A 144179-nucleotide genomic window follows, 5' to 3' on the forward strand; every position below is an offset into this window, starting at 1 on the left:
GTCCCCAGATATTTTAGTTTGGCCTTATCCCAGGTAAATGTTGAGTTCGCCTGTGTTAATTGGAGTATACTATCTGGAAGGGAGATGTTCAGGGCCTCTGACTTTGTGTAATTGATTTTTAGGTTGGATACAAATCCATAGTGTGCGAATTCTTGTAGCAGGTTAGGGAGAGTCGTGATCGGTTTCGTTAAGAAGAACAATAAGTCATCAGCATATGCAGCTACTTTGTACTCTCTATTTTTAATCTGGAAACCCTGTATTGCTGTATTCTTTTGCACTGTTCTTATAAAGGGCTCTAGTGATAGAATAAATAAAAGGGGCGATAGGGGGCACCCCTGTCTAGTTCCGTTTTTAATATACACTTTTTCTGAGAGAATTCCATTTATTTTTAATTCCGCTGACGGGTTTTGATAGAGAGACGAGATCCAATGTAGCATGTTCGGACCCAAGCCCACCTCTCCACACACCGCCAGCATGAAATCCCAAGCCACACGATCGAAGGCCTTCTCCGCATCTGTTGAGAGGAGAAAGCCCTCGATCTTCCTCTGTCTCGCAGCCTGTGTTAGCAAAAGAGCTTTAGTAACGTTGTCCCTGGCCTCTCTGTTTGGCATAAAGCCCACCTGCTCCAAGCCAATTAGCTTCGAGAGCAACGGTCCCATTCTCAGTGCAATGATTTTTGCGAACAGCTTAGCATCAAGATTCAACAAAGAAATGGGACGGTAGCTAGCACATTCCTCTGGGTTCTTGCCCTCTTTCGGTATCACCGTAATATGGGCAGAGAGGAAACCAGGGGTGATACGTCTTGGCTTGGATAAGGCATTCAGTGCGTCTTTTAAGGGTTCGGTTAGGATCTCTATGAAGGACTTGTAGTATGTGGCGGAATATCCATCAGGACCCGGGCTCTTTCCCGCTTTAAGTAATTTGATGGCCTGTTTGACTTCCTCTGTCGTGATTGGGGCTTCTAGGAGATCTGTATCCTCTTTGGGGAGAGATGGTAATCCGCTGTGTCTTATGTAATCTTGTATGATTTGTATCCTATCTCCTGACAGTTGTGGAGGCTTATGTTGTGGGGGAAGATTATACAGTTTCGTATAGAAAGCCTGGAAGTGCTTAGCTATTGCCTCAGGAGTTACCTCAAGCTTCCCCTCCTTGGATCTGATCCCACCTATCTGATTGATTGAATTTTGTTCCCTGAGGGCTCTCGCCAGGAACCTCCCCGCTTTATCACCTGACTCATAATAGAGCCGCTTCTTAAAGAAAAGAATCCGTTTGGCTTTAGTATGGAGAATCTGCTGTAGATCTTTCCTAGCCTCTAGGAGGCTCTTGGCCGAGGCCTCTGAAAGAGATTGTTTGTGTGAAAGTTCTAGTGTCTCAATTTGGGTGAGTAATTTTCTGATCTGGGCATCTCTTTCCTTTTTGCGTCTTGAACCCATCCCTATCAGGACTCCTCGTATGGTACATTTATGTGCTTCCCATATTAGTAGTGGGTCCATCCCCGGTGTGTTATTATGCTTAAAGAAATCGGTTATGTTGTTTGTAAGTGTAGGTAAGAGTGTCGGGTCTGATAATAAGGACGTGTTCAGTCTCCAAGTCTGTTGTTGTCTATTTGAGTTCTGTAAATCCAGTGTCAGTGAGACAGGTGCGTGGTCTGATATTGTTTGTATACCTATTCTCGCGGTGGATATTTTAGATAAATCTCTTTGAGAAACAAATATGTAATCCAGCCGGGCATATCTGTCGTGTGGTGTCGAGAAATGGGTATAGTCTCTACCTTCGGGATTAAGGAAGCGCCAGGAGTCCACCAACTGGAGCCCGTGTAGGAGAGACTTAATCTTTTTCAGAATTTTGTAGGTAATGCATGTCTTTCCATTGGACGTGTCCAGAAGTGGATTCAGAGGTACATTAAAATCCCCTCCAAGTACAATACAACCATTGGCGAACTCCTGTAGCTTCCTCACAATGAGTTGACAAAAGGTTATGTGGGATTTATTTGGGAAGTATACATTGGCGAGAGTCAAAGGTAAGTCGTTGTATGTACCCTTCAGCAGTACAAATCTGCCCTCAGGGTCACACATCTGTTCGTTTAGTTTAAATGGCGTGTCTTTGCCTATTAGTATCGTTACCCCTTTTGACTTGGAATCAGGTGTGGTAGCATGGAAAGCTCTCGGGAACTGTGGGGATGTTAATTTAGGAATGTTGTTTGTTTTAAAATGGGTCTCTTGTAGAAAAACAAATTGTGGTTTACCTTTTTTAAGTTCTCTGAGCAGAGTGGTACGTCGCTCGGGTATGTTTAAGCCTCTGATGTTGTGAGAAATCACAAGGGGTCGATTCCCCATCGATGTATATACCATGATGACGGAAGAGGAGGAGACGGCCGGATCTCAGATCTGCAAAGATAAAACAGTTACCTGAAGGTCTTACACAAGATCTCCAATCAGATATAGAGTACCTCTGATAACCCGGGCGAGTGCCCCCCCTCCACTGAAGTAAAGGAAAGATAGGGAGGAAGAAGGAAAAAGGGTGAGTGGTAGAGGAAGAGAACAAGCTTAGCAGGGAGTTATTACTATGGGGGTTAATCTCCGCAGGTATTTAAATCTACCCAGTCGGAGGTGTACCCCCAGACGTAAAATATTGAGTAAGATTTGTGGGGACTGTGGGAAGCTACAACGACCAAATGTAGCTTGGGCTCCAAGTAAATGAGGTGTTGTGAAAACTATAAATGTGTGAGCCTAACGTGACACACACGGAGTCTCACGTTAGTAAAGATATTAAAACTATAAAGGTCACACCCGACCAGGATGTGTAACAGGTTAACTCGGGTAATAAACATAGAAACCAGAACCTGAGCCCACATAAAGAAGGTTTAACCGTTATTTGTCACACTCTCAACCAAATGGGAAAACTTCGCTGTCATCTGTGGAGACACCCCTCATCTAAGTAAATAATCAAATCTGATCAGTCTGCATATGGTAACATAAAAAAAAAAAAAAAAAAAAAAAAAAAAAAAAAGGGGGGGGGGGGGAGGGTGAGGAGGGGGGGATGGAGGCTAGAGGGGGAGGGAGGGAGGTAGAGGAAGAGAAGGAAGGGGATGGGGGGGGGGGGGAGACGGGGGAAGGGTTAGAGGGGAGTAGGGGGGGGACAGGGGGAGGGAAGGGGGGGGGAGAAGGGAACATCAGCAAGCAGCCTCTACTCCTATTAATCATCTCCCATCCAAACTTCTTGCCCCCGCACAGTTTTGTAAATCTTCATGGTGTCGGTGTTGCAGTGAGCCACGTCCAGGGCACCTCTTTTGTCACACCTGGGTTCAAGAAGCCCCATCGATCAAAAAGAAATATGGTCCTGGGGGGGTAGCTGTTCTCTTGATCAAACTTCAGAGCTTGCAGCTCAAGCTTACTGGCTGTGCAGGAAGCCATGGAGTGGTGTTGTAGGTGCACCTTCATATGGTGTTTGTAAAGGTGATCATCCTTATTTCCCCTCCTCCCTCGTCTCCCCCCCCTAGGGAGGGTGTTCCACAGGCGACATCAGTGTGACATGTGCATCAGTGTGGTAAGAGTCATGTTCTGGGCTGTAGGTTTGTTAAGGTCATGTCCATTGTGGAGTAAAGGATACTATGCACATTCCTGGGCTCTGGATGGACCGGCTGGCCTCCTCGGGGTTTCTGCGTGGGAGCTGTGTCCTTTGTTCTGCTTGTGTTTTTTCGCTAGCCTTTTGTCTGGCGAGGAGAACGGAGAAGTGGGGGGACTCCTTACCAAAGGTGGTTGTAGGATCTCTTCGTACCATTCCGGTAATTCCATTGGTTCCAAGCCTAAAGCTTCACAGAACTCTGGTAAGTCTGCTGGCGAGCGCAGAATAGCTTGATGACCATTATAGGTAACTGTAAGCGCGAAGGGAAATCTCCAAGTGTATCTCAGTTCTTTTGCTCTCAATTTCTCCAGCAGGGGTCGTAGCGCACGTCTGTTCTTTAGAGTAATCTGAGAAAGATCCTGGAACAGCATAATCGTGGCGCCATTAAATATAATTTGCTCATTTTGTCTCGCTTTTCTCATTATCTCTTCTTTGGTGGTAAAGCTTTGTAAGCAACAAATTATGTCACGGGGCGGTGCAGTATCTGGACCTCTGGGTCTGAGGGCTCTGTGAGCTCTAACAAAATCGATGTCCGTGTCTTCCTGTCTCTCAAGCAAGCTGTTGAAGACTCTCCGGAGTGCTGTGGTGATCTGATCTTGATCTACTGATTCCGGGATCCCCCTGACCCTGATATTACACCTCCTCCCCCGGTTATCGAGGTCTTCAATGTGTCTATTCATATTAATAAAATGCTGCATGTGATTTGACGAAACCATCTCTAGCTTGTGGATTGCTTTATCTCTCTGTCTGCCTGCATTTTCAGCCGCCGCCATCTTTTCATTTATCACCATCATGCTCGTTTTCAGGTCCGTTATGGCGGCGGAAAACGTAGCTTTTATGTCCGCCGCGAATATTGACATGTCCGCAAATGTGAGCGGGTGGTCCGGTGTGGACTTACCCCTGCTGATGTCTTCAGAGGCGGATAGTGAGTCCTCGCTCTCCCCTTCCTCCTGTGGCGTCGGCGCCATCTTGCTTCTCGGGGTACCGCTACGGGCCGCTGAGTTATGTCGGAAGATTTCAGCGATATTGGCACTTGCAGAAGCCGAGTTTCGGCGTGTCCGTGGTCCAGGCGTCCAATGCAGCTTTCTACCCGGCATTTGTGAGCTGTAGGTCGGGTGTAAGGGCTCAGTAACTCCGTGTGTGTCTCAGAGCCTCTTCAGTGAGCAGCCATCTCCGCCGCGCGCCAAGCCACGCCCCCCAAGTTTTAAGTCTTTTATGGCGTTAGCAACTTCATCTATAGTTATAGGCTCATCCAAACTGCTTTTTTGATTCTGAGATAACTCAGGTAAGGTTATTTTTGAGAAGAAGGATTCAGCTTCTGTAGGATTAAATTCATTGTTTGTCTTATATAAAGTTGCGAGATGTGAGTGAAATTTATGGACTATTTTAACTGGATTACAAGTGTAAACATTTTTTGATAATTTCAAACGTATTGGTTTGAAAGATTTGTTAGTTGAATTTAATGCCCGAGCCAAATATGTACCTGGTTTGTTTGTTTTCATGTAGAAATTGTGTTTGGAGCGTTTGAGGGATTTATCAACTGACTCAGTGAGAAATAGATCGTATTCCAATCTAGATTTTTCCAGATGAGATTTTGTACTCTGAGATGGATTATCTTGAAATGATATGTAGGCTGCATTAAAATTGAGTTCTAGTTTTTTTGCTAGATTTTTGCGTTCCCGTTTAAATAGTGCCATTTGTCTTTGTATTGTACCACGCAAGACAGGCTTATGAGCTTTCCACAGTGTTATTGGGGAGATGTCTGTTGTATTATTAAATGATATGTATTCCTTTAAAGCTTGTTCAATGGCCATCTGATGTAGTGGGTGTTTGAGCATTATGTCTGGTAAGTACCACGTTGGGTCATGCGCTTTTGGTATGGCTGAGGCTATAGTAGTGTATACTGCATTATGGTCAGACCACGGAATCGGAATTATATCTGATGCAATAATTTCTGGTATCATTCCTATTGTTAGAAAAATATGATCTATTCTGGTGAAGGTTTGATGAGGGTGCGAGAAATAAGTGAATTTCTTTTTCATTGGGTTACTTTCTCTCCATGAATCTACCAGATTGTATTTGGAAAGAAGTTGAGAAAAAGGTAATCTAGAGGTTATTTTGGATGGTGTAAAAGGTGATTTATCTAGAAATGGGAGGAGGACCTGGTTCGAATCCCCACACATTATCACTGTTCCTATTTTGTGTGTATTAATCACTTGTAATATATGTGAGAGGAATGGTGTAGGTTGTTTGTTAGGAGCATAGTAGGAAATCACTGTGATTGCTGTATCCATTATATAACCCATGAGTATCAGGTATCTACCTTCTGGGTCTTTAATTTCTGATGATAAGGTGAATGGTGTGGATCGGTGAAATGCAATTAGAGTTCCCCTTTGCTTGGTACAGGCAGAAGCCGTGTAAATTTGTTGATAAAAAGGAGAAATATATTTTGGAGTAGAATCTTTGGTGAAGTGTGTTTCTTGGAGGCATACTATGTGAGCCCTCTTGTTATGGAAAGTACGGAAGGCTTTGGTCCTTTTTTGAGGGACATTTATTCCCTGAACATTCAGGGAAAGTATATTCAGTGGTGCCATGGCAATAGATCAAATAGTTTTGACTTACTTTTTGTTATGCAGAGCTGACTGCGCAGATCAACCTGTGTGGACTGAAGAGATGAATAGATAGAAAAGAAACCAGTGAATTCTGGAGTAAAGAGTAAACAAAAAACATATGAGATTAGATGATACATTGTATAAATTATTTTTTGCAAGTAATCACAATAAATATCTCTCTCAGGGGAATAAGTGCCTTCGTCACACTCCCACATAATATGGTTGGGAGAATGAGGAGGGCTAATGGGGGTACACGGATCTTCCGCTTACAGGAGAGAAGTGCTATGTCAAAAGACATCAAAATGATGTTTCATTAATTGGAGTGCAGAATATAGTTTTTGTTGAAATTATTTATTCCAGGGTGGTTGTATATGGTTAGTCTTGCCCTAGGCTAAATAATTCAGTTAGAAAGGTACTGTTAATAACTTTGGTATTGATGAAGATAGTTTGAATTATTTTGGGATTTTAACCCTTTTAGAGTAAACAATTACATATTTTATTCATATGTAACTGTTTAGATATGTTAACTCATAAAATTGAGGTTGTATTGCTTCAGATTAGAATAAACAAAAACATAATTCTAGGAACTAGTTAGGTAATAATATATTTGTTTTAAGAAAAGAAAGAAAAAGCTTCCATTACTTCTGGATTATTGAACATATTTGTCCTAAAAAGTAATAAATCTATTGTTATTACCTGATAATATATAACTGAACAAGAATTTCCTTATTTCACTTATATATTCTAAGGCTATATGAATCAGAAGTAATAAGAAATATAACTGGAATGTAACATGATCCCACACAGTGTGTGACTATCAGAATGCAGTTACATTCAGTTATAAATATAGGTTTTTTATAGAGAACCATCTCTTAGTATAATAAATGAAGAGATATCAGGAATTAGGATGTCAGTCCATTGAATCTTCTTGGTCCATGGATGATGTGGCATAACGGCCTCTTTTGTGAGAATGATGATTCTCATTTTGTTCTGAAATTATCTGGGTGCTGCCTGAAGGTGAACATGATGCCATTCTTCTTCGTGTGGGAGAGTTGCTGCTTGTGGGTTCTGTCAGATTTAATTTTAGAAGGGTTTGTTGTAGTTCATCTGCTGATCTGCTTCTGTAAATTGTACCTTGGTAGTTAAATCTGACTGAAAAGGGGAAGCCTCATTGATACATAATGTTGTGGCGTTGCAGTTCCATTAGTTGGGGTTTCATGGATCGTCTTTTAGTAATAGTAAGTTGGGATAGGTCAGCAAAAATTTGATAATTGTGTCCTTGAAAATTAAGTTCCCTTTTTTCTCTTGCAGCAATTAGTATTTGTTCTTTCGTTCTGTAATAATGAAATTTTGTGATTATATCACGTGGGGGTCCATCTTTCTTTTTGGCTGTGAGGGCTCTGTGTACTCTGTCCAGTTCTAAACGTTCAATAGGGATATCTGGCTTTAGTTCTTGTAATAGAGCAGTAATAGTAGATTGCAGGTCTGTCACAGTTTCAGGTATTCCCCTTATGCGCAAGTTTGAATGTCTGGCTCTATTTTCGTAATCTTCGAGCTTAGTTTGAAGTATTAAATTCTCTTTTTTTAATTGTTCCAATTCTGTTATATTTTCTTGGGTTGTAATTTCAACTTCATCCATTTTTATTTCTAAGGCTGCGGTGCGGTTTCCCAGCTCTCTTATTTCTTTCGTTAGGCTTTTTGTTATTTGGTCTGAGGTTTGTTTTAAAGCCTTATGAAGCATCTTTTCAAATTGTAATAATATTACTGGGGATACTGAGGAGGCTTGTGGAGAAGTTTGTGAGAGGATTTGTTCTGTATCTGACTCAAATGGAGAGTCTTGCTGTGACATTTTCTGTCTGTGAGAGCGCCCTGATGCTGTATCTTGTGAGGTGACTGGAGCTGCTTCAGCTGCAGTGAGTGCCTGTGAGCTCTTTGTGAGGTGATTTTTATTTCTGCCACGGTTTCCTCCCAGTACCATATTTCCTGCCCAAACTTTCACAGTTTGTTCCCTGGGGCAAAAAGGTTCAAATGGATACCTTTTGAGCCTGCAGGCTCCGCTTTGTCCTTCTCTTCTCTCCTCAGCGGTGTGGAGCTCTAACAATGCATGTCTGCTCTGCTAGGCTCCGCGTCCTGCCCTCCGCAATGACACACTTCAAACCCTGAGCACCCTCATCTACTGGACTTTATAAACATATTGTCTCTTAACACAATTTACACATTTAAAACATTCATTGTACTAATAGCGTATTTAAACCCACAAATAAATCTAAAATACATATTGCTCTTTGCTGGTCCTTAGAAGTTGTGGATACATTGGTCTTCTTTTTTAAAGCTTTTTTTTTCTTTTATTTTAACCTGTTGATAATGCCAGTAACAACACACATCTTTGTCGTTGACAATACTCACACCTTCTACTATTTATTTGGAGGAGCAGCTTTGCTTTCTAGGACAGATTTATGGAAACCTTCCCCTACCATGTTCTCCATAAAATAGAGGGTAGACATTCTGTAGTCCTCAGAGATACCTGGGAAAAGTGTAACTATATGAGTTCAGCAGAAGCAGAGATCGTAGGAATTTATCAGCTTTAAAGTATTTCTATCTGGATTACCAGGTATTTTTATAAAAAAGCTTCTACAAAATGCTTGCAATTGCATATTTAACAGACTAAAAGGAACCAAACCATTATTTTGGCTTAAACTTTAATTCAAAATTTTCTCCTCACTCTCACCTAATTCTGGTTCCTGTTAGCTATTCAAGTCTTTCTAACCTAAATTTACAATTTTCAAACTCTCTATCATACAGTAATATATCATTTAAACTTAATTCAATTTTACTTTTTACTTATCTAGAGCTTTACTTACGTTGTTTATATTGTTAGAACCTTTTTGTGACTCCTATCTTTTAGGACTTGTAGACTTGTACTGGCATTAGTCAAATCAACACAGTGAGGTCAATTTACTAAAGGAGGAAGCTATGGTAACTTTGTAAAGTCAATTTTCACTTAGCTTAGTGAATATTATGAAGATTCACATTGCAAAAAATACCCAGCAAATACATGTGGAGGATATTGGCCAGCTTAAACTCAAATTTCCAATGCTATATTAACAACTGGAAGATGCAAAGAATACACAATCTTCAGATCAGGGGCTTCCTGCAATCCACAACTGACTGTTACCACCCTTGTTCATTATCGTAATCCCCCCCTGAAATCCCCATTGACAGGGTAGAGCTAGACTGCAGGGCACTACCAAGTTAAATTTCACTTTTGCACCAAGAACAGGATTCTATAGTAGCCTGTGAGAAGAAAATGTTACTTTTCCAAGGGCATATTTATTAGGTGCTTGCAGACCTTGTCCCACCCACTATTCAGAAGCAGAAGGAGATGAAGTCATACATCAAGGATCTGCAATAACAGTGCATACGACACAGCTGGGGTTCCTTTCAAACCATTCTTTACATGGGTAAAAGGGTAAACCGTTTTTTGTTCTCACTCTGGACAAGGCTAAAACACAGTTCTGCTCCTTAGGACTGATACAAAGCAATGATGAAAATGGTGAACAACCCTCACTAAATATTAAGGGACCTTGAGAAGCCAGAAGCCACCTAAACAACAGAGACCATCATTCAGCTGCTCGTGAGTGTCTTGTAAAATCCTGGATCTAGATACAAAGAAAACATGAAGCTCCTTTAAAACCCCTAAATAGGTTCTCTGGAGGTCTTCCTCCCCCTTTTGGGTGAGATCTGACTAAGCTGTTGCCTTTGACTATACCTACCTGTCAAAGTATGTACTTATATTGAACATCAACCTCCCCCAAATACAAAGGCACTTGCCCAAGGTGAACTTGAGAGCTCCTCTGATCGATGTTTTACCCAGAAAATTTGGTTATGTTTGGCCCATCTTTATAACTACATTTTACTACAGATTCAAATTCATTCTACATGCCTGAGGAGGCTCAAAAACTATTCTCCCTTTTTTCAGTGGAGACCCTTTCCTGATTTTAATTGGCAAAGTGCCTTTGGACTCCTAATGAAATCAGAGTAGTTCATAGCAGGGGCTTTCCTTACAAATATGGTATTGTTTTCTTTACTATACCTATTGCATTGACAAATTCATGGGCCAACAGCTGTAGTTTTTTTCATATTATGTGTCATGCTAAGTCATTTCCTTTACATAGGTGTTCTGTCACTTACAGAACCTAGTAGTGGCTACTAGGGGTGAGCCAGCGGTTCAAGTCAAACGTAAGTTCGACTCAAACATAGGGTGTTCGTTTGTTCTAAAACTAACTGAACATATGGGGAGTTCACGGGAAATTTGAGCACCGCGGAACGCCCCACAATGTTCTGCGAGATTGCAGTGCATTGCTGTATGATGATTGGCCAAAGCATGCACCTGACCTGCATGCTGTGGCCAATCACAGCGCGCTCTGTTGAGAGAGCCATAATTGGCCAAAGGCAGGGTGCCTTTGGCCAATCATGGCTCAAGGGGACTAAGTCCACACCCCACAAAATATAAGGCTGCTTACAAAGTGACTGTGTGTAGTTTTATTTGGCGTGGACAGAGAGATAGCTAGATAGAGTTAAATTAAGCAGGCTGATTATTCAGTTAGTGGCAGTGTATTTGTGTATTTGATATATATATATATATATATATATATATATATATATACAGTATCTCACAAAAGTGAGTAAACCCCTCACATTTTTGTAAATATTTTATTATATCTTTTCATGTGACAACACGGAAGAAATGACACTTTGCTACAATGTAAAGTAGTGAGTGCTGTCCACTCAAAATAACTCAACTCACAGCCATTAATGTCTAAACCGCTGGCAACAAAAGTAAATACGCCCCTAAGTGAAAATGTCCAAATTGGGCCCAAAGTGTCATTATTTTGTGTGGACACCATTATTTCCCAGCACTGCCTTAACCCTCTTGGGCATGGAGTTCACCAGAGTTTCACAGGTTGCCACTGGAGTCCTCTTCCACTCCTCCATGATGACATCATGGAGCTGGTGGATGTTAGAGACCTTGCGCCCCTCCACCTTCCATTTGAGGATGCCCCACAGATGCTCAATAGGGTTTAGGTCTGGAGACATGCTTGGCCAGTCCATCACCTTTACCCCCAACTTATTTAGCAAGGCAGTGGTCGTCTTGGAGGTGTGCTTGGGATCGTTATCATATTGGAATACTGCCCTGTGACCCAGTCTCCGAAGGGAGGGGACCATGCTCTACTTCAGTATGTCACAGTACATGTTGGCATTCATGGTTCCCTCAATGAACTGTAGCTCCCCAGTGCCTGCAGCAATCATGCGGCCCCAGACCATGATACTCCCACCACCATGCTTGACTGTAGGCAAGACACACTTGTCTTTGTTCTCCCCACCTGGTTGCCCACCACACACGCTTGACACCATCTAAATCAAATAAGTTTATCTTGGTCTCATCAGACCACAGGACATGGTTCCAGTAATCCATGTCTTTAGTCTACTTGTCTTCAGCAAACTGCATGCTTTCTTATGCATCATCTTTAGAAGAGGCTTCCTTCTGGGACGACAGCCATGCAGACCAATTTGATGCAGTGTGGGCGGCGTATGGTCTGAGCACTGACAGTCTGACCCCCCACCCCTTCAACCTCTGCAGCAATGCTGGCAGAACTCATACATCTATTTCCCAAAGACAACCTCTGGATATGACGCTGGGCATGTGCACTTAGCTTTTTTGGTCGACCATGGTGAGGCCTGTTCTGAGTGGAACCTGTCCTGTTAAACTGTTGTATGGTCTTGGCCACCATGCTACAGCTCAATTTCAGGGTCTTGGCAATCTTCTTATAGCCTAGGCCATCTTTATGTAGAGCAACAATTCTTTTTTTTAGATCCTCAGAGAGTTCTTTGCCATGAGGTGCCATGTTGAACTTCCAGTGACCAGTATGAGAGAATGAGTGCAATAACACCAAATTTAACAAACCTGCTCCCCATTCATACCTGAGACCTTGTAACACTAATGAGTCACATGACACCGAGGAGGGAAAATGGCTAATTGGGCCCAATTTGGACATTTTCACTTAGAGGCGTACTCACTTTTGTTGCCAGCGGTTTAGACATTAATGGCTGTGTTTTGAGTTATTTTGAGGGGACAGTAAATTAACACTATATTATATATTATTATTATTATTATTATTATTATACAAGCTGTACACTCACTATTTTACATTGTAGCAAAGTGTGTTTTCTTCAGTGTTGTCAAATGAAAAGATATAATAAAATATTTACAAAAATGTGAAGGGTGTACTCACTTGTGTGAGATACTGCATATAAATATATATATATATATATATATATATATATATATATATATATATACATATATATATATATATATATATATACATATATATATATATATATATATATATATATATATATATATGCCTTGCTAAATAAGTTGGGGGTAAAGGTGATGGACTGGCCAAGCATGTCTCCAGACCTAAACCCTATTGAGCATCTGTGGGGCATCCTCAAATGGAAGGCGGAGGGGTGCAAGGTCTCTAACATCCACCAGCTCCATGATGTCATCATGGAGGAGTGGAAGAGGACTCCAGTGGCAACCTGTGAAACTCTGGTGAACTCCATGCCCAAGAGGGTTAAGGCAGTGCTGGGAAATAATGGTGTCCACACAAAATAATGACACTTTGAGCGCAATTTGGACATTTTCACTTAGGGGCATATTTACTTTTGTTGCCAGCGGTTTAGACATTAATGGCTGTGAGTTGAGTTATTTTGAGGGGACAGCAAATTTACACTGTTATACAAGCTGTGCACTCACTACTTTACATTGTAGCAAAGTGTCATTTCTTCCGTGTTGTCACATGAAAAGATATAATAAAATATTTACAAAAATGTGAAGGGTGTACTCACTTGTGTGAGATACTGCATATATATGTAGGAAGGCCAGTGTGGTGGCCTGAATTTATGGGAGGAGCCCGGGGGGTATTTAGGCAGCCCGCTCACCTGTGGTGCTTGTCGGTTTCCTGTGCGCGATAGGATACGTCACTAGGCCGACTATTCGAAATACCATCGTCCGCAAGTTCTTGCCTCGCAAGTTCCCGTATTCGTTATTTCCGTGGTCGAAACTTTCGAAGTCCGTGTTTTCCGTTTGTAGTTCGTACCACACGTCTGGCTTGGCTGTCGCAGGTAGGGTCCCGTCGGACTTTGTTTTTCGTTTTCATATCATGTCACTAAACCGTGATTTCAAATTTTCGTTTCACTCGTACTATCGTTATGTTACCATTCGCCTTACTCGAGAAAACCACCGCGACGCAGACGTCGCTTCATTTCTAGCATGTCAGTGATTTCATATACGTCTGTAGACAGCCACAGCGAGTCGCAATTCTCTAATCTATCGGATCAAGTCAGTTCGATGCCAACCATGCCTCATTTCTGAAACACTTCTAAACTCATTTCTAACATTTCAAATCATTTCAATCATTTCTCATTTCAGTCACCTACCGTGCTCCGATTCGAATCCAGTCGCATCTGAAAAGATGCACCGATTCGCTCCGGTGTGCCCCAGTAGTTACGGCCTCATTTCAGTACATGCTCCAGAGTTACGTTATTTTCAGTCATTCGTACCTCTGTCATAGTCATCATTTCATTACCATGTATCACGTTCCAACATGAATTCAGTCGCATGGAAATGCACCGATTCGTCTCGGCGTGCCCCAGGATTGGCCACATTTCAGTACATGCTCCGGAGTCCGATTCGTAGCCAGTCGCTACAACAGCACGACCGATTCGCGCCTCCATCATGGCAAACGATATGTTACACCTGCACTTACCGCGCTCCGCTTCGAATCCAGTCGCATCTTCCATGCACCGATTCGTTACGGCGTGCCCCAGGGCTCGGCCTCATTTCTCAAACATGCTCCAGAGTCCGGATCATAGCTAGTCGCAGATATCGGGTGACTGATCCGTGTCTCTGTCATGCAATTACTACCATTTGACTCCCACAGCGCATCATCGTTTCGAAACCAGTCGCATCTGAGATGCACCGATTCGTCACGGAATGCCTCACTTGTTTCGGCCGTATCCATACCTATACCAGAGCTCGGTTAGTTGCCAGTCGCAAAATACGGCACAACCAATTCAAGCCTCGGTCAAGGTAAACATTTCTCTCATTTCATTTCATACTGCGCTCCGATTCGAATCCAGATGCATCAAACATGCACCAATTCATCCCGGTGTGCACCAATGTTTTTCAGTTGCCTCATTTCAGTACATGCTCCAGAGCCCAGTTCACGGTCGGATCAGTCACGACACGACCAGGCCGGACCTCTGTCATGGAGTTCATTCATTTCATAATCAAGGCAAACATTTCGAATCATTTCATTGTCACAAGTTTGCAAGCACCATACAAATCGTTGCTTCAAGTTAGTTAGCAATCCCTTCACGAATTATCACCTTTTATTTTCTCTAGGTCAATCAAAGTTCAGTAGGTCCACCCTGCACCAGGTTGGACGATATCCCCCCAGGTAAAAAAAAAAAAAAAAAAAAAGAGAAGAATGGGAGGATAAGTCGGGTAAGTATGTCACCCCCAATAGGTTACAGTCAACCGGAAAATAAGAGCTCAAGACAGGAGATTCTCACCAGATCAACTATGTCTCAGGCCGGCAGCGAAGACTTCACGGCCCCTCTGTCACCTTCCCCGGTCTCAGAGAGCGGCAGCGTGCAGTCCCTCAGGGGATGGACTATCCCCAAACTGACGGCAGAGCTAAGACGCAGAGGTGTGCCCTTCCCCGCCACAGTGAGGAAAGGCGAGCTCTTCAAACTCCTCTTTCCCCCACCAGCAGCAGGACCCAGTACCCAACAGGCATCCCTCCAGTCAATATCATCAGCTATCTCACAATTACACACGATGGTGTCATCCTTGTCTACCTCAGTCACAGACGTCCAAACCAGGGTGGCACTCCTGGAGGCTCGACCGGCCACGGCTGTCCCCGACCCAACTCAAACCTTGACACCTCTTCCTGCAGGTACCTCAGGCTGGAGCCCCATTGTCTACCCCTCCCATCTGGTCCCAACCAGTATCAGGAAGGACATTTTGGACGGCAGGGACATCAACCTGGCCTCTCTCCTTATTTCCGTACACGATCTGGCAGAAAATAAGGCCTACTCCTGGGGTGACATATCGGTGGTCCTTAAAGCCAAAGATCCCAGATTGAACCGCAAGTTATCGGTCCCAGAATTTACCCTGGCCTTTGGCATGCTCAGAGATGTCCTATGCTCAGCTACCCCCAGCAGACGGGAAGAGCTGGACTTGTATCTCCATACGGTAGTAGACTTGGGCTACAAGTATGGAGGATTTGCATTTTATGATTACCACCGTTCCTTTTCCGCTAAGGCCGCCGCCAGACTCACACAGTTCCAGACTACGACAAATTGGAGTTTCATGGACACAGAGCTCTTCTGCCGCCACTTTGCCGGCTTACGCTCACCTCTGTGTGCGATTTGTCAGTCCTCCACCCACACTGCCACCTGGTGCGCCAATGCGGCGATCAGACGGCCCTTCGAGTTTCCCTCTACCTCGGGTACAATTCAGGGTCAGTCGCCCCCTGAACCAACGCCTCAGGTGGACAAATTCGGACGCCCAGTCCGAACCGTGGGAGGGGCAGCCATCTGTAATAACTACAACTACGGGTCCTGCAACTTCAGCCAGTGCCGCCTACTCCACATCTGCACCTTATGCCAAAGAGCACACCCAAGAAATTTGTGTGAAGTCAAACAACACAAGAGGGCATGACTAAGCCGGATCAACCTCTTATGGTTAGGACTGTACCTCACCTCACATCCCACCCCTTCTCTGGCCACCTACCTTATCCAAGGCTTCACAGCAGGCTTTCACACCGGCCTCATTTCACTACCCCACAGTACTCACGAATGTGCCAATCTTCGTTCAGCAGCCATTGACGAACAAGCCATAGATCAGCTCTTACAAGCAGAGGTAGATCGAGAGTACGTTATAGGCCCTTTCACTTGCCCCCCTTTCAGCACATGGAGAGTCAGCCCTATTGGGCTTGTCAAGGGCAAGTTCACGAATAAATTGCGTTTGGTGTACGACCTGTCTGCGCCTCATTCTTCCCACATCCCCAGTCTCAATTCCCTGATCCCCTCCGAAGAGTTTTCCCTAAAATATTCCTCCGTCGACATGGCAATACAAGCAATCATCAAAGCAGGTACAGGTGCCTGGCTCTCCAAAGCCGACATCTCGGATGCCTTCAAGCTCCTGCCCATCCACCCATCCCTTTGGTGCTGGCATGGCATCAAGTGGAAGGAGGCATATTATTTTGCCACAAAACTGACCTTCGGTTCAAAGAGTAGTCCGTGGCTCTTCGACACGTTCGCTCAGTCCCTTGTTTGGATACTGTTACACAAGGGTCAATGCCAAGAAGTCATCCATTACCTGGATGACTTCCTACTAATAGAACCTCCCAGCAAGCCCCCAGGAGACCTCGACAAACTCAGAGTGATATTCAGAAACCTCAATGTTCCCATCGCCGAGCACAAAGTCGACGGCCCAGCACACATCATCACCTTTCTCGGGGTCAGCTTGGATACCTGCGCTATGCAAGCCAGTCTCCCCCTCGACAAACTAACACGCATTAGGGCGGTCCTTCACGAATTCACACACACCAAGGGCTGTACCAAAAAGCAGTTACAATCTCTCCTGGGAATGCCTAATTTCGCCATGCGAATTATTCCACAAGGCCGCACCTTTGTATCATGCCTGCTTAGATTCCTGTCAGAAACGCAAGACCCCGATCAGATCTTAAATCTAGACTCCGCAGCTATAGCGGACCTATCTATGTGGGAGGAATTCTTGTCCGCCTGGAATGGCATATCCCTATTTATACCCGTGGTTTCGCCCCTGTCACCCCAGGTAGTGACAGACGCTGCAGCCTCCACAGGTTTCGCGGCAATTTTTGGCCACCATTGGTTTTCAGGACCCTGGCCTCAACAGATACTGTTGATACCCGGCTTTACTCAAACATCTGCCCTCTTTGAACTTTATCCCATAGTGGCAGCTGCACAGCTCTGGGGCCACCACTGGACAGGACAAACCGTAGTCTTCACCACCGACAACCAGGCCACAGCAGACATCATCAACAGAGGCAGGTCCAAGTCCCTAGCAGTCATGTCCTTCCTGCGCAGATTGGTACAACTGTCCTTACAGCGTCAGTTTAATATACACTGTGCATTTATTCCCGGCAGATACAACTTAGCTGCTGACGCACTGTCACGTTTTAATTACACCTCCTTTTTTGAACAGGTTCCCGATGCCGAACCAATGTCGGCCCCTATCCCTGTCTGGTCACAACTGACCCTGGACTAGTTCAACATTTACACAGAGCAACGCAACTCATCAATCATTCACTCTCTCACAACACACTCAAAGCCTACCAGACAGCTTGGAAGGCGTTCAATAAATTCATCACATCCTGCCGTAAAGGACCAACAGATGTCAAACAGGTACTGGCCTTCACTGCACACTGTCACACGCAGCTGGCCTTATCCTACAATACCATTCGGCTATACCTAGCCGGCATTCAACATTTCTTGACGCTTGAAGACCCCACGAAATCTTCACTGTTCTCATCACACGCTATACGAGCCATCCTAAGGGGCATTCAGAAACAACAACCAGTCATCAGCACCAAGCGCTTACCCATTACGGGGCCCATCTTTAGGGACATGTCAACTATTCTGGCTACTTCACCATTCGGTCTGCTCCCCAGCACGGTCTTACAAGCAGCTGTATATTTAGCTTACTATGGGTTCTTGCGACCTGGCGAATTCACCTCTAACAAACCCACAGACCAAGTACTATGCAGACGGCACTTGCTTCGATACCAAGACCATTACATCCTGCACCTCGAGGTCTCTAAAACCCAGCAAACGGGCTCAGGAGTGAACATTCACCTCTACAAAACCAACAACAGCTGGTGTCCAGTCGCTGTACTCAACCAACTCCTGTCACTCCTGCCTGAGCAACCAGACAGCAGTCCCCTTCTACCATTCCCAGTTAAACCCTTAAGCGCCTCTCAGTTTGTGAAACACATAAGGATACTTCTCCGCAATCTTCACCTTAACCCTAGTCAGTATTCCGGACACTCCTTTCGCATCGGAGCAGCCTCCGCAGCGTCCCGCCATGGGGTTCCAGACCACATCATCAGAAGACTAGGCAGGTGGAAATCAGCCTGCTTCGCCCGGTATATCCCCAATCCGCAAACAGAGATGGCACAGGCATTCTCCAAATTGGCCCAATAAATATCTGAAAACCAATAAAATTATAACCCTACCTGAATGTTTTTGCCCCCTTATTTTGGCATATCGGCCATTAGACCAAGGCACACTTTCAGGTCCATTTCATATGGTAAGTCCACACTTTCAGGTCTATTTCCGATGGTAAGTCTTATCTTTACTATAAGTGTTATCTATGCCCATATCGGACATAGGGCTCCGACCATAAGTAGGAAGGCCAGTGTGGTGGCCTGAATTTATGGGAGGAGCCCGGGGGGTATTTAGGCAGCCCGCTCACCTGTGGTGCTTGTCGGTTTCCTGTGCGCGATACCCACCCTCCCATCCCCATTTCACAGCATTTCTCAAGTATTCATTTCATTCATTTCTCTTACAGAATAATCATTTATTAAACCAGGGTATGCCCCCTTATTTTGGCATACCGGCCATTAGACCAAGGCACACTTTCAGGTCCATTTCATATGGTAAGTCCACACTTTCAGGTCTATTTCCGATGGTAAGTCTTATCTTTACTATAAGTGTTATCTATTTCCATATCGGACATAGGGCTCCGACCATAATATATATATATATATATATATATATATATATATATATATATATATATATATATATATATATATATATATATATACACTCTGCATTCAGTGTAGCCTATATCTACAGTTGATTCCGTGGTGTACTGTTTCTAATACACTTCAGGCGGTGTACACAGTATCTAATACAGTGTGTACACTTTCTAGTACACTTCCGGTGGTGTACACAGTATACAATATAATGCAGCCATTGTACACTTTCTAATACAGTGCATGCAGTGTACACAGTATCTAATACAGTGTGTACAGTTTCTACTACACTTCTGGTGGTGTACACAGTATACAATACAGTGCAGTCGTTGTACAGTTGCTAATACAGTGCAAGCAGTGTACACAGTATCTAATACAGTGTATATAGTTTCTACTACACTTCTGGTAGTGTACACAGTATATAATACAGTGCAGCCATTGTACACTTTCTAATATAGTGCAGATGGTGTTCACGGTATCTAATGCAGTGTGTACAGTTTCTGTACACTTCTGGGGGTGTACACAGTATACAATACAGTGCAGCCATTGTACACTTTCTAATACACTTCAGGCGGTGTACACAGTATCTAATACAGTGTGTACAGTTTCTACTACACTTCTGGTGGTATACACAGTATACAATACAGTGCAGCTGTTGTACAGTTGCTAATACAGTGCAGGCGGTGTACACAGTGTCTAATACAGTGTGTATAGTTTCTACTACAATTCTGGTGGTGTACACAGTATACAATACAGTGCAGCCATTGTACACTTTCTAATAAACTTCAGGCTGATGCTCACAGGGCACTAAAAGAGGGCAAGCAGCCTCTGTGTCTACAGTCAACAGTGGTGGTCGTGGACATGGTACATCCTCTGCAGGTGGCCGTGAGGCATGCTTGTCCTTTTTTTCTGCTGCTGGCCGTGTTATTGAGCCACAACATGCAGAAGAGCTGGTGGAGTGGATAATGAAGCTGTCCTCATCCTCCTCATCCTTTGTCATCCAGGCTCAGAGTAGTTTGCCTTCCAACGCAGCCGCCAAAGCAGCCTATTCCACTGGCTCCTTGTCCACAGTCACTCCTTCCGTAGCCCCACCATCATGCACGGAGGAATCCCCAGAATTATTCAACCACAGTGTCGGTTATATGCTGCTGAAGGATGTGCAGCGATTTGAAGACTCCGATGTTGGTTCACAGGTTGAGAAAGGGAGTAAAGTGAGCCTAGAGAGAGGGGGTGCCCAAGACGGACAAGAAACTGGCAGTCATGTTGCCCCAGATGCAGCATACTGCCAAGTTTGCTCCAGTGACAGTGAGGGAGGGGATGATGAGGTCACTATTCATGTTGATGTGGAACAACCCCTGCATGAGTAAATGATGTTTATGTGATTTATTTATGTGGAAGAGGCACATTTTGATTTATTCTCCTTCCTATGTAATTTGTAAGGATGGCATGCCATTTAGAGTATTTTTTTTTCGGAACTGGGTAAAGCAATAGTTTGAAAAAGATACAGTATAATAGCTTGGGTAGCGTCAACATTTTAAAGGAGGCTATCCTACCTACCATGGATAACTCTAATTTAGAGAGGGATTAAGGTTCCATATGTAGACTGTTCACTTATTTCTGGAAGGTCAGGGCAAATACCTATGTATTAGAGAATAATATAGTGATACCTAGATATTTGATGTAAGTGGTAGTACAAGAGTATAGAAAACTGGCTATGAGAGAGTTCTTAAAAAGGAGAGAGAGATATTGAGGCCTAAGATCTGCGATTAAGCTGGCCATACATTATACAATGTTCTTATTCAATTTCCTTTAGATTTACTTTCAACTGTGTGGTGCAAGGGCCTGCCTGATTGCATAAAATTTGAAATTGTTTGACCTCATATTGTATGGTTTTGGTAAATATAAAGGAAAATTGTACAAGAGAATTAGATAATGTATGGCAAGTCTTAATCTCATTAATTTTAAAATAAGAGATTGCGCCTGAGTCAGGTTTGTGATTATCAGGATGATATCATCTGCAAATAGCCTGATCTTATTATGAGTGGGGCCAATATGGATACCTGTTACATTAGGAGAAGTTCGAATCATGTGCCTCAGGGGCTCCATTATTAATGCAAATATTAGTGGGGATACCCCTGTCTAGTCCTCATGGTAATAAATAATTTAGAGGAGAGTTCCCCAATTGTATACACTTCCCGAAGGTTGTGTATAAAGCGACATGATGGCCATGAGGATCAAGCCTGGGTAGTCAAACTTTTGCAAAACAGCATTAGGGAATCCAAAGTGCATATGATAAAATGCTTTTTCAGTAATGAGGACCAAGAAGAGCAATGGAATTTTATAGATTTTGGCATGTTTGCTTAAGTTCAGAATTTTTCTAGAAGCTTTAGGGGCCAGCCCTCCCAATCTAAGTGAATTAGGGAGGGAATAACAACTTAAAGTTTAGGTGCCAAGGCCTTAAAAAAAAATGTAATATCTGAAGTTAGTAGCAAGACTGGCATATATTTACTAGACACTCTGGTGTACTTGTCCAGCCTGGGAATAGTAGTGATTACGGCCTGCAAAATTTCTTACGGGAACTGACCATTAGTCAAGGCTATGTTATAAATAGCTACCCAATTCATTATGGAAACCATCAATACCAGGTGCTTTTGATGTAGGTAAAGTGTTGATAACCTTCAAAATGTAATATTCAGTAAAGGGATGAGATAGGCTGGTCCACTGAGTGTCACTGTCACTGAGTGTCCTCCCCGGAATCTGTTCCGGGGAGGTTTGGGGCATAGAGCCATATATCTTCTATATCTTCAGGTCATATAGAGATAAATAGTATTCCTCAAGAACTCTGCAAAGCATGCGGGGTCTAAGACCTTGGATTCATCTAGTTTATCAAACAAATAAGGAATTTTATTAGAAGAGTATTTGTGTTTTAATATGGTGGTTGCGGAGAGATTTTGTTATGATGTTTAAGTTTCTGTTTTTGAAGGGTATGCTGCGATAGGTCTGAGTAGAATTGGAGGTCAGCGTATTGAGAGAAGATCTGAGATTTGTTGCGGGCAGCTGACATGATTTTTTCCTTTATATGGAAGAAATGCAGACGCAGAATTAAATCCCTGGAAATTTTGTCAAGAAGGTAAGGAGGTTTAGGCAGGCAATGCATTCTGTCAATTGTCACGTCTAGGTATGTGGCATCAGGCAAAATGGATTTGAACAGGTTAGTGGCACATGAATGGAGGCCATCCTGCTGGATGCTCTCAGGGACCCCTCTAATTTTGAGGTTATTACGACTCGATCTGTCCTCGATATCAGCTAGTTTGGTTTTAATCCATTGCATATCATCATCTCTATCGTCATGTGTGTCAACCAGATCGTTTATGGTAGTGGAGAGTTCTCCCATTTTGATTTCAACATGCTCCACTTTATTTTCAACAGCTTAGAGGTCATGGTTGAAATTGTTTATGTATGATGCTAGGTCTGATTGCAGGGAGGACCTGAGGGACATGAGCATGTCCTTTAGGACAGTGTCCATGACTGGCTGATTAGCAGTAGGAAATTCATGTATATTGTCAGGTAGATCTCTTGTATCCTCCCCTGTGTCCCCTGCAGGGCTTAACTCCTGATTTCTGTTTCCACCATCCAGCCTAAACCTGGCTTTCTCTGGGCTGCCATACGCTGGAGTGGAGGTATATGACTGCCGGGGTCTGGTTGTTATGGAGCTGTTGCTCTCTGGTGATTCTGCCTGAATTGATCGTGGTGGTGAGCGGGCGGCCACCGCCGGAGATGGATGCTCAGGGAGCTAACAGAGATTGAGGCTGTAATACTAATGTTATCCCCTAGAGGGAATAACAAATACTTTTAGATCATATCATTTTTAGATGAATATTGTAAGAAAAATATTTTCCTTTTCAATCTTCGTATCTATAGGAGAGAGTTATCAAAAAGACAAATATAGCAACACACATGTGATGGCTGTGCGATGTGATTTCAGGCATACAAACAGTATGGCTGAAATTGCATTGCATTTGCACCAAAATGGTGCAGGACCTTTTTTTGGCCCGCTCTGGAATCATATTGCATGGGTGTTTACACCTACAGTATACGATCTGATTCTGATTCCGGCACCATTTCGCAGTTCGCACTGTGATCTGTGAACCGATCTGGGGGTATTGTTAACTTTACATTGACACCCCCAGCAGTTCACAGATCTCAGTGTGAATGACTGTGCGATTCAGGTGCAATGCGGGAACCTGCACCGGATTCGCAGGGTTCTAGCATCGCACCAGTGTGAACCGTGCCTCACACTTTTATCCAAAACTATTAGCTGTCTTTACTCTTCAGTATTAAATTATCTTTCTAACTTCATGGCTATGAATATCGTTTTTGTCCTTAAAGAGGAGTTCCACCCAGGGGGGCCGTCAAAAAAAAAAAAAAATTAAAAGTCAGCAGCTACAAATACTGCAGCTGCTGACTTTTAATTGGACACTCACCTGTCCCTGGGTCCAGCGATGCGGGGGATTGAAGCCCCACTCGTCCCCCCCCTCCGCTTGTCGGCGCCGGCATTTCAACTGTGGGCGCCGGGCTGTGGCTTCACAGCCTGGCACCCACTGCGCATGCGCGAGCGGCGCCGCGCGCCGTGATTGGCCGCTCAATCACCTGGGACCTGTAATGGGTCCCAGATGATTGACAGGAGGGAGGGAGCAGAGCGGAGCCCTTCCTGTGCCAAGGGGGAAGTGATGTCACAAGCCCAGGCAAAGGAACAGGCAGACTACGAGGGACCACCTAGCAACAGGCATTTAGAGGTAAGTGAAAAAAAAAAAATATCCAAATGTTTTTTTGTTTTGTTTTTTAGAATTTTTCCAGGTATTTTTGTTTTTTGGGTGGAACCCCACTTTAAGGCTCAGTTCACACAAAAAACATTGAACACAGAACAGCGATCTGGCTTTTCTACTCCCTGAAATCAACTTTGAGTTCAGGGAGAAAAGACAGCCAGATCCTGTGAGTAAAAGCAGCACACATTACACTTGTTAGGTACACAGTTAAACCCTTGATTGCCCATCTGATCACCCTGTCACTCATAAGTGTCATTAGTACAGTGTACAACATTACCACTGATCACAGTCTTATGTCCCGTACACACGATCAGATTTTCCGATGGGAAATGTTTGATGTGAGCTTGTTGGTGGAAAATCTGACCGTGTGTATGCTCCATCGGACATTCGTTGTCGAACTTTCTGCCAACAAATGTTGGCTAGCATTTTCTCAAATTTTTGGCCAACAAATGTGTGTTGTCGGATTTTCCGATCATGTGTACACAAGTCCATCGGACAAAAGTCAGAAGTACAAACACGCATGCTCGGAATCAAGGACGAGCCAGAAGCGCTCGGTATTGCAAAAATAGCGTTCATAATGGAGATATCACATCAGCTCACCATACATCTAGTACGTCACTAAGTTCGTAATTGTTGGCCAACATTTGTGTGACAAATTGGACCCAACACCCTTCGAACAAAAATCCACGGTTTTGTTGTCGGAAAGTCCGATCGTGTGTACGAGGCATTAGTGTCACTAGCGAACATCAGTGTCAGTCAGTGTCCCTCCATGCCAGCGTCAGTTAGTGCCAGATTGCCTGCCACCCTATCACAGTGCCACTGTAAGCCGCTGATCACTGCCATTACTAGTATAGCGTCTATAGCTGCATAAATTCCAGTATATATACCATAGTTTGTAGACGCTATAACTTTCACACAAACCCATTAATATACAGTTATTGAGACTTTTTTTTCCCCAAACACATGTAGCAGAATACATTTCTGCCTAAATTTGTGAAAAAAATCTTATTTTATTGAATATTTTTATTCTATAGTTTTATTACAGAAAGTAGAAAATATATATATATATTTTACATTTTTGATCTTTTTTCATTTATATAAGAAAAAAAAAACAGTGGTGATCAAAAACCACCAAAAGAAAGTTCTGTATGTTTGAAAAAAAAAATGATATGAATGCCATTTGGGTAAAGTGTTGCATGATGGAGCAATTGCCAGTTACCAGTTGCGCAGTGCTAAATACCAAAAAATGGCCTGGTCATGAAGGGGGTAAAATAATCCGGAGATCAAATGGTTAAAAAATGCAAATGTATAACGCCAGTGTCAGTTGCTCTATGGTGTTTCTCAGGATTACAGAGCAAGTCCAGTTGAATGTGTTTACCTACTTCTTGCACATTTGGCCAAACTGAATTGTAGCTCCTGTGTGTGGACATTACCCTTCCTCAGCATGTTATATGAGCAAATCTAAACCAAGAAAAAAAAAAAGCCTGGCTCTTATAATGCAAAAAAGCGCTCGCTTTTGCATTGCTGGCAATCCTCACCACATAATAGGGTTAGATACATACACAGACCTTGTCAATGTTTTCATACACTAGAGACCCGATAATGTCACTATTAGCTTGTCTCTGATTTCGAACATGGTAGGGAAGCATTATATTGTATATATATTTTTTTTTTAGATTAATTTTTTCCTAAGTGCCCCTGTTTAAAGCAGTATCCTATTTTTTATTCTTTGTGATTGGCCATAAATGTATTGAGGCACACACTGAAGAATGTTACAACAATTCAGTTTTCTGCACACTTACTATGCTATAACATTGTGTCATGTGTTCCACTTCCACTTTGTGTTCACCATTAGTAAATATCCACCTAAAAACCTATATAAAACTCACTGACCACAGGTGGAAGACACAGCAACCATTGTAAATAGTAAAACGACAATATATCTTTATCTTTCATTTATTTCACATTTTGGTTGACTGTCTGAACCTACCAACCGGGCCGAGAGATTCTGCAAGAAGGTGCCGCTCGGGCCGTGTGTTCTATCCACGGAGCCGCTGTGTCACTTCTGGTTTCCCACTGGCATAGAGAAACCGGAAGTGATGCCACGGCTCTGAGGAAAGCATTGCCCATGTCCTATGGCGGTGCCAATCGAAAACCCGACAATAAGGAAATTATTATTATTATTGTCGGGTTTTCGATTGGCACCGCCATAGGACATGGGCAATGCTTTCCTCAGAGCCGCGGCATCACTTCCAATATCTCTATGCCAATATGGGAGTGTTGCAGTGCATTGCTTTGTGCCACAAGGACTCACAAAAGCAGCCAAGTGAAGCGTCTCACCTGCAATCACATGATTGCATAGATGTCATGCTGCCCATAGTGCACTGTGTCTGTACACAGTAAACTTAAAGGACCTTTTTTTGTTTTTATTTTTTGGGTAACTAGCTTTGGGGGGGCAGCGCCCGTGTGCCCCCTATGGACGGGCCACCACTGAAGGAGATAATGTCTGCATGGAGGGGTTGAATTTCTTTGTTCAACGCTTTCCGCTGATAGGGGTTGTTAAGACGTCTCACTTTGAAGGACATTATTTTAAGAGCCATGGAAAGTTAACAGGCTGATAGAGATGACAGGTAACAACCATAGATAAGCACAATACCTTAAAGTTTCTGAGGTAGAAATCCAAAGTGACATGTAGAAAATCACATTGTACAGAACCTTTGGCTGACTATGATGCTGTAGAGCAGAGATATGCAATTAGCGGACCTCCAGCCATTGAAAAAATACAAGTCCCATTATGCCTCTGCCTTTGGGTGTCATGCTTGTGGCTGTCAGAGTCTTGCTATGCCTCATGGGACTAGTTTTACAACAGCTGGAGATCTGCTAATTGCATACCCCTGCTATAGAGGAACAGGGAACTTGTGGAGGTATTGAAACAACTGCAGGTAACAAGAGGTATAAAACATTAGTGGGAACTGAGAAACATTAGGAACATCCTGGTGAAAATACCAGAAAATGTGCAAGAAAAGTTTGTAAAATGTGGTGGAACAGGAAGATGAATGGTAGAGTTGTTATCTCTTTTTTTGGGTGTAGGGAATAGAGACACATATTGAAAGGTGAGACAACAAGGTGGTACCTAAAGAGGAAGTAAACTTCCTCTGCTGACATTTACCTATAGGTAAGCCTATAATAAGGCTTACCTATATGTAGTGAAAATATCTCCTAAATGTGCACCATTTAGGAGATATTTACATTACATGCAGCCAGTGACATCACTGGTGCATGCTCTCTGAAGGAATGGCCACAAGTGCTGTTCCTTCCGAGCCCTGTGTCATAAGTGGCGGCTCCCGTGCGCATGCATGGGAGTGATGTCATTGTGGCTCCGGCCAATTACAGCGCCGGAGCCTGCAGACTCGGAAGCAACTCTAGGCAAAATGTTAGCCTTCGCAGTGGTGTGCGGATGCTGCTGCAACAGCTTCGTTCTAAGGTAAGTATTTCATAATGAGCTAGTATGTGATGCATACTAGCTCATTATGTCTTTTTTTTTTTTAAGGGGAAGTATCCAGACAATATGCGGGCTAATGGAGAAAAGGATCATTCCATGTTAAGCTTAGCAGTACATGTTTGTCTGGGAGTGGAGCATCAAGTGCTAAGATTCTCCAGTCTTTCAGAAGCTTCATGCTTTTTGCTAAGTAATGGATAGTGTGGGTCTTAAATCAACAATTTAGTGGGATGCCTCATTTGTAGAGGATTTTGGCAGGTATGCATAGAAGGAGATCCCAGAGAATTTTCAGATAGGGAGGGATATCTCTAGCAGATGTCATTATTTTTTCTTTAACCCTAAAAAGTGCACTTGTGCAGCAGCATCACTTGGAGTTGTGTTGAGCTAGACCTGCTTTCTTAGCCTCTGGTAGTAGTTCAGAAAGAAGTTAATGGAAAAGTCAAGTAGACGTAGCTGGGTAACTGTTTACATTGTAACACTGAACTTAATATTGTTGCATCTTGACCTGTCCTCAAGATGCACCAGTTTAGTGTTGATCTTTTATAGATCTAAGTCATCCACATAAGAGTCACTTAGATTGCTATGTGAGTGGCATACACTATATCGCTGACTTTTTCTTCAAAAAGACCCAGATACTGAGGTCATATACAGCAGAAGTTATGCGAGTAGGCATATGTGACATATCAGCCTTAAGAGAATCCCTCTGTTAAAGCAGCATGCCTTTCAGGTTAGCCAGGGAAACAGGCTTAGAGGATGCAGGAAAATCCTCCAATGGCACCAGTGTGGTAGACAGAGCAGGGGCCAATGGACTTGTTTCTGTATCCCCTCTCCTCCACCACCTTGGCTTACTTGGGCCGAGTACATACTAAATACTAAGTTTTTTTTTGTTCAACCCAGCAGGCTGAAAAAAAAAAAGATCACATATATATATGTGATTCTGTGCAGAGCTGCCAACCTGTAGCAGTAAATCTGCTATGGGTTGGTCATGAACCGGTTAAAGACCCTAAAGAAAAGCATGCTACTATTGATTGCATTGGGGTGGATTTAATAAAACCAAACAGTCTGGGCACTTTGCAAGTGCAGATGCTCCAGAGCTTACTAAATGAGGGGAAGTTCTGCTGACTTCCATCATCCAATCATGTGCAAGCAAAAATTACTTTTTTTTCTACTTTGCATGTGATTGGGTATTCCTTGCACAATAAAGCATTGCCACATTTACAAAGCTCTTAGGAGAGTGCACAGTCTATTTTCCTTTAGTAAATCCACCCCATTGTGTCTGTTTGCATAATCACTTTTTTCCTGTTGACATTTTCCCTTTAAAATTACTGCTTATATAGCTTTAAGTAACTATAAGAAAATACTAAACTACTTGTAAAAAGTGTTATTTTTATCCAGTATAATGCTTTACTTTTATAAGCATAGGCACACAAGGGTTTGCCTACTCTCTATGGAATCCTCCATTCTCTCTACATAGATTGTGTATAAATATTTCTTCTTTGTCAATAAGGGTTTATTCAACAGTATTAATCGTCATTTCAAGTGAACTGCATATATTTGTATTGTACAGATAGAAGACAGCTTTTCAGCTTTTTTCCCCTTTATCCTCCCTTTTTCTAACTTGTATTTATTTAATTCATCATTTACTCATTTTATGTTTATGGTTTGCAGCTAAAATAAGAATGATCTTTACATTTTTGTAGAATTATACATCAAATATATATATATCTATATATATATCTATATATATATATATAGATATATATATTTAGATATATATCTATATATATATCTATATATATATATATATAGATATATATGATGTATAATTCTACACACACACACATATATATTTATATTGCATTCAGTAATTTAAATTAAATTCATATATACTGATGCTGATTTATTTTAATAAAAAATCAAATATGGCTCAAGATCATGGATCATTATTGAATGGTGTAAGTGCATTTTATTTTACTTTATTTAACATATGTTATTCTTCTTCTCTTCTGTCATGGAAATTTTAGCTATTATTTTTAATATTATGGGGCTCATTCAAAGCTATGTATTTTAACACATGTCAATGCATGTACATAAATTAGCCATTGTTTTAAATGGTGTTCATTGACATCTATAATTCTGTACAATACATTGACCAAACATATTCAGTTTATATAAAATATTATACTTTTGTATGAAAATGTAAAAATGTAATATATATATATATATATATATATATATATATATATATATATATATTACATTTTCATACAAAAGTATAATATTTTTGGAATCATGAGTAGTATGCCAGCAAGGGCAACAAAGTAAAAGACATAGGGGTTGATTTACTAAAGGCAAATCCACTCTGCACTACAAGTGCACTTGGAAGTGCAGTCGCTGTAGATCTAAGGGGAAGATCTGAAATGAGGGAAAGCTTTGCTGATTTTATCATCCAATCATGTGCAAGCAAAAATGCTGTTTTTTATTTTCCTTGCATACCCTCCTCAAATCTACAGTGACTGCATTTCCAAGTGCATTTGCAGTGTACTTTTAGTGCAAAGTGGATTTGCCTTAAGTAAATCAACCCCCATATTCTTCACAAAGTAGAACAGTACAACATAGTAGGAAAGATAAAACCGTGGCTTAGAGTCTGCAAACATTTGTATTATGACTAGTAACATAGTAACCCCCTGCAAGGGAGACCATTTGATTTAGGTTTTTCTGAAACCTGTCATTTTGATTTTCTTGAACTTTGAATTTTCTTGAACTTTGAATTTTCTTTAATAAAAGCGGTCCAACGAACCCTGAAATGGGAATTTTTGGCATGGACTTTACTCGCTAGCAGGTGCTACACTTGAGCTAAATAACCCCCAAACTTCACAAACCTTATATGAAATAGATAATACTAAGAAAAGAAAAGAAGGAAGGAAAACAATCAAAGGAAAAAAGGTTTTTAATTTAATGTGTAAAGCTGGCAATATTTGGCTCAAAATACAGCTGGTTGAGCAAGCACAGGCCAGATTTATCCTTAGATACACTTCTGATCAAACAGTAATGTTGAAAAACTTTTGTCGATCAGCACCTGCAGCCAATCAGCTTTGTAGTCAGTGGAGGAGCCCGCAGTCAGAAATCAGCACCCCAGCTGGAAGGATTCCTCCATCCATTTTTCTTTGATGAAGGAGTCCGTTCTTTTTTTTTTGTGTTGTTCAACCTGCTTGCTAAATGAAAAAAAAAAGTTTTTACATTTGTTAAACTAATAAAAATTTTAAACAAAGAAAAAAGAAAATCTATGACCAAGATTAAAATGCCCACACATGGATCGAAATTCGGCTGATTTAACGGGGGCCGGCTGAATTTCGATCCATGTGTGGGCACTGTGGTTGAATGGTATTCTATCTACCGATCAAAGATCTGGTGCAGCTGTGCATGGTAGCCAATCACCTTCTAACTTCAGCTTGTTCAGTTAAGCTTTGACAATAAAACCTGGGAGCTGATTGGTTTCTATGCAAAGCTGCACGTTCCAACTTTAGTAAATCAACCCCATAGTTAAGATTCCCCTATCCACCTTGCACGTGGGGAAGGAGGAATCGGGTCAGTTTTTTTTTGTTCAACCCTCTGGTTGAGCAAAAAATAACTAGCTAATGAAGGGGTCTCCAAACTGTGGCTCTCCAGTTGTTCAGGAACTACAATTCCCATCAGGCCTAGTCATGTTTGTGCATGTCTGAGTTTTACAATGCTGCAAGAGACACGTAGTTCCGCAACAGCTGGAGGGCCTTAGTTTGGAGATCCCTGAGCTAATGTATGGGAATCTTTCGTGTTAATCTTTAGCTAGCTGTTAAATTGGGGACACTCAGCATAGAATCTGAGATTCCGTGTGGAGTGTGTATCAGCTGGAACCCACGAGGAGAGATACACACTTCATATGGAATCTCAGATTCTATGCTGAGTGTCCCCAATAAGAGGTTTCTCATCCTCGTGGTCACCCTTTCTTCAAAATAGATTTTTTTGGTCCTTTCATGCCTTCTATGATTGCTTGCAGTCCGGTGTTGTATAATGGTGTCTAACTGACCCTCGAACCATTTTTCACTCTGGGAAGGCTCTGATATTTACTGGACAGCAACCCCTGAGGAAGTCCCATTATAGAGCAAAACAAACTACACCATCATGCTGTACTTTTTTTTTTTTTTTGCATATAGACTGATTTTATCGTTGCAGGTTTAGTAACAATCTAAGTTTTTTATCATTGAAATTTTTATTGGTTTCGAACACTTATAAGTTCAAAAATTTACATAATTGCATTAGGTACATACAGACAAGTAACAAGTTGGTTTTCTTACAGGTTTTGTTCCACATTTCACCTTGGTATCTCATCATGTGCACATAATCATAAACTTCGTGCAATAGTAGTAGCAGTAATTCTAACCTTTATATTCATCAATGTCATAACCTAGATGTGAATTATATTTGCCTCTCTTGTAACCGTTTTTTTAGAGGTGATCAGTCTTACCTAGGGATACAAATCTTGACCTTATAGAGAACATCAGACATAAAACAAAAGAGTAAACCAAAGAACATAACGTTGAGAAGAAAACAAGTAGTGATGATACTACAGTCATAGTATCCATCAAGTACTACTAGTTCTCACCTGCTACTTATAGGTTGCTTGCTGCTCAATAACCTGCCATTATATTCTAGTTTCTCAAAAGAAATTGGTTAAGTTGTAGGTTTTAATCCATACTTCTCATTTCTGATTGAAGCTATCCCTATTGCTGTGGATGCTGGCATAAGAGTATTCATGTGAGCAATGCAAGTTTACCCTAGAGAAAAGTGTAGGTGCTATATCTTTTTTCCACTGACACATTTATGGACAATCTAGCTGCTATTAAAATATGCAGAACTACTGTTCTAAAGTTAGTAGGGAAGTTTCTTATGGAGAATCCTAGCAATTCCAAAGCCGGCAAGGGATGGGTTATGATCCCTGTAATAGATGATATCAGTTGGAAGACAGACTTCCAAAATCTGGTTATTGATTTGCAGTACCAGAGTATATGAAACAAGTTCCCAGATTGCCCACAGTTACGCCAGCAGTCCGGAGAGTGTTCTTTATGGATTTTAGATAATCAAACTGGTGTCAGGTACCATCTATAGAGTATCTTATAAACATTTTCCCAATGTAATACACAGTGTGAAGCTCCTAGGCTGGATCTGATTGCTTGGGACAATTCTCGTTCCGAATATGATCTATCTAATTCTCGTTCCCATTTCAGTATTGCTGGTGTTTGTTTTATTGGAGTATTGGGTTGAAGCAAGGAATACAGAAGTGAAATGCCTCTCTTTTGGATAGAATCTCAATGATAAAATTCCCATATTTTTTTGTCCAGCGCTATGGTGTCAGAGGTGCAGGAGATATTGGATTTGGAATTATCTTTGCGTTTGATTACTTCTGGTATTTTCCCCTAGGGTAGAGTAACCAGCATATAACCATGATTGAACCGAGAGGCCTGGTATTAAGAATTCAAAGGATTGAAGTGGAATATCACACATGGATATACATATGGATTCCTGACTTCTGTCTAGAAGGTCTATCCGCGTTTTAAGCAAAGCGGAGATAGAAGGATGGCCTGGTAAATGAAGTGGTTTATTGGTGGCCGCTGCTATTAATAAGGCTTGGAGGTTATTGTTCTGCACCAAATTGTGTTCTAATAGTACCCATTGCTTTACTGGAGATGGGTCAAACCACGTTTTAAGTTGGTCTAAAAGAGTCACTCTATAATAGTCTTTAATTACTGGGACTCCCATACCTCCCTTTGAACTATGCTTTATGAGGGTAGAGAAGGCTATTCTTGCTCTAGTCCTCTTCCAAATAAATGATCAAAGTGAGGTATCGAGTTTATTAAAGAAAAGGGCTGGTAAGGGTATTGGTACAGTCCTGAAGATATAAAGAATTTTTGGTAAAATAACCATTTTAAAAGTTGCTATCCTTCCATCATGCTGTACTTTAAAGGACTGTATTGTATAAGTCTTTTTTAATATAATTATGCTGTTGTTATGTTTCAATAAAATGTATACTTTTTAATAATTTTTTCAGTTGACTTAATATGCACCTTAAAAATCCCATAAACTTTCTACATACCAATGGGCTTCTGGTGTGTCTGTAGACTTTCAAGTACATGGGGGTTCTGAATATGATACATTCTAAACATACAGCAGTTTGATTCTCCTACTACCAGATCCTCTAACCTTCTTGCTGCTCCACCCGTTGTTATTATCTGCAATTTCCAACTGTCAAATTGTCAGCTGGCGATTGATTTGTGTTCCATAACAGCGTCTGCCATTTCTGTGTGAAATGACACTTTCAGATAGTCTGCAGGTGTAATTGAATAACTGCAATGAATCAATGTATTGTTTCATTAAATTTACTATTTTACTCAAAGGCGGATCAAAGGTGTGACCATTATTCTGCATATAGCATCATTTTAAAAAAGCTTACAAGTTAATTTTTTGAACATAAAATGTATTCCTATTTTACCACTTTTTAAATTTCTAGCTAACCCTAGTTGGCCCTAATTATTTCCTTCCTTCCATGCTCCACTTAACTATTATTTTCCTGCTAAATATTTGTTTCGTTGTTTTTCTGAAATTCCACAGAAGTTCCACAGAGAAACATTCACAGCCCATCTCTGCTATACATGCACATTTAGAGACCTTACAAGAACAGAAAGCTACCTGCAGATCTGACAGAAATTCTTTAACTTCCATGTGTTGTTGTGGGCTGGAAACACAAAATTTTTGTGGACTGAGTGGTCTCAGCTCACATTGTCTTTTGCTGAACTACTCTAATCCAGCCCTTATCCTACTCCCACAACCTAGAGACTAATGATTTATTAGTATAAGAGCTATGAGGTCCAATTAGACTCCTTGAGATAACACAGGGAGTGGACAACTTTGGATTTGGCATAATCACCATGTTTTTTTCACTTTTTGAACAGGTATAACAAAACATTTTTGTGGTATAATAAAATAACTAAATGGTGCAAATAAGAGAAGTTCATTTTTAATGTTTACATGCACTTTTAGGGGTCTAATTTATTAATAATTTGCTGTGCGAATGCCTCAAGCATTTGCACAGATATCATGAAACATCCCTGCAATTTCTCTATTATATTTATTTTATATGACTGTCAGTTCCATCTGGTGGTTACAATGTGGGATTTACCTGATTGAAGTATTTCAGGAAAATACTGCATTATAGCCACTAGATGGAACTGACGATCATAGGAAATTAACATATTAGGGAAATTAGGGGATTATTTGTTATAGCTGTGCAAATGCATAAGGCATTTTTTTTATATTATTATATTATTAATATTATTATACAGGATTTATATAGCGCCAACAGTTTGCACAGCACTTGAGGGCAACATGAGGGCAGACTGTACAGTTACAATGCAATTCAATAAAGGAGGAATCAGAGGATCCTGCTCATTAGAACTTAAAGTCTAGGAGGGAGGGTCATACAAAAGGTAATAACTGTGGGGGGGGGGGTGACCTGATGGAGAAAATAAAAGTACAGTTGTTAAGTAGGAGCAGAAAATGCTTCTCTGAAGAGGAGGGTTTTCAGCAATCGTCGGACAGATTGGGGTAGGGCGGACAGATTGTCGGACAGATTGGGGTAGGGCGTTCCATAGGATAGGAGAGGCTTGGGAAAATAGACCCCTAAGGGTCATGTTGTGTGACTAAGCTACATGGATGTTTGTGAACTATTTTACTTACTCTTGATTTTGGTATAGAAAACCCAACACCAAACACTGCCATCACACTTCTCAGTAGCAGAAACTAATATAAGGTATCATTAGTTCTAATTTCTAATACTATTTTGTGTTTGCTTTTTTTGTGTTACACAAAGGCATCACATAAGGACAACATCACAGCTATTTTCCTTCTGGGATTCCATGACATGGGCAGATTTAATGTATTGCTCTTCATCTTGCTGCTTATCATTTACTGTGTGACAATATGTGGCAACTCCATGATCATCACATTGGTGTCCTACAGCAAGAACCTTCACTCTCCCATGTACTTCTTCCTCACCCAACTCTCCATAGCTGACATCTTGTTGACCACAGATATTTCCCCTTTCATGCTAAATATTGTACTACATCAAGGGAGCTCCATATCTTTTCCTGGATGTATCACTCAGCTTTATTTTTTCATTTTAGCTGAGGGTTTTGAATGTCTTCTTCTGACAATGATGTCCTATGACCGCTACCTGGCTATTTGTTCTCCATTGTATTATTCCTCCATTATGAACCACATGCTTTGCATTAAATTAATTGTTGCCTCTTGGCTCTTAGGCTCTTTGGTTGCACTGATTCTGGTACATGGAATAGCTCAACTATATTTCTGCAGGTCAAATACGATTGACCATTTCTTCTGTGATTTTTACCCCGTGATGGACATTTCTTGCTCAGATATGTCTTTGCCTCAATTAGAAGCCCCTTTATTGTGCTTTCTCGTGATTGTCTTGCCATTCATTGTGATAGTAATTTCATATGTATGTATTGTTTTAACCATAATAAAAATATCCTCCAGTTCTGGAAAACTAAAATCATTTTCAACTTGTAGCTCCCATCTGACAGTGGTGTCCATATTTTATGGGACTCTAATTGCCACGTACATAATTCCAAATGAAGGACAGACAAAGATTCTCAGTAAGACATTGGCCTTTCTATACACTGTGTTCACCCCACTACTAAATCCTTTTATATACAGTTTGAGGAATGAAGACATTAAAGAAGCTTTAAGAAGAATCATATATAACCAAAATGCTTCCTATTCAAAGACTTGAATGAAACATACAAAACAACTTGATGTATAAACCGACTCTAATGATCCCCAAGCATTACCATAACATTTTCTATTGGCCTATGCAGTTTATGTATTTATTTGTTTATATTTTTTTAAATATAATTCATAAATAAAGTTAACTAATTCACCAGCACTTTTTTTTTTTTTCAAAAATGTTATTTAAAAAAAAAATTGTTGTTCTTGTTAAAATGTACATTATTACATATTATCATTAAAATTCATGATTTATATAGCGCCAACAGTTTGTGCAGCACTTTACAAAATAGAGGGAGACAGTACAATTACAATACAGTTCAAAAAAGAAGGAAAAAGAGGGCTCTACTCATGGAGCTTACATTCTAAAGGGTGGAGGAGGTGCTACAAAAGGTCATGGCTGCAGGGAATGATCTGATGGAGGCAGTGAATGCACAGTTTTTAGCTGGATGTGGGGTAAGCTTCCCTGAATAAATTCAATTAAAGATTACCTAAAAGTGGACAGGGTAGGAGCTAACTGGATGTACTGGGGTAGGGAGTTACAAAGGATAGAAGAGGTTCTGGAGAGGTCCTAAAGGTGAGCATGGGAAGAGGTGACATGGAAGCTAGAGAGCAAGATGTCTTCGGAGGAGTGGAGTGGACAATTTTGGCAATATCTTGAGATGAGGTTGGTGATGTAGCTGGGGGCAATGTTATGGATAGCTTTGTATATTGTAGTTAGTATTTTTAATTTTTTATGCTGGGCTAGTGGAAGCCAGTGAAGAGATTTGCAGAGAGGGCAGCAGCCACGGATCAGTTAGTGAGGTGTATAAGTATATCAGCAACATTCAGGATAGACTGAAGGGGGGATAGCCTGTATAGATAGCCAGCAAGAAGGGAGTTGCAGTAGCCAAGGCGGGAGATAATGAGGGAGTGAATAAGTGTTTTTTTGGTGTTATTGGTTAAGAAGGGGGATTGGATATGGGGCTCGAAAGAGAGGTCAGAATTTAGGATTACACCCTGGCATGTGTGGAGGGACCAATAATTGTGCTATTGATCTCAATGGTAAAGCCATGAGGGGGTGATCGGGAAGGTGTAGATTTTAATAGCTCAGTTTTATTCAGATTGAGTTTGAGGAAATTGTAAACATCCATACTGATATGTTGCTCAGTAAATTTGAGGAGGTACATAGAAGATTGAGGGGGTGAACTGGGGAGTGGAGAGATAGATATGGGTGTTGTTGGCATAGAGGTGGTATTGGAAGTCATGGGAGGTTATCAGCTGGCCCAGGGTAGAGGTGTAAAGAGAGAATAGGAGAGGCCCAAGAACAGAGCCTTAAAGTACCCCAACAAAAGAGGAAGAGATGCAGAGGAGATAGAGTTGTAAGTGACACTGAAGGTGCTCTGAGATAGATAGGAGGAGAACAAGGAAAGAGCAAAGTTACAGAGGCCAAGGGAGTGGGGTTTACTGAGGAAGATTGGGTGGTTGATAGTACCAAAGGCAGCCAAAAGGTCTAAGAGTATGAGTATGGAGTAATGACCCTTGATTTTAGCAGTTAGGTCATTAGGGAGTTTTAGTGGAGCAGTTTCAGTGGAATGTTGTGGAAGGAAGACAGACTGTAGGGGGTCAAGAAGGTTGCTATCAGTGAGGTCCAGTAAAGTTTTTTTTAAGTATGGAGGTAACCAGTGCATTTTGAAAGGGGAGGGAAAGGTGCTGGTGGAGAGGGAGAGATTGAAGTTGTGGACTACAGAGTGTAGGATAGAGCACATAGTAGTTGTGAGGATCTAATGTCCGGGGACAATTGGTGAGCTGGACCTCACAAAGGAGTTTGGCAACCATGGTAACAGGGTCATAAGAGGAAAGAACTGGATGTGGTGTTGGACCTGGTATGTTGGTTGGAGGAAAGGCTGGACACTGGAGATCTCATCAGGAATACATAGTCATACATAGTCATAGTTTCTGTTTAAAAAGCAAAGAACATACGAGAAACAGAAGCTTTAATCATACACAATCTAGCCCCAAGACATTTTCAGTGGTTAAATTAACAAAACGAACACTAGAGGGTCACACATATGAGATATGTGCCCTAGTAATCTCAGGAAGTAGTATAGTAGTGCAAAGACATTGTGTATTTTACTACTATATCTGTACTTTGAAATAAAAAACATTTGTTTTGAACGTTTTACATATTGTAATGTCTGTGTCGGTACCAGGAAAGTCCATTTGCCTCAAAAATGTCTTTCTTTATCTACAAGTATTGGGGACGTAAGATTTTTTGAAAGAGCTATCCAGCACATTTTTCCTTTACACAACCAGGCACTGCTCATCACCTGTCCAATACAGTCCAAACAGTGAAGCTTGGTGGTGGCAGCATCATACTGTGGGGGTGTTTTTCAGTTGCAGGGACAGGACGACTGGCTGCAACCGAGGGAAAGAAGAATGCGGACAAGTACAGGGATATCCTGGATGAAAACCTTCTCCAGAGTGCTCAGGACCTCAGACTGGGCCGAAGGTCTACCTTCCAACAAGACAATGACCCTAAGCACACAGCTAAAATAACAAAGGAGTGGTTTCACAGCAACTCCATGACTGTTCTTGAATGGCCCAGCCAGAGCCCTGACTTAAACCCAATTGAGCATCTCTGGAGAGACCTAAAAATAGCTGTCCACCAACGTTTACCATCCAACCTGACAGAACTGGAGAGGATCCCCAAATCCAGGTGTGAAAAACTTGTTGCATCTTTCCCAAAAAGACTCATGGCTGTATTAGATCAAAAGGGTGCTTCTACTAAATACTGAGCAAAGGGTCTGAATACTTAGGACCATGTGATATTTCAGTTTTTCTTTTTTAATAAATCTGCAAAAATGTCAACAATTCTGTTTTTCTGTCAATATGGGGTGGTGTACATTAATGAGGAAAAAAAATGAACTTAAATGATTTTAGCAAATGGCTGCAATATAACATAGACTGAAAAATTTAAGGGGGTCTGAATACTTTCCGTCCCCACTGTATACAAGATATATACAATGATAAAAGCCATGACCACCTCTATAGTTGTATAAATCAGACCATAGAATTATCTAAGTATATATATCCCTCTAATTCCACATGGCTCCTGTGAGGAAAATGGTATCTACAAAGTTAGCACCATAGTAAAAATGGCATGGTTTCATGCAAGAAAGGTAGGTATGAAGGATCCTGAATATATGATGGACAAGATCCGGGTCCCAGGTTCCAAATGCTCATGCAAGGTAGACAATAGAGACAGCCAAAAGAAATTATGGTATTGGCTCAGTGTGTTAAAGGCTTGTGACAGTGGTCCAGAGGAGGTTCAGATGTCAGGAACAAAGTCAAATGACAAAAGGTACATGGATCCACATATTCAGCTGTGAAACAACACTCTGTATTCTAGAATCCCTCCCTCGCACTGTATCCTTAGTCCACAGTTTGTGTCACAATACAAAGCTGCCAATAATTATCTTGTGCGGCCCCTTAAATTTTGTAATCCAGAATACACATGCTAGTGCAAAGTCACTGTTTCATTAAGGTAAAGTGCAAAAGTACTTATCAGATCTTATGATGCTTCATCATTCTCAAGGTGCTTTCTCATCGCAGGATTTGTCATGCCTTGGATCCTCAGGATTTGCCTATTGAGGTCACAATGTGAGAGGTGATCAAATGGATCACCTGACCAGTTTCACCGGACTCTGCTGGCTGCTTTAGAGGCTCAATCATGGAAATGATCTGCCACCATATGCCGCCCCCGGGCTTTAAATGGCTGCTGGGGTGTGCCGCAATGCACGCTGCATCCACGTCAACTGTATTAGTGCGTGCATGGTGGCGTCATTCGGTCCCACGTTAGACACCGCCATCATGCAATACGCACAATGACGCCAGACCATTTTACATCAAGTGAAAAAAAAAGTCATTACTTTTAAATCTCCACATGAAGGAGACAAATACTAAAAGCAGATCCGCATAAACCAACAATCCCAGAGGTGACAAAAGGCCGCAGGACTTATTCTAGTAGCTTAATGTCAAATATTTATATTAAAAAATCTTTCAAAAGTGAAAAACACTGATATGTACAGTGAGCTCTGGAGAACCTGCTGATCAAAATTACCCCCCCTTTTGTCCTGCGGGATCACTTCAAGAACCCAACACTTTAAAGCGGAGGTGCGCCAAGTTTTATTTTTTTTTTAAAGCCACCAGCTACAAATACTGCAGCTGCTGACTTTTAAAATAAGGACACTTACCTGTCCAAAGTGCACGTGATGTCGGCAACCGAAGCCGATCTATCGCTCGGCTGTCAGGTGCTGCCACCGCCATCTTTGGTAAGGGAATCAGGAAGTGAAGCCTTGCGGCTTCACTTCCTGGTTCCCTACTGCGCTGCGCTATCCCACTGGTCCCTGCTGTCTTCTGGAACCTGTGTGTCTCCCAGAAGACAGTGCGGGGGACGGAGAAGACGCCGGAAGTGGAGTAGATACCTGCGGGTGGCTCGGGTATCTATGCCCGAAAGTGGGAGCAAAATACCTGTATTAGACAGGTATCTGCCCCCCCTCCCCCCTGAAAGGTGCCCCACACCGGAGGGGAGAAGGAACCGGAAAAGTGGAAGTTCCATTTTTGGGTGGAACTCTGCTTTAAAAAATGGGGGTCTCTATTATGTTGTAAGCATACATGTTTAGCAAGACGTGGTATAATCCTAAACTGCATAGGTGTGTGCAGCCTATTGCATTAGGGTGTGCACCCCAAAGCTCAAACACATGCTACTGATCACTCACTATGATCATTTAGAAAAGGAAGGGGTCGGTAAATTACATATTTACCGGTCCCTTTCCCCACTCATCCTAAAACATCCCCCTGTGTGTGCCCGCAGCAGTAGCCAGTGGGAGAGGAGAGGAGGAGAGGAAAGCCGGCAGTGCTGTTGGGGAAATGGGGGGGCAATAGGGGGAATCTGTGCTGCACAGAGTGATTAACAGAGGGATTAGGGTGTGCCTGGGCACACCCGGCACACCCTGTGTGCACGCCTATGCTAAACTGCCTAAGGAGTTCTTTACTCTGAGAGCAGTAAGGATGTGGAACTCTCTTTGACAATTGATGGTGTCAACGAGGATGTGTCCATAGTTAAAAAAAAACAAAACGTTTCGATGGGCATCCTAGCAGACACAATATGCAGACATACGAGAGATGGTAGTGATACAAACACACACATACACTCACACTGACACAGTTTGAACTGGATGGACTGTGGCTCTGTTCAACCTTACCAACCATGTAAACTATGTAAGGGTGACAGAATATTCAGAAACTCTGCACATGTTGGGCAAACAAGTAAAAACGTATTATGTTGGTACTAAAGTAAATTGGCCCAAGGATAAAACAAATGTTAATACCTAAAGCACAATTTTACAACTTTGACATGTGTTAATAAATCTGTACATATCATCACAACTACTTTCTGAATCTGGGTGGATTATACCATGTTTTTTTTTTCAGGACAAATTGGGCTTTCATTTGGTGGTAAATGGTGATGGATATCTCAAAAATATTTTTTTTCAATTATCAAAGAACTGTCCCAAAATAGTAAAAAAAAAAAATTTAAATGTAGCTCTGTATTTCTATTTACTACCATAACCTACCACCAAAGAACAACCCGAAATAAATTGTCCTGCCCCTGACGATTGCAGCAATACCACACATGTGTATGTTAGTTGTTGTTTGTACCCATAGTACAGCCCAGAAACAATAGTGCAAATTTTGCGCTTTTTTCTAAAACACACCGACACTAACTCACACTGATACTTATTTAACCTTTGCATGCCTAAGCTTATTATTGACATTTGTTGCTTACAAGTAAAATTCCGTATTTTTTCCTAGAGAATTAATTAGAACCCCAAACATTATATATATACACAGTTGTGCTCATAAGTTTACATACCCTGGGGCAAAATTTATGATTTCTTAGCCATTTTTCAGAGGATACGAATGATAACACAAAAACTTTTCTTTCACTCATGGTTAGTGTTTGGCTGAAGCCATTTATTATCAATTAATCGTGTTTACTCTTTTTAAATCATAATGACAACAGAAACTACCCAAATGATCCTGTTCAAAAGTTTACATACCCCAGTTCTTAATACCGTGTATTCCCCCTTTAACATCAATGACAGCTTAAAGTCTTTTGTGGTATTTGTGGATGAGGCTCTTTATCTTCTCTTTGCAAAAAGCCTCCAGTTCCTGTAAATTCTTGGGCTGACTTGCATGAACTGCACGTTTGAGATCTCCCCAAAGTGGCTCAATGATATTGAGGTCAGAAGACTGAGATGGCCACTCCAGAACCTTCACTTTATTCTGCTGTTACCAATGATAGGTCGACTTGGCCTTGTGTTTTGGATCATTGTCATGTCCAAGTACGTCCCATGCGCAGCTTTCTGGCTGATGAATGCAAATGTTCCTCCAGTATTTTTTTATAACATACTGCATTCATCTTGCCATCAATTTTGACCAAATTTCCTGTGCCTTTGTAGCTCACACATCCCCAAAACATCAGAGATCCACCTCCGAGTTTCACAATAGGAATGGTGTACCTTTCACCATAGCTCTTGTTGACTTCTCTCCAAATGTAGCGTTTATGGTTGTGGCCAAAAAGCTCAATTTTGGTCTCATCACTCAAAATGACTTTGTGCCAGAAGGTTTGAGGCTTGTCTCTGTGTTGTTTGGCATATTGTAAGTGGGATACTTTGTGGCATTTGCGTAGTAATGGATTTCTTCTGGTGACTTGACCATGCAGCCCATCTTTGTTCAAGTGCCTCCTTATTGTGCATCTTGAAACAGCCACACCACGTGTTTTCAGAGAGTCCTATATTTCACCTGAAATTATTTGCGGGGTTTTCTTTGCATCCCGAATAATTTTCTTGGCAGTTGTGGCTGAAATTTTAGTTGGTCTACCTGACCATGGTTTGGTTTCAACAGAACCCTTCATTTCCCACTTCTTGATTAGAGTTTGAACACTGCCGATTGGCATTCTCACTTCCTTAGATATCCCTTTCCTGTTTTATACAGTTCATCTACCTTTTCACACAGATCCTTCGACAATTCTTTTGCTTTCCCCATGACTCAGAATCCAGAAACGTCAGTGCAGCACTGGGTGAGAGATGCAAGGGTCCGTCAGGAGTCCAAAAACTCATTGACCTTTTATACATGCACACACTAATTACAAGCAAACAGATCACAGGTGAGGATGGTTACCTTTAATAGCCATTCAAACCCCTTTGTGTCAACTTGTGTGCGTGTTATCAGGCCAAAATCACCAGGGTATGTAAACTTTTGATCAGGATCATTTGGGTAGTTTCTGTTGTCATTATGATTTAAAAAGAGTAGACATATTGATTGATAATAAATGGCTTCAGCCAAACACTAACCATGAGTGAAAGAAAAGTTATTGTGTTATCATTCATATTCTCTGAAAAATGGCCAATAAATCATAAATTCTGCCAGAGTATGTAAACTTATGAGCACAACTGTATAAATATATAGCAGAGACCCTAGGGAATAAAATGGTGATCGTTGCAATATTTTATGTCACACGGTATTTGCGCAGCGGTCTTTCAAATGCAATTTTTGGGGAAAAAAGACACTTTCATGAATTAAAAAAAAAAATAAGAAGTAAAGTTAGCCCAATTTTTTTGTATAACGGGAAAGATGATGTTACACCGAGTAAATAGATACCTAACATGTCACACTTAGAAATTGCGCACACTCGTGGAATTGCGACAAACTACGGTATCTAAAAATCTCCATTGATGGTGCTTTTGTAAAAAATTAATGGCTACCAGGTTAGAATTACAGAGGAGGTCTAGTGCTATAAGTATTGCTTTCACTCTGATGATCGCAGTGATACCTCACATATGGGATTTGAACACTGTTTACATTTGCGGGCGCGACTTACGTATGCATTTTCTTTGCTGCGCGAGCATGCAGGGACGGGGTGCACTTTAAAAATGTTTTTTTCTTATTTATTTAATTTTTTTATTTACATTGTCCATTTAAAAAAAAATTCTGATGACTTTTATTGCTGTCACAAGGAATGTAAACATCACCTGTGACAGTAATAGGGGGTGACAAGTACTCTTTATGAAGGGATTGGGATGCCCAATCCCTCCTTTGCACTTAAAAGTATTCAAATCACCAAAATTGGCGATTCTGAAAACTGTCATTTTTTTTTTAATTTGCACCATTGGCAGCCAACAGAAGTGATGTAGTGACGTCGCTTCTGGATTTTACATCAGAGACCTGATCAAAACCAAACTGGGCTTTGTTCGGGTCTCAGCCTAGTTGGCGGATGTGCCGGCTGGTGGCTCGGGTCTCCCGGTGGGACGAGAGGCTCGGGAAGAGTAGTGGAAGGTGGCGGGAGGGGGGACATCCCCTCCCTCTCCTTTATGATAACAGCCAAGCGGCTTTTAGCCACATTGGTTGTTATCACTAAAAAGCCGACCGGTGACTCTAAAAAAAAGTACCAGGGTGATGCCTGTAGCTTCAGGCATCGCCCTGGTAAAACCTCTTAAAGCCACGAACACAAATTTGTGTAAGGTCAGTGTGAAGGGGTTAAAAAAGGCCAGTTATAGGTTGGGGCAGTTGTCAGTTGTTTGTACTCTTGGTTATTTGGTGAGGGGTCGCTGGGCACCTTTGCTGCCATTGTGCTATATGCTGGGTGTCCAGTGCACCCAGTGTATAGAGATAGGACTGCATACAATATTGAGGTGCCTTGTCACAACCTCTGCAGCTTACGCATGCATTTGCAAATGTGTGCAAACTAAACCCCTGTTTTTAACGTGAACTGTAGGCTGGCTGGTAAGTTGAGCTAAAACTTTTTTTTTGATTGACATGCATCGCTCTTCCATGTGCTCTTTGCTGTTAAGGCCAGTTATAGGTTGGGGTGGTTGGCTTTTGTTTGTACTCACGTTGATGGTTGCATTGATGCCTAATAAGTGTGGAGCAATTTATGCTCACATACATGTGCTTGCCCTACACTGCATATGTTATTTTTCTTATATTTGCAATACAATTTTTTTTACACTATTTTTATTTTATTTTCATTTAGCTTGTCATTTTTTTTGGGGGGGGGGAGCGGGTACCTAGTTTTGACAGGTACTTCCTGTCCCACTTCCACTCTCACCGCCTAGGCAACTCCTCCTCTCCCCCTCCCTGCAATCTCCTGAGATGCATCACAGGTCCCAGAAGATTGCCCCGCAACTAAGAAGGTGCAGCACGACTCGCGCAGTGCTGTGAAGCCGCAAGCTGTCACAGCCAGGTGCCCACACTTGCAATGCCGGCTCCGCGGAGAGGAGAGGGAGAGAACCAAGGCTTTGGGCGGCCACATCACTGGACCGTGGGACAGGTAAGTGTGTGTTTATTAAAAGTCAGCTTTTTTGTAGCTGCTGACTTTTAATGAACTTAACAAATGAGTGGAACTCCGATTTAATTAGCTGCATGCTTGGCTTTAGTAGCCGGGGATTAACAGCTAGACATGTGCGCTACCGAAAAATGTGTTCGTTTTCATTTCATTTGTTTCTTTTTTTTGTTTTTTGGGTCATTCATTATGATCGCAATTCGTCAATTCGTAAATTAGTAAGTTCGAAAATTCGTAAATTTGTAAATGTAAAAATCCGAAAATAAGAAAGAAAATCAAAAAATTTGAAAGAATAACTAACTAATAATAACTAACTATTAAATTATAGGCATTGGAATTTCCTTTCAAAATTTGGCTGTTAGTGAATGTAATGAATACAAATTTATTTAAAAATGCGAATTATCCAAATTAACAAATGCCACATCTTAACAAATGGAACGGAACAAATTAATAATAAATAATAATAAAAAGTTTTTATTATTATTGTTACTTATTATTATTCATTTGTTACATTTCATTTGTTTAGATTTGGCATTCATTATTTCGGATAATTCGTGACTTCGAATAAATTCGTATTCGTTACATTCACTAACAGCCAAATTTGACAGCAAATTCCAATACCTATAATTTAATATTTAGTAACAGTTATTATTAGTTAGTTATAATTTCAGATTTTTGAATTTCCGATTTTTCTAATTTACAAATTCACAAATTTTCTAATTTACAAATTTACGAATATTCAACATTCCGAATAATCTGAAAAAATTGTTAATTTGGATATTTACAAATTAACAAATTTGTCAAAATTTATTAAAAAACTAGTTCAGAATGAAACGAATTGCACATGTCTATCAACAGCTGTTAACCAGAAAGTGAAGTATTACACATTGCTTCCAGGTTCATTACTCTTAAGAGGATCAGGAAATGGATACTGTTTACCAAGGTCCCTGGCTCCCTGCAGTAACACAAAAGCATGGGCACTGTAGCAGCTATGAGCTTGTTTTAACCATTCGTGTGCCATGCCGTTGATAAATATACCTTGGTAAAGCAAGGGTTTAAGTCAACTCATTACATGTTAACCAGTTGCTTGCTTGGAGGTTTTACTCCTACAGGGTGGCAGCTGTGCACCAGACCACATATATACGTGATCCCACACTTCCGGGTAAGGGGTGCGCATGCTTGCCGCTGGAGGCTCACTTCTGCTGTGATTGCACACAGCAGAAGCTGATCGCTGGGTTTTGGGTACTCGACGTCAGCAGGCACCCGTTGATTGTCAGGCAGAGACACAGAACTGCGATCTGCCTATGTAAATATGGCAGATCTCAGTTCTGACAGGATTTGTGTATAGCGCTATTATAGCGGTAAATATCGGACCTATGAAACCAAAAGCCGTTAGGACTTGAGTCAGGTAATCACAGTGGATTCTATCAAACCCCTTCTCTGCATCCAATGCGAGGAGTAGGGATGAGCTTCGAGTTCGAGTCGAACTCATGTTGGACTCGAACATCGGCTGTTCGCCAGTTCACCGAACAGCGAACAATTTGGGGTGTTAGCGGCAAATTCGAAAGCCGCGAAACACCCTTTAAAAGTCTATGGCAGAAATCAAAAATGCTAATTTTAAAGGCTTATATGCATGGTATTGTCATAAAAAGTGTTTGGGGACCTGGGTCCTGCCCCAGGGGACATGTATCAATGCAAAAAAAGCTTTAAAAACAGACATTTTTTCAGATGCAGTGATTTTAATAACGCTTAAAGTGAAACAATAAAAGTGTAATATTCCTTTAAATTTTGTACCTGGGGGTGTCTATAGTATGCCTGTAAAGGGGCACATGTTTCCCGTGTTTAGAACAGTCTGACAGCAAAATGACATTTCAAAGGAAAAAAAGTCATTTAAAACTACTTGCGGCTATTGCATTGCCGGTCCGACAATACACATAGAAGTTCATTGATAAAAACGGCATGTTAATTCCCCACAGGGGAACCCTAAACCAAAATTAAAAAAAAAATGACGTGGGGGGTCCCCCTAAATTCCATACCAGGCCCTTCAGGTCTGGTATGGATATTAAGGGGAACCCTGGCCAAAATTTAAAAAAGAAATGACGTGAGGGGTCCCCCTAAATTCCATACCAGACCCTTCAGGTCTGGTATGGATATTAAGGGGAACCCCGCACCAAAATTTAAAAAGAAATGATGTGGGGTCCCCCCAAAAATCCATACCAGACCCTTATCCGAGCACGCAACCTGGCAGGCCGCAGGAAAAGAGGGGGGACAAGAGAGTGCCCCCCTCCTGAACTGTACCCTCAACATTGGGAGGGTGCTTTGGGGTAGCCCCCCAAAACACCTTGTCCCCATGTTGATGAGGACAAGGGCCTCATCCCCACAATCCCAGCCGGTGGTTGTGGGGGTCTGCGGGTGGGGGAATAATTGGAATCTGGAAGCCCCCTTTAACAAGGGGACCCCCAGATCCCGGCCCTCCCCCCTGTGTGAAATGGTAAGGGAGCACAAAAGTACCCCTACCATTTCACTAAAAAACTGTCAAAAATGACAAGAGACAGTTTTTAACAATTCCTTTATTTTAATGCTTCTTCTTTCTTCTATCTTCCTTCATCTTCTTCTTCTTCTGGTTCTTCTGGTTCTTCTGGTTCTTCCTCCGGTGTTCTCGTCCAGCATCTCCTCCGCGGCGTCTTCTTCCCTTCTCCTCCTCGGGCCGCTCCGCATCCATGATGGCATGGGGGAAGCTCCCGCTCTTCTCTTCATCTTCTTCTTTTCTTAATCTTCTTTTCTTCTCTTCTTCATCTTCTTCTCTTCTTCATCTTCTTCTCCGGGCCGCTCCGCATCCTGAAGGGTCTGGTATGGAATTTAGGGGGACCCCTACGTCATTTTTTTGGCTGGGGTTCCCCTTAATATCCATACCAGACCTGAAGGGCCTGGTATGGAATTTAGGGGGACCCCCCACATCATTTTTTTTTTAAATTTTGGTTCGGGGTTCCCCTGTGGGTAATTCCCATGCTGTTTTTATCAATGAACTTCTATGTGTATTGTCGGACCGGCAATGCAATAGCCGCAAGTTTTTTTCCTTTGAAATGTCATTTTGCTGTCAGACTGTTCTAAACACGGGAAACATGCGCCCCTTTACAGGCATACTATAGACACCCCCCAGGTACGAAATTTAAAGGGATATAAAATTTTTATTGTTTGACTTTAAGCATCATTAAAATCACTGCTCCCGAAAAAACGTCCCTTTTTAAAACTTTTTTTTGCATTGATCTATGTCCCCTGGGGCAGGACCCAGGTCCCCAAACACTTTTTATGACAATAACTTGCATATAAGCCTTTAAAATTAGCACTTTTGATTATTCATGTTCGTGTCCCATAGACTTTAACGGTGTTCGTGTGTTCGAACAAACTTTTTTCCTGTTGGCATGTTCTGGTGCGAACCGAACAGGGGGGTGTTCAGCTCATTCCTAGTCTCCTCCTATAGTCAGTTCCTTCCCCCTACAGTTAGAACACACACTGAGGGAACACATTTAACACCTTTATCGCCCCTAGTGTTGATCCCTTCCCTGCCAGTGACATTTCCACAGTAATCAGTGCATTTTTATAGCACTGATCATTGTATAAATGTCAGTGGTCCCAAAAATGTGTCAAAAGTGTCTATTCTGTCTGCCACAATGTTGCAGTCCCAATAAAAATCATAGATCACTGCCATTACTAGTAAAAAAAATAATAATAATAAAAATGCCATAAAAATGATGCCATAAATCTTTCTCATAGTTTGTAGACGCTATAACTTTTGTGAAAACCAATCATTATACGCTTATTGTGATTTTTATTACCAAAAATATGTAGAAGAATATATATTGGCCAAAACTGATTAAGAAATTTGATTTTTAAAAACATTTTTGGGGATATTTATTATAGCAAAAAGTAAAAAATATTGTTGTTTTTTTCAAAATTGTCACTCTTTTTTTGTTTGTATTGCAAAACATAAAAACTGCAGAGGTGATCAAATACCACCAAAAGAAAGCTATATTTGTGAGAAAAAAAGGACATCTATTTTGTTTTGGGTACAGCGTAGCACAACCACGCAATTGTCAGTTAAAGCGATGGAGGGCTGTATCGCAAAAAATGGCCTGGTCATTAAGCAGGCAAATCTTCCAGTTTGTAAGCGGTTAAAAACGATATACTGTACAGTATGTATAACTTTGTTATCTTAAGTAATGATAAAGTTTATTGCTGAAAAAACAGAGTTTTATATTTATCCAGCATAATGTTTTTTTTCTTTTACAAACATAGGCACTCAAGGGTTTTATTTACTCCCTATAGGATTGTTCATTTTTCTGTATATAAACTGTGTATAAGTGTGACTCTTCTTTGTCAGACAGGGTTTATTCAACAGTATTGATCAGCATTTTGAGTGAGATATTTTTATATCTTATATATTGTTCAGATAAAAGGCAACTTATTATTTTTCATGGTTTTTCACTCATTTTATTATCCATGGTTTACATGTAAAACATTGACTGAAAATATCTGAAACTATCTTTTTACCATTTTTTTTATTTAACATCATATTTTATTTCTTTACCTTTACTACTTTAAAAATTAAATCTTCCTTATAGTTGCTGGATTTAAAAAAAAAACAAACAAAAGACAAATATGGACCAACATCATAGGTTATTATTAAATGTTGTAAGTACATTCTATTTTCCCTTTATTTAACATGCTTTGCATTTTTATTTTTCTGTCATTAGGATTTAGTTACTAGTCCAAATAATATACAACCCCTGGCAAAACAATGAAATATCCACTCTTGTAAAATGTTCATTCAGTTATTTATCTGTGTAAAAAAAAAAAGAAATTACAGACATGCCTCAAAACTATTTTCATTTAACATTCCAAACTTCTGGCTTTAAGAAACAGTTAAAAAAAATAAAACAAAATAAAGAGAACTGTAGTAAGCTGCAACTGTTTTTGCAGATCAAGCAGAGGAAAAAAATAAGGAATCACTAAATTCTGAGGAAAAAATTATGGAATCACCATGTACTTTGCAATTCTAAAACAAACATCTGCATCAGATTACATCCTAAAAAATTATGTCAGCATCACCAAATATCCTTTCAATTGATGGAATAAGAAAAGTGTCCAAAATCTCAATATAAACTTGTGCATTTATTGAAGATTTAATGACTGTAATCTCCCCCATACCTTACCTGACATGCAACCCCATATCATCAATGATTGTGGAAATTTGCATGTTTTCTTCATGGCAATCGTCTTCATACATTTCATTGGAACGGCACCAAACAAAAGTTCTAGCATCATCACCCTACCCAATGCAGATTGGTGATTCATTGCTGAATATCGCTTTCATCCAGTCATCCACAGTCCGTGATTGCTTTTCTTTAGCCCACTGTAACCTTGTTTTTTTTCTGTTTAGGTGTTAATGATGGGTTTGTTTTGGATTTTTATTTATGCAGATCCCATTTCCTTTAGGCCATGACTTACAATTTAGGCACAGACATAGACTCCAGTTTCTGACCATTTGTTTCTCATTTGTTTTGTTGTGCATTTTCTGTTTTCAAGGAATATTGCTTTAAGTTTTCTAACTTGATGCATTGATGTCTTCCTTGGTCAACCAAAATGAGGGGTTTGGGACTTGAAATGAGGTGTGTGGGATCACAAATCTCCATACCTAGCTATATGCAAGAAAGACAGGGTTTGGGACTTTAAATGAGGTGTGGGGGATCACAAATCTCCATCCCTAGCTATATGCAAGAAAGAGAGGGTTTGGGACTTTAAATGAGGTGTGTGGGATCACAAATCTCCATCCCCATCTATATACAGGAAAGAGAGGGTTTGAGACTTTAAACAAAGTGTGTGGGATCACAAAACTCCATCCCTATCTATATGCAAGAAAGATAGGGTTTGGGACTTTAAATGAGGTGTGTGGGATCACAAATCTCCATCCTTATCTATATGCAAGAAAGAGAGGGTTTGAGACTTTAAACCAGGTGTGTGGGATCACAAATCTCCATCCCTATCTATATGCAAGAAAGATAGGGGTTGGGACTTTAAATGAGGTGTGTGGGATCACAAATCTCTATCCCCATCTATATTCAAGAAAGAGAGGGTTTGGCACTTTAAATGAGATAGGTCTAGCAAGGCTAAAAAGATGAGTCAATGTAAGAAGACATGTTTTATTCAATACATTAAAAAAACATGGCATAGCGATATAAGTACATACATGGTAAACAAGCATATCAATCACATATTATTAACCAGATATTCATAAAAGCAACCATAGCAACTTAGAGATGACATATTGAGGTATAAGATGATGGACAACTGTCATATACCTCAATATGTCATCTCTAAGTTGCTATGATTGTTTTATGAATATCTCTGGTTAATAATATGTGATTGATATGCTTGTTTACCATGCGTGTAATTTTTTTGCTATTTCATGTTTTTTTAATGTATTGAATAAAACATGTCTTCTTACATTGACTCATCTTTTAGCCATGCTAGACCTACCTTCTTGGTCTAACTGTACACTTCCCTTTAACAACCTTCCTATTTATTTGTTAAAACCCTTATTAACATCTAAACAGAAAAAAAACAAGTTTACAGCAGCTAAAGATAAGCAATCATGAACTGTGGATGACTGAATGAAAGTGATATTCAGTGATGGATTACGAATCTGCATTGGGCAGGGTGATGATGCTGGAACTTTTGTAAGGTGCCGTTCCAATGAAATGTACGAAGGCAACTGCCTAAAGCAATAATGCAAATTTCCACAATCATTGATGATATGGGGTCGCATGTCAGGTAAAGGTACAGGGGAGATGACAGTCATTAAATCTTCAATAAATGCACAAGTTTATATTGAGGTTTTGGACACTTTTCTTATTCCATCACTTGAAAGGATGTTTGGTGATGATGACATCATTTTTTAGGATGTAATCTGATTTAGATGTTTGTTTTAGAAATGAAAAGCACGTGGTGATTCCGGACTATTTTCCTCAGAATTGATATATATTTTCCCCCCTGCAAAAACAGTTGCAACTGACTACAGTTTTTTTCTTTTTTTTATCTTTTTAAGTGTTTCTTAAAGCCAGAAGGTTGGAATGTTATATGAAAATAGTTTTGAGGCATATCTGTGATTTGTTTTTTTTTTTTTTTTCTACACAATTAAACAATTGAATGAACATTTTGCAAGAGTGGCAATTCCATACTTTTTGTCAGGGGTTGTTGGAGTAATTCACAGCTATGTGTTTTAACAATCAGCAACACATGTACACAGGTTAGCTGTTGTTTTAAAGAGTGTTAGGTCACATTTTTGCTGTATCACCATGCTTTATGAGGTTTCCTGATGATAATAGAAGCACATGACCATTCTTGTAAAAACACGTGAAAATATGCCTACAATGGTGTCAATCTGGCCTCAAATTTTCCTCCCAAGATTTTCTTACATCTTAAGGTTTTATAGGAGAATTCAATATTGCTAATTTAGATGACATTAAAAAAAAATAAGATACAGTGCATTTTTTGTGTTTGATTCTGATTTCTTACAACATTTGCCTTAAACTGTATATAATCCCTAACAATGAAATTCACTCATTTGTTCCATTGTGGTCTGTTAAATAATCTATTGACTGACCTTTTTTTAAACATTTGTTAAGTTTAGAAATAATTACAGAAACAAAATTAGAAGAATACAATAAAGTAGACAATAAGCGGCTGAACCATGCAAGTAGAATCTAAAAGAAACTACAAATAAAGTACTTTACAACATATAATAAAGATATAAACACTTCAAATGTCAATTGTAATAAATAATGTCTAGACAATAAAAAGGGCTCCAAAAAAATAAATTAATGGCAGCCAAAAAGGAAACAAAAAAAACAACAAAAAAACAAAATAGACATTTAAAATATATAAGGAAAGTTAATATAACGGAAACAGAGTGTTTAAAGTGTATTTCCACTTTTGCAACCAAGTGGGGATAACAACTACGTTTCATTTGTAACATGTCCGCATTCACATACAACAGCTTAAAAAATAAAAAAGTTGAAAAATTGCAGTTTACCTTTTTCTTTGCTCTATTTTGAACCATCCAGCAAGGGTAACATTATTCTCTTTCAATGTGTGGGGGCTGGGGTTTGCCATAATTAACCCCGTCTGTATTGTGCAGGCAAATCTTATCAATTATCAATTGTAACTAGATTTAAACACCATCTGCCCCTCTGCATCAGAACCCTTTCACACCAGTGGACAAATGGGTGGTCCCATTGGGTCTGCCTAAAAAGCGCACAGGCAGACATCTATCAGACCAACCCTCATTATCTATGGAGTGGCAGATGTCAGCGGACATGTGTCCAAAGACACCCGCCTGGCATCTGATCCATTCTGGTCCACTAATAAAAGACGTTCCCCATCCATCTGGTGGATCGGATGACAGTTGGATGGAAATGGACAAACAGTGCATTTCCATCTGACAGTCCCATAGAGAACAGCGGGCTGTGTTCGTATCCTCTCTGCATAGCGGAGCGGACACAGACCTGTCATCCACCTGCTCAGTGGGGATCAGCACAGAGATCCCCACGCTGAGAAGGCGGATTCGCTTGAAGGATTCCGCTCCATCTGAAAAGGTTTAAGGGCTAGGCTTCTTGCATTGTATGCTAATATGGAGATATTTGGACATTGTTCAAAAAACCTTGCAGTCAGCCATGTAACCTTGTCCTGAGAAACATCTAAAAGGTAAGAAGAATTATTAAAAAATAAATAAATTAGGCATGGTGCGTGAATGGAAACACATAACAAACATATTGTGGGTTTTTCTCAAATCTGACTGCAAAAGTGGAAGTACACTTTCAGTGTCAATTATCACGTTTCCTGTCAAAGTCCAGTAACCTAAAGTGGTTGTAAAGGCTAAAGGTTTTTACCTTTATGCACTCTATGCATTAAGGTGAAAAAGCCTCTTTCTTGCAGCATCCCCCCAGCCCCCTCTCATACCTACCTGAGCCCCATCTCGATCCTGGCTCTCCGAGGACTCTGCCTTCTCGTTGGCTGAGACAGCAATGGGAGCCATTGTTTCCCGGTGCTTTCAATCACAGCCACTTAGCCAATCAGAAGAGAAAGGGGGCAGGACTGAACCACAGCTCTGTTTGTGAATGGACACAGAGCCGCAGTTCTAGAGCCCCCATTGCAAGCTACCTGCTTTGGGGGCACTTGGCAGGAGTGAGGAACCAGCGAGGGACCTGAGAAGAAGAGGACCAGGGCTGCTCTGTGCAAAAAAAAATGTTTTTTTGCTTTTGTTTTTTGAAAAAATAAATGTAATATCACTTTAATAGCCTTTAGAACAGGCATAGAATTCCATAAGGGTTAACAGTGATAATGCAGAGGACACTGTCAATAATGGTCTCATTACCAGGGATGTGTTCAAATGGACAGAATGGTCGTATCTATATTTGGTCAATAACATCACTGGGAGACCTTATCCTTTATACACAGTATACCTAGTCAACATTCACTGTAGGCATCAGTCGTAGCTGATTAGCCATTGGAACCACACATATCAGCTTTTTTTTTTTTGGCTGGTCAGAATTTGTTAAGTATTACAATTGATGTGGATGTGGATCTGCATAGTTGGATGAAGTGATTGATGGTAGATGTACATTGTGTGACTATTTTTTTTTAAGACTTTTCAAAAACTGCTTTTTACTGCTTACCTTTTTGTGAATGGGCAGGGGTACAATGTCCTCCTTACTCATTCACATGGGGGGGAGCTGGTATTTGGGATCCACTTTATTGTTAAATGTGGCTTTCAGATTCTGTTACGCTGACAGACTGGGCCAGGTTTGTGGGGAAGAGGCTCTTTTCCTCATCAATGTGGGGTCAAGGTGCTTTGCCAGAGGGGTGCTCCCTGGCAAGGTACCCCTCATGTTAATTGCATGTGGCCTGATATAGCTCAGGAGGGGTGCACATGCTTGTCCCCCCCTGTCCTGGCCAGCTACATATTCTGCTATGGGTCTTGTATGGACTTTGGCAGGGATTCCATGTTTTTTTTTGAGTTTCGTGCTCCCCTTAAATCTGTGGGATTTGGAAGACCCCACGCCATTTTTGTGTGTAGGGTTTTCTTTAAAATCCATAACAGGCTCTTCAGGTCAGTCTTGGCCATCTTGTTTTTTGGGGCTTGGGTATTCTGTGTCTGAGTTACAGCATAGGAACTCAGGCTGGGGTGACTCAGGTTATTCTCCAAGTGGGGTTGTCATCATTCCTGTAATGATTTAGGCAATTTTGAAGCATGGTTGTCCTGTTTTTAAAGGTTAAAAATAATGAGGTTATGCAAGCCTCTTTGTGACTGTGATGTGTAGCACTGAAACCAAAGTCGTTTCAATATTATTGTCTTATCATTTACAAAGTTCCTAGTTACCTTTGTAGACCTCAGAACCCCCTTCCATGTTGTGGGAGTTGTCAGAGTGCCTGGCAAAAGAGTAAGAGGTCTACATATAAAGCAGAGAATGGGACCTTCACAAACATTCACTCGTTGGGTAACAAACACTCCTGTATAAAATGCATGCACCTTGGTGGTTGTCCACTGGAGAAAGTTATGAAAGTCTCATTCTCTGTTTTATAAATTAATTAATTTAATAAAAACACACATACGCACAAATGGCGTACATCTTTTGGATGCATGCACATGTCTCCATGTTTTAACCCTTTTGTTACCAGAGCTGTTTTTGCATTTTCTTGCACATTTTATCCTCAAAGCTTAGTTAAAACCCCCCAAACTTTATATATTTCCTGAAAGCAGAGACCCTGGAGAATAAAATGGTTGTAGTTGCAATTTTTATGCCACAAAATATTAACTCAGTGGTGAACACAAACACAATATATTATCCAATTTTTTCATAAAATATAAAAGAAGAGGTAGCATTAAGTAAATAGATACCCAACATGTCAAACCTTAAAACTGGATGTAGCCATTATAAGGGGGGGAAACATCAAATCTAAAATTGTTCAATGCTTTAAAAACCTTTACAGGTCACAGTAAATGATAAGAAGTAAGATGAAAAGCAATACCCTAAATCTGTCTATGTCATGGACCACCAATTTGGTGCAAAAAAGAGATATGACAGCAAAGGGACCCGCAAGTACAACAAAAAAATGTGCAGTAGAAATGCACTCAGCTTTAAAATCCTGTTGTGGGCCGACATAAAAGCTGGCCATAGAAGTATCAAAAGGTTACCGGTTTAGCAAGAACCAGATGAATTCTGATTAGTCTATGGGCAGGCTGGTTGTACTGAAGTTGATCCATCAATCAACTTCGGTATAATCAGACTATTATTTTTTTTTTTTTTTCACCCAATCACTGCCAGCAGCTATAGTGCCAGCGGTGTTTAGACTTCCTGCACTCCATGTCAGCAGAACACAATAGCGCTGCTGGAGGGATTCCGTGTCAGTGTTGATGGGGGAATCAAGCAATTTTCAAGCAATTTTGGTTGAAGGAAAGAAAATTGACCAATTCCTTCCTAACACAGTCAGTGTTGATGGGGGAATCCCTCCCGCTGTGCTATTGTATTCTGACAGTGGGGGGTTTCCCAGCCATCAGAATACAATAACTGCTTGTGGCTCCTGCCACTGGTAGTGATGGAGAAAAAAAAATGACAGGCTGGTTGTACTGAAGTCAATCAATAGATTGACTTCAGAACAATTAACCTGCCCATAGATGGATAGAAAATCATCTGATTCCTGCTTAACTGCCCACATTTTGATCAGCCAGCTTTAGATAATAAAGAGGGCTAATTAGACTTCTTGAGATAACACAGGAAGTGTGCACAGGACAGCCTTAGATTTTTGACATAATGCATTTTTGAACCTATCAAGCAGACAAAAAAAAAACACTTTCAGTGGTATGTTTAGCAGACCAAAATTGAGCAAATTAGAGAACTTCATTGTCAGGGTTTACATATGCTTTAACTGTTAGTGAAGTTTTTAGTCTAAAAAACCCAACACCAAACACGGCCAGCACAGTGCCCAGCACAAGAAACTAAAGTGAGTTATTGGTTCTAATAATATTTTGTGTGTGCTTGTTTGTAACACAAAGGCATCACCTAAGAACAACATCACGGTCATTTTCCTTTTGGGGTTCCATGACATGGACAGATTTAATGTATTCCTCTTCATCTTACTACTTATCGTTTACTGTGTGACAATATGTGGAAACTCCTTGATCATCAAACTGGTGTGCATCAGCAAGAACCTCCACTCTCCCATGTATTTCTTCCTCACTCAGCTCTCCGTAGCAGATATCTTGCTGACCACAGATATTTCCCCTTTCATGCTAGATATTGTACTACATCAAGGGGCCTTCATATCTTTTCAGGGATGTATCACTCAGCTTTATTTTTTCATTTTTATCGAGGGATTTGAATGTTTTATTCTGACGATGATGTCCTATGACCGCTATCTAGCCATTTGTTCTCCTCTGTATTATGTCACCATTATGAACCACATGCTTTGCATTAAATTGGTTGTTGCCTCTTGGCTCTTAGGCTGTTTGGTTGCAATAATTTTGATACATGGAATAACTCAACTACATTTCTGCAGGTCAAATATTATTGACCATTTTTTTTGTGACTACTACCCTTTGATGGATCTTTCTTGCTCAGATGTGTCTATGCGTCTGATAGAAGCCATCTTAATGTGCATTCTTGCAATTATATTACCATTTGTCGTAATAGTAATTTCATATGTGTGTATTGTTTTAACCATAATAAGGATATCCACTAGTTCTGGAAGACAAAAATCCTTTTCAACTTGTAGCTCCCACTTGACAGTTGTATCTATATTTTATGGTACTCTAATTGCCACGTACATACTTCCAAAGGAAGGACAGATGAAAATCTTCAGTAAGACACTGTCATTACTATACACTGTTCTTACGCCCTTACTAAATCCTTTCATATACAGTTTGAGAAATGAAGACATTAAGAAAGCTTTGAGAAAAGTCACATATAACTGAAATGTTTCCTATTTAAAATATTGTATGAAACATTAAAAAAACAGCGTAAAGTTTAACGGTCCACAACACTGGCCAACTTATGAGTAAGCATGAGTGATTCATGTGAAACGCGTCAACTATGTTCCTGTGTTTTTGTCTGGCATGGTGACAATAAAGAACTTCTAAGATTGGGAGCGTGGCATCCAAGCCCGAACATGGCCGCTTAGCCAGCGAGCTCCGTCACACTGCCGGGGGAATCCACAGACATTGGAGCCTAGAAATGACCTAGCTGCCCGTATCTAGCTCAGCAGAGCCAAGACAACCGACTGGGATGCCACGGAGGAGAAAAGAGCCACTGCCATAGCTCCATAAGCTGCCAGTGCGGCCACAACAAAATGGCAGCGGAGACCGGACAGATAAGCAGAACAGGAAAGCCGCGGCCTTTCCCTCGGAACAATGAGGGACCGTATCGGGGAATCCTCCCAGTGGATCCCCATCTGCGGCCTCCACTCCTACCACTAGAAGCCCTGCCAAGTCCAGGCAGAGCACAGTGTGCCCATACGGAGGTCTCCATCACCAGGAGGTGAGTGGGTATAGCTCATCACAGAGGCCTAACACTCAGGAAACACCAGACCCCATTGCCGGATTTCCTACCACAGGTCAGCCTGTATCTAACACTGTACTAAAGGATATGTTGATGTCCCTAAGGTCATTACTGCATAATGATATGCTCCACACAGTAAAAAAGTGCCAAGAAGAAGTCCAAATGCTAGGAGAGAGGATAAATCAGGTAGAGCAAGCTATGAGAGAATACACAAACTCCTTCAACAAAATGATGGATGCACACAGTGCACACAGCGATGAAATCTCTTGGACCAAAGATAAAATAGCAGACCTCGATCCAGAAGGAATAACCTAAAAATAAGAGGTATCCCTGAAACAGTGCCTACAGCACAGCTTTCACAATATGTCCAACACATGTTATCCGCCATAACGCCCGCAATGTCTGCACTAGAACTTACAGTGGACAGAGTACACAAAGTTCCAAAACCATCCTTCTTAGCAGACGATGTACCTAGAGATGTATTGCTTAAAATGCACTTCTACCATGCAAAAGAGATATCTTAGATGCTTTTTGCAAAATTGATGAACGCCCAGCCCAATACGCCTCCCTACAACTGTTCCCTGACCTCTCCAGGCACACTCTACAGTGTCGTCACAATCTGGCTACCATTACTAAGCAACCATCATATCCTGCACACGTGGAAATACCCGGCAACACTTTCCATTACTTATAACGGAACCACCACCACCATATCAACCCTTGAAGAGGGACTGACAGTCCTTCGACTTACTGGAAATGCCTCCAGAGCCCATACAAGTCGACGGAACCTCACACATTCAAACTGAATGGCAGGTTGTGTCCTGAAAAAAAAAAGTCAGAATACATACCCGAAAGAGCAATCCTAAACAACCAAATGCAGTTTTAAAGCTATTTACCCCCCCCCCGGTAATGTCATATATGGTATACTTCCACTTCCCCTCATTCTTAATGAACAGTGCATATTGTTCACAAATCCCCCTGAGGATTCTCTTTTTACCCTACCACCCATTTTTTCCCTATTGCAGTTTCTGTTCTGTCCTGTTTTCCTATTTGTTTTTCCGGTACAACAACCAACACCAGAGACATCTTCACGCTTACCTCTACTGAACCTCCTCGAACCCGCAATCTACCAGATTCTATTTGCCTTGACTACCAAGACATCCTCCCACATCAACTAATAAAAAATATGCCAGGATACTTCACACCATTCGTCCAAGTCGCAGTACACACATGGGACAGCATCACCTTGGAGCTATGAAGACTCATCCTCAACTGGACAACCGCCAATTGGTCTACTTGTAAGTACATTCAACACCTAACACCCATCGTACCCTCCAAACTGTCATGGCAGTTAAAATACTTTCCATAAATGCACATGGCCTAAACCATCCTGCCAAAAGGGCGTCCCTCTGACAGAAGCAGATTCTTCCCACTGTGACATTTTATGCTTCCAGGAGACACACTTTCATCATAAGGCTCCACCTAGATGCTCTCATAGATGCTTCCAACATTATTTTTTCTCGAACATGACAGCGAAAAAAAGAGGGGTCATGGTTGCAATCAAGGACTCAGTCTCCTTCCAACTCCACTAACATCTGACTCCTCTGGCCGCTATATCATCATAGTGTGTGATATCAATGCTACCCGATATACACTGGTGAACATTTATGTCTCCAATAACCATCAAGTTAGATTCCTGAATGGGTTAATGAAAAAAATTAAGTGGATAGAACAGGGCTCCCTTATAGTGTGTGGGGACTTTAATATCACACCTGACCCTTCAGTATGACCCTACTGAAGGTCATAGACACTCTCCCTAATAACAAATCCCCAGGACCCGATGGACTCACAGGGGAATTTTACGAGAATTTTAAACAAACTCTAGGACCATACCTTCTTAGGATGTTCGAGACCACTGCTGCCTCAGCTTCCTTTCCATCTGAGATATTGAAGCGTTAATAGTTACATTGTCTAAACCGGGCAAGACACCGGACATTCCCCAAAATTTTAGGCCTATATCCCTATTAAACAATGACCTAAAGATTTATGCCGAATTGATGGCATTACGATTAGTGGGCATCCTACCCACTCTAATTGACCCAGATCAATCTGGATTTACCAAGGGCAGAGAAACATCGGATGCCACCAGACGATGAATAGATATAATCCATCTTGCTAAGAAGAACCGGGCGCCTTCTCTGTTTATAGCTTTGGATGCAGAGAAGGCGTTTGATAGGGTGCACTGGCTGTACCTGACAAAAGCGTTGGAGAAATTTGGCTTCACAGGCCATTTGCTTTCTGCAATACTAGCCCTCTATACTTCTCCATCAGCCCGGGTGTATACGCCAGGCATGTTGTCCAAACCCTTTAGGATTACAAACAGCACTCGTCAGGGGAATAAGTGAAAAAACACACTCTACCTGCGCAAATGGTGAAAAAACAAATTAAATAAAACCAGAAAGGAATGGAGAGCAGCTCGTTGTAAGTAAATATGAGTATGGAAGAAATAATTAATAATGTTAATAATAGTTATTAATCAAACCGCGCTCTCTACAAATAATATAATGCAAAATACACAAAATTGTGATAAAAAACAATGAAAAAAGGCGAAAAAGTCTCTAAATAGAAAATGTGTATATGTGAACTTTTGGTTGTGTATATACAAAGTCCCAACAAATATAAATATGTGAATAAACCAAAAAAATAATGACCAAAACAGTAAATAGTAAAAATAAAGTTCATTCAGTGTTCAATAATCATAAGCTGTGTTCCGGATATTGGTTAAATTATTCCACCACCATCAACACCTGCCACACATCCTACTCACCGAAATTCCATGACACCCATTACAGGTAGTCATATAGGCGTAAACAACAATCCAAATCAGTCTCACCAATGGTTATCTCAATCAGAATTTGATCGGTACCAATCATCGGATGTTTGAAAGGGTGAGCACCAGATGAAGTATTTTTCATGGCAGCAAACAAAGTTTTAGTGAGGAATAAAGAAAAATGGAACTTCCATGGTGAAGTAAGTTGTAGTTTATTCCAAAGAAGACATTTAAACCAAATAAAAACCAAGTAAAAAGAGGTTTTAAAGATGAAACCTTTTTTCTCTAGCAGCTGACGCTTGCACGTATTTAAAAAAGATGCCGTCAGCATTCCGACTGCTTCTCAAACAACGGGAAAGTTAGCAGTTGACGCTTGCATGTGTTAGTAAGACGTTCGGACTGCTTCACAAACAGCGGAAACAGCGGAGAAGTCGTGTCACATTCAGTAACATTCAGTAAGCCCAACATGTTTCATCAGTAAAGCTCTGACGTTATCAGGGGTCACATAAGACCAATTTGGATTGTCGTTTACGCCTATATGACTACCTGTAATGGGTGTCATGGAATTTCGGTGAGTAGGATGTGTGGCAGGTGTTGATGGTGGTGGAATAATTTAACCAAGATCCGGAACACAGCTTATGATTATTGAACACTGAATGAACTTTATTTTTACTATTTACTGTTTTGGCCAATATTTTATTGGTTTATTCACATATTTATATTTGTTGGGACTTTATATATACACAACCAAAAGTTCATATATACACATTTTCTATTTAGAGACTTTTTCACGTTTTTTCATTGTTCTTTGTCACAATTTTGTGTATTTTTCAGCACTCGCCAGGGGTGTCCACTATCTCCCCTTATTTTTAATTTGCTAATGGAGCCATTAGCCATCAGCATTAGACAAAACCTTGACGTACATGGTTTTATGATCAATAACTGTAAACACGTCATAAGCCTTATTGCAGATGACGTGATTTTAATGTTCACAAATCCAGTGTCTTCCCTGGCGCATGTGTCTCATCTATTACAAAAGTACGGTATGGTGTTGTACTACAAAGTAAATTACACCAAATCTTATATTTTAGACCTGGGAGTAAATCCACAAGACAAACTGGACCTACAAACTAGATTCCCATATGTATGGAATGACCATGAAATTACCTACCTAGGGATTAAACTCACCTCCCAACCTGAGCAATTATTCAAAGCTAACTACCTTCCACTTGAAAGAAAATTAAAGGAGGGATTACAAACCTTAAGCAAACATACATTGTCATGGTCAGGAAGGTTGGCAGCCCTCAAAATCCAACTCTTACCCCAATTACTTTACATATACCGCACAGTACCTATCCCAGTCCCCCGAAAATTCTTTCAAGCTTTAAAAACAATACTTTTTAAATACCTTTGGGAAGGGAAAAAAGACAGAAATGCTTTTTCCAGGCTTACCAAGCTTCCAAACTACCTATACAATACTCCCCTTCTCTAGACCTCTTAAATGTGGGCATTGAAAACATACCACTGCTCCACAGGAAATTCACTACCCACCTATTCCTAGCATCTAAATTAGTAATACTCAGACTATGGAGATCTCTGAACCCTCCAGAGGTAAAAGAGGCCATATGCACATTGTCCATTCATTAAACTTATGAAAGCATGCTGGCATCCATAGAGGAAGAACAAAATTCCTTCCACACTAACAACCATGGGTAAAATGGTATCATGCCCACAAGACACAATAAGAATAAGAAAAATCCCCATAGGTGATGATCCTCAGCTCATTGAACAACTATTCCTATTCTCCAGCGGAGTCCTGAGTAATTGTACCCTAATTAAGGTTCAAGTTCTTTCTTTTCCCTTTGTCTCTAAGTTGATCCTTGTTTATTTCTCTTTAATTGTGAGCTATAAGCTCTTGGTGAATAATTGCTAATGACAATAAACCTGTTGATTTTTATAATAGAGACATGGGCCTGCAGGGGTTGTCCCTCCACCAAGTCACAGTAAGTTCCCAATGGGGTGGCTGGAGGAGTAGGACAACACCTCTCGCCCTATAAATATCACTTGAAATCCACACCAATGTTAATGTAGACGCACGACTTTGTTAGCTATGGTCATCTGTGTCGCCGTCTGTAGTACATGTTGATACATGACAAATGTTGTTCACCTTTTGTATATTGATAAAACTGAATAAAAATGATTGAGAAAAAAAAAAAAACTTCTTAGATTTTAACTCCACTGTGGTGTGCCACCATCTTCCTTTCTTTATTAACAATGCCCAAGCACAGCCCTTGCGACGGACATATTCATTTTCTGAAATAATTTAATTTGTATATATTCGTAAATATAATAACTATTCCACAAGCATATTTTTAAATAAATAAATAAATATTTTATTGAATATTTTATTGAAATTTTACAAATGTAAATATACATATATACTGTATGAGCTTGATTCTCTGGCTTTGAGGCTGGGGGACCTTTTGCTTTTGGACACTTGGGATAGGACCTCTCTGCTGCCTTTGATACGGTTGACCACCCCCTCCTCCTCAAAAAACTCCATGACTTTGGTCTCCGTGACTGTACTCTTCGCTGGTTCTCTTCCTATTTATCCAACCGCACCTTCAGCATTTCCTACAACTCTACTTCCTCTTCTCCTCTTCCTTTCTCAGTTGGGGTCCCCCAAGGTTCTGTTCTTGGACCTCTCCTATTTTCAATCTACACCTCCTCCCTGGGTCAGCTAATAGCATCCCACGGCTTCCAATACCACCTCTACGCTGACGACACCCAAATCTTTTTCTCAACCCCTCAGCTCACTCCCTCTGTCTCCTCACGTATCACTAATTTACTATCAGATATATCAGTCTGGATGTCACACCATGTCATGAACCTTGGAATACTGGATTGTCATGAAGCTTGGAATACTGAAGTATTTCCAGCCACCTGTCTGTCTGTTGCCTGCTAGAATGTGTATTGTAAATAAGTATTTGATCTAAGAGTCATTAGATCCATTGTTGTTTGTGTTAATTAACTCTGCTATTATGTGAAGAAGAGTCTGTGTTGATTTGTGATAATGTTGATTGGGTTTTCTGAGCTACAAGACGGCCAGTCTGGCCTAAAGGTCATGTCTGAGTCATCTCGGCTGTCTAAAGGGATTAGTTTATTAGCCCATGTTAATTAGGTTTCTGGTCACAGGTGTATGTTCAGAGTAATATGAGCAGGAGGTATGCGCCTCCTCTTTCACTGTATAAAAGAGCCTATATTTTTCAATAAAGGAGATTCCTGTTTGAACTTACATACAGCCTGCCTGGTGTTTGTTCTGAGCTATCACAACTGGGTTGTAGCTGTAGTTCTAATCCCGGAGCATCGGATGACCGAACAATCAGATGTTGCGATCTGCAATCTGATTCTATAGCAGCAGAGAAGTGTCAGGAGAGTGGAACCGAGCGAGCAGGGGCTCGTTACACACCACTTCCTCAAATACAATATATCCAAATCCAAACTTATAATTTTTCCTCCCCCATATGCCCCTTCCCCTAATATCTCAGTTAAAATCGATGGCACCGATGGCATTCAATCCATCATGAATGCTGCTGCCAGACTCATCCACCTTGCCAATCACTCTGTCTCTGCTACCCCTCTCTGTCAATCCCTCCACTGGCTTCCGGTCAGCCAAAGAATTAAATTCAAAATACTAACAACTACGTACAAAGCCACCCACAATTTAGCCCCCAGCTACATCGCTAGCCTAGTCTCTAAATACCAACCTACTCGTTCTGTTCGTTCCTCTCAAGACCTTCTGCTCTCTAGCTCCCTCATCACCTCCTCCCATGCTCGCCTCCAGGACTTTTCCAAAGCCTCTCCAATCCTATGGAATGCCTTACCCAAATCTGTCCGCGTATCTCCTACTCTATTAGCTTTTAGATGATCCCTGAAAACCCTTCTCTTCAGAGAAGCCTACCCTACCCACACCTAACAACTGTTTTTTAATTTTCTCCATCAGCTCACCCCCCCCCACAGTTATTACCTTTTGTTTCATCTTGACCCTCCCCTCTAGAATGTAAGCTCTAACTTAGGGCCCTCTGATTCCTCATGTATTGATTTGTATTGTAAGTGTACTGTCTGCCCTCATTTTGTAAAGCGCTGTGCAAACTGTTGGCGCTATATAAATCCTGTTTAATAATAATAATAGTCTGAGAGGTAGCTATGGAGTATTGGAACCACCACCATTATTAATGTCTTTACATAGTGATTGGTGAGGTCTTATTGCTTCTCAAGTATGGCGGCTGTAGATCCTTCAAATTTTGGGAACAAGTTACATGTAATTCTAATCTACAGAGGAGATTTATGCAAATTCTCCCTGAGGAAGCAGGCTTTTGTCCTGCAAAACATGTTGGAGATGAAGAATTCTATGTGAAATCCTCTTGGTGATCATCCGGGAGCTACAACAATATACTGGCATGATCTGTAATTGTATGGTGTTTTGTTACAATAACTGAATGTCTGACATTCATATTTTATATAAAAATGATGGTTTTTACTTTTATGGTGGCTGATGCTATGCAGGAGATGACAGTCTTGTAGATATCTGGTTGAAGTGGGGTCAGGCTGTGTGTTATGTGAGATGCTTTAAGAAAACAATGGACCATATTAAGTGGATCTTTTCTTATGCATCGATACTGGGAATATTTTGTACTACTCACCCAGGAAAGATAACATTTTGAGAATACAATGTGAGCTGACTGACTTATTGACTATGGAAAGATTCTCTATCAGTGCATAGAAGGTTATTTCATCTGGCTATTTTCTGTGTACTTCTTTCCGTTAGACTTGTTGTGAGACCCCATATTCTCAGAAGATTTAGAGATTATCAATTAACTGTTGATGGTATCATATCAAACATGAGCTGCATCTCAATCTAATCTGGAGGGCATGCCTACTGTTGTCTGTTAAGACATAACAGACCTGAGGAATCAGATTGTGAAAAGCGTCAACCTCTTGACAGAGCTGTCAAGAGGAAGAGGAGCATTCCTTGGAGGAGAGCATATATGTAGCACATGCCCTGTCAAGTGCATGCAGAGTAGCTCCAATTAGTGGATGAGCATAAGGAGAGGGTGATATGTGTTCTTTTTGGAACCATGATACTATACGTAGTTCAGCACCAGAGACTAGATGTTTGAGACCAACCCAAACTTTACACCTTTCATGGATCTTCCAGTCCACCACCCTAGTCAGGTGAACTGCCCAATAGTAGCATTGTAGATCTGGGAGTCCAATCCCCCCCACTAGGCTTCAGCAACACTAACTTAGCCCATTTTATTTGTGCGGGTTTGTTACCCCATAAGAAGGACCTACACATAGCCCTATATGTTGCAAAAATGAGGATGGCAGTCGGATAAGAATCGTTTGCATTTTGTAAAGCATGCGTGGAAGGATCGTCATTTTTAAAATGGAAGCACGCCCAAACCAAGTGATGGAGGGCATGTCCCCTTTCTGGAGATCTCCATTTCCACCATAAAATTTCTAGTATAGAGCTCCGATAAGTTGACAGGGAGTTGTATGCCTAGATATGTGACAGCATCCGTTTTCCATTGGAATGGGAAATTTACCTGGCATTGTTGTATTAGGTCTGGAGATAGAGAAACATTCAAAGTGAATGACTTTAAATAATTGATTTTCAAGTTTGAGACATGTTTGAACTGTTCAAGAACTGACACGAGATTTGGCAAGGACGTTAGTGGGGAAGAGAGAAATAGTAAGACGTTGTCTGCAAAGGCTGCGATTTTAAATTCACGGCCATGTACCTTTATCCCCTTGATATCCGAGTGTTCCCTAATACAATGAAGGAGGGGTTCCAGGGTGAGGATGTAAAGTAAAGGCGATAGGGGACAGCCCTGTCTCATTCCATTATGGATAGAGAAGGCGCTCGACAGGTGGCCATTGATTCTAACTCTAGCTCTCAGGTTGACATATAAGGATAAGATGAGCGCACACATTTTGGCACCAATACCCAGAGCTCCTAAAACTTCACCCATATAGTCCCAGGCCACTCGATCGAACATCTTCTCTGCATACATCACTAGAAAAAAAGCCTAGAAGTTGGCCAGTGGTGGAGGTTCAGGGCTTTGATAGTGTTATACCTAGCCTCTCTGCCTGGGACAAAGCCTAGCTGGTCTAGTCCCACCCAGTTTGGTACATGTTGGGATAGTCGGGTTGCTAGAATTTTTGAAAACAGCTTAACGTCCACATTGAGTAAGGTAATTGGATGGTAGGAAGCAACATTGGCTGGGTTCTTATTATCTTTCGGGATCTCCATGATATATGCTTCCAATAAGCTGGTCGAGGAACAGGGAGCTGTGGACAATGAGTTGAAAGCTTTAAGAAAGCCCAGGGCAAGGAGGTTAGAGAAGCACTTATAATACTGGCCAGAGAATCCATCATGTCTTGGGCTTTTACCCGGTTTTGTAGCCTTCAATGCCACCCCCCATTCTTCTAAAGACAGAGGAGCTTCAAGTTACATCTTCACCAGTTAAAGGAGAAGGACTGTATCGACTTAAAAATTCTCAGATCAGTTTCACCCTATTGTCCGATCCTACAGGATTTGGTTCACCGGGGTGAAGGTTATACAGTTTGCTGTAAAAGCGTTGTAATTGAGAGGCTATTTCATAATTTTTGGAGTGGGTGTTCCCAGAAGTGTCAGTCACATGGTGGACTGTAGAAGCTAGCGTCCGGTTCTTCGTGGCCCTAGCCAAGAATCTGCCCAGTTTGTTGCTCTGTTCATAGAATAAACATTGCATCAGTACATATCTTTTGCGTGCTCTTTTAAAAAGTTCTTCCATTAAGAGGGCACACCAGTTCCTGTGCTATTTGGATTGCCAGCGAGCATTTGTGTTGGGCTCCTAAGTTATGTATCTTGTCAGATAGCTCCTTTATCAACACTTGATGCTCTCTTTTCTTCCGTGCTGCAATGGAAAGCATGTGTCCCCCCCGTATGACACACTTGTGCGCCTCCCACTGAGTCAGAGGAGAGACGTCAGGTGTGTTATTATGGCGAAAGAATTCCTCAATATGTTGTCTGATAATGGTCAGATCCTCAGGGTCTGCAAGAAGGGACGCATCCATTCTCCATATCTTGGAGGAAACCTCCCTATAAGGGAAGACCAAGGTCACTGTGACCGGGTGGTGGTCCGAAAGTGTAGTCCCACTTGCTAGGGTTTAAGGATCGCCATGTGTCATGAAGGGTAAGAGAGGCCATTTGGCGCTTGACTTGGTGTAGGTCCCAGAAAGGGAGAGATGAGGTACCTGAGGAGGTATTAAGCAATGGGTTCAGAGACAAATGGAAGTCCCCCCCAAAGATCAAAAGACCTAAATGAAAAGTCTTTAATTTATGCAGAGTCTCCCGGAGGAAGGGTACTTGCTTAGAATTGGGGCAATAAATATTCGCCAGGGTCACCGGCCTATTCTTCCATGTCCCTTTCAAAAAAAGAAATCTGCCCTCTGGATCCAGCAACTGGTCAGTAAGGATAAATGATAAGCCCACTTACTGCGACAACGTACCCCAAATTAGTGGGTCCTACCCTAGTAATAGAATGAAAGAACCTGTGCTTCAACCACGGGAGATAAACTCCTCTGTGTGGAAGAACTGAAGGGATTCCTCCTATGCACTGGTGGCCACTAATAAGAAGTGATGAAGAGGAGGATTGTTTTTGTATATTGTATGGACCCTAACCAGGTCTCTTGGGCTGGAGCACCCCTCCCCCTCTTCATCACCTGTTATTAGTGGCCACCAGTGCATACGAAGAATCCTTTCAGTTCTCCCACATAGAGGAGTTTATCTCCCATGGTTGAGGCTCTTTCATTCTATTACTAGGATAGGACCTACTAATTCGGGGTACTTTGTCGCAGTAAGTGGGCTTAGCACTATATGACCATATAGTGTGATCAAACCCCCGTATTTTTGCATATGTTCAGGTGTTTTTAACTAGCCTTTCAGGATAAATGTCATTTTTGTATGTGTGCGCTGTAATCTGTTTTTTACTGTTTTTGGTCTTATAGCAGCACCATCTTGAATATAAAGCATTTTAGGGTGTGCCCCCCAAGTATGTTTTTGTAAATGTCACCGGAGGTGGCGTCAGGCCTGCTAACTCACCTAACAGAGAGGTTGGGGTATAACAAGGGAGGGGGGAGATCCGGCCGGATTCAAAGGGGAACCTGCCTCTCTGAGGTGGGGAAGGGGTCAAACACCGAAGGGTGAGTTCAGACACATGCATCCAGAGCCTTCACAGGATAATCAGTGTAAAGAAGGGAGACTATAAACACAACTATGAAGACCGGAGGGCCCTGGAGTAGTTACATCTACTGCTGGATGGGCCCTACTTCCAGAATTTCCCTCTTCTTGCTCCCTCTTCTAACTGTTCTAAGGAATAGGCGTATTGCATACAGATGGAAGTTCCCTTTCTGCCTGCAAGCAACTGTGGGGAACCGTACTGCATCCCTCAGAGTTCCTGCAGACCTGAACACCTTTTGCGATACCCTGGGCATCCCAGTAATACAAGTGCCTGACTGGTATGGCTTCTTTTTGCAACCTGAACCCTGGATACCGACCCAACCTGTTCCTGAAGGTGAACTTATTCTTTAACCACTTCTGGACCATTCATTTACTGCAGCAGGGCTGCCCTTCAGCACAAAATCACGTACCTGTACGTGATTTCGATTGCTGGGTCTGGGGCGACCCGCTCTCGCTGTGATTGGACACAGCTGGAGCCAATTTAGCAAGTCCGGCAGACCCGATGTCCACCAGGACAATTGTTCCCGAGGCAGACAGAACGGGGGTCTGCCTATGTAAACAAAGCTGTTCTGTCAGAGGGGAAGATGGAGATCTTGTGTTTCTGCTAAGATCTCTGTCTTCCCGCAGTCAGAGCAACCCCCACACAGTTAGAAAGCACTCACAGGGAACACATTTAACACTTTGCTTGACCCTGATGTTAGCCTCTTTCCTGCCAGTATCCTTAGTACAGTGACAGTGCATTTTGTTTAGCAATGATCACTGTATTGGTGTCACTGGTTCCCAAAAAGTGTCATTAATTGTCATATTTGTCCGCCACAATGTCACAGTCCTGCTAAAAATCGCTGATCGCCACATTACCAGTACAAAAAGTAAAAAAAAAAAAATATCCATAAATCTATTTTACAGTTTGTAGACACTATAACTTTTGCGCAAACCAATCAATATACGCTTATTGGGACTTTTTTTTTTTTTACCAAAGACATATAGTAAATTACATATTGGCCTAAATTTTTATTGGATTTCTTTTATAGCAAGAAGTAAAAAATATTGTTTTTTTTCAAAATTGTCGCAACATTTCATACTTCTAAATTGTGCTTGCCGTACCATGTACTTGTATGAAAAAGTATCATGTTCTCTTTGTATTTCTTCCTTTGTATGGAATTGTTGGTGTTCTTGCAAGTCTCTCTGATTACACTAGGCATAAGAGCACAGGGTGGTCAGTTTTCTGGCTGTGCTGAGAACTCATCCTGCTCTCCTTAAATGATAAGACTTGTGTGCTGACATGCCCCCCTGCACAGCCATTCAATAGGAAGACCAGTGTAATGCTGTTTCTCCTCCCCCAGCTCTCTAAGCTTCTTATGTGGCTGAGAACAGAGGGTATGCGATCACTTATAAAAACGGGGGAAAAAAAGGTTTATAATGTTTTTTCTTTTTTTTTATATTTATACACAAATGTTTTGCCTTTCATTTCTATTTTAAACTGAATGGGTTGTTTTACAAGGTGAGGATTCACATATCTTTTGAGTCATAAGTAGTCAAGTATTTACAAGTATTTACAACAACTCAGGCTGCATTGGTGAACACAGGTAGGCTGCATTGATGGACAAAGGTAGGCTGCATTGTTGGGCACAGGTAGGTTGCATTGGTGGACACAGGTAGGCTGCACTGATGGACACAGGTAGGCTGAATTGATGGACAAAGGTAGGCTGCATTGTTGGGCACAGGTAGGCTGCATTGATGGACACGGGTAGGATGCATTGATGGACACGGGTAGGCTGCATTGATGGACACAGGTAGGCTGCATTTACAGACACAATTGAAGCAGTCTTGATGGACACAGGTAGGTTGCATTGTTGTGCACAGGTAGGCTGCATTGTTGGTCACGGTTAGGCTGCATTGTTAAGCATAGGTAGGCTGCATTGATGGACACAGGTAGGCTGCATTGATGGACACAGGTAGGCTGCATTGTTGGACACAGGTGAAGCAGCATTGATGGACACAGGTAGGCTGCATTGTTGGACACAGGTGAAGCAGCATTGATGGACACAGGTAGGCTGCATTGTTGGGCACAGGTGAGGCTTCATTGATGGACACAGGTGAAGCAGTATTGTTGGGCACAGGTAGGCTGCATTGTTGGGCACAAGCTATTGGCATCAGTGCTTCTTGGAGTCTTTTACCTCTGTCACCACATTTAAGGGTGCTCCAACCAGAGCTGCAAGGGAAACCCTCTTGTCAGCTCGGCCTTCAACCCTCCCCTCACGCTCCATTTCTTTGGAACTTCTCTATTAGTATGGATCAATAAAGCTGCTCCGTGTCCCATGATTTATGGCTTTGGTAGCTTTGTGCTGAGGTTCCTATTGTGGGATATTTTGATATCTAGCTAAGTTTATGTGTGCAAAAGTTAGTTTAGGGTTTGGAGTTAGAACTACAGGGCAGAAGAGCCTTACAGAATACTACAGGAAGTGTTAGTCTGAGGGTTATATTTAGGGCTAAATATAGAGTTATTAGGAGGGTAAGAGTTAAAGCAACAGTAAGAAGTAATATGATGGTTAGTGTAAAGGTTTTGGTAGTAGTTCTAGAAGTCTTTGTATGGAAAACTAATCACCCTTAACTTCTAGGACCAAAAGCCTTATCTCAGAACTGGCCATGAAGACTCATACAAATTTTGTATGGACACTGGACTTGCACAGTGTGTGTGTGGTATGCTCTTACATTCTGTTCTTCTGCTGCTCTTACATTCTGTTCTTTCCTGGCCTGTCAGACTGCATGCCCGGATAAGGGTCTGGTATGGATTTTGGTTGGGACCCCACACCATTTTATATTTAATTTTGGAATGGTGGGGGTCCCCTCTGAATCCATTCTAGACCTGAAGGGCCTGGTATGGACCTGGGGGGGCCCCATGCTGGTTTTTTTTTACAATTTTTTTTTTTTACCGGCAATTTATTTTTTCACATTCAGTTGTCAGCGGGGGAAAAAAAACATAAACCGCAAAATGCATGAAAACTGCGTGCAAAAATGCATTAAAAAAACAAGAGTTTAAAAACGCAAAACGCACCGCAAAACGTGTCTGAAAAATGCATCAGGCGCAGCCTCATAGATGTGAACCTAGACTAAAAGAATGTGATTCAATCTAAAAATTATGTCAGTAAAACCAGCCTTACAAGTTAAATAGATTTTCTTAACAAAACCTGTTCCTGTTTAACCCTTTCGTTTACCCTAATTAGCCCTAGTTAACTTCCCATTCTCCCCTTAAAAGATACGCTCACCTTTCCTACCATGTTACATGTTACACCAATCAAATAACATGTTACTGATGCAGCAGCCCCTACATCCCCCCAGTCCCCACTGTGACAGCAGACCAGGGATCTTCTCCCTGCATCGACGGTCATAATTAAAAAAAAAAAAAAACGGCAGTGTGGGGCTCCGCGTTATGTCATTTATTTACAGAATTTTGTGAATGGGGGAACTACAACTACCGTCAATTGTGGCTGAAGCCTTGTAGTTCTCTATAGACTAGCAGGAAGCTGATGAGCACTAGGTAGTTAATTGATGCTTCCTGTCATTCATTAACTGCCTGCTCGTACAAGGTTTGGGCAAACTGCTATGCTGATAGTCTGCAGCAGCCACCTTGGAGGATACCTCGCTTTCTCCATATGTATGTTGAAACCTGGACACTCAGAAGGTAATATGATAGTGAAATATTCCTAAGTAGGATAAAGTATTATACAAGCCCGGTCCCCTAAAAAGTAGGACTTTTAGTGAACAAATTTCAGAGGATCTATTCCTTCCAATTGCAATTGATAGTGGTGGTCATTACTATATTTATTAATGTTTTACATGTAAAGTACAGCGCTTGACTGTAGTTATCTTCATGATGAAGCGGGCATGGACCCATGAAGCGCATCAAATTTACAGCAAGCAATCCATCGCCCAGTGTGGCGGGGATGATGAATGACGATATACAACATAAACCCATGTACTTGTAATGTTGACATGTAATACGTATGTCTTTTTATATGTCATATATGTTTTTTTAACATTAGTACAATAAAATATTGGCTTTTTATATATACATGGTACCTTTGAAGTCCTCTATTCTTTAGGTAGGGTTTTTTGTACACACTTTTCTAAGGATGTGGTACCAGACACTATGGGGTTTATTTACTAAAGGCAAATCCACTGTGCACTACAAGTGCACTGCAAGTGCACTTGGAAGTGCAGTTGCTGTAGATTTGAGGGGAAGATCTGAAATGAGGGGAAGCTCTGCTGATTTTATCATCCAATCATGTACAAGCAAAAATGCTGTTTTTTATTGTCCTTGCATGTCCCCCTCAGATCTACAGTGACTGCACTTCCAAGTGCCTTGCAGTGCACAGTGGATTTACCTTTAGTAAATAAACCTCTATGTGTCTAAGATTTAGGAAGTTGGGACTCCTTCTTCCCATCATTTATCCTGATCAATATATGTAATACTTTCTTATCGGAAGTAATAACAAAGATCATAGCACACATGTAAAAGCTGCTCTGGTTCATAGGCAGTGTACAGGGGTCAGATATGGAACAGTTAAATACTTGCCAACCGGGCCATAGCCGAATGACGGCAACAACGTAGAAGGCTAGTTCTGGGAGGGCATATAGGGACATCCTCCCAAACCTGCGCTTCCCGTGCGTCCCCCTGGGGTGCGCACATGGAAATGTCAATGCTCGCCAGGTTCACTGGACCCGGCACATCACAGATTGCGATAAAGGGCCAGTGACATCGGCTCTTTACCACATGATCACTACATCCAGTGATGTAGTGATCAGAATGTAAACATTCTGGGGTCATGCAGGGGTTCAGCTCTCTCCGCTCCTCACACCGATACAGCGTGTGTGGAGAGGAGAGAGATCGAGTGCAGCACAGTAAGTTTACTTGATTCTTACTGTGCTTTACAGTGCCCAGCAGTGCCCTACAGTGCCACATCCGTGCCCCTAAAGTGCTCATATGTGCCAACAGTGCCATCAGTGCCACACCAGTGTCACTTGTGCCACTACAGTGCTCATATGTGCCCTACAATGCCACCAGTGTCACTACAGTGCTCATCTGTGCCATCAGTGCCACATCAGTGCCACCTGTGCCACTACAGTGCCCATCAGTGCCACATCAGTGCTATTCTGTGCCATCAGAGCCATGTGAGTGCCACATCAGTGCCACTACAGAGCTCATCTGTGCCCTTCAGTGCCACTACAGTGCCTATCAGTGCCACATTAGTGCTATTAAAGTGCTCATATGTGCCCCACAGTGCCATTAGTTCCACTACAGTGCCAATCAGTGCTACTACAGTTCCACTACAGTGCTCATCTGTGCCACTACAGTGCCACTACAGTACTCACCAGTGCCACTACAGTGCCATCAGTGCTCATCTGTGACACTACAGTGCTCTACAGTGCTCAACAGTGCCACTACAGTGCCCATCAGTGCCACTAGAGTGCTCATCAGTGCCACTACAGTGCCAAATAGTGCACATCAGTGCCCATAAGTGAGTGCTCATCAGTGCCACCCTATCAGTGGATCCTCAACAGCGTCGGTCAGTGCCACCTCATCAGTGTACTCAGTGCCAGCTAATCAGTGCAGCCTCAGTGCAGTGCATTAGTGCACATCAGTGCAGCCTCATCAGTGCACATAAATTAACCCTCATTAGCACTCATCAGGGCCTTCAAAAGTGTGATAGGTTGTCAGGAAATGATATGTGTAATTTATGCTCCTAGAATACCTGGAGGTGCTACTTGCATGTTGGGCCTCTGTATGTGGCCAGGCTGTGTAAAAGTCTCACACATGTGGTATCACCATACTCAGAAGGAGTAGCAGAATGTATTTTGGGGTGTCATTTTTGCTATGCACATGCTGTGCCTTAGAAATATCTAAATGGACAACTTTGTGTAAAAAAAAAAAATAGCATTTTCATTTTCTTTCCACATTTTCTAAAAACTTGTGGAAAATAATGACATGTTTAAAGGTCTTATTATGCCTCACAGATTATATGTTGGGGTGTTTGCTTTCCAAAATGGGGTCATTTTGTGGGCATTTCCATTGTCCTGGTGCTCCAGGGCCTTCAAAAGTATGATAGGTTGTTTGAAAATTATATGTGTAATTTATGCTCCTAGAACGCCTGGAGGTGCTACTTGCATGTTGGGCCTCTGTATGTGGCCAGGCTGTGTAAAAGTCCCACACATGTGGTATTGCCATACTCAAGAGGAGTAGCAGAATGTATTTTAGGGTGTAACTTGTGGTATACACATGCCATGTGAGAGAAATAATCCGTTAATATGGCAATTTTGTGAAAAAAATCATCTTCATTTTGCAAAGAATTGTGGGAAAAGATTACAAATGCAAAAAACTCACCATGCCTCTTACTAAATACATTGGAATGTCTATTTTCCAAAAAGGGGTCATTTGGGGGTATTTGTACTGTTCTGGCTTGTTAGGGTCTCAAGAAATGAGATAGACCGTCAGTACATCAGGTGTGATCAATTTTCAGTGATTGGCACCATAGCTTGTAGACTCTATAACCTTCACAAAGACCAAATAATATACACTGATTGGGTTATTTTTACTAAAGATATGTAGCAGTATAACTTTTGGCCAAAATTTATGAAGAAAAATTACTAATTTGCTAAATTTTATAACAGAAACAAAGAAAGATTCATTTTTTTACAACATGTTTGGTGTTTTTTCATTTATAGCTCAAAAAAAAAAAAAAAAAAAAAAACATAGATGATTGAATACCACCAAACGAAAGCTCTACTTGGGTGGAAAAAAAAAGAACAATTTCATATAGGTACAGTGTTGCATGACTGAGTAATTGTCATTCAAAATGTGAGAGCACTGAAAGCTGAAAATTGGTCTGGTTAGGAAGGGGGTTTAAGTGCCCAGTGGGCAAGTGGTTAAACAGGACCCTTGCTGACACTGCAAAAGTATGTTATTCTTTTGACCACTTTATGGCTGTTTGCACAAATGTTATTTTCATAGTAATCTTTAAATGTATTGTTTATGTAACTTTTAACTAACTATAAGAAAACAATTAACTACTTTTTTTTTTTTTACTTTTATCATGTATAAAGTTTTACTTTTATGAGCATAGACACACAAGGGTTTTGTTTAATCTCTATGGGATTATCCATTCTCTATACATAGATTGTGTATAAATGTGTTTCTTATCCGTCCAAAATAGCTCATTCAATAGAAATAATTAGCATAATGAGTGAACTTTATATTATATATATTGTACAGATAAAAGGCAGCTCTTTACCATTTCTTCTTCTTCTTCTTTGTTCCAACTCTAAATTGTATTATTTTATTCACTCATTCATTAATTTTCATATTAATGCTCTACATGTAAAACAATATATTTTATATATATACATTTACAAATAAAAAAAAAATCTTTCTTATCGGTGCTGGATTATTTCAGATAAAAAAAAAAGACATGGATCAGCATAATGGATCATTGTTAAACAATGTAAGTGAATTTTATTTTCCCTTTCTTTAACATGTTTTTCTTCTCTTCTGTATATTGATTTTAGTTACTAGTTATTTTATTCTAAGGCCCCTTTCACACGATTGGACCGTCTTTCTGTTTTTCATTTATCTGTCAACGGGCGACAATGCATTCCTATGGACAAACGGATGACTATCCGTTACCATCCGTTGACCTCCGCTTCCGATCTTGTCCATTTTTTTGAATGTACAAGGATACGTCGAGATCCATGAAAACGGATATTACAGACAATGTCCATCAACGTCTGATCAGTTAAGATCAGTTTTGAAGAATTTTTTTTTTTGCTTATATATGAACGCAACCTATGACCCAGGCAGTAGTTGGACAAAAGGAAGTACATAGGAAGCACATCCCCAAGGAGAAACATGGCCAGAGATGTCTCCCAGGAGCAACTAATAAACCTGGTACATGGAAGGCCAGGCTTGTGGGACTCAACATGTTGGGACCACAGTGACAAAGTGGCAAAATTGTTAGAATCCATTGTACTACACAGACAATGTCCTGCAACGTCTGATCAGTTAAGATCCATTTTGAAGAAATTCATTTTTTTTTGTCTATATATGAACTCAAACCATGACCCAGGCAGTAGTTGGACAATAGGAGGAACTTGGTGTGGAGAACCCAAAGGTTTTTTATCGGGTTGAGGTCAGGACTCTGTGCAGGCCAGTCAAGTTCCTCCACCCCAAACTCGCTCATCCATGTCTTTATGGACTTTGCTTTGTGCACTGGTCCAAATCATTTGGTGGAGGGGGGATTATAGTGTTGGGTTGCTTTTCAGGGGTTGTGCTTGGATCCTTAGTTCCACTGAAGGAAACTCTTAAGGAGTCAGCATACCAAGACATTTTGGACAATTTCATGCTCCCAACTTTGTGGGAACAGTTTGGGGATGGGCCCTTCCTGTTCCAACATGACTATGCACCAGTGCACACAGCAAGGTCCATAAAGACATGGATGAGCGAGTTTGGGGGGAAGAACTTGAGTGGCCTGCACAGAGTCCTGACCTCAACCCGATAGAACACCTTCAGGTTGAATTAGAGCAGAGATTGGGAACCAGGCCTTCTCATCCAACATCAGTGCCTGACCTTTAAAAATGCACTTCTGGAAGAATGGTCAAACATTCCCATAGACACACTCCTAAACCTTGTGGACAGTCTTCTAAGAAGAGTTTAAGCTGTTATAGTTGCAAAGGGCGGGCCAACTCAATATTGAACCCTATGGGCTAAGACTGGGATGCCATTAGAGTTCAAATACTTTTGACAATATTGCCAATATTGTGTATGCCAATTTTAATAAACGGTAATAAGAGAAAAAAAAAGCCTCAGAAAATAAATTAATGCAAGATAAGAAGATAAAAGAACAAACAATATAAGTAAATCTCAGTTATCATATTTTCTGGCAATGTTCAGTAGCATATTAGCCTCTAGAAGGAGCATAGAATTAATGAGGGCTGCATGCTTGGATTAATCCGGCCAGGCTGCTAGGTTGCACGATTGTATTAAGGGTCTGGTGTGGATTTTCAGGGGGTTGGGTTCAGGCTATTTTTTTTTTTTCATTGAAATCTCCATTAAAACAAAAACAGAAACAAATAGTCTTGTATGGATTTCCTTTGGCACCTCACATTTTTTATTTTATTTTTTTGCATGAGACAACCCCTTCAAATCCATACCAGAACAGAGGGTCTGATATGTTTTGTGGGGGTAACGCTATACTTTTTTTTTTTTTTTTTTCGTTTGTGCTATAGGATGGGCTGCAACAAATGTGACATTTACAAGAAAAGAAATACTGTTTAACGGGTTCCTACCTGCCGTCTAGTAAAATGATGACCAGGCGGGTATTCTCTTGTTCTGGAGGGACACCATATGACGTACTCCCATTCTTGCCACACATGTGTGCCCCTAGAGGCACGCAGCGCTGCAATTGGTGGTGAGCTGTGATCCTTGGACACAGCACATCACCAAACAGGGTATGGAGCCAATGATGTAGGCTCTTTACCATGTGATTACCTGTGTCCAATCACAGCTGATCACATGTAAACAAATTCCGGTTATCGGAATTTCCTTTCCTCCGTGCTGTCACTGTCTGAGGAAAAGAAAAACGATAATTGGCTTTCCTGTGACAGGGGACATTTACACTGATCATCAGGGCACTGATGATCAGTGCAGCCTCATCAGTGCAGCATATCAGTGCCCATTACTGCAGCTCCATCAGTGTAGCTGCATCAGTGGAGCATATCAGTGCCCATCAGTGTAGTCCCATCAGTGCAGCATATCAGTGCCCATCAGTGTAGTCCCATCAGTGCAGCATATCAGTGCGCATCAGTGTAGTCCCATCAGTGCAGCATATCAGTGCCCATCAATGTAGTCCCATCAGTGCAGCATATCAGTGCCCATCAGTGTAGTCCCATCAGTGCAGCATATCAGTGCCCATCAGTTCACCTCTATCAGTGCATCATATCAGTGCCCATTAGTGCAACCCCATCAGTGCAGCATATGAGTGCCCATTAGCACAGCCCCATCAGTGAAGCATATCAGTGCCCATCAGTGCAGCATATCAGTGACCATTAGCACAGTTCTATCAGTGCATCATATCAGTTCCCATTAGTTCAGCCCCATCAGTGTAGCATGTCATTGCCCATCAGCACAGCCCCATTAGTGGAAAATATCAGTGCCCATCAGTGCAGCATATCAGTGACCATCAGCACAGCCCCATTAGTGTAGCATAGCAACGCCCATCAGTGCAGCCAAAGGGTCTGGTCCAAGTACCCCAGAAAGTGGGACACAGGCACAGGGCACAAAGAAGTACGCATAATCTGTTAGCACGCAGTAGTGGTCTCTGGACAACAGCAGTGCAGGTACACCATAGGGCCAAGGATGGCACCCAGAAACTGTATCTTGGAAGCTTGGCACAGAGGCTGCAAGGACACACAGTCAGAGGTAGATGCCAATACCCATTGGGATCAAGGACTTGGTTCAATAGCAAACCAAGGTCAGCACAGATAGACAGTAAGGGAGTAGTCAGAAGTCAAACTAGAGTCATACATGAGGAACAGAAGAAACATAGTCAGGCAACAGGCAGGGGTTGTTCAAATGAAACAACTCACCACACCAGGTGTAACTGATACACCCACTGGAACACACACCTGAGTGCTATCCCCGGCTTGCCTCCATGGTAAAATGTCAAAATAAATGGCTGAACCTCACATGGGCTCCATGTAAAGTTTATTGGAATATGAAAATATCCAAAATTATACCAGAGGACACCAGCAGTAGTCAAGTTAGATGCGTTTCACATAACAAAAATGTGCTTAATCATTAGTGATTAAGCACATTTCTGCTGAGTGAAAAGCGTCTACCTTGACCACTGCTAATGTCCTCTGTTGTCATTTTGGATATTTTCATATTCCAATAAACTTTACTTGGAGCCCACAATAAATGCAGCCGTTTCTTATTTAGGCAGGGGTTGTTACCAGGAATATAGCAAAGAGGGAAGACACATTAAGGAGTCAATGCTGCTCACCCCAATATGGACAAGAAAAATGGGAAAAAGTCCCCCGAGCGGGGTTTTTAGGCAGCTAGCTATAGATATGAGCAAGGCATTAAGTAAAATATTAAAATACTTTATTGAAGGGTAATGAATGAATGTAACAACATATAAATATAAGTTGGGAGCTCCAGTGGGAAAATACCCATACCAAATACATATAATAGCAAACATAGGTTATACACAGCATGTGATAAGGCTATTGCATAACAATCCTGATGCGTTTCGACCCATGAATTTTGAAGGCTCTGATCGAGGGGTACATCCAAACTCAGTGGTAATTATGTTCAAAGTGTTACTAAACATGTTGCTAAACAAACTTGCCAATGCTGTAACTCTTTTAAATAAGCTGTACATACTATTATAAATTTTTCTTTTTTCTTTAGCAAACTCATCCTCTGAAGAGACCCCAAAATTCATGGGTCGAAACGCGTCAGATTTGTTATGCAATAGCCTTATCACATGCTGTGTATAACCTATGTTTGCTATTATATGTATTTGGTATGGGTATTTTCCCACTGGAGCTCCCAACTTATATTTATATGTTGTTACATTCATTCATTACCCTTCAATAAAGTATTTTAATATTTTACTTAATGCCTTGCTCATATCTATAGCTAGCTGCCTAAAAACCCCGCTCGGGGGACTTTTTCCCATTTTTTCGTTACCAGGAATATGACACAGTGTGGTCAGAGGCAAGCCAAGATCAGAATCCAAAATCCACAAGGCAATGTCAGGAGCAGGCCATGTCAGCAACATGAGATCAGACAGCAAGAGCAGGAACACAGGAACACAAGTCACTCGTGCATGCTGGTTACTGGCCAAAGTCCTTCTGTGAGCTGCACAAGTATGATCATTAGCAATAACTTTACAAGTATTTGTCCCCTGACAGTGTATCTAAACCCAAAAACAAAAATGCAATATATTGTAGTGTTTCAATCCTCAGATTTGGTGGATGCATTTTTTTCTGGCATTTTTATCTTGTGATCCTGCCAGCCAGGGGCGTAGATAAGGGGGGGGTCAGGGGTGTTTAACCCCCCCCAGAGTATCCTGGCAAAATGCCCAGACAGTGTCCCTGCTGTTTAGCCTCAGCATCAGCACAGTAGAAGCAGAGTTTTGGAGTGCAGCAGCCAGCCCCCTTCTATTGTGCCCCATCCCCTCAGTTTAATAAGAGGTCTCCCTGAAAAGCATGAAATTACTGCAAGGTTTCAGATGCCAGCAATTGACAGTGCACGGTTGAGGGAACTCCTAGACTACTCCTCGAGGTATCAAATGACACACACGAGGGAGACTGGGGATGCAGAAGATTTCCTACTTATGTGCCGTGCTGAATCTAAAGGTCTGGTAAGTGGGGAGGTATACATTTTCTGTTTTGGAAAGTAGGAAGTGATAATTCCAGCCTGGGGGTTAAGGAAAGGGGGTGGGTTTGCTTTTGGAGACAGGGGGATTTTCTTGTAAATAAGTTTACAGGGGGTTGTTAATAGCAGGGATTTGCTTCTGGGAGGGAGTTTGATTGGATGAAGGGAGATTTTCTTCATAATTAGGAATCTTTGCTGGGGGAGAGGGTGTTGACTGAGGGAGAGATATATTTTGCTTGGGGGGGGGTTTAGAAACAGGGGGTTTAATTTTTGGAGGAGGGAGATATTTTAAAGTGGGAATCTTTGCTTGGGGAGGGAGGGTTCTTAGGCAGGAGAGGGGGATTGTTTTCCTTTAAAAGATATATTTTTTTAAAATTATACTTACGTAGGTGGATGGAGCATTGATCCAATGTTGCATCTGTCCCCAGCTGCTTATAAGATCAACAACAGAGCAATTAGAGACTGCTGATTACTCTGTTCTCTTCCTTCAGTGAGCAAAAAGTGGTGACTGTCAGTCCCTGGTTCTGCCCCCCTCCCCCAAGCTCACTGGAATTCCAGGCTGTGGAGGGGGCAGGAGCGGCTGGCTCAGGGTCTCTGTGGCTCACCGAGAGGCTGAGCGAGCTACTTACTTGTCCAGGCATCTGGGTGAATCCTGACTTTAAAGTTAGAATCTTTCCACAGCCTGAACCAGCTGAGCGATATCAGCTGACAGCGGGCTATAGATGGCTGGTGGCTAAAAATGGGTCACAAAAGTGCAGAATGAACTGTACTCCTCCCCAGGAGAAGTACAACCAAGCGGTATGCCGTCCCTTCAGAGTGTATGCACCGGTGACATCACCGCTTGCTTTCCATGTGAATATCTCCTAAACACCATATGTTTAGGAGATATTCACTGTACCTACAGGTAAGCATTATTATAGGCTTACTTGTAGGTACAAGTTCAAAAGCTGGGTTTACTACAGTTTAAGACTGAATAAAAGCCAACCATATTGACTGGATGCAATGGCCACCATCCTGTGGTAGGCAGTGCACATTTTTTTTTTCATCTCTTAAAACATTTCATAAAATGTCTTAGGACACAGTTTTTTAAGGTTTAAATAAATCACTGAATTTACTGCCCACCACAATATGTTGCCCCTTGCACCTGCTCAACTTGCACAGTAAGGCTAGCTAAAATCCAGTCTTGGGCCTCATTCATATATCCTACATGATAATGGTGCAGCAAGTATACTGCAAATACCTGCACCCGGGATATCAGATGTTCCAATCTCTGCTCAGCCTGTACACCTGAGTGATGGGCTGAAAAGAGCCAGGGCTGTCTGCTGCTGTACACATGTATCCACCTGTATCTGCACATCCAGTGGTTACCTGCAGGTAGAGATATATTTTTGCCCTTGGATAAAATCTCTCTGCATCAAGGGTCAGAAATTTGTCCCTAACAGCAGGTAACCACTGTGACCCACGGTTTGTTAGCATGTTGCTCAGGCTCAATCGATGTGGGGAGTAATGTAGATGACACTGAATGTGCTAGAGGAGTTCCAGCTCATCCCAGCTCCTGTAGTCACTGAAGAGAGAAAAAAACATCCCTGGTGCCACGCATCCACGGAGCCCTATGGTAATATAGTAGTGATGGGAGAGACCTCAGCCCGGGGTTCTGCTGGGCAACACCCCAATGTGTTTTGCTTTGTCCCCCGGAGCTTAAACATGGGGTCCACTGGATGTACAGATACAGGTTAACAGCAGTGGCTCTTTTCAACCCATCACTCAGTGGAACAGGCTGAGTAGCTGACTGAAATTGGAACATCTGGTATCCTGGCTGTAGGTATTCATGGTATATTTGCCTTTCCATGGCGATTTAGAACATATGAATGAGATCTAAAGCCTGGCTCACACGGTAAGTTTTTTTTTTTTAGTTCAACCCAGTGGGCCGAACGAAAAAAAAAAAACAGCTTACAACATCATATAGTGTGAATATACATTTCATAAAATATAAATATTGATACAAAAGTGATCCATAAAGTTCTCAGATGCATAAAGGTCTGTGATACTCTGACCATCCAGGGTCAGTTTTCAGCGTCCTTAATCTAAAGATAATAAACTTGATAGGTGACTGTGATCACAGCGATCTTCAGTAGTGATTATACTCAGGTGCTCCCCACCCCAAGGTAATGTCCGCTCACCTCAGAGCGTGTGACCTCGCAACTAAGTTTGGTTAGTACATGCTTTTGAATCATCAAAACAGATTCCAGGTCAGGTTGCACAGTCCAAATACTGCTCAAAGATGTGGCATCATGGGTCTGGTGCGTTAGTGCACCGCTCTATAGCAATGCCTTAATAGCACCAAGCCGTGGATGAGATTGTGTTCTCCTACTCAATATGACAGACCAGATGCCTCTTGTGCCATCCAGTCCCCTCCCCTACGCATGTCGATACAAGGGAAATATCTTATCTTCATCAGGGGGATGCTTCAGCAGATCATTAAGGGGATAGCGCAGCACATGAGTTATTTATTTATCTGTGATTCTCACACCTTAGTATGGGATTAGTGCTAGCAGCTGTCATGATACTATTATAAGATAGGGATCTTTGATTTGGTAGCTCACAAGACCTTTACTACTATTTTGACATGATTTAACCATTCCTCCTCCAACATAAAAGTGTAAATGATGCCTTTAAGTTTGAAAGACCTGAACCTCCCCCCCAGGAAAAAAATATATATTTACGGCCCTGCTGCCAGCAACACATTTCTTGTCCTTAGATGTCACGGCACACTCATGTATTGTATATATCATCATAGACAGGAAGTAGGCTAGGACTACAGAACATTTGTCCCTCCGCTCATCTCAATAACATTTGGGGGGAGTTATGTAGTCCACAGAAGTGAACCTGACATAACCGATAACTGATGAGTTTCATAAGTACAGCACAGGCAAAAAACAAGGTTTATGTTTTTATCAAACAGATATATTAAAACTGTTTTGGAGATTTGTTTAACGGGGGGAGCATATATACATTTTTAGGCTGGCCATATATTCAAAATTTGGCTGGTTCAGCAGGGACCAGCCGAGATTTGATCCACGCGGGGCAAGCTGATTGTATCCAAGTCAATCCATTAATCAACTTGAGTATATCCAGCCTGTTGGATGATTTGCATGGGATTACTATAGCTGCTGGCAGCAATAATTCAAGGCTCCCTGCCCCCCTCTCAGGGCAGAACACAGTAGCACACACAGTGGGAAGCATTTCTTGATCAACACTGACTGCAATAATAGGAGAATCAAGCTATTTTCTTACCTTACACCCATGGTGTCTCTCATGGTGTCTTGTTGTCTCTCATGTACCCCTTGACTTTGGGCAACATAAAAGCTGACAAAAAAGAAAATCTGATTCATCCTCTTACTATTTCATACAATCTATTTTTTGTTTGTCATCCTATGACAACTACAAGGTAGTAGATGTTAACCTCCCTGGCTGTATGATTATTTCAGATTTTTGCATCTCAAAGCGGTACAATTATTTTGCATAGAAATTTGGCGTTTTATATTGTAGGTCTGTAATTCTTAGCAATAACACACTTAGATCTGTCCACCAAGAGTCTAGTAGATATCCCAGGTATGATGAAGTTTGAAACACAAAATCATAAATTATAATATAATAAATAAATATAAATAATTAAAAAAATAATAATATAATAATAATAAAATTAATTTCCCCACGATTCACTATCGCTCAATTCTGCAAGTGTTCTAATTTACTATCGCTGTTTTCTAGCTGACACTTTTCAGTTGCTATGGACAATCTCAAGTTTCCAGGCAGAAAGAACATTTGATTTTTACTTATTTTAATTTGCCACCAGGCTTCGCCCCCACGCATCGCGACGCTCGCAGGGAATGGAGCCTGGCACAGAGAGGCTTTGGGCAGAGGACGGAGCACGCAGACACCGCAGGGGGATATAGCAGGATCCTGGGGACAAGGTAAGTAGCCTGCACCAGGATCCTGAGATGTAATCCCGAGTGTGGCTCGGGGTTACAGCTAATGTTGCTGAAATTTAACCCTGAGCCACACTAGGGAATACCTTCAGTGAGGCTACTATAAATTTAAACACTATATATTCGCGATATAGCAGGCCTACACACCTCTATCCTTTAGCTATCCTACCTTCTCAAAATCTACCTAATGAACCGCATTCCTTCCAGGTTCTACACAATTATTTAAGGGCAACAGCATTATTTTTACCTGTGACTGCTCCCTTATACTGTCATTTGAAAATGTAAAAAAAAAAAAAAATACCAACTTGTTATGCACTTTACCTAGTAACATTGTACCAGATTGCATCGTTTATAATCACATACATAGCTCCAACTGGGCAGATACTTGATCTCCATCGAACCCAACTAGTTCTCGAACCCACACAGAAGGGACTACATATCCCCTTTTCCCCATCCGGATCACCCATCCTTTTTTACGTTAGGTAGATTTGCTGGCCTATCTCTACCTCCGGTTCATATACTCCCTCCCACTTTATACTTCTAAAGAATTACCCAATACACCACAACCTCTGCATCACCATTATCTCTCATTAACCCCCTATATTCTCACCTCCCCCCTTCCTCTGCACCTCTATCCCTCCTTACCCTCCCTTCTTTTCTCTCATGTCCCCCAATACGCTTCTCTCTCTGCAAAACAGAGCTTGAGACAACTTTGTATAATACCACCCTAGGAACAACACACACCTGAATACTTGCCTAAACATCATAAGCACACCAACTTACCAATACTTACCATGACTTCACAACACTCTCACTCTACTCCTCTTTTGTTGAAAATGATATCTGTTAATGCCAAAAGTTTAAACATACCTGAAAAATAATCTCAGTTTCTTTGAGAATTTCACAAACCTAAAGCTAATATTGTCTGCATTCAGGAAACACATTTCATGTCAGACAAAATTCCAAAAATAACCGACAAGGAATTTCCACTAGCATACCATGCAGCAAACAAAGAATCTAAAACAAAGGGCGTTTTCATTCCTATTTCTAAACAAACACCCTTTCAACTGATCCATACAATCTATCAAGCAGGTATATATATTATCCTTAAGGTAAAGATTGGCTCACAGCCTATCACAATCGCCAACGTCTATGCACCCAGAACCAAGCAGGTCTCATTTTTCCGCCAAATAGCAGACTTGTTATCTTCTTTTTCATCAGGGATGCTAATTTTCAGGGGAGACTTTAATATCCCTCTTGTCCTACTTATAGACACATCTTCAGGCACTTCAGCAATACCCTACAGAACAATAAAACAAATTAAACTACAGCTCCAAGGACTCATGCTACACAACACTTGGAGAACACTATGGGGGGTCATTTACTATAGCGCTATGGCACTAATTCGCGCAAATTGCCGCGAATTAGCGCTAATTTGCGGCAATTTATCGCAAATTAGCGATAATAGCGCTAATTCGCGCTAAAATGGTATTCACTATAGCGCTGGTGAGAAAATACTCCCAAAATCGAATTTACTATAGCTCCCTGAAACTAAATAGAGCACAAACCCTTACTCTGCTAAAACCTAGAGAATTGCACATGGAAATAATGTTTAGAGCATGATATAATTGCCTAAATGGTACTGAAATATGCGGTATATTATTTAAAGATTATCTGCTTTTAAACTGTGTGAAAAAGTGATTTCTACACTGAAATATCTTTAAAAGTCTGAAAAGTGAAAAATTCCCCGTTTTGGACAACTAGGTGCCAACACAACTGAGCATGCTCAGACCTGAAAACAACTCTCATTTTAACTCAAGTGTCTTTTTTACCTGGAGGTATAGTAAATACCAAAATGAGAGCTAATTAGAGAGCATTTTTTGGGAGTTAAAATCTGCTCTAATTTAGTCCAAATGAAGTTTCAGTCATTGATTCTAATGGAACAATTCTAACTTTCACAAAAAAACCTTTTAATGTTGAGATGAAATGTATCTTTCCGTGAAATAAATTTTCCTTTGCAACATTGTTGCTTCTACTTAAAATATTTTGATTTGAAGAATGTTACAATGTGGAATGTTTTGATGTTTTGGTAAAATATATTTTTCTCTGTCACTTTCACTTGTTACTCTCCATCTCACAACAATCTTTACCCCAAACTCACACAGGTGTCTTTATAATCCACAAACAATACCATTGCTGATGAAAATTTAAAATGAATCACAATTTTTTGTGCTTTGTATTATTTCCAAATATTCATAATTTGAGCCCAAAAAATGTGATATGTGCACCAACATCAGAAATCAAAATGTAATTCCCAAAAATTTGAGGGTAATATTCTACTCTCACCCACAAAAAAACACCAAATATCACAGAATAAATCAAGAAGAATAACTCTTGAGTAATGTAATTCCATCACCTGTATGTCCATAGAAATGCAGTATTAATGTGTAGTTATGTGTAGTTATGTGTAGTTATGTGTAGGAGGGTCTCACACGTGGCAGCTCTGTGGCCTAGAGGTTAGAACTACTGCTTAGTATCTCTGAGGGTCTTGGTTCAAATCCCAACCATGTTACTTCATGTAGAGAAGTTGTCTCATCTCCCAGGTCCTATAACTATGTCTAATTGTAGGAGGGTTCCACCACCATTGTAAGTCTTTTCCAGATACACTATATAGCCAAAAGTATTGGGACGCCTGCCTTTACACACACATGAACTTTAATGGCAGCCCAGTCTTAGTCCGTAGGGTTAAAATTTGATTTGGCCCACCCTTTGCAGCTAGAACAGCTTCTGGGAAGGCTGTCCACAAGGTTTAGTCTGCCTATGGGAATGTTTGATCATTCTTCCAGAAGTGCATTTGGGAGGCTAGGCACTGATGTTGGATGAGAAGGCCTGGCTTGCAGTCTCTACTCTAATTCAGCCAAAGGGTGTTCTATCGGGTTGCAGCCAGGACTCTGTGCAGGCCAGTCAAGTTTCTCCACCCCAAACTTGCTCATCCATGTCTTTATGGACCTTGCTTTGTGTACTGGTGTGCAGTCATGTTGGAACAGGAAGGGGCTTTCCCCAAACTGTCCCCACAAAGTTGGGAGCATGAAATTGTCCAAAATGTCTTGGTATGCAGATGCCTTAAGAGTTCCCTTATCTGAAACTAAGAGGCCAAGCCCAACCCCTGAAAAACAACCCCGCACCATAATCCCCCTCCACCAAACCATTTGGACCAATGCACAAAGCAAGGTCCATAAAGACATGGATGAGTGATTTTGGGGTGGAGGAACTTGACTGGCCTGCACAGAGTCCTGACCTCAACACAACAGAACACCTTGGGGATAAATTAGAGAGGAGACTGTAGGTCAGGCCTTCTCGTCCAACATCAGTGCCTGACCTCACAAATGCACTTGGAAGAATGGTCAAACATTCCCATAGACACACTCCTAAACCTTGTGGACAAGAAGAGTTGAAGCTGTTATAGCTGCAAAGGGTGGGCCAAATGAGTTTTGAACCCAATACTAATACTGGGATGCCATTACAGTTCATGTGTGTTTAAAGGCAGGCATCCCAATACTTAGGCCAATATACTGTATATTGCTTGTGACACTGAGCATGGCTATGGACTTAGGGCTGGTTCACACCACAGAGATGCAGAGACCATGTGTGGGGCTGCCTGGTGGCTTAGTGGGTAGCCGTTCTGTCTAGCAGTACCTGGGATGTTGGTTCAATTCCCCAACATGCTAATCCTTGTGTTGAAGTTTATATGTTCTCCCTGTGTGGGTTTCTCACCACAATCCAAAGACATGCTGCCACTTTATTTGTCTCCTGTCGAAATAGGTTCTAATGTAAGAAAGTTAATTTTGGACTTTATATTGGAAGCTCATTGCAGCCAGGGACTGATGTTAATGTTTATTAGCACTAATCATGCCCAGGGACTTGGACATTTCAAATTTTAGGGTTTACACTGCACAGGTACATATGCTTAGAAAACTGTTGCTTTGTTTATGTGGATGCAAATGGACTTTGATCTTTGTCCTGTAGTTGGAGATTTGATGCACATAGCCAAGGCTAACACAGTTGGAAATAGTATTATGTGTTCCTGCTCATCAGGTGAAATCACTTTAGACATACATGAAGAGACAGATTGAAAGATACTGGTGGGCGTGTACTTCTATTGGGTGTGTCAGTGTGTTAACAATACAACTTCTCTTATATAAAGGCTTGCAGTAGGGGGGTTCGTTTGGCCTGAGAAGGTCAGGTTTTTTGTTGTGATGGAGAAGGAATGATATTGGGAGAGTTGATGAAATTCTTGTGCATTTTTTCAATCAAAAGTGGGTTTATGTGGCCATGCTGTCAATGTTGTGCGTGTATTGTTCCTGTCTGATCATGCAAACATCGTTTGGAAGCATCTGCTGACCTACTCTTTTTGATCTCGTTTAATCGTGTACACCGAAATGCAGCTTCCAGCAGAACATGGTCACCAATGTATGTATGTGTGGATTGTGGGCTGGTGGTGGGTGTTTTGAATAAGTCTTTTGCAATATTATGTTGGAATGCTTTGTAAGAATGACTGTTAAGTGTGTTTCTATAATCTTTCAGATAATAATGTGATGTGTTGCCCGTTATACACTGAAATTAAAGCTGTGTCCACTCTAAGGTTTTGTCTAATTTTAGATTGTAAGCTCCTATTTTCCGTTGCTAAATGTAGCACCATATATCCTGTCCAAATTTTTTTGAAGCTAGTAAATGTAATTTTTTTTTTTCTGCTGGTAAAATAAAAGTACATTGAGCTTTTGTTGTGGTGTGTGTGGTGTTTTTTTTTTTTTTTTTTTTTTTTTTTTTTCCGTTCTACTTTTCTTTCTTTTAGTTTTTGTGGGTGGTGGTTTTGGGAAAGTGCAATATCTTTTAAATTTTATTTCAATATGTATTTGTGCACCAAAAAACTAATCTCTTTGCCCTGGTTCACATGCTACTTTGAAATTGCGCTACTTCACTTGAAGTAGCACAATTTCAAAGTAGCAAGGTCAGCGTGATTTCAGGTGGCTTCATACACAAATGTCTATTGAAGTCGCACCTGAAATCAGCAAAAGTAGTGCAGGAACTACTTTAGCAAATTGATGTGGTGCCACAAAAAAATGTTGCATCAATTGGAACAGTGCCATTGCCAATAGTCATGCGATTTGATCTCTCAAATCGCATGACCAATCCCTCCAATGTAAACCTAGGCTTCTGCACAACTGCAAGTTATATATAAAGATTCCACCTTTATCATTAACAGCTGTGGAGAATTGCAGGTAATGAATTCAGCTGGTGGATAGGCAGTGTTTGAATGTGTCAGCTCTGGTTCACATTGGTGTGATTTGACATGTCAAATCTGTGGCAATTGCACTGTTCTAATTGGTGCAATTTGTATTGATATTGGTGCAGAAACCTGCACTGATGTCTCTGATGTTGCCCCCACAGTCGGGACTGACATGCAGGAATTAAATTGTGGGAGTTCAGCTGAACGCTTTCCTCCCGCTGTCAGTGTGAACCAGGGCTCAAACTGGGCCTTTTGTCTTTGTAATTCACCTGCTGCTAACCCAGGGACACCATTTCTTAGCAAACTCCCTTAAGTTTACCTTCAAATATATGTAGAAATACGGATTTGCATATCTGAAAATAAAAAAATACTAATCATGGTTGAGATCAAATATTCGCAGCTGCAATCAAAAGCGTGGTTTCACCTTCTGACCTGGAAATTAGTCATTGTATGCACCCGGAAGTTCCTGTGCTGGTCAGGATCTTCATCTAGGTGGACATGGCGAGGTCTCTTTAGCAGAGAGGAGGCGCTGCTTATTGGCCGGGTAAGTGTAGGATATGTACTTGTGCTTAATCAATGCGGGGTGGATGTCATAGTTAGATTTGGTGTGGGTGGGGTTCATTGATTTGTTTGGCATCACCACACATTTGCTTCCGTCCCATGTGCACACATCACTTCCTGCATTTGTTCTGCTGATGTAAATCAGTAAGGACTATGCAAGTATAAATGAGAGCTCCTTTTATTAAAATATATATGACTTGTTCCACAGCTGGGCGAATTTTCCAGCAAATTTGGACCTCTGAGTTGCATGACAAGTTGTACCCCATGATTCTCAATGACAACCATTCATATCTGTGCTACTTTAAGTCGCACCAACTTCAAAGTAGTCCCTGTACTACTTTGGTGAGACTTGAGGTATATTGAGTACAATATTACACAGGCATTCCCAGAAGTTGCCAAGTTGCAGCGGCAAAGTGGCAGCAAAATAGTGTGACTTTCAGGTCGCAGCAGTGTGAATGAGATTCAAGGATAACACCTTTGAATTTGGCCCTATTGTCACTTGTGCATCCTGAAGGTGTAGCAAATCCGTCCCTGCACTACCTTGGTTTGACTTTGATGCAATGTGAGGTCCATACACCACAAGATACACAGACATTGCTTCAAGTCATGACAAAGCTGTGCAATTTTAAGGTCGCACAAGTGCAAATGGGGCCTTATTCAAAGGTGTTATCAATTAATCGCATTAGGTTACTTTCACACTTGGGTGACTTTTCATGGAGCTTTGGACCTCAGAGTCACATGAAAAGTTGTCCCCCTTGATTTCCATGCATATTTATTAGAGCTGCTCGATTAATCGTCATCGTGATTTTTTTTTCCCCTTTACGATCTTGAAAAAAGAGTTTCACGATTCTTGCTATGCAAAGAACTCTCTCTGCTCTTCTGAAGCCACAGCCGAAAAACCAGGAATTCTGCCAAGAATTAGAACGTTCTTTATCAGTGAACTTAACTAGAAACCTTGTAACAATTTGTCAATTAAATAGAATTCTGTGTAAGTGAGGAAAGTTTAACTACTTAAACACTAAACATTTTTCTGACATTTGTTGGTTTCAAGTTAAAATCATTTTTTTTTTGCTAGAAAATTACTTAAAACCCCCCCAACATTATATATATTTTTTTTAGTAGAGACCCTAGAGAATAAAATGGGGGTTGTTACAATATTTTATGTCACACTGTATTTGCGCCTTTCAAATGCAATTTTTTTTGGAAAAAAGTACTTTAATGAATTAAAAAAAAAAAAAAGAAAAGTTAGCCCAATTTTTTGTGGGATAATGTGAAAGATTTTACGTCGCGAGAATCGTGATCTTTTTATTCTAAGCAAAAAAATTGTGATTATCATTTTGGCCAGAACCGTGCAGCTCTAATACCTATGCAACTTCACCCATGTTCACATAGGTCTGAATTGACATGTCAAATTGTAGGCCAAATCGGCGCCTATTGATGGCAATGGAACTGTCCGAATTGGTGCGATGCCACAACGATTCCCAAAAGTAGTTCCTGCACTACTTTGGGAGACTTCAGGGGGCGATTTCTTACCTCCCAACTTTTTGAGATGGGTATAAGGGACACCTATTAGCAAAAGTAGGTAGGCATAGGACACCTTCTTAAAGGAGAACAGTTGGGACCTCTGTGATTTCACTAGACATCTGTGCAGGAAAGTGCACTGATGTCTCTGAAATCGCTGACAAAGTCGGGCTGAGTCACACTTGTGCGACTTTGGACATCAGAGTCGTATGACAAGTCATACCCCATGATTTTTAATGAGTACCATTCATATCTGTGCGACTTCAAGTAACACTGACTTCAACGTAGTCCCTGTACTAATTTGGTCTGACTTTGATGCGAGTTTAGGTCCATAGACCTCAAGTTTACACAGGCATTCCCTGGAATTGCGGCAAAATTGCTGATGCAAAATCATGGGAAAGGTGCGTGTCTTTCCCTGCGACTCCTGTGTCCATAGACCTCAAGATTACACAGGCATTGCTTAAAGTCGCATTAAAATCCTGCAACTTTCAGGTCGCACAAGTGTGAAAGGTGCCTAAGTCACTGTGCTGAGTACTATTTTATACCTAGAATATAAAGTAGTCCCACCATCAAACACTAGTAAACATATGTTCTCAATATAATTGTGCTCAAATGGCTGAAAATCACACAGATGGTATCACCTACTGAAAGCTTGTATTGTACTCAGCAGCATATGCTGAAAAGAGGCAAATGCCCAATGCCACATCGGCATGAGCATGGTTGTTACTATAATATTAATGTCTGAAATGCAAAACATTATTGTATTGAATCAAACATTAGTAAATGTATTTTCTCTGTAGGTAAGTGCTCAGCTCTGTAGCATAGCGGTATACCCTGCTGCCCCCAAAAGTTCAAGCCATGAATTCAAATCCCACTGACAGCATCACCTCCCAGAAGTGTGCATTGTATTCAGAAGCATAATTAGGCAAAGCACATCAGCTTGCTTTATTCCATATTTTAACTCTTCAAATGCATGCAATGGTATGTACTTATTCAATAATATGGTATGGAATTCCAAAATTCAAGGAAAGAAATGTCATAGGGTCCCCCCAGTACATACCAGGCCCTTCGGTATGGACTTTAAGGGGAACCCCACACCAAAATGTAAAATAAATTTGATGTGGGGCCCCCAAAATCCATACCAGACCCTTACCTGAGCATGCAGCCTGGAGGTCAGGATAGGGGGGGACTAGTGAGCACCCTCCCCTTCTGAACCTTACCAGGCCACATGCCCCAAAGCACCTTTTCCCCATGTTGATGGGGACAAGGGCCTCTTCCCGACAACACTGGTCGGTGGTTGTCGGTCTGCAGGCAGGGGGTTTATCAGAATCTGGAAGCCCCCTTTAACAAGGGGGCTCCCAGATCCTGCCCCCTATGTGAATAGGTATGGGGTACATTTTACCCCTACCCATTCACCAAAAAAAGCAGTGAAATGTAAAAAAATTAATAGCCAGTTTTTGACAAGTCCTTTATTGTAGAATAGCTCTGAGCTGTCTTCTTCCCTGAGCCATCTTCTCCAGACGCTGTCTCTCCCTCCTCCATCTTCTCCCCAAGCTGTATTCTCCCAGAGCCGTCTCTCCTGTCGCCGCAATCTGCTGTGTTCTTCCGCACCGCTGGTTACCCGCTAATAAAAAAAAAGCTGCTCTTCTTCCATGGTGGTCTTCCTCCACTGTGTTGTCACCCGCTGTGTGGCATCTCTTACATAGCCATGGAGCGGACTCTCCGGGTGACATTATCGGATGGCCACAGAAGACCACCACAAGAAGAGCGGCGCTTTTTTTATTAGTGGGTAACCGGTTGCGCTGAAGAACACATCAGCAGGAGAAGATGGTGGCAGCAGGAGAGACAGCTCGGGGAGAAGAAACATCAAACACTAGTGAATGTATTTTCTATGTATTTTCTATGTATGACTGTGCTACACCCAATAGGCTAGCAGTCAGCGCTTCTACCTTGAAGAACTCATGGGTTCAAATCCCACAGAGAAATACTAAAAGATTGAATTGGTGAAAAAAAAAGCAAATGACTATTAGCCAATTAGCCAAAGCAGCATATGCTGAGAATAGGTGAATGCCAATTAGCCAATGCACTTTAAATTTGGCTGATTCTATTATATTAACTCTTCAAATGCATGCAATGATATGTAAGTATTCAATACTATTATGGTGTGAAAGTCCAAACACCACACACTAACTAATGGGCAGATTACATTTTTTTGTTTGTTCATTTTAATTCGCTTGTGCACTGAAAAAATAAACACAGCTGGGGGATGGTAGGTTGGCTGGTATTTGAACTTGTACCATGAGTGCTGTGGAGACATCTGAGCAGACTACTAAGCCATTGTGCTAAGTATGACACCTGCATAATAGTGTAGTATGATTAAAGAATGAATATAAATAATTACCGCTTTATAGTCACCTGAATTAAAAAATAAAAAACAACATACAACAAATAGATAACCTAAATGTTTAATACATGTAACTTTACAGAATAGCAGACATTACTATGTAATAATCATTCATAACTGCATTAGTTAGCAAAAGAAGGAAAAAACTAGGAATACTAATTGCAACATACATCAATAGATGCACACAAGGTAGAGCACATCTCACATAAAAATGTTTCTTTCACATACATGGATCATGATTACAGTGCAGTACTATATAACAACTTGGTAGGAATTGGCATTTGCATATACACGGAAGCGCTAATTAGCGCCAGCTTAGAATTTACTAACATGTGTTTCTCACTAATAGCGCTAGTTTTTCATTCGCACATTCGCCTGTTGAAATTTTATTTGGCTAAAATGGGAGCTATTATTTGCCATAGTGCCCAGTACTTCCTGGCGCTATAGTAAATGACCCCCATAGACTTTAACGGTGTTCGCATGCTTGAACAAACTTTTTTCCTGTTCACATGTTCTGGTGCGAACCGAATGGGGGGGGGGTCTGCTCATCCCTACCTAGCAGTAAAAAGGGTCACTGGTTCGTATTCCCAACCACACCACAAGACTACCTGCCTGGAGTTTGCATGTTCTCCCTGTGCCTGCGTGGGTTTCCTCCAGGTACTCCGGTTTCCTCCCACACTCCAAAGACATGCTGGTAGGTTAATTGGCTTCTGTCTAAATTGGCCCTAGTATATGAATGTGAGTTAGGGACCTTAGATTGTAAGCTCCTTGAGGGTAGGGGCCCATATTAGTGTATAATGTATATGTAAAGCACTGCGTAAATTGACGGCACTATAGAAGTACCTTAAATAAAAATAAATAAGTCTTCACTAATATTATGGTGTGAATCTCCAAAACACCATACACTAGCTAACAAGCAGTTTACATTTGCTAAACTTTATTGTATGGTATATAAACCATCAAACACTAGTAAAAGTATTTTGTATATATAATTGTGCTCAGCCCAATAGGCTAGCAGTTAGCACCTCTACCTTCAAACATTCAGGTATTGAAAGACTCATGGGTTCAAATCCCACAGAAGAATCCTAAAAGATTACTATTGGTGGAGAAAAGGAGAATTACTGTTAGCCAATTAGCCAAAGCAGCATACAGTGAATGCCAAGTAGCCAATACACTTTAATGTGGTTGATATTATTGTATTAACTCTTCAAATGCTTGCAATGGTATGTAAGTATTCACTAATATTATGGTGTGAATCTCCAAACACCACACACTAGCTAACAAGCAGTTTACATTTGATAAACTTTATTGTATAGTATATAACACATCAAACACTAGTAAAAGTATTTTGTATGTATAATCGTGCTCAGCCCAATAGGCTAGCAGTTAGCACCTCTACCTTCAAACATTCAGGTATTGAAAGACTCATGGGTTCAAATCCCACAGAAAAATCCTAAAAGATTGCATTGGTGGGAAAAGGAGAATGCCAGTTAGCCAATTAGTGAAAGCAACACAAATATACGTGTATATATATTTACTGAAAATAGGTGATTGCCAAGTAGCCAATGCAGTTTAATGTGAAAGTTTTTATTGTATTAACTCTTTAAATGCATGCAATGGTATGTAAGTATTCAATTACATTATGATGTGACATTCCAAACACCACACACTAGCTAAAGGGCAGTTTACATTTCTTTGTTTGTTTATTTTAATTCACTTGTGCACTAAAAAAATAAACACAGCTGGAGGATGGTAGGTTGGCTGTTGTTTGAACTCATACCATGAGTGGTGTGGCAATATACAAGCAGACCACTAAGCCATTGTGCTAAGTACAAGACCTGCATAATAGTGTAGTATTATTAAAGAATGAACATAAATAATTACTGCTTTATAATCAACTAAATTAATAAATAATAAATCAAAAACATAAAAAAAACAACATACAACAAATAGGTAACCTAAATGATTAATACATGTAACTTTACAGAATAGCAGACATTACTATGTAATAATCATTCAGAACTGCATTTCTTAGCAAAAGAAGGAAAAAAAAACTAGGAATACTAATTGCAATATAAATCAATAGATGCACTGGAACTAGAGCACATCTCTGATAAAAAATGTTTCTTTCACATACATTTCATCATGGCTACAGTACAGTGCTATATAACAACTTTATAAGAATTGGCATTTGTATATACGCGGAAGCGCTAATTAGCGGCAATTTAGCATTTACAAACGTTTGTTCTCCACTTTTATCGCTGATTTTCATGCGCAAATTCGCCGTTTTGTTTCCATTTGGCTAAAATGGGCTCTATTATTTGCCATAGTGCCCAGTACTTCCTGGAGTTATAGTAAATGACCCCCTATATCTCCAAGATAAAGATTTCACATACTTCTCATCCATACATTAGAAATATTCACAAACTGACTATTTCTTCAGTTCCCAATCTGACATACCTTTCTTACAAAAGGCCACAAGAGAATCCATGACACTCTCAGATCACCACCCAATTACCATCCAGCTGGTTTTCCCGGAGAACAAAAATCTGCAGACTCAACACCTCCCTCCTCAAAAACCCAGTAGACATACAAAGATTCAATACATGAATTGAAGAATACTTCTCACTCAATGATAACACAGAGACTTTCCATCTCACTCAGTGGGAAGCACACAAGTGTGTTATTCATGGAGAATTTCTACAAATGGCCTCTAGAACAAATAAAGAAAATCAGGCTAAAATATCATCCCTTATGACTCGCATCCGTACGCTGGAAGCGTCTAATAAACAGAACATAGCCACCAAAAGCTTGTCCAAACAAGACTTCTCCTTCTCGAGGAACTTAACATGAAAACCAAAAGACAATATATACAAAATACAAAACAAAAACAGTAGTGCTACAATCCACCACATAAAGGACAAACAAGGGAATCTACATTCCTCTAATGAAGAGATTGAAAAGCAATTTGAAAAATATTACCAAGAGCTATACAACATCCCCTCCAACCTCAAATGCCCCTACAGTACTGAAACAAGGGCTCACATCATTCAAGAGTTTCTTAGAAAATATGCCTCCTCACCAATCTCCATGTATGCCTCACATAAACGTGATGTCCCCCTCTCTGATGAGGAATTTGAAAAGGCTCTCCAAGAGATGAAAGTAGGCAAAGCACCCGGCTCAGACGGTCTACCATTACAATATTATAAAACCTTCAAAGAACTCTTAAAAAATCACTTTCTATTAGCCTTTCACTCATTCCAAACCGAAACCAAGCCCTCCCCACAACTTTTAGAAGCACACATAGCGGTCATCCTGAAAGAAGGAAAAGACACTTCCCTTGTCACAAACTATTGTCCAATATCACTCATTAACGTTAATGTTAAAATATATGCTAAAATCCATGCTAACCGCTTGATATCACTTCTTCACTCCTTAATCTCCCTTGATTAAGTAGGATTTATACCTGGTAGGGATAACACAATTAAAGCCCTAAACCTCCACCACTGGCTCAACTACAATGCAAAACAAGGCTTTTTCCTTTCTCTAGATGCAGAGAAGGCATTTGACAGAGTGGCTGGCGACTACATGGATGCAGTTCTTAAATTTATTGACCTACCAGACCTAATGCGTTCATACATAAGAGACCTATACTCAGCCCCTACAGGAAGAGTACATGCAAATGGCCACCTGTCAAACGCCTTTCATCTTCAAAATGGAACTAGACAGGGATGCCCTCTATCCCCAATACTCTTTGTCCTTACCCTCAAACCTCTTCAGAATAAAATACTTACAAACCCAGATATCAAAGGTATTACTATAAAAAAACAGACATACAAACTCGTGGCATTTGCTGACGACCTCCTACTTTTTTTTAACTGACCCACACATATCTCTACCAAATCTCCTAAAAGACCTAAAACATTTCCAGATGCTCGCAAATCTAAAAATCAACCATTAAAAATAGAACGTCCTGAATATAACGTTATCCCCAGATACAGTCTCACAATGCTAAAGAAAATTTCCTTTTACTTGGGCCAAAAACATATCTTGGGTTTAAAATCCCAACATCCCTATCAAATCAACTCAATTTTTCCCCTACTTTAAAGGAAACTAGGGAAGACCTAAAACGCTGGAACACTCTCAACATATCATGGTTTGGCAGAGCTTCCCTACTCAAAATGACTATCCTCCCTCGCTTTCTTTACATGTTACAAACAATCCCCATACAAATACCTACTTCCTACTTTTCCTCCTTTTGACAAGTATCAGCATCTGGAGAGGCAAACCTCCTAGAATTAAATTTTACTGCTTCACCCTTCCAAAGAGTAAAGAGGGAATTGCACTTCCTGACTTATGCCGCTATTACTGGGCAACCCACCTAGCCCAAGTAGTAGATTGGAACCTGCATCACACGGTAAAAGACTGAGTCACATTAGAGCACATAATCACCTCTCAATGCCTGAGATCCTTACCATGGATTTACCCTCAAAACATCGCCTGTCAAATCAAACTCCATCCACTGATTGGTCCTACTTTGGAAGTCTTCCATACTTCTAACAGAAATGCAAACCCAACTCCATGGTTGAGCCCTTTAACCCCACTACGGGCCAACCCAGACTTCTCCCCTGGCACAAATGAAAACTTTCTATGCAAGCTCTGGCCCCACAGAGACGCTTTGGCAATTCACCTTTTTCACAGAAGCTTTCTCTTGTCATTAGAAGCCTCAACACCAAGATAGCTCCTCACACTATACCATCTTAGACATATATGCAAATGAAACACTTCCTGACTAGGCCGGATACTGCACACCACTGGAAAAAACCTCTGTCTACTTATGAAATCTTATGCACTAAATAAAAAATCCCCCAAAACACCTTATCTCTGAATTGTCTATTTAAAGATCACTCAGCCTTCTCTAGCTCCTCTTGTCTAGCATGGGAATTCAATCTAAACACAAACTTCACTATTCCCGAGTGGGAGTCCATCTGCTCCTATATACGCAAAGGTTCCCTTAACATCGCCACACAAGAATGTGGGTTTAAGATTTTTATGAGATGGTACAGAACCCCTGCTTTGATCAACAAATACTGTACTAAAACATGATTCCCAATAGATGTTGGCGATGTGATGCCGATGATGGATCAATGATGCACATTTGGTGGTTGTGTTCTAAGATCCAACCATTTTGGAAATTGGTACACAACACTATTCTCTCTGTTACTTCAGAGAATGTTGAATTCTTTCCAGCACAATACCTACTTCATCATATAAATATTCCAAAGAAACGTTACCTCAAATCATTAACAATGTTTATGATAAACGCTGCCAAACACTGCATACCTTGTCACTGGCACATTTCTGCTTCTGCCATCCCAACGAAAGAGGAATGGTACTGCAGACTCAACAATATAGAAAAAATTTAAGAACTCATGAATATCTCACAGGAAATTATATCCAAATTCACATCAACATGGTACTGTTGGCAACACTATAAGACAACATCTGCATATGCAGAAAATGTCTGTTAACCTCTACCTCACATAACCACTTGATAGTAACAGAAATCAGCAAATTCATAACCCGACTATCTCCTCTTGGTCCATAGTGTGACACAATTGTATATAGGGACCAGCCATTACACATCAGAATGAACGATTAACCCAATAAACCACTACTATGACTAATATAGCTTAAGCAGAGAGAGAGAGGAGAATCCAGCCCCCTCTCTACCTTTTTATTTTCTTTTTTTCTCTTTACCTCCTTTTCTTCTTCACCCCTCCCGGTCCCTCACCCTGTCCTCCTATCATTACATCCCCCCCTGTTTTTCCTTTACATCACAACCTAATAAAATAAATAAATAAATACAATATTAAATAAAACATGTTATCTTTATAGCTATAAATTTCTCCCAAAAGTTAACATATATAAAGACTCTATGTAGACACCAATATGCCAATTTTTCTTCTATGGTTACCTTGAAATATAGACCCGGTAATAGAGATGCTCGAACACAAATAAGAATGTTCTTCTGTATGCGTGTTTTCATGTTCCTCCCACTTGTGATCCAACTGTCTACTTATTACCTCGTTAATAACATAATAAATGATATGTTACTTGTATGCCTCTTTAACATCAATAAAAATGTATAAAAAGAAAAAAAGAATTGAATAATCTATGGGCTGCCTAAAGCCCCGTACACGCGATCATATTTTCTGATGGGAAATGTTGGATGTGAGCTTGTTGGCGGTAAGTCTGACCGTGTGTATGTTCCATTGGACAATTGTTGGCGGACTTTCCGCCAACGAATGTTGGCTAGCATGTTCTCAAATTTTCCACCAACAAATGTGTGTTGTCAAACTTTACGACACAAGTTTACACAAGTCCGTCGAACAAAAGTCCAAAGTACAAACACGCATGCTCGGAATCAAGGACGAGCCAGAAGTGCTCTGTCTTGTAAAACTAGCATTCGTAATGGAGATATCACGTACGTCTTGTACGTCTCTACATTTGTAATTGTTGGCCAACATTTGTGTGACCGTGTGTATGCAAGACAAGTTGGAGCCAACACCCTTCAAACTAAATTCCACGGTTTTGTTGTCAGAAAGTCTGATCGTGTGTACGAGGCTTTAGAGTCACAATTTGTGGATGGCCTAGATAGGGTGTTTGTAATCTTGGACCTGTTTTTGGTATAGAAAACCCAATACCAAACACTCCCAGTACAGTTCTCAGCAGCAGAAACTAAAGTAGGTTGTTATTATTTCTAATATTATTTTGTGTGTGTTTTTTCTTTTTTTTTTGTGACACAAAGACATCATATGAGAACAACATCACAGTCATTTTCCTTCTGGGGTTCCATGACATGGATAGATTTAATGTATTGCTCTTCATTTTGCTGCTTATCATTTACTGTATGACAATATGTGGCAACTCCTTGATTATCACATTGGTGTCCTACAGCAAGAACCTTCACTCTCCCATGTACTTCTTCCTTACTCAGCTCTCCGTAGCTGACATCTTGTTGACCACAGATATTTCCCCTGTCATGTTAAACAGTGTTCTGCATCAAGGGTCCTCCATATCTTTTTCTGGATGCATTACTCAGCTGTATTTTTTTGGTTTTACCGAGGGTTCTGAATGTTTTCTTCTGACCATGATGTCCTATGACCGCTACCTAGCCATTTGTTCTCCATTGTATTATTCCTCCATTATGAACCATGTCCTTTGCATGAAATTAATTATTGCCTCTTGGCTTTTAGGCTGCTTTGCTGTGCTGATTCTGATACATGGATTAAATCAACTATACTTCTGTAGATCAAATACAATTGACCATTTCTTCTGTGATTTTTACCCTGTGATGGAACTTTCTTGCTCAGATATGTCTATGGTTCAAATAGAAGCCACTTTAATGTGCATTCTTGCAATTGGCTTACCATTCTTTGTGATAGTAATTTCATATGTGTGTATTGTTTTAACCATTTTAAAAATACCATCTTTTTCTGGAAGAAAGAAGTCCTTTTCGACTTGTAGCTCCCACCTTGCAGTTGTGTCAATATTTTATGGGACTTTATTTGCCACTTACATAGATCCAAAGGAAGGACAGATGAAGATTCTCGGTAAGACATTGTCATTGCTATATACTGTGTTGACACCATTATTAAATCCTTTTATATACAGTTTGAGGAATGAAGATATCAAGAAAGCTTTGAGAAAGGTCATATATATAACCAAAATGCTTCCTGTTCAAAATCTTGGATGACTTGATGGGTAACTTTCCATAAAAATACCCAAGTACCTGTTCCCACCACAATTTTGTCTTTTGACATATGCACAATTTTATATGTATTTAATGTGGCATTCCACGATCAATCTAATTAAGCCTAAACCTTCTCCTACTCCCCTCCTAACTTCTATAATAACTACACTGTAGAAGGTAGATGCAATAATTACAGATTGGTGAGGCAGACTGGGTCCATGGCAAACAATTGCTAATATGAGTATGTTGCTGTGAGCTCGCTACACTGGGGAGTAATCTCCTATGCCCCCTCCTTCTTTCTTCTGCATCAAATTTAAGTAACTCATTTTTCTTGGAAGTATGAATCATTTTGAATAAGGCTGGTCCACACCTGTAAGACCTTTAATTCCAATCTGATTTGGTGTAAGCTCTAAGGGAGCTTTACTGGCTCTATTCTTTACTTTTAACCAATTTAGGGACTTGATATTAGACTGTGTAGATTTCCCGGGCATGAGCTATATGGTTGCCATCTTCAAGCGTAAATCCTGAGGAAGCTAATATAGCGAAACCCATTGGTTTTATATGCTTGCATCATCAAATATCATCTGCCTAAACAAATCACCTGTCTCTTACTTTGTGGTTTTAATTAGATGGCCCTTTGTTTTAACTTGATATAATAAACTCTTGTTTTTTATATACTCATTTGATTGACACATTTAAAGTCTCTATTTCATGTGGTCTTTGGAGTTTCCCTTTCTTCATTTTAGATGGGGTTCCGCTCTCCACAGGATTAACTTTATGGTTTAAGATGCTATACTTACTTATTCTAATGGCTCTCCGGTCTGGTCACATAATAGGCTCCCAGTAGCCAGCTTCAGGGAAGGGGAAGGACCAGCAACAACGGATGACCCATAGTAAGCCTATAGCTGATGCCTATAGCCAATTTTCAGCTTTCAGCGCTCTCACATTTTCAATGACAATTGCGCAGTCATGCTACGCTGTACCCAAATGACATTTTTATCATTTTGTTTGCACAAATAGAGCTTTCTTTTGGTGGTATTTATTCACAACTCCATTTTTTATTTTTTGTGATATAAGCGAAAAAAGAGCAGAAATTTGTAAAAAAAAACAATATTTTCTTCTTTCTATTTTAAAAGAAATCCAATAAAATCGAATTTTGTCATAAATTTAAGCCAAAATGTATTCTGATACATGTCTTTGGTAAAAAAAATTACACACCTATAGACGCTATACTGTAACGGCGGTGATCAGGAACTTAATGTGACTGTGATAGGGTGGAGGGCAATTTGGCACTAACAAACACTATCAGGTAGGGTCACTGTTGTGGAAAGTTTTATTAATATATATTGTCAGATGTCCCCCAGTGTCAGTTTTGCTGCAATACGCTCATGCGAGCTTGTCCGCACATACAAACATCAGTGGAGGACCGTTGGTTGCGGGAACCTTCCCATGGATGTGGGAGATCTGTTCGCCCTTTAAGGGGTGTTCAATTATGCCTCACCAAGAGACTGGCCACCTCATGGCGACTGCATTTACGCTTCCGGCAAGCAAACCCGCGTACATGGGAACAATAGTATATCCATACAAAATTATTGGTCGCTGAGCCTCGTGGAGCATGGTTCACACCAGTGGTAATGGTGGGAATATCCACATGGTTGTGATCGGAGCCATGTTTGTAGTGTTCACAATGTGAGGCACATTGTGCCTCAGCAGAAAACTGCCTGCATGGCTCTACACATGACCATTTGCATAAGTCACTACAGGATATCTATTTGTAGATATACATGTGTTTGATTGGTTCTCTTGAAAGTATGCAATTGTCTGATTGGCTGATTGTAAAGCCACCACCTTTTTTTGTTATCCTTGTTCAACACTATAAATAAAGAAAGCATGTCCTATTCAAGTAGGACTTTCTAAACTCAATGTAATACCAGTGTCTGTCTGTGTTACTTGGAGATATACAAGCGCTTTCCCAGCATTATACAAGAGAGCTATGATTGTGCTTATTAGCGCAACGGAATTATTTGCTTATAGGCAAAGCTCATAACTTTCCACAACAGACACTAACTGACACTGATGTCGCCAGTGACACTAATACAGTGATCAGTGATAATACTATAAACTGACACTGTACTAATCACACTGGCTGGCAAAGGGTAAAAATCTAGGGGTAATCAAGGGGTTAACTATTGGCCTAACTATGCGTAATATGTGCTGCTTTTACTTTACTATCTGGCCATTTTTTCTCCCTGCTTACACAAAACTCTGTGTATGGGCAGGGGCGTGGCCTGCCGCGGAGAGGAATGGAAGCCTGAAGCCAGAGCTCCATTCCACAGCCAAGGATCTGCAGCAACCACAGGCGACTTTCCAACCCCGATCTGTCTACACGGAGGGGGAAGAGATCCGTGACCATCCCGGGTATGTCTAGACAGCGGAATAAACCGCCCGCACCACGCCGCCTCACTGACTACTATTCCAGCGCGGCCATGAACGAGACCCAAGATGGCGCCAGCTCCGGGAACAACACCTCAGTCACATCCCACGCCGCAGCAGCTGAGGAGTGCCGTTCGGCTCCCCCACAAGGGGAATACCCGGCACTGTCACTTGGGGACAATATGTTCAGAGAGGAGACACCATACCCTCCCTAGACGTCGCAGCCTCCCAAACCAGCGTGGACAGAGGTAAGAGGCTGGCTTCTTCCCCAGCCCTCTCCCCCAGCAAAGAGCCCCAGCCCAAGAAGCACCAGTGGACAGAAAGGGACACTGATACAGTACACACCCCAGCTCTGGCAGCCATCCCTGCATCAGATAATCCTGTGACAGAGTCCATGCTAAAATCAATGCTCCTCACATTGCAAAAAGATCTCCACAGGGAATTACAACTCTCTGTCTCCCAGATGCATGACAGGGTAGACTGCCTAGAAGGAAGAGCACATATGCTTGGAGAAAGCATGCATGACCATGTCAGAGCCCACAATGAATTACTGGATGCAAATGAACACCAGGTGTCGGAAATACACCACATAAAATTTAAATTGGCAGATTTAGAAGACCGTTCCAGGAGGAACAATATAAAATTTAGAGGTACCAAAAGGAGAAAAGAGAAAGCGGGACTTTAATTGAGACGTGTCAACGCATAAATATTAATAAATTGGCCAGGCACATATAGAGTTGGCCTGTATCCAATATAAGTATAATCCGGACATAAATATTCTATAACCAGGGAAACACTGGGCGTAATCACAAAGGATTTACAGCAATATTCGTATAAAACATTGTTTAATACTTCATTAGACATAAAGAGAATTGTTAAAAATCAATCAATCAAGGGTATGGTGAATACAAAGCGTATACAGTTACAGTACAGGTAGTTGTTAGATTGTAGGCATCCTTAAGTTGTTAACTCTACGCGTTTCTTGGCTTACAACCAATCATCAGGAGTTCAGATGCATAATAACTAGAAAATAATAAAGCAGCCATTAATCTAATGATTGACATAAACATATCGAGAAGGCAAAGACTACAATAGTACTCACAAGTAAGATGGATAGATGATAAAATGAGAAGGTGGTCCGGCCTGCAAAGTCTCACCCGGGGTTGAGGCAAGGACCAGCCCCCCAGAGGTAAACCCCAAAGGGGGAGGAGGCTGCCATCAAAACCAGGACACCCCACACAGTATGGCCCAACGAGAGAGGGGAACCTGGCAAGCGCATGTGGAGTGCTAAGGGGGGAGAAAAAGAAATATGAGTGGAGGTGAGAGTGAAGTGGGAAAACCATCCATGAATAAACAGATGAAAGTGATTGGGGGGTATAACAGAAAACGTGGAACACAAGAGGGAAGTAGAGTGATGATGAATAGTGAAGGAGATATGAGTGTTAAGAATGTGAAAGCATGGATGGCTATGAGCAGTGAGGGAGATTACCTGTGATGTGCAAGTGTAGCGTGTGCCGGTCATCCCTATGCACGCTGAGACAACATGTGGAGTGGGCTCGTCAGAGGCCGCCGCCATATACCCCAGGCAGGGGGCGTGTCCCCGCCAGCGTCATGAGGGGACGTCAGTGCGGCGCACAAGGGGGAGGGAAGGTCCACTCCCGATCATAGTGATCTGGGCGGAGTGCCCTCCCCCTGTTGCCATGACTCCCAAAGAATGGAACAGAGACGCCCGCAGTGCCGCATCGGGAGACGCCGCACCAAGGGCGCAAACGCATGACGCTGATGCGTCGAGGTCACGGCCCGCCCCCACCGTGGTGTAGGGTGGGTGAGGGGCCGTGAGCTGGGCGCATCACAACCCCGGGGGTGAGACAGGGCCAGACCAAGGACCAACCTCCCATTACCTACACAACAGTGAGTGGTAAAAAAACACATAATGGGGTAGTACAAGTAAAAGAGTGGAAAAGTATGCACTGAATTAAATCAGAATCAAAGTTGCATAAAATGGTCAGCAAATGTTTAGCTGATGAAAGGGAAAAAAACGAGAAAAAGATGCAGAAAGCTATGATAAACTGGAAAAATGAATAACAAAGAAGATACAGTGGGTTCTGGAATATGGTTGGTCAGGTCACGGAAATGGGTGTTTTCCACCCTAAATTTAATTATGCACATAAAGGGGGGGGTTTGTGACCTGTCACAGGTCACAAACCCCCCCCTTTATGTGCAAAATTTAGAGGTGTCCCTGAATCTATCAAACCAAATGAAATCGCTCCTTACTTGCAACAGCTGTTTTCACGCTTACTTCCTTGTTTGAATGCACGAGACAATACAATTGACACAGAATCGCCAAACCTGCACACCTATCCCCTGACATCCCGAGGGATATTCTAGCAAGAGTGCATTACTTTCATATTAAGGAGCAAATTTTACAGGTGGTCAAATCCACTAAACCACTACCAGCACCGTATACGAATGTCCTCCTGTTCAATGACCTTTCCAAAGCCTCCATGGATATGAGAAGAGCATTCACCCCCATTACCACCATTCTACAGGAAAAAAAAATCACATACAAGTGGGGCTTCCTGACCAAACTCCTGGTGACATACCAACAACAAATAGTTCCCATCCGTACTCCTAAAAAAAGGGTACAAAAAATTGACCAACTGGGGTTTTCTCCCCCTTCCTCCTGCCACGAGTGACCGCTCCCATTCACACTCCACACCATCCCGGAACCGGGCTCATGATCAAGGTGAGAACCACCACAACCCGAAGGCCTATGGTCACGAGCATTCAGAGGATCCTATGTGGACACTGATTTAGTGTCGACCTTACTCCCTCAGGTTATAGTGTGCCACGCACACTAATATTCTTGTTATTGTTGTTAATTTTATCCTTTTTTTGGTTATTCTTTTTTTTGATTGTTTCTTTTCTTGATTGTTCTGCATACTACCGAATTGCATCACCTTTGATATAATTAGTGCAGTTCCGTAAAGTATACCTAGTGACATACCACATTTTTTTGTCATACTCAGTATACCTGTACACTCCTTTATTATTTACTAAACCTTAAGTTGCATAAATTGTAAGTGTGATCTCGCTCCCCTTCCCCATCCCCATCCCAGGACATTCCTAGCTAAAATGGCCATCAAGCTCACTTCACTGAATGTCAAATGCCTGAATTCCCCCTTCAAGCGCAATCTCCTTTGGAAAGAAGCACTGACACATAGAGCAGACATATTCTGCGTACAAGAAACGCATTTCGCCAAAGACAAGGCCCCACGATGCATGCACAAACGATACCCACACTGCTTCTTTGCCAATGCGCCTGCCAAAAAAAGAGGGGTGATGATAGCAATTAGCTCGTCCATCTTTTTTCAGTTACACCATTGTGAAGCTGACGAGGACGGCAGATACCTGATTCTCTCTGCAGAGATTGAGAACCAACGCCTCACTTTAGTGAATCTTTACGCACCCAACACTGGCCAAAAGAAATTTTAAAATAATCTACTCTCTAAAATGGAACCTTATAGATCCAACCCAGTAGTGCTATGTGGGGATTTTAATGAAATCATTGACAACTCACTAGACACGTCCAACCCAATCAAACGAAGGCCTTCCACACTGTCCTTCCTCCTGCACACCGAAGACCTATATGACCCCTGGAGATGCATGCACGATAAAGAGCGAGATTACACTTTTTACTCCAACTCTCAGCAATCTTACTCTCGGATTGATATGTTCCTCACAGATAAATTCCTCCTACAAACAATCACTGAAGTGCGAATAGGCACAATTACCTGGTCTGACCACGCGCCGATATCTCTCACACTATTCAACAGAAACAAATCTACACAACACACTATTTGGAGAATGAACACATCCCTGCTCACCAACTCAGAGTTGGAAAGAGAAATTCGATCCGAGATTAAGAGCTACTTTGAAAATAACCAATTTTCTGTTACTGACCAATCTTTAATTTGGCATGCGCACAGAGCTTACTTACGTGGCCTTTTTATAAAATTCGGAGCACAGGCAAAAAAGCAACATGCAGCCACTACTGAAAAGTTACTACAGCAAATTCGAGCCTTAGAAATTGTCAATAAACAAAAGCCACCCAGTTCCATATCCAATGATCTAAAAAATCTAAGGCACCAACTCAGTGAACACCTACATAAAAAATTTGACTATTATATAAAACGCCTCAAACTCCAATACTATTTCTCAGCCAACAAATCAGGTGCGTTCCTGGCCAGACAAATAAAAAAAAACATGCCAATACAAAAATACAGTTCCTGATTGACTCACAAGGTAAACAAGTAAATAACCCTTTAGACATAGCAAACGAGTTTAGTGCATTTTACGCCAAACTTTATAATCTTAAAGACTCAGATCAAGAAGCCCACCCTAAAATGGAAGACATTGAAGCTTTCCTCTCGTCCATTCACCTCCCCTCTATTTCCACCACACAACTCGAAACCATTTTTACAGCTTTCTCTCCCACGGAAATCCTCAAAGCCATAAAAAACTGCCCCCCGACAAAGCCCCAGGCCCCGACGGATTCCCAAATGAGTACTACAAATGTTTCTCAGACTTAATCACCCCACACCTCTGCAATACCTTTAATCACTATACCACTATGGGCAAAATTCCCAAGGAATCTCTAGAGGCCCTGATTGTTACCTTACCCACACCAGGCAAATCCCCTGACAGTCCAGCCAACTATCGCCCAATCTCACTGTTAAATACAGACACCAAATTATAAGCGAAATTACTATCTCAGTGTCTTTCTACAATCATCCCACAAATAATACATCCTGACCAGGTTGGATTTGTACTCAGTAGACAAGCTTCAGACGGAACTAGACGCCTCATTGATTTAATTCAATGGGTGGAGCATAGACAAACGCCTTCTCTCTTCCTTTTACTTGATGCAGAGAAGGCGTTTGATAGGGTTCATTGGAAATACATGGAAAAACTCATGTGCAAGTTTGGACTGTCGGGGAACATTTTAACAGCTATACTAAATCTGTATACTTCCCCAAGCACCCGAGTTTGGACATCAGGGATAACATCAAATCCGTTCAAAATCACTAATGGCACAAAGGTAAGGGTGCCCACTTTCACCCTTGATCTTTGCCATGGTAATGGAACCTCTTGCACAAGCCATCAGATCCACATCAGCAATTTAGGTTTCAAAATAGGAGGCGTGGAACACAAAATAGGCCTGTATGCGGATGATGTTATCATCACTCTAACGAACCCTGAATCCTCCCTTCCGAACGTTCTGAAAACCCTAGAAAGATTCAGCCTAATATCTCTCTACTAGGGATGAGCTTCGAGTTTGAGTCGAACTCATGTTCGACTCGAACATCGGCTGTTCGCCAGTTCGCTGAACAGCCGATGTTCGAGTCGAACATGAGAACAATTTGGGGTGTTCGCGGCAAATTCGAAAAACGCGGAACACCCTTTAAAAGTCTATGGGAGAAATCAAAAGTGCTAATTTTAAAGGCTTATATGTCTTGTATTGTCATAAAAAGTGTTTGGGGACCTGGGTCCTGCCCCATGGGACATGGATAAAAGCAGAAAAAAAGCAAATAGAGCTTTCTTTTGGTGGTATTTGATCACCTCTGCGTTTTTTTTTTTTTTTTGCGCTATAAAAAAAAGAGTGACAAAAAAAATATTTTTGTACTTTTAGCTATAATAAATATCCCCCCAAAAATTAAAATAGACACATTTCTTCATCAGTTTAGGCCAATATGTATTCTTCTACATATTTTTGGTAAAAAAATTGCAATAAGCGTATATTGGTGGAAACCTCCATATGTGAATACAGTAGCTGCATAAATAAGCACAATATTTTTTATGAAGTGATGAAAGATTGGGCGCAAAACACACACACACATATATATATATATATCAAAATCACCTACACCTAGGTGAGTGTACCATTTTGTAGCAGCAAATATACCATAGATGTAGTGTCAAACCAGTCCAACATAAATATAAATATAATTAAAGCTATATATTAGTTCAGTTCTTCTGTGTAGATTATATCTCCAACACCGTGCCTTCCTAAAGTGCAGTGTGCTTGAATCTTGCAAAAAACAAACATGCTTCACCCAAACTGTCTTATAAATCTGCTCACCAGATATCTCTGGCCATTAGTTGACCACCAGGCATATAGTAGAGGGAAACCTTCCTCAGTTAGCTAGGGTCTTCCAAGCCACATGTAGCTCCAATCAACTGTTTCCAGTGTCGATCAAACTTCATTCAATCATAGATGGTGAATGGCGATTCCTCAAAATATTACACTCTGAAGTGTAAATCCAATGCTCCTTCTCCTTAAATCTGTGGAAATTGGCTCCACCATAAACGAGCCACTGGAAAGTGCAAAATCAGGCTCACTTCTGCATAGAAACCAATGAGCTTCTAACCCCAGCTTGTTCAATTAAGCTTTAGTAATAAAACCTGGAAGCTCATTGGTTTCTATGCAGAAGTGAGCCTGATTTTGCACTTTCTAGCTTTAGTAAATAAACCCTATTGTGTACTTAAAAGTGGGGTATGCCTGTATAGTGTAATACTGTCTTTTATTAAAAAGCACTTACATGCCTATATAAGGTATAGCGGATGGCAGCACAGCTGAGGGATGAGGCAGCGGCTGCTCCGTTACTCGTGTGTGAAGCAGGAAGCACGGCGTGCGTCTCAGCTGGGAGTGGAAGTAAAAACTACTATATCTCTAGCCTCATTTTCAATGTATTTCGTGCTCAGGCGCACGTCATCAGAAAAATGGAGCCACCGCCATGATACTGGAGCCTAAATGCCACACAATACAACGCCATTGGTCAGTGGCGATCACATGGGGTAGAATAGAAATTTTCATAGAGATTCCAAATACATAAAGGGACAGGCCTCTGTCTCATCCGTACTGGCCTCACAATTAAAAACATATGGTAACAAATAACTTTTAATCTTGGAATTAAAAATGCAAATATGAAAAGCAAGTAAAAATACAAAAAAATGACATGGATATGAACCCTAATCCATGGCTGAGAGATCCTGAACCAGAAAAAAAATTGTGAATGTTGAGTCCATTAGATGATAGTAAAGTCATGGTTCTCATATCAGTTATATCTAATCCATATATTCTAACTGATTAGACAGAGATTGTAAGCAATATGTCCACAGTCTTTAGTCATAAGGATGTTATAGAAGTAATCCGTGAGCCTGCTACACATTACAAAAAAAACCTGTATGCATATAGGAATTGGAGCCCATACAAGTCATTTGTTATAAACACATGCATGTCTGCTCACTAAACGGACCATTCACATGCACATATCCATACTCATTCCAATTAAAACAAGTCATATATCAAAATTCATTCCAAATAAAACAAGTCATATATAAAATTCAAGAAGTAAGTGTCTAAAGCTTCTTGGCATGGTACACCCTGACAAGTAAAACATAAATCAGAAGAGGTAATGTATAGCAAATTCAAAAATCAGTTAGAAAACAGTTTATAACTGTATATTGTATATAAGCATATTGAATCCATACTCTACTCTAAATTGTATTACAACCCAAATGTTATATGCACTATGTTTATGTGAATATACCAATAAAACCTTGTATTATGATCTATAGTTCCATCAATTAAAACTTTGTGAAACAAAAAAATGAAACAGTTTAAAACTCGATGTTTAATCCAGCAGGCATGAGACACCCTAGTTCAAAAATCCAGCGTGTTTCAGCTTGGGAGACACAGGTTCTCATGTCACCTCCTCTCCAATGGGGTGCTACCTTATCAATCCCATAAAGCTTTAAAAGAGATGGATTTTGTTGGTGATGGGTTCTAAAGTGATTTGATACACTGTGTTTTTTACAATATTGGTGACATGTTCATTAATTCTTTTATATAGACATCTTGTGGTTCTCCCCACATATACCAGGCCACAAGGGCATATGAGGAGATATACCACATACCTGGTATTACAGGATATAAATTTGTCAATCTTGTACTCCTTACCATTACTCCCTAGAAAAACATCTGTTTTCCTTTTTTATCTGCAGTGGTTCTGCAAGATTTACACCTTCCACATCTGTTGAAACCTATGGTATCAAGAAAGGTTTTTTTTTCTAATCTTAGGAGGCTCTACCACATTTTTGGGTATCATATTTCTAAGCACTGGGGCTCTCCTATATATGAAGGATGGCTTATGGGGCAAAATCTTATTCAGGGTATTGTCCCTGAACAAGAGAGGCCAAAATTTCTTTACAGACTTTTCAACTTTTTTATAGTCAAGGTTGAAACCAATGACGAAGACCAGCTCAAATTTATTCTCTTTTCTCCTTGTTGATCTAACAAAACACTTTGGTTGCTATTGGATACCTCCGACCTAACCTTCTCAAGGTCACAAAGGTTGTATCCATTCTCCAAAAATCTTTTCAACAATATGTCGGATTTGGCCCAATAGTCCTCATCTAGGTCACAGTTTTGCCTGATAAGGACAAACTGCCCTTTAGGTATGGCCTTAATCCATCCTGGATGGTGGCAACTACGTGTTGAGATGTAGCCATTCTTATCAACTTCTTTGAAGAAGGTTCTGGTCAGTAATTTGTTCTCTCTCTTGAAAATTTCAAGATCTAGATACTGGATACTCTCAACACTCCATTTGCTGGTAAGTTTGATGCCATATCGGTTGTTATTCATATGGTCCATGAACAAATGGAGATCTTCCATGGAACCATCCCATTTGAATACCAGGTCATCTATATACCTCCAATACAGCATCAACTGTGGCCATTCGTCAGTAAAGATATCTTCATCCTCCCATTTGTCTAAAAAAATGTTAGCCACACTGGGGGCATATTTTGCCCCCATTGCAACGCCCTTAACTTGATTAAAAAAACTACCCCCATACCAAAAAAAGTTGTTAGACATGGCCATGTTTAGCCCTTCTACCAAAAATCCAATTTGGCTTTGTTTCAGCTTTGTGTGTTTGTGTAAAGACCATTAAATCGCATCTAATGCATCCTTCTGTTTTATATTTGTGTAGAGGGTTTCAACATCAATATTCGCTGTAACCAACAGGGTTGAGCCCTCCACACACACATCCTTCAGTAAACCCTTTAACTCCTTATATTGTCCTAATCGTGAATACAAGGAATTAATTCAACTAATAATCGGCCTCCCTGGTGGGGTTTCTTTATTTTTGTGCATTTTGGGCACTTGATACATCACCGGTATTGTGGGGGCTCTTAAATTTAGATACTTCGCTTCTTTCTTATCTTGAATGTCTTTTTAATACCTTTCTTCAACCAATCTTCTAATTTCTTTTTTAATTTTAGGGTGGAATTACCTGGAAGTTTAATGTATGTGTCTTTGTCTCCTAAAATTCTATTCATTTATTTTTTAGATTCTGATTTTTTTGAGGACCACAAGCACACCCCCTCTTTCGGCAGGTATAATAACTATTTCTCTCTTCTTTTCAAGTTTTCTAATGGCTTCTCATATCTGCTTGATTTTTCTCTTCTTGTCACTTTCAATTATTCTAATATCTTCATGTACCATATTCTTGAACACATCAAGAAACTTGTGGCTATATGGTTTAGGATTAAAAGTGGATTTATTTTTCAATCCACTATGTTCGTGAATAGTTTGCTTCTCTTGAATATCTTTAGACTTCACTTACATAAAAAAACTTTTTAATATTTAATTTCCTGTAGAACTTCTCTACATCTATCATAGTATCAAATTTATTTAAAAATCTGGCAGGAGCGAATTTCAACCCTTGCTGTAGAGTGTGCAACTCCTCCTCGGTGAAATTTTCCCCTGCCAAATTAAAGATGCCTGACTCTAGCTGTCTTTCTTTTTTTGTCTGCCTCATCTACAGCCTCTTTTCTTTCTTCTATTGATGGTTTGTGGGGGGTATGCACTCCTTTGTGGGGTTTGTAGGGCTCTTTACAATCCCTTCTTTCCCCCAATTGCTGATAATATTGATAATATTGATTCTCATATGCGTTCGGGGGAGGAGGTTGAGGTTTCGAAAAACCTCCCCCCCAGTTTCCCCTTCAAAAAGGTCTCCCTCTAAAGGGTCTCCTATGAGATGGTTCATATTGCCTATAATATGCAGGAGGAGGTGGGGGTGGCAGATCCCTATAATATGATCTCTCACCATAATAGTCTCCACCTTCACCTTGATATCCATATTCACTACCTGAGGCCTGGTAGGGATAATAACCATGTTGTTCCTGTTTGTTAGGGGTTTGTTCTCTCAGGGGTAAGAATCTATTTTCTGTGGAGAACCTGTACACCCTGGTCTCCCAAGTTCTCTACCCGAAGGTGGGTAGATATTTACCACGTTCTTGAGTACCGTTGTTCCCAGTCCCACTATTTCTAGCAGGCTGGCTCAACGTGCGATCCTGACCACTATTTTGTGCAACTTCCTGTTCCATAGAGGATTCACGGGAAACAATTTTTGCCCTATTCTCCTGCCATCTATACACATTGCCTTCTTTATAGTTTTAATATCTCTTTGATGTTTCTTCACTTTTTTCTTTTCTAATGTCATTGTCATATTTTGTGAGTTGTCTCTCTAGAAAAATGAACTTATCTTATACTCCTGTGTGTCTACAAAAGGGGACAGATTTTCTTTCGATTGGGAGATTTTTGTTTGCAGCAAACTGAGTTTGAGGTTTCTCCTGCAAACAATCATCTCCATCAGTTTTTTATCATTTATGTTAAAAAACTCGTACCATTCTAACATGAGCTTGGGATCTTCTAGCCCATCACTAGGACTAGCCCATCCCACTTTAAACTTCTCGCTTCCTGCTTCACACACCGAGTGACGGACCGGCCGCTGCCTCATCCCTCAGCTGTGCTGCTATCCGTTGTACCTTATATAGGCATGTAAGTGATTTTTAATAAAGACAGTATTACACTATATTGCCTCTCTGTGGCTCATTTATGGGGGAACCAATTTCCACAGATTTAAAGAGAAGGAGTGTAGCTAGCTGCCATAACTCTAGTATATTTTTTTCCACAGTGGGCAATGCTCTTTCACATAAAAGTTGTCCCAGCAGCGGATTCCCCATGGGATCACTTTTATGGGCGGTGGGAGAGGTGACCCCCCCATCCCGCCGCTTCCCGGTCATTTCCGCCGCATACCAGAGAGATCAGCAGTCCCAGAAAGGATTGGATCTGATGGACAGGAAGTAAAGTGAGGGCAAGATGGCCCCCACTTGACTCTATACCCATGGAGCAGTGATTCTCAACCCTGTCCTCAAGTACCTCCAACAAGCCATGTTTGCAAGTTTTCCGTTATCTTGCACAGGTGCTTTAAATCAGAGTCAATGGCTTGGTATTTTGGACAGCTATTTTATCTAAGAGAAATCCCCAAAACATGGCCTGTTGGGGGTACTTGAGTACTTGAGGACAGGGTTGAGAACCACTGCCTTGGAGGACCGGAGCGATGTCCAACATCACTTCCACCCTCCGGCCTTAAAGGGCCCATTTTTTTTTTTTTTTTGTATAAAAATAAAATAATTTTTTTTTTAATTTATTGCTTTTAATCACTTATGGATCGCCTGCTGCAGTTTTACATCACTACTTTGAAGAGGAATATCATTGTTATGGCAGCAGCTAGCTGCCATAACCCCGGTATCCTCTTCTTCAGCAGGCGGTCCGCTTTAAGATAAAAGTGGTCTCTGCAGCAAATTCACCGTGAGATCACTTTTATTGGTGGCGGGAGAGGGCCCCCCTCCCGCCGCACTCCAGTGCACTCCACCACTTATCGGAGCCATCGGTAGCGGCGGAGGAGATCGGGTCTGCTCTCCTGCTTGGTATGGAGATGAGTGAGGGGAAGATGGCCCCCACCTGTCTCCATACCATTGCAGGGTGGAAGCAACGTCAAAACGTCACTTCCGCCCATAGCTCTTAAAGGGCCATTTTTTTATTGCATTTTAGTGTAAATATGAGATCTGAGGTCTTTTTAACTCCAGATCTCACATTTAAGAGGTCCTGTCATGCTTTTTTTCTATTACAAGGGATGTTTACATATACATATTTTTTTTTTGCTTTAATTCGTTTTGTTTTTCTTTCAGTCTGGACCGAAAGTGATTTCATGACGTCGTTCTGGTCCTCCAAGGCCACAGAGTTGATCAAAGCGTGTCAACATTTTGATCGCCTATGGGACCAGATGGCTGCACTGTTGGATTCTCGGACGAACCGGCGGTAAAGATAGGCCTGAGAAGCACCAGTGAGCCGCTTGGACCAGTTTAATGAGAAAGCCGGGCATCTGCTGAAACTAACGGTACTGGGGTTATGGTTGATAGCTTCAGACATAACCTCGGTAAACCACGTGCAGACAGCAATGTATATATTGCTGTCTGCATATATATATATGTATGTATATATATGTATATATATATATATATATATGTATGTATATATATATGTATATATATACAGTGGGGACGGAAAGTATTCAGACCCCCTTAAATTTTTCACTCTTTGTTATATTGCAGCCATTTGCTAAAATCATTTAAGTTCATTTTTTTCCTCATTAATGTACACACAGCACCCCATATTGACAGAAAAACACAGAATTGTTGACATTTTTGCAGATTTATTAAAAAAGAAAAACTGAAATATCACATGGTCCTAAGTATACAGACCCTTTGCTGTGACACTCATATATTTAACTCAGGTACTCAGGTGCTGTCCATTTCTTCGTAGCATCCTTGAAATGGTTCCACACCTTCATTTGAGTCCAGCTGTGTTTAATTATACTGATTGGACTTGATTAGGAAAGCCACACATCTGTCTATATAAGACTTTACAGTTCACAGTGCATGTCAGAGCAAATGAGAATCATGAGGTCAAAGGAACTGCCTGAAGAGCTCAGAGACAGAACTGTGGCAAGGCACAGATCTGGCCAAGGTTACAAAAAAATTCTGCTGCACTTAAGGTTCCTAAGAGCACAGTGGCCTCCATAATCCTTAAATGGAAGACGTTTGGGATGACCAGAACCCTTCCTAGAGCTGGCCGTCCGGCCAAACTGAGCTATCGGGGGAGAAGAGCCTTGGTAAGAGAGGTAAAGAAGAACCCAAAGATCACTGTGGCTGAGCTCCAGAGATGCAGTCGGCAGATGGGAGAAAGTTGGAGAAGGTCAACCATCACTGCAGCCCTCCACCAGTCGGGGTTTTATGGCAGATTGGCCCGACGGAAGCCACTCCTCAATGTAAGACACATGAAAGCCTGCATGGAGTTTGCTAAAAAAACACCTGAAGGACTCCAAGGTGGTGAGAAATAAGATTCTCTGGTTGCAATCGAGGGAAAGATGAATGCGGCCAAGTACAGGGATATCCTGGACGAAAACCTTCTCCAGAGTGCTCAGGACCTCAGACTGGGCTGAAGGTTTACCTTCCAACAAGACAATGACTCTAAGCACACAGCTAAAATAACAAAGGAGTGGCTTCACAACAACTCCATGACTGTTCTTGAATGGCCCAGCCAGAGCCCTGACTTAAACCCAATTGAGCATCTCTGGAGAGACCTAAAATGGCCGTCCACCAACGTTTACCATCCAACCTGACAGAACTGGAGAGGATCTGCAAGGAGGAATGGCAGAGGATCCCCAAATCCAGGTGTGAAAAACTTGTTGCATCTTTCCCAAAAATACTCATGGCTGTATTAGATCAAAAGGGTGCTTCTACTAAATACTGAGCAAAGGGTCTGAATACTTAGGACCATGTGATATTTCAGTTTTTCTTTTTTAATAAATCTGCAAAAATGTCAACAATTCTGTGTTTTTCTGTCAACATGGGGTGCTGCGTGTACATTTATGAGGCTAAAAAAATGAACTTTAATGATTTTAGTAAATGGCTTCAATATAACAAAGAGTGAAAAATTGAAGGGGGTCGGAATACTTTAAAATACTTAAAATATTAAGGCAGAATTTTATTTCTGTTTTGGTCCAAAAATTTGTACTTGAAAATGTTAATTAACATGAACAACTTATTGTAAGCTATTCTATCTTAAAGCGGACCTTTACCTACAACAACTTAATAAAAAAATAATGTTTTTTTAGCAAGGAACATATATTCCATATTAATAATTAAATTTGTATGTGCTGTAAATTGCCTCCAGAATTGTTCCTGTTTCTACTTGCTAAAGGCTGCCATTTTGCTGAAGTCCAGAGCCCCTGAACAGCCGTAAATCTTTAGGCTGTCAGCAGATCGGCCTCTAGATTTTAATATTATAGTTTGGAAGATACTACCCTATATGAGCTTTTACTTTTTTGGGGATACACTGGAGAGATTGTGAAGAGGTTTAAGGAAGACATGGAGATGTTGGGTTGAAAAAAAAAAAAAAGCTTTATTAGACCCATTGATTGGTGTACGGGTCTGGAAATCAAATCTTTGAGATTTTACCCGATGACAATGTACAGTTCCCATTCCCTTGCCTCTATAACATGGTGGTGTGTTCTCTACTCTGCAAAAGTGATCCTGGCAAGATAATAACTGATGGGTCTAATAAAGTGTAGCTCAGGCAAAGAAGCAGGATTAGAAAGTTTTTTTTTCCCATATTAAACAGATATATTAAAACTCTTACAGCCATATATTTTAGCAGAATGATGGAGAGAAAATAAGAGTTTCTTGTACACTTTAAACGCTAAGCAGAGATTTAGTACAATATGCAAAATGTGCACACTGGAAGTATGTACTGCTTACTCAGTGCTCCTCACAAGAGCAATGTCCATAGTTCACGTATGTAATGTCCCAAGTGGAAGATGGAAGTAGGGGGAAAAAAGGGTCCAGATAACTCCTGCAGCTCCTCCGACAGATCTAGGATGGATGACAGCTGCAATGGGAGAAGGACTATCTGTCAAAACCAACCTGTAATGTTGGGGGGTGGGTGTGGCCAACGTGCTTTTTTTGACTCGGCCCCTTTGTCAAGCAACCTTGAGGCCCCGAAATGAGTAGCGTCTCTTCCTACCCACAGTATTAAAGGCTGGTTTTGACAGCTATTTTTTCTCCCATTACAGCTGCACATGCTGCCGCCGACATTGACCGCCAACCCCTGTATCTGTTAATCGTTTCTACTACATACACTGCTGCATGTCCTGCTCAGCTGCTTATATGTGTTCATCATCTGCCAGTCTGTCTTGGCTACTGCATACTGTCGATCAAGTTTAATAAATTGGTGTTATTGCAGTTGAACTTACTCAAGCACAATACATGTACATACCCCCATGTTGTGGATACTGCTTGCTGTGAAAGGGGCTAGGAGGTGATGCCCACATCCCCTGATAACCAATTTGACAAAGAAAACTCTCTAATGGGACTTTATAGGGCATACACTCCAAGGAGGTACGATTGTTAACCGCTTCAGCCCAGGAAGATTTTACCCCCTTGCTGACCAGAGCACTTTTTGCGATTAGGCACTGCGTCGCTTTAACTGAAAATTACGCGGTCTTGTGACATTCCACCCAAACAAACTTGACGTCCTTTTTTTCCGCACAAATAGAGCTTTCTTTTGGACCACCTCTGCGGTTTTTATTTTTTTGCACTATAAACAAAAAGAGAGCAACAATTTTGAAAAAAACACATTGTTTTTTACTTTTTGCTATAATAAATATCCCCAAAAAATATATAAAAAAAACAATTTTTTTCCTCAGTTTAGGCCGATATGTATTCTTCTACATACTGTATTTTTGGTAAAAAAAATCGCAATAAGTGTTTATTGATTGGTTTGTGCAAAAGTTATAGAGTCTACAAAATAGGGCATAGTTTTATGGCATTTTTATTATTATTTTTTTTTTTTTTTTAGTAGTAATGGCAGCGATCAGCTATTTTTATCGGGACTGCGACATTATGGCAGACAGATCGGACAATTTTGACACATTTTTGAGACCATTGACATTTTTACAGCGATCAGTGCTGTAAAAATGTATTGATTACTGTAAAAATGTCACTGGGCAATCAAGGGGTTAATGTGTTCCCTATTGTGTGTTCTAACTGAAGAGGGGAGGGGACTGTGTAGGGAAAGAGATAGATCGCTGTTCATACTATATATGAACAGACGATCTGTCACTTCTCCCCTCAGAGAACCGGATACTGTGGGGTTGATTTACCAAAGGCAAATAGACACACTCAGTTGCTCCAGAGCTTAGTAAATGAGCAGAAGCTCTGCTGACTTCCATCATCCAATCACATGCAAGCCAAAATGGTGTTTTTTTATTTTCCTTGCATGTGATTGAGTATTCTTTACAAAGTGGAGCTTTACCTCATTTACTGAGCTTTGGAGCAACTGCACGTGCAAAGTGCGAAGTGCATAGTCTATTTACCTTTATTAAATCAGCCCCTGTGTGTTTACACAGACATATCCGGGTTCTCCGTGTGCCCCGAGTGATTGTGGGAGTCAGTGAGTCAGTCGGGGCCCCTATACTTACCCTATCTCACAGGCAGCGTGGCAGGCGGCAGCTTCTCTCTGGGCTTTGGCCTGCTTGCTTGCTGCTCAGTTCCCCTGTGTCTCCTCTCTCCTCCATGCGCCATGCTTTTCCTGACGGCCAATCCGATCAGATCTCCTTTCGGCCAATTGAGTGACAAGTCACATGACCTGCTTACTGATTGGCCAGGAGGAGATTCAGTGTTACAATAGCAAAAATTAATTCGCTATTGTAATGCAACTGGATGGTCTCGGAGCTCAGTGTACCCCGAGACCACCCTTTTTTTGAAGCCTATTAGAACCTCTGGCTCTAATCACGTGCTTCAAAAAAAAACACACCCCTTTGGAATCCATAGTCTGGCATCCCTGTATGTAGATCAGGGTCTGGGGTACATGGATGGGGGGGCGGCGCCAATGCCCAAGCACCCCTTGTGGACAGGCTGCCACTGTTCTCCTGAATGGAAAGAATGCACCCTTGATATGCAGGCTTCTGGATTCTGTAGAAATCTTCACTGCAGGGCTGCCCTGTCCTATTCCTGCTGCTGATCTTCCAGTGCTGGGGAAGGTAACAGCTTCAGGGTCCCTGGCTTAGCTGCACTAAAGATGATCCTACTGTAACACACCCCTCCTGCCCTTTCCACCACCGAAAAGAGTTCTTTCACTTTCAATAGGTCTTTATTAAAGTTTTGAAAGATTCATGGTATAACCTGTACAAATGTTCAAGTGTAATCAACATTGTAAAAAGGTACCGAGTGCGGCTGTGAGCCATAGAAAACAGTAATGGTTATGATGATACAGATCAATAAGTATGCCATAATATAAGTTAAGTTTACAGTAACAATACACATAATAAGAAACAGAAAAAAGTGACGGCAGAAAAAAACAGAGTAGTTCATTGAGTCTGCCCCCTGTTAACCTTTTGTCTGAATATATATATATATATATATATATATATATATATATATATATATATATATATATATATATATATATATATATATATATATATATATATATATATATATATGTTTGTCCCAAGCATGTTTGAAGCTACTTACTGTTGACTGTCTCACTACTCTTGCTGGAGGTGTATTCCAAGCATCAACTACTCTTTTGGTAAAATAATGCTTTCTAAGATTAGTTTTGAACTTCCCTCCAGTTAGTTTGAGGTTATGTCCCCGTGTTCTTGATTTTGGTTTCATATTGAAAAGACTGCCCTCCTGAACCTTATTCACCCTCTTGATGTATTTAAAGGTTTCAATCATGTCTCCCCATTCCTTCTCTCTTCCAGACTGTACATATTAAGTTCCTGAAGTCGCTCTCAATATGTTTTATCTCTCAGACCTTTCACCATTTTTGTTACCCATATTTGGACTCGTTCTATCATATCAATATCTTTCTGTAAGTGAAGTCCCAAGAACTGGACACAGTATTCTAAATGAGGTCTCACTAAAGATCTTTAGAGAGGAATCAGATCCTCCTTCATCCTGCTGATAATCCTTTTAGTGATATAAAGATCTATATAGAGGAATCAGGACCTCCTTCCTCCTACTGGTGACCCCTCTAGTGATATAAAGATCTATATACTGTAGAGGAATCAGGACCTCCTTCCTCTTATTGATGACCCCTCTAGTGATATAAAGATCTATATAAGGGAATCAGGACCTCCTTCCTCCTGCTGGTAATCCCTCTAGTGGTATAATGATCTTTATAGAGGAATCAGGACCTCCTTCCTCCTATTGGTGACCCCTCTAGTGATATAAAGATCTATATAGAGGAATCAGGACCTCCCTCCTCCTGCTGGTGATCCCTCTAGTACAGCCTTTCTCAAACTGTTCAACACAAAGGAACACTTGAAATAATTTTTTAGTCTCAGGGAACCCCTACTAAAAAAGACTTGCTCCAACTCATAATACATTAGTGTGATGGTCATTTAACATAATTCTCCTTACACTTGTGATCATTGGGAAGAATTACCCCCTTATAGACAGCTGAAAATATCAGTGGTGTCAGTGGGAACTTATCTGAAAGTCAGACATTGCTCATTGCTCAAGGAACCCCTAGCAACCTCTGGAGGAATCCTTCGGTTCCATGGCACCCTTGCTGAGAAACCCTACTCTAGTAATATAAAGATCTATATAGAGGAATCAGGACCTCCTTCCTCCTGCTGGTGATCCCCCAAGTAGTGCTGACCAACACTGTACCCCCAATTATGAGTTGCAGGGATAGTTAGGAATGGGGAGATGAAGGGGAAGGGAAGGGGGTCAAACGTGTAATGACCGTAAACCAGGAGTAACTCTCGGAGTAGGTATGAGAGACAGGATAATCAAGAGACATAGTTGTCAAGGCCTCCCAAAACAGGGGGCTGAGAGAAGAAAAGGAAAGAGAGAGAGAAATAGAACAGAATAGAAAGAAGAAGGGGAGAACAAAAGAAGGATGTTGGGGACACTCCTGCCAGAAATCTTGGACGTTCAGTGCCTATAACAGCACGCAGCTTTTGGGGGACATGGAGGGGTGGAAATATTGTGTTCACAGGGCCCATTTCTTGGAATTTCTTGCATTTATCTAGGAGAATACTAGTAAGCTTTTAATTGATAAAAAAATCTATGCAACGATGAACTTCTGCAAAGGAAACAAACTGTTGTTTCCAAGTTTTCGTGATGGTTTGTTTTGCTGCTAGGTTGTCAATTAAAATTGGGATCTTGTGAGATCTGGTGGTTTCAAATGTAAAAGGACACAACAAAGGTCTTTGGGAAAGGGGCAGGTAAATAATGTTCACATCAGTTTTAGGGCCTTTGTGCAGAATCTGGAGAAAAAAGTTATTTCATTGATTGCAGTGCTGGTAATATGACCTCTGAATGGGAGAGAGTCTGATGAGACAGGATTCTCTCCCTCATTCACATATTGTGTTAAAGGCAGTGAAATTAATGAAAAAACTTTTCTCAATGGAGGAGGGTACAAGAAAGGGCATGTCCCTGTCCATTCATCTTTAGTGCAGCTGAGTCTGAAAATCTGAAGCTGTTAACGCCAACAGTGCTAATTGTTCATCAGCAGGAAGACTGAAGGGCAGCCTTGCAGTGAAGATTTCTGCAGAATCAGCCTTCACATCATGGGATATCCTTCATTACAGATGAGTAATGTAACTAAGGCTGTAGAGAAAAGAAAAAACTAAACTTTGACTCTATGGGGTTTATTTACTAAAGCTGGACAATACAAAATCAGCCTCACTTTTGCATAGAAACAATCAGTTTCCAGGTTTTATTGCCAAAGCTTGAAGGAGAAGTACAGCCAAACCTTGTTTCTCCTGTGGCTGAAGCTCGCTGTCCATTGATGTCACAGAGCCCGGACAAGACTGCGACCATGGTTGGGATCTGCCCACATGCCTGGATCGCCACCTGGCTTAGCTTCTCAGCGAGCCTGCCGCTCCCACCCTCTTTAAAGCCCAATGCTTCAGTGAGCATAGAGGGGCAAAGCAGAGAGCTGGTGATTGACAGTCACCAGCTCTCTGCTCACTGAGCTATGAGAACCGAGTAATTGGCAGTGTTTGATCACTTGGTTCTCAGTTTTAGAGCCAGCAGGGAACAGATGCAGCATTGGTCCAATGCTGCATCCAGCTAGGTACTGTAAGTATGATTCTACAAAAAAGACAAATCCTATACTTCTCTTTAATTGAACAAGCTGAGGTTAGAAGCTGTTTGGCTACCATACATAGTTACACCAGATTCTGAGTGCACCAGCCTTAGTAAATCAACCCCTATGTGTTATGGTCAGGTTGAGTCAATACGTTTTGGGTTAATTGTAAACTATGTTACTTACAGTACACATGCTTTTGCTATAGAATCCCAAAACCAAATACTTCCAGCACAATTCTCAGCATCAGAAACTAAAGTAAGTTATTATGCGTTCTAATACTATTTTGTCTTGTTTGTAACACAAAGGCATCATCTAAGAACAACATCACAGTCATTTTCCTTTTGGGATTCCATGACATGGACAGATTTAATGTATTCCTCTTCATCTTGCTGCGTATCAACTACTCTGTAACAATATGTGGAAACTCCTTGATCATCAAACTGGTATCCATCAGCAAGAACCTTCACTCTCCCATGTACTTCTTCCTCACTCAGCTCTCCGTAGCTGACATCTTGTTGACCACAGATATTTCCCCTTTCATGCTATATATTGTACTACATCAAGGGGCCTTCATATCTTTTCCTGGGTGTATTACTCAGCTACCTGTATATTTTTTTATTTTTATCAAGGCATTTGAATGTTTTATTCTGACGATGATGTCCTATGACCGCTACCTAGCCATTTGTTCTCCTCTGTATTATGTCACCATTATGAACCACATACTTTGCATGAAATTAATTGTTGCCTCTTGGCTCTTAGGCTGCTTGGTTGCACTGATTCTGGTACATGGAATAACTCAACAACATTTCTGCAGGCCAAATACGATTGACCATTTTTTTTGTGATTATTACCCTTTGATGGAACTTTCTTGCTCAGATGTGTCTTTACTTCATATAGAAGATATATTGTTGTGCACTCTTGTAAGTGTCTTACCATTATTTGTTATAGTATTTTCATATGTGTACATTGTTTTAACTATATTTAAGATATCCTCTTTTTCTGGAAGACTGAAATCTTTTTCAGCTTGTAGCTCCCACCTGACAGTTGTGTCTATATATTTTGGGACACTAATTGCCACATACATGATTCCAAATGAGAGACAAACACATATCCTCAGTAAGACAATGGCATTGCTATACACTGTGTTGACTCCATTACTAAATCCTTGTATATATAGTTTAAGGAATGAAGACATTAAGAAAGCTTTGATAAAATTAATTTATAACCACGTATCTCCCTATTAAAAGTCTTGAATGAAACGTAAAAACACTTGATCTATGATTGTCCATAACAATTCCCAAGCACCTTGTCCAGCCACAGCTTTTTTTATTTATTTAGTTTATTTGTATATACCCAAATATGTTATCTTCACCAACATCTTGATGCATTATTGAAGCATATCTAAAGCCTAAACATTTTTTATAGTTTTGAAAAAGTAGGGAATATTTACTGTTTTGCCATCTGTGCCCCATTGCGGGTCACCCTATCTGGAGACCTGAAACAATATGATCTTTATCCCTTTATTTTCAACTTGTTTTCCAGTTGTATCTTCAATCTTCCAGAACTTGAGCCCTGATGAAGAGAGAATTTTGGGCCCCCAAAATGCATTGGCTTCTTCGGTTGTTATGCACAATAAAGATTTACTTTTCTCTTTTCCTTTCTCTTTACCCAAGATATAACAGAACTTACTCTTGAGCAAGGGTCTTGACCCTGGGTTTTCTGTTTCACTGTATGCAGGAATCCAACTTGGACATGTTGGTTGACTTCAAATCTACAAATAGATATTTATCAGTGACTACACAGTGATTGCCGATAACAATATTTCCATAGAGTACCCATAGGCTATTTTGACTATGGGCGGTTGAGTGCTACTGCGGAGGTCCTGCTTATTCCTTCCTTACGGTACTATTGCCATAACCATATGCAGTGTTCTTTTTTTTGTTTCATACATTTTTATTGAAGTTAATGAAGCATACAAGGCAGTGTTCTGATTCCTCAATTAGAAGCCAGGTTTATATTTTGTGATTTTAGTTCCTACATCCCCCTCCCCTATTTAACTCCCCTCCATCATTTTCCATCTCAAAAGCTCTACATCTCTCTACACTCTGTTTCTTTACAAACTACTATGCTTAATGTGCAATCACTATAACTCTAGATTTGAAAAAAAAAAGTTTGGGATATATATATATATATATTTAACCACTTCGTTACTGGACACTTTCACCCCCTTCCTAACTACAGAGCTGTCACACTTTGAATGACAATTACTCAGTCAGGCAACAATTACATTTTTATCATTTTTTCACATAAGTAAATATCTATTTTGGTGGTATTTTTTTTTATTATTATTTATTTTCATTATATCAGAATACCAATATACAAAAATTTCCTTCAAAATTCAACCATGAATACAATATTAAATGCTATTACAAATCCTCCCACCCCCTTCCCCAAATCCTCCTCCCCCACCTCCCATCCCACTCCCCTTCCCTTCCTCTCACTATATCCTTTATCTATTTTATTCAGTTTCTTCTGTCTCCCTGGTTTCCCCTCGCCTAACTCATCACCTCTACATATCTCCTCGTCTTCTTAAACATCTTCCACTCTTTCCATTTATTTGCCAATCCCTCCTTTTTTTCCTCCCCACTAAATTTTAGATATTCCATGTTATATGTCTCTTCTACTCTACTAATCCATCCCCTTATTTTGAGGCTTTCTATTTCTTGCCACTTTTTTGGTATCAGGCTTTTAGCTGCATTCATCATATGAGGTATCACTGATTCTCTATATTGCTTTGTTGAACTTTCCACCCTATGAAACAAATATGTCCATCGTTCTTCAGGTATTACTCTATTGGTAATCTCTTTTATTAGTTGTGGGATCTCTTTCCAGTATTTTTTTTATTTTTGGACAATCCCACCAAATATGAGCTATAGTTCCTATTACCTTATAACCTCATCAACACTCCGGAGATTTCCCTGATTGGTATTTGCATGCTTTATCTGGTGTTATGTACCATCTTTTCAGACATTTGTAATTCATTTCAGCTGTATTAGTATCTACCGTGGAGCTATGTACCAGTCTCAGTATCTTTCCTATATTTTGCTTGTTCCCTCGTGTCCCCAATTCTTTCTCCCATTTTTTTATATATATATGGCGGGACCTCCAGCCCCTCCACTGTCATTAAAATTTTGTAGATCCGGGATATACCATTTCTTGTATTTGCCGCTGTACAAAGCTGCTCCAGAGGCATTAAATCTTCCCCTGATATTATTGGTTGGGGCAAGGTTGTAACAAAGTGCTTCAGCTGGAGATACCGCCATTCATTAACCACCATCAAATCTGTTTTGTGCTTTAATTCTTGAAATGTGCATATTTTCCCCTTTTTTATTATATCTTTTAATTGTGCGTTTTCATTTTTTATCCAGTTCCCACCTACTTTCCCTTTCCCAGGTGTAAAATAGTTGGTATCCTTCAGTGGGATTAATGGTGAATTATATTTCCATGTACCTTGTTTGTGTATTAAGTCCCAAATTCTAAGTGCATTTCATGTCATTACACTCCTAATGGCCTAAATTGTGGTGGAATCCATATTATCCTCCAGTGTATTGCTTATTGTAATCTCCAGTTTTACCCACCTTTTTTCACTTTTTTTTCTTTTGCCCATTCCACTACTCATGATAATAACATTGCATTGTAATATTTTTTAAAGTCTGGTACCATTAATCCTCCTTGCGTTTTATTTTTCCTTAGTACCGATAATGAAATGAAAGTTCTTGGTTTCTTTTTCTTACAAATAAACTTAGTTATTATAGTTTTTAGCACTTTAAAATATGTCTGAGACAAAGCGATAGGTAGCATTTGGAACTTATACATGATTTAGGGTAATATTACCGTCTTTAGAATATTTATTCATTCTATCCATGAGAGGGGCCTTGTTGCTATTTTTTTTATTTCAGTTTTTATTTCATTTAGTAGTGGATTATAATTTGCTTAATATATTTTCTCTAAGGATGATGTTATCCTTATTCCTAAGTATTTTAATTCTGTCTCCGTGAAAATTGAAATTCATGATGTAAGCTCTGTTCTTCCTGGTTGCTTAGATTTATTTTTAGGATCTCTGATTTAGCGGGGTTTATTTTAAAATGTGATAGTTCTCCCTAGTATTTTAATATTTTCAATAGGTTAGGCATTGTAATCCTAGGATTGTGAGAAAGTGTGAATATGAAAGAAAAAAAAATATTCGCACTTTCTCACATTTCCCCTTTTCCTTTTAGGGATTGCCTTTTTTGACATCCCTTTTCACATATCTGCAGTTTTGCACACATTCCTCCTTGGTCTTTATCTGTCTTACCATTGCAACAGGTTGGTTTTTACATGCTTTCATGCAATCCATTATATACTTTATGATTATTTTGCCAATGCAGCAATGTTTAATTATATACATATTATATTATAGTTGACACCTGAATGGATTATTTAGAAACCTCCAAGGTCACTAATTTCTACTCGTGCCATGTCTGCCTTCCCATTGTTCATTGGTCAGGATTTTTGGTTGGCTCTACTCCCTCAGCTCCCTTCCCAAGCATATGTTGCTGCCACAGGCACCTAGGCCTTGCAGATTGGTAAGTATAGGGTCTTTTCTTTTTCTGTAAGGCCCCTCTTACCATTTACCATCATTTATTCATGTGTTATATTACCTTTTTGGTCATTCATTTCCAGATATATCCTACATGCATCCACCCCTGGGAAACGCATTGGGTGTTTTAGACTCGCACCGAATTCATTGACCCATTAAAAATATAAGGGGCCAAAAAAGCTTTCTTATCCATAACATCTCTGTGTCTACTGTGTTATTTTTCCCCCCCCAAAAAAATCTCAAATAATGTAATACATTCTAGTCATAAACTTTATTCTCTAGTATAGTCTTCACATGTGTATAAATCAGCATGCTTTTCAAACCACTAAGTGTGTCTTGTACCTTCTTCACTCCCCTTAAAGCTCAAAAGGGTTGTAAAGCCTCAGGGTTCTAAGCATTAAGCTGAAAAACCTTCTGTGTTTCTGGTTGTGTCAGGCTGACCTTAGCACAACGTGAGAAATTGGTGGGGGAGAGCAGGAACACGGAGGACTATGCACAGCTACAACAGATTGACTTCTTCTGTTGTTAAGCACAATAAAAACTTACTTTGCTCTTTACCCAAGATATAACAGGACTTGTTCTTGATCTAGACCCCTGGGTTTTTCTATTTCACTGTATGCAGGAATCCAACTTGGGCATGATAGTTGCATTCAAATCTACAAATGGATATTTGTCAGTGTTTACACAGTGATTGCAGAAAATATTTTCATAGAGTACCCATAAGTTGATTTGACTATGGGTGGTTGAGTACTACTGCGAAGTCCTTGCTTATTCCTTCCTTCAGGTACTATTTGCTATGCCAATAACCATATGCGGTGTTCTTATTCCTCACTAAGGCCTGATTCACACTTATGCATTTTTAGTGCTTTTTTGCATTTCGAAGATTTGCACTACAGAACGTGTTCCATAGGAAACCATGTTAAAGCGGAGGTTTGCTGAAAAAAAAATATTAAAAGCCAGCAGCTACAAATACTGCAGCTGCTGACTTTTAATATATGGACACTTACCTGTCCAGGGAGCCTGTGGTGTCAGCAGCCACCGCCATCCTCGGTAAAGGAATAAGGAAGTGAAGCCCTGCGGCTTCACTTCCTGGTTCCCTACTGCGCATGTGCGAGCTGCGCTGCGCATCCTCACAGGTCCCTGCTGTATTCTGTGTATCACAGAATACAGCGGGGGAGGACGGGGTAGGCGGCGGAAGTGGCGTAGGTCACTGCAATCACCGCAGTGATCTATGCCAGGAAGTGGGAGCAAATACCTGTATTAGACAGGTATCTGCTCCCTCCTCCCCCCTGAAAGGTGCCAATTGTGACACCGGAGGGGGGGAGGAATCCAAAAAGTGGAAGTTCCATTTTTGGGTGGAACTCCACTTTAAATGGACTGTAGTGCAAATCTAAAAAATGCATAAGTGTGAATCAGGTCTTAGAAGCCAGGCTTATACCTAATACAACTGAGAGGCAGATCTGCTGAGACTGTTTGCACATCTGTCCAACCGGAGTGTGCAATCTGTCTCAGCAGATCTGCCTGTCAGTTGTATGTACAACTGACATCTGATCGTAGTGATTGGTCACAGCGATCACATGCTACCATGACTGGCTCTGTACAAAGATCTGTCATCGGCTGTGTCTGATGGATGCAGCGGGTGACAGAGCGAGACGCATATGATGTCAACCCAGGATAAGAAATCTCCCACTCCCATTTTTTTACAACAGGTCTGCACAGGAGGTAGTTAAGGAGACTCTTTCGCAGAACCACGTATTTTAACAAAAATATTGCCATCAGATTATGTTGGCATTTAACCTGTCTTTGGGCATGTATTTTTGCCTGTGAAAGACTGCTGCTGGGTGCCACATTGTTTGTGATATCAGCAGCCACAGCTCACTCAAGTGACACTCTAAAGCAGGGATATGCAATTAGCGGACCTCCAGCTGTTTCAGAACTACAATTCCCATGATTCATAGCAAGACTCTGAGAGCCACAAGCATGACAACCAGAGGCAGAGGCATGATAGGACTTGTAGTTTTGCAACAGCTGGAGGTCCACTAATTGCATATCCCTACTCTAATGCATCTATTTCAGTCCTCCCTTGGTTGCTACATAAAATTTTATTTAAGGTTGTGTAGGAAATCTGAGCAGGGTCATCACAGGCAGTAATCAGACACTTCCTGAAGAGGAGACAGCTAAAATGTGCAAAAAGGGATGAGGCCTAGAGAAATATCTGGTCAAAATTCCTAACAAGTTCAAAGGCATATTATTTTATTTTAGCCTTTTATAAGTTGGTACCAAGGTCTCTTTAAAGCGGAGTTCCACCCAAAAGTGGAACTTCCACTCATTTGTCTCCTCTCCCCCTCCGGTGCCACAATTGGCACCTTTCAGGAGGAGGGGGGACAGGATACCTTCCGGGAGTCCGGGCTGCGGCCCGTGACATCACCGCGGGGCTCCCTCCTCCTTCTCTCCCTGTCTCTAGGCCAGTAGGAGAGAGGAGCGGGGCCTCGCACATGCGCAGTAGGATTCCCAGCATTGAAACCGTAAGGCCACACTGCCAGGTACCCTTACCCGCAATGGCAGCAGCAACACCCGACAGCTGAAGGAAACATCAGCTGTGGTACCAACATCGCTGGACTCCAGGACAGGTAAGTGTCCTATTTGTTAAAAGCCGGCAGCTGCAGTATGTGTAGCTGCTGGCTTTTAATTGTTTTTTTTGGGTGGAAAACTGCTTTAAGTGTATACTCTCTCTAATTGCATTAGTGCCTTCAGATGTTTTCCTGAAGTTCCGCTTTTAGGATAAGCTAGACTGGGACTTTGGAACATGCTACATATTCCTCCCATATTTAGGGTGGAACGTGTATCATGTTCCAGCTCCAGCAGTCAGTTCCCCCCCATTGTCCCCTCATTGTGACAGCTGGCCCAGGGATCTTCTCCCAGCACTGTCACAATTCAAAAGCAGCATGGCTGTGTGGGTGTCATGTACCTGGTGGAGATCGAGCTGTAGAAAAGGCCTCTCTCGCACCTCCTGTCCAATGCCCCGATAGAGATGACAGGGAGTAAAGGACAGAGAGTGGTGTGAGGGCCGGTATAGCAGGTGGCACCAGCTGAGCCTTGACAGGATCCTAATGGCAGCAGATCACCTGACAGTCACTGGGAATGTTGCTGGATCAGCAGGCAGAAGCGTTGCCAGAACATAAGCCAGGGGATCATCAACAGCCAGGCAGAGCAGGTACAGGAACGTGAGACTGAAGCTAAGACAGGATACAGCCTGGGTTCGGTACACAATCGGGAAGCGAGGTACTGAAGCATAAGACAAGAGCAGGGTAAAACACAAGCCAAGGTCGCAGGTAGGCAGGTGGAAGCCCAAAGGAAGGTATAGGTGAACCCGGGTCAAACTCATGTAACTGGAACAGATCAAGGCACAGGTTAACAGGAACAAGCTGAAAGACCACTCAGCAATGTGTATGTGTCATTGCTCAGTTTAAATTGGCTGTCTGGCGCCAGTGCATGCACGTGTGTGCATGCGTACACCCGCGCATGCTCACGCATGCGCCACTACAAGTCTCTCCTTGTGCACACACTGGTATGCCTGCGCCTGCAAGCCAGTGCATGTTTGTTAACCAGACTTCTCTTACTGTGGGGCTCTGCCCACTTGGACACGCCATTCATTCACAGTTTCCTGTGAAGGCATGAACTACAACTACCAGCAGCCATTGCAGCTGACAGTTTGAAGCTCTGAATGAACTGCAAGGTCGCTGATGAGCATTTTTGTAGTTCATTCACAAACCCTGTAGCTTGTAAACAGTCAGCCTGTATGATAAGGGCTGAAAGCTGCAGGGCTTGCCTGTAGGAGTCTGATATTGAACCCCTGATCCACTGATCACAGGTGCAATGCTTTCCAGGCTCTTTAGGGAAAAAAAAATAAATGCACAAAAATATATGCATTTATTATTTTTTCCCAAAAAGTGAACTTATTCCTTAAACCTGGCCTAAAAGCAAGTAATAGCTTAGTGTATCTAGAAATATATTTGTTTTTAAATAAGATTATTTTAACTTGACATTTTATTCTGATAGCCCCGATTTATTCTTCATGACAGCATGTCATAGAGACCTCTAAAATATATAAAATAGCTATGTAAGTCTTTTTGTAATCTAGCATTTTTTCAAAAAAACTATACATTTTAATATGAAGTCAGCTAAGAATTTTTCTTAAACTGTGAAAAAAACCTGTTCTTTTGCAACATGACAACAGTCCCCCTGACATAGCAGTGACCTTAACCACTTGCCACCCATCCAAAGTAAATTTACTACCAGAAGGTGGCACAGCCAGGCCAGATACTTCCTGGATTTGGGAGCACATGCATACGCCCCCTTCTGACCCATGCAGTGATTGTTGTGTGTACACAGAGTTCTGTGTGTTTGTAAACACAAAACTGTGCTGTGCTGGTCACATCCAATCAGCAGGTTTTAGACAAAATCATTGGCTGAAACCTGCTGACAAACTCTTGCTGCACCCAATTACCTTGCTAAAACCTAGCTAAAATGATTGTGTCCGGCTCAAAAACAAATGAATATACGGTAGAACTGCTGCAACTCTGATACCCTGAACACTGGGCCTGGAAAAATGGTGCTAGAAAAAAGTGCACTGTGTCTTTAAATGATAAAATACATGATTCAGTACAAAAAATAAAACAATTGAAAATTCATAAATCAATAATAAAATGTAAATCTCCACAAGGTGGCACATGTTGATTCTGTGTCCCTCAGTTTGAGGTTTCGTCATGTTGTTGTATACCGAGATCACATGGACCTTGGCCAAATCGAGGCTTGGTTCATGTGACTGACACCATATTGTTGGTTCTACATTGTATACCAGCTTTCATATTGAGGCTTGGTGTGCACACTGGATGTCAGTATTGATATTGATGCCGTGTGTGACCAGCTTTTATTAATTTTACTAATGAGATTAAATTTGTAAGCTTATATATATGCACAGTGTGTGTGGGGCTGGCTCATGCCCCAGATGATGTTCTACTGAACAAAACCGGTTGGGTAGACTGAAATAGCTCCACGTTACTGCGCTTCTTGGATGTACTTGTGATCACATACCATATCTCACCTATTTATATCATCATTGATGTAAGTGTTCTACCTTTTACAATAAAACCCATAGTTGATGGTTTTACACTATGTGGCGGCCATTTTCTGTTATGAATGGTTGAGTCCATGATTGGGTCCGGTGACAAGGTTGAACAGAAGCTAACCTCACATGTTGAAAATGACCGCATTCCTAGTTCAATGCCTGTTTGACTCCGTGCCGCTGGATTCACAATCTATGGTTATTTCCTTACTGGATGGTGGCCTATCCATCAGAGGTCATATATATCTTAAATTTTAACATTGATTTTTACTTAATCACTTGTGATTTAATTTCACCTGTTTGTACTGTTTTTTGATTTTTCCCTCATGGGTTATTTATTCACAATGCCATTTCACATATATGGACTTTTTGGTGATTTCAATTTATGATTTGTATTTATATTAATTTATTGCTGTTTGCACCTAGCACTTTATTTTATTTTGCACAGTCAATGTGTTATACTTACTGTTGTCAATGTGTTATACTTACTGTTTGCATACAATGTTCTAGTATATACACACAATAATATTCCCATCATTAAATAGATGAGTATAAACAGGCAGTTAAGTTGAGCAGTTAAGTGAAATCACATTCATAAATTAATAGTACATGTGCAAATAGCAAATAAGACGAACAAAAGTCCAAAAACAAATAATTGGTTCAATCATTATTAATGAAAATAAAGTCCATCATAAGCAACATTAATACAATGATGGTCCAAAATTTTGTGAAAGTGAGTAAAGTGCTCAGTGCTATGAAAAGCTTCTGCACTTCAGTGCTCCTGTGCTCATAAGTATTCTTTGAAAAGAGGGGCCTCGAATGACAGAGACTTCCAAGGTTATACTTTCAAAAGTAGACTTATAAGCTTCATACACACAAACGGATTTTTGGCAGACAAAGTGCCAGACTTTTGTCCAAAGGGCGTGTGCCATGAACTTGTCTTGCATACAAACAGTACACAATTGTCGGCCAACAAACATGAATGTAGTGACGTACTAGACGTACTACAAGCTGATAAAGAGGAAGTTCAATTGTCATGTTCCACCCTTTGGGCTCCTTCTGCTAATTTTGTGTTAGTAGAAGTTTGGTGAGTGTTGATTTGCGTTTTTCAGTTCGTGTTTGTCAGTTCGTTTCTGAACAGCCGTTCGTCAACCAGACATGTTGCAGAATCAGAGGAGAGAATATGCTATTATTGGCCTTGGAGTTATTGCTTTGACCCAAGTACAGTCCAGAACCAGGAGGAGGAGTATTTCTTGGACCAAAAATTGCTTGCTTAACCGTGACCAATTATGTCATATGCCTTTGCTGCAGGAGCTTCAGGAGAATAATCCGGATGATTTTCAGAATTATCTCTGGATGACGGACCCCTGCTTTCACCAACTCTTGGCATTAGTGACCCCTGATATTAAGAAGCAGAACCCATGCATGCGACTTACCATCACTCCTGAGCAAAGGCTTATAGCCACCTTGCCTTACTTGGCAACAGGGAGAAGTCTCCAGTACCGCAAGTTTACCACTGGACCACTGGGAGTGACCTCTGGGACTTATTATTCCAGACACCTGCTCAGCCATTTTTCAAGTCTTGCAGAAGGACTATATTCAGTAAGTTTTTTTTCCTTTAACATCACATTCTATGTATTTAATGTTTGCTAATGTATTGCAATAATTTCTTGATTCCATAATTAACATTATTGTAATATGCTGTGAATGTGACCTTTGTCTTCATGCATGCTGTAAGCTTTTCCTGCTCCTTTTTTGGCCTACATGCATATTTTCCTTCACTAACCTCTCCAACATGCTATACTGGGCCCATGCACACCTAGCCTAGTAACTTAACAATGTATTTTGTCAGCTACATTTTTGTGCTTACCCTAAACACCCCCTAAAATGTGTCCAAATATTTTTGTTGTCCTTCAATTTAGGCAGCGTGCAAGAGGCCATTTTTTGGGGCCCAAACTCATTTGTAACCCTCCCCCCCAAAATGCTAAGTCAACAGATACAAATACTCTATCTGCTGACTTTGCAAAACCCAAACACACTATCCCTATTTGTGGTCATATTTCTGTCTAAATTCACCCAACCATGTAGTGCAAGGGCCTGCCTGATTGCCTATAAATTGTAACGTAGACAGTTTTTGTCTCCTATTATATTGATATGTATTTTCTGAATGTCAAAATGTGCTGCAATTTGGACAGTGTGGATCCATATTTTTAGATTATGACACTTCTTACCTGTCCACTGAGCTGCCAATAGTGTAAGTAAGGAGAGGCTGACTGAAGTATCCCAGATTGTTTATGCAAACAGCTCTCATGGAAGTGGAGAGGGTTACCTGTCCAAAACATCTACCCATTTCTTCCCCCCACCCAAAAATTTTGCTAATAGGCCACCAGAGGGGGAGATGAATCAAATAAGTTGACCTTACCCTTTTGTCTTTAAATACTCATTTAAGTTTCTCCTTATGTTGGCTAACCATGTGTGTGTCAAAGCTGCTTGCAATGTTATGTGCAGAAGTAGTAATTTTATTTTTATTTTTTTAATCCACAGTTTCCTTTAAACCCCCTGTGGTGGTGCTATTGATGGAAAACATGTCCGGATTGTGCCATCACCCAACTTGGGCTCTGATGGAGGAGAATGTTGAGGGCCTCAATTTTGTTTTAGTTGCAGATGAGGCCTTTGCTCTGGGGGAACATCTTATGAAGCCGTTTTCTATGAGGAACCTCACCCCAGAGCAGAGAATATTTAATTACAGGCTCTCTCGTGCCAGAAGGGTGGTTGAAAATGCCTTTGGCTTCCTCTCCAGTCAGTTTAGGCTTTTTTTAACACCAATTAACCTGGCGCTATACAAAATCAACAATGTGGTATTGTGCTGTTGTATCCTCCATAATTTTTTTACGGAGGAATGCTAGCAGCTACCTTGCCTCAGTGCGAACTGATGCAGACCCTGCAGTGACAGGCCCAGCTGAAGAGGCTGCAGCTTGTCTATCTGTGGAAGTGATGACGGCTCTTGAAAATGCCCATGCTGGATTGCTCTCCCAAAATGCCAGATATCTTAGGCAAAAATACCTGGTTTATTTTGTGGGTAGAGGGGCAGTGGCTTGGCAGCAAATTGCAGCTGATCAGGAATAATATATTTTTTTGATCATAAACTCCTATTTCATTTGAACTACTGTTGTCTGTGTTTTTTATCTGTCTAACATGTTCACAAATGGGCTTTATTTTGGCCACTTGCTTCAATAGTGCAAATGTACCTTATTTGTTACATGAGGTGACAATATATTCTTCAGCTATTATGATGTGCTGTGGGTCTGCTACACACACACAATGTTTTTGTTCTTAATGGATCTAATGCATGAAGTTCAAAAACATGCCTTTTCAACTCTTATAATTTTTTGGAGGACTAAAAATTGCAGGAGTTGGCCACATTTTAAGAGCACATTGTCACTGTAACTACAACTATTTAACAAATACACTGGTATTGAGCTTTGAAAAAATAAGGTTTTAAAACAAACCAACATCTTGGTGTAAAACACATGTATGTTTTGCATTATTTCCCCTTTTTTGGGGCTAAACAGGCATGTTCAAAAACATTATATACAGATCCCAAACTCAAGAAATTACAAAGTTCCATTTTGGTAAAGTGAAGGTCAAATGAGATATTAGTATCCCAAGACTGTATGGATGTTGCCTTCCTCATATGGGGTGATCTCACCCCTTTAAAAGCCAAAATTTGAAGCCACGTACATGTAGAGGCATAACTATTAAATTACCCTTATGATCCCATGCCGTACATGTGTGTAGTTACAAACAACTTTTTTCCTAAACCCACAAAACACACAGTGTGTCAACATGTGCTAGCTCCCATCACGGGGCATCAATGAACGTGTTTCGGGGGTGCAACCCCTTCCTCTGAGCTTCTTCAAAATGCTTCCATTGATACTCAGTGATGGTAGATAGCACATGTTGACACACTATGTGTTTTGTGGCTTTTGGCAAACTAGATGTATGGAAATACACACATTTTAGGCATGAAATCATGAGGGAAATAAGAATGTTAAGGCACAATTTTGGAGCACCTTCAAATTTTGGGTTTTATATTCTTAAAAAAAAGAAAAAGTACAATTCAAATTAGTTAGGGCAGTGTTTCCCAACTCTCCTCCTCAAGATGCAAACCCAGGTCATGTTTTCTATACTTGTAGAATTTGGCATAGTGATGTTGTTATTTTCATTGTTAGTAGGGTTGAGCCGAACACCCCCCTGTTCGGTTCGCACCAGAACATGCGAACAGGCAAAAAATTTGTTAGAACACGCGAACACCATTAAAGTTTTTGGGACACGAACATGAATAAGCAAAAGTGCTAATTTTAAAGGCTTATATGCAAGTTATTTTCATAAAAAGTGTTTGGGGACCCGGGTCTTGCCCCAGGGGACATGGATCAATGCAAAAAAAAGTTTTAAAAATGGCCGTTTTTTCGGGAGCAGTGATTTTAATAATGCTTAAAGTGAAACAATAAAAGTGTAATATCCCTTTAAATTTTTACCTGGGGGGAGTGTCTATAGTATGCCTGTAAAGGGGCGCATGTTTCCTGTGTTTAGAACAGTCTGACAGCAAAATGACATTTCAAAGGAAAAAAAGTCATTTAAAACTACTCATGGCTATTAATGAATTGCCGGTCCGACAATACACATAGAAGTTCATTGATAAAAATGGCATGGGAATTCCCCACAGGGCAACCCCGAACCAAAATTAAAAAAAAAAAATGACGTGAGGGGTCCCCCTAAATTCCATACCAGGCCCTTCAGGTCTGGTATGGATATTAAGGGGAACCCCGGCCAAAATTTAAAATTAACAAGGGGACCCCCAGATCCCGGCCCTCCCCCTGTGTGAAATGGTAAAGGGGTACTTTACCCCTACCATTTCACTGAAAAAGTGTCAAAAATGTTAAAAATGACAAGAGACAGTTTTTGACAATTCCTTTACTTAAATGCTTCTTCTTTCTTCTATCTTCTTTCGTCTTTCTTCTTTCATCTATCTTCTATCTTCCTTCGATTTCTTCCTCCATCTTCTTCTTCTTCTGGTTCTTCCTCTGGTGTTCTCGTCTGGCATCTTCCTCCACGGCATCGGCGTCTTCTTCCCTTCTTCTCTTCAGGCCGCTCCGCATCTATGATGGCATGGAGGGAGGCTCCCGCTCTTCTCTTCATCTTCTTCTCTTCATCTTCTTCTCTACATCTTCTTCTCTTCATCTTCTTGTCTTCTTCTTCTTTTCAGGCCGCTCCGCATCCATGATGGCATGGAGGGAGGCTCCCGCTGTGTGACGCTTCCCCTCTTCTGATGGTTCTCAAATAACAGGGGGCGGGGCCACCCAGTGACCCCGCCCCCCTCTGACACACGGGGACTTGACGGGACTTCCCTGTGGCATTCCCTGTGACATCAGAGGGTGGCGGGGTCACCCGTTATGTAACCCCGCCCCATTCTGATGTCACAGGGAATGTCACAGGGAAGTCCCCGTCAAGTCCCCGTGCGTCAGAGGGGGGCGCGGTCACCGGGTGGCTCCGTCCTCCGTTATTTAAGAACCGTCAGAAGAGGAGAAGCGTCACACAGCGGGAGCCTCCCTCCATGCCATCATGGATGCGGAGCTGCCCGAAAAGAAGATGAAGACAAGAAGATGAAGACAAGAAGATGAAGAGAAGAAGATGAAGAGAGGAGCGGGAGACTCCCTCCATGCCATCATGGATGCGGAGCGGCCCGAGGAGAAGAAGGGAAGAAGACGCCAACGCCACGGAGGAAGATGCCAGATGAGAACACCGGAGGAAGAACCAGAAGAACCAGAAGAACCAGAAGTAGAAGAAGATGGAGGAAGAAACCGAAGGAAGATAGAAAATAGAAGAAAGAAGATAGAAGAAAGAAGAAAGAAGATAGAAGAAAGAAGAAGAATTTAAATAAAGGAATTGTCAAAAACTGTCTCTTGTCATTTTTAACATTTTTGACACTTTTAGTGAAATGGTAGGGGTACAAGTACCCCCTTACCATTTCACACAGGGGGAGGTCCGGGATCTGGGGGTCCCCTTGTTAAAGGGGGCTTCCAGATTCCGATAAGCCCCCCACCTGCAGAACCCCACAAACACCGGCCAGGGTTGTGGGGATGAGGCCCTTGTCCTCATCAACATGGGGACAAGGTGTTTTGGGGTGCTACCCCAAAGCAATGTTGAGGGCATGTGGCCTGGTATGGTTCAGGAGGGGGGCGCTCTCTCATCCCCCCTCTTTTCCTGCAGCCTGCCAGGTTGCATGCTTGGATAAGGGTCTGGTATGGATTTTTGGGGGGACCCCAAGCCGTTTTTTTTTTAATTTTGGCCGGGGTTCCCCTTAAAATCCATACCAGACCTGAAGAGTCTGGTATAGATTTTGAGGGGGACCCCATACCATTTTTTTTTTTTACATTTTGGCTGGGGTTCTCCTTAATATCCATACCAGACCTGAAGGGCCTAGTTTGGAATTTAGGGGGACCCCCACGTCATTTTTTTTTTAAATTTTGGTTCGGGGTTCCCCTGTGGGGAATTCCCATGCCGTTTTTATCAATGAACTTTTATGTGTATTGTCGGACCGGCAATTCATTAATAGCCACGAGTAGTTTTAAATGACTTTTTTTCCTTTGAAATGTCATTTTGCTGTCAGACTGTTCTAAACATGGGAAACATGTGCCCCTTTACAGGCATACTATAGACACCCCCCAGGTACGAAATTTAAAGGGATATTACACTTTTATTGTTTCACTTTAAGCATTATTAAAACCACTGCTCCCGAAAAAACGTCAGTTTTTAAAACTTTTTTTTGCATGGATCCATGTCCCCTGGGGCAGGACCAAGGTCCCCAAACACTTTTTATGACAATACCATGCATATAAGCCTTTAAAATTAGCACTTTTGATTTCTCCCATAGACTTTTAAAGGGTGGTCCGCGGCATTCGAATTTGCCGCGAACACCCCAAATTGTTCACTGTTCGGCGAACTGGCGAACAGCCGATGTTCGAGTTCAACATGAGTTTGACTCAAACTCAAAGCTCATCCCTAATTGTTAGTAATTCACACAGTCGTTTTTAGACTGAGGAAAATACAGAAAACAGGACCTGGTGGTGCACCTAGAGGAGTGGAGTGGAGAAACACTGAATTCAGAAACTAAACTTTCTCATTTAAAAGAGAAAAACAAAAAAAAATATCTGCGCTGTCATAAAACCCCCCCCCAAGGAAGCAGCAGTTCAACTGTGAAATATTCACAACCGACAAAGAAAACAAAGAAAAAACTGCGCTATACAGTGAATAAAAAGTGCATTAAAAAATCAATATATGCAGTAGCCACAAAAATATACATCAAATAACATCAAATCATTAGTGCACAAATGGTAGCAAATACATCAAATTACATCAAATCATTAGTGCACAAATGATAGCAAAGTCCATAGATTTTGGAGAAATCGAGAGTCTGGTGAGGAGATAGGAGGAGTCTCCTGACAGTTCTCCGTGAAAACCAAGTGAGAAAGTGAAAAACAAACACACCCTAC

General features: G+C 41.0%; 3 protein-coding genes across 3 annotated transcripts; all 3 read left to right on the plus strand.

Moving 5' to 3' along the window:
- The first annotated feature begins 32821 nt into the window (after positions 1-32821).
- Positions 32822-36430, plus strand: LOC141134263 (olfactory receptor 1468-like). The gene is made up of 2 exons (XM_073623842.1): positions 32822-32882; positions 35293-36430. Exons 1-2 carry the CDS (start codon positions 32822-32824, stop codon positions 36282-36284), a joined length of 1053 nt encoding a protein of 350 aa, XP_073479943.1. The 3' UTR covers positions 36285-36430.
- A 243-nt stretch (positions 36431-36673) lies between these two features.
- LOC141134264 (olfactory receptor 10A7-like) lies at positions 36674-58695 on the plus strand. The gene is made up of 2 exons (XM_073623843.1): positions 36674-36733; positions 57778-58695. Exons 1-2 carry the CDS (start codon positions 36674-36676, stop codon positions 58693-58695), a joined length of 978 nt encoding a protein of 325 aa, XP_073479944.1.
- A 981-nt stretch (positions 58696-59676) lies between these two features.
- On the plus strand, positions 59677-104352 carry LOC141134265 (olfactory receptor 11L1-like). The gene is made up of 2 exons (XM_073623844.1): positions 59677-59757; positions 103405-104352. The coding sequence occupies exons 1-2, from the start codon at positions 59677-59679 to the stop codon at positions 104350-104352; spliced, it is 1029 nt and encodes a 342-aa protein (XP_073479945.1).
- The last annotated feature ends 39827 nt before the right edge of the window (positions 104353-144179 follow it).

The sequence above is a fragment of the Aquarana catesbeiana genome, linkage group LG03 (genome assembly GCF_042186555.1).
Source record: "Aquarana catesbeiana isolate 2022-GZ linkage group LG03, ASM4218655v1, whole genome shotgun sequence".
In the NCBI taxonomy this organism is placed as follows: Eukaryota; Metazoa; Chordata; class Amphibia; order Anura; family Ranidae; genus Aquarana; species Aquarana catesbeiana.

Coding starts and splice junctions, on each gene's coding strand:
- LOC141134263 (XM_073623842.1), top strand. CDS start 32,822: ATGGTGTCAGAGGTGCAGGAGATATTGGATTTGGAATTATCTTTGCGT. Junction 32,883..35,292: donor TTTGCGTTTGATTACTTCTG/GTATTTTCCCCT, acceptor AGGTATCATTAG/TTCTAATTTCTAATACTATT.
- LOC141134264 (XM_073623843.1), top strand. CDS start 36,674: ATGGCTGCAGGGAATGATCTGATGGAGGCAGTGAATGCACAGTTTTTA. Junction 36,734..57,777: donor AGTTTTTAGCTGGATGTGGG/GTAAGCTTCCCT, acceptor TGTAACACAAAG/GCATCACCTAAGAACAACAT.
- LOC141134265 (XM_073623844.1), top strand. CDS start 59,677: ATGTCTGCACTAGAACTTACAGTGGACAGAGTACACAAAGTTCCAAAA. Junction 59,758..103,404: donor CAGACGATGTACCTAGAGAT/GTATTGCTTAAA, acceptor TGTGACACAAAG/ACATCATATGAGAACAACAT.